We start from the raw sequence: 116,498 nt of genomic DNA on the forward strand, positions 1-116,498 counted from the left end.
TGAATGGTTAAAAACTCTACCATAATAAATAAGTTATTTATCGAGTGGCTTTCAATGTTATTTTAACATTATTATTATTATTATAACATTTTAAGCCACTCAACTACGTGGAAATAATATGATGTAAAGAATACAGAGAATAATTTTATTTACATATTTATGAAAATAAAATTAATTTGTTATTCTCAGAAAAGTAAATTTTGTTAAATTTATTTTTCTGAGAATGTCTAGGCCAGCAGAGAATGCCTTGCTGGCCCTGACGAAACGCCACTGATGAAAACCGATATCTGTCTTTTCAACTGAGTTCAATGAAAGTAAAGTACACGGTTTATAACTGTAGGGGAAGCCCACGAGTAAAATAGATCGTATGCGAAAGATTATTTTCAATTTCATAATCCAATGAACTTTACCGAGGTGTTAATTCAGGCAAATGTACATGCGGCTCATAAGATAATGCTTTATTACAATAGACTCTTCACTCCTTGCTTACAAAGGCCGGCTTGTACAACAACTTCACACAAGTCAATCTTTCGTTTGGAAAATAATCGCACAAATCTAGAGTAGCAGGAGCGCACAAATCTAAAGAGTAGCTCAAACATTCTTGAAGACATAAATGATCTTGAACCAACTACAAATCACTAGAAATGAATAAACATTTTACAATGTGTTTTTTTTTTAATGAGCATATAAGACATGTTTAAAACAATCACAGACTAAAAGATGCAAGGCTTTATCCGACTTTCATTTTGGAGTTGATTCTATTAAAAATGGAAAAAAAATATACATGATATATCATATATACATGATGAGAGAAACCCCTTTTAAAATCAGTCCTGTTTAAAGCTATCAGTGCGCCTTTTTTTCCTTTCCCAGTTAAAAACCCATTCATGAAGCACAGCAATGACATTCACCCTATTTTTTTCTTCTCTCTAACATCTCAAAAAATTGTGCTAACATGGAATCAGATGTGCTGTTATTAGAAGCAAATACCCCCACAAAATGATTGTTAACAAGAGTACAGAAATACACTTTAAGACGTTTGATCCACTCTGACTGATTATCCAATAAACTAAAGTGATTGTCAGGTGAGTGGGTGTAGCAGCAGGCACACACACGCACGCACGCACACACATTTCGAACAGTCCAGTTGTCGTTCACGGTTAGTAGTACGTTACAGTTAGATCATTTGTGGACTATCTTTTCACGGATAGAAATGAAGGGACTAATAGAATGTTCATGACACAGGATTTTTTTCTTGAAAAAAGGGCCTTTTCTGATGCTTGAGGGCATCACCACAACACAAAATGGTGTTGCAGTTGTCATAGTAGTAGTAGTAGTTGTGTGTCGGGCGAGCCGAAGGCCCTATAGGTTGCTGAATAGTTCATTTTTCTTGGTCCAGTCCATGGCCGGGGCTCTCTTATTGGAGCGTTTCTGATGGGCCAGCTCTTTCACCTGCTGCAGGCTCATGTTTAGAGCTGGGATGGCCTCCGTCGCCACACCCTGCGGAAGAGCCAGACAAATTATTCAGTTCGGTCATCCAAAAAAATGCAGCAAAACACAAGCTCCGAGCTGTTTATTGACAAGCCCGCCACCGCCTCGGATATGTTCTGTAAATGCGCCGAGACATACGTCGGGTGGGGTGCTTGTCGTTGGGGTTGTGAGCGAGGCGTTGGATGAGGCGTTGGATGGCGAAGGGCTGACTGACATCTTGGAGTCCCTCTCGGTGCCTCTGCCGTTCACCTGGCGACACAAACATTGGCATGAGAGGTCTTGAGAGGAGGCGCCTGGAAAGAAACGGCAATCCGAATGTGCATGTGCAGTTCTGATCTGAACTTGCACAGAAAAAACCAAAAAAGAAACATGTACTGTATTCTATTCTCTTGTTTTTCCTTTGGGATTCTATTCAATAGCAGCGTCTTGCCAATAGTGGAGTACCAAATACCACCACACGGGGGAAGCCTTGCGTTGGTGACGGTTTTCGAGGCTGTGGAGTGGCTGGCAAGGGTTTTTGAATTAATGGCTCTATTAAAACGGTCATAAAAAAAGACGACACAAAGACTATATAAGCATTCTGATTGCGGTTGTGGGAATGGCAGCATGGGGAGAGAGAGACGTGGGGGACTTAGTAATTATTGTGCCGCCTGTCATTTAAACCATCTGCGTGCTTGAATCGCAATTCATTAGGGGAAAATCTCACTCAAATTCACCAAAACAGAAAACCGCCGCGACATGTGTTTCCTGTGAGGATTCAATGTTCAAAAAGTCACATGTTTCCCGTCCTTCTAAGGCACTCGTTACCCGCAAACGAGCTGAGGTGACGACTTTGGGAGGACTTTGCATCGCAGCAAAGAACAACAGGCCACTAAACATGAGCTCATAAAACTTATCCAACTCAGAGAATTTTTAACCCAAACCAACACCCGTCTAAAGTCCACCTGACACATGACCTTGTGCAATACCGCTCAGCTTTTTCATCGTTATGTAACCAAAGAGGACTTTCGGGGCTGAACATACAGTTCCTAACAGAGAGGAAGGCCCCCGTTTTACATATTTGGTTCACATGGTCGCTCACTAGCTCATGTAGCGTTCCACTGGCTTGTTGAAGAATGCGGACTATGCTCCAGTTTGCGTGGGCTCCAACACTAAAAGTATTCGTACCAAGTCAACAAAAATAATTTCTTTGCCGAGTGGCTGGGAAAGCCTCGTCGAGCATGTGGCCTAGTAGGGTTCCTCTCGAATGTTCTCTGCTGCTTAAAACACCCCCCTCAAGAAAAAAAAAGAGCATTTAGGGTCTTAGGGTGTAGCCTTCTCTACGGCACGGCCCACACTGAAAGACAATCACAGGAAAGTACGTCCAGTCCGAGTGGAACTTGGCGATTAATAACTCATCGAAAGAAACGTTGACCTCCTCTCAAAGGAATGAGATGCTCCATCGTGCTCTCAAGTCTCACCTTCTCGTCCATTCCTCCATTGACGCCGGGCTCAGGTAGTGGACCTGCAGGCGGTGGGAAAACAACACAAACGTCACCTCTCGACGATCTCCCCCCGCGGGACACTTTCACTTCAAATCGTGCGGCAGAGAGCCCAGAGCTCCGCTCGCCTTGAACGCCGCCAACGGCGACTCTATTACATGGCACAGGCATGACCACGTCATCTATTATTCACGCGTGGTTCATCTTCAGTGAGATGTTCACTGCTTAGCTGCTCTACTCCTAAGGTCAACCAAAGTGCTTCTAAATGTCACGCCATTGCTTTTTTTCTACCCTGGTACTGGCACACCAGCTTTTCTGACACACAACATACAAAACGTCATGTTAGAGCCATCCCTTACCTTCCATCTTTCAGGTCTCTTTATGCTGCGGCTGACGGCCTATTAGAGGAGATAATAGCTTGTCCTTCAGTATTAATCTGCGCCTTGAGTCCTTCCTGTCTATGCACGGTAGTTGTGTGTGTGCTGGATTATTATTTGTGTGTGTGTGTGTGTGTGTTGGTTTAGAAAGTAGCCTCTCCATGTCTTCATGCAGCTCCAGGCTGAGAGGCCACTCGGAGTGAACTCCTTGGAAACCAAACAATGGTGCAGGCTGGTCAGTGTGTGTGTGTGTGAGAGCGTGCAAGGGCACTGGAGTTAAGAGTCAGTGTAGGCAGGTGCCCTCCGAGTAGGCAGCGTGCGAAAAACAGACGGTTACCTGGGAAACGCCTCGGCGGAATATCTTCCCCGCAGTGCACTTGTAGTTTTAATGAAAGACTGCGAGAGCGACCGTCATGGAAACACTCCAGAAGTTTATGAAACATTTGCAAGGGGTTCAGTGAAGGCATTCGCGGTTCTCACCGGGCCTGTCATGCTCCACCAAACAGCTCGTCCACCGCTTACAACTCGAGGGGCGTGATGATCAAAAGTGCTGTCTCTTAAATAAATGTTTTCTAGATGAAGTGCGTGTCTTTCTTTTTCTCCTGGGTTGCCATGCCAACAGCTGGCAGCACCATGACTACACGAGTGTCTTGCCGCAGAGTGGCACTAATTTGGACACACAACCACGTGCACAGTTGCACACACACACACACACACACGTACGTGACTGTGCTGGGGCTCCCTCTAGGGGCGTTGTCAGGAATGACTCAGAAAAAAAACCCAAGCAGCTACTCTTTCGACCTGTCTTGGTAAAAAGTAGGAGCGTATAGTCCTATGCAATTTTCTTTTAACTCAAAACGTGCAATATCTGGTCACAAACCAAACTTTCTATTCCTAACTTTGGCAAAATAGGCTCATTACTAGTTTCGCTCTCGGCAGATGACAACACGTCATTAAAAAATGTGTTAATAGTGAGAGCTAAAGTCAACCTGGTCTAATAAAATGGCAGAAAAAAGATAAAAAGAGTGAACACGAACGATCTTCGGAAGTTATTTTCCATCCACGGCCTCATTTAAGATAATTGTTGAAGTTGTTGACCAGACTCATTATTCTTGTAAGATTTGTCGCGCCAGCTGGGAAATCACCAGCTTCGAGTGTTCAAGTACTAAAAAAAAATACACATCAACGTGATTGAAGATACGGCGTGTTTTTTTTTTCATTTATCATATCATCACACTTCTGCTCTGCTGCCAGTTCAGTCTTGCTTATCGTGTGAGAATCCAGCTTGCAGCAAAGCTGTGTCCGGTGATGTTTTTCTTCTCATTTGGGAGCAGCGCGCAGGATAATAAAAGTGGGAAATGGCTTTTTTTTTTTCGTTTTGTGCCAACTTATCAAAATATATGTTGTAAATAATTGACAAACATATACTTTTAGCTTCCGCTATGTAGTGCACTTCGGAGTCTGTATTATTATTCTTTTTAACTTCTACTTAAGTCAAGGAGTTGTTTCAGCGCTTCTGCTTTTTCAAGAGTACCACTTCATTAAAAAGTACGATTGCTAAGTCGGAGGAAATCAGGGTGCTCTCTGTAATTCTTGGCGGAAGAAGATGAAGACAGAAATATGAGCCGAATGAAGCGGTTTGGATAATGCATGGAAGGACGGACGGAGCGAGTGCGACAGCAGCTTTTAGGAGCCACCAGGAGGCAAAGTCCGACTTTTTTTTAAACGCTTTTGGCCTGTTGACAACACAGGGTGTCTCCTCACAATAAAGCTGCGATGGATCATTAAGACATAAACGCAGTCATTTAACTGCAAAAAAGTAACTGCTTTCAGGCTGACGGTGCAATTCTGCGCGAGGGCGGGGGGGGGGGGGGGGGTCGTGTCCTCTCACCGGTCAGGTGTTCCAAGGTGGGGATCACTCGGCACCTCTTGAAGAAGGCATCGGCGTCGGGGTCGACCACGAGCAGGCGGGCCTCGTCCCCGCCGGCTTTGATGGTCGCCACCACCTCGGAGTGCGTCTTGCCCTCCACCGACACGCCGTTCACCTGAGGACACACAAACGCGACACGCACAAATGCAGAAAATAAAAATATCCCCACGGGTTCGCTTTGTTTCCCCACACAGGATTTCTTGGTCAATATTATCACTTTGTCTGCTCCAGGTCAGGAAATCCTGAGTCTGAGCACACAGATTCATGGACTCGCATTCTTTCAAACATCAACTCGGACAAACATTTCTGGGATCCATCAAATAGAACCGGTCGGGGTTTACCGCTGAGTGCGTCTCATGTGACCGAATTGATGTGAAGGCCTAACTTTCTCGTCAGTGTGCCGGGATGAAATCGCCATGGGAAAACATGTGAGAAATGTCTCCGACTGTGTGTGTGTGTGTGTGTGATTACGTCACAGGGTGGACCTGCTTGTCTAAGCTCGTCCCACAGAGGAAGCCGGACAATAGCAGCTTGGCCAGTAATAGCAACAACAATGGCGGTCCGCCCCCCTCAAAGCCCAATCCTCAGTGGGTGGTGAGACTGTCTGGGGGCCCTCGCAGGGGAGGACTGCGAAATCCGTGCAAACCCTCTGTCGTCGTCCATATTTTAGACAGCCTCTTTATTTCTCCACTTGTATGAAGGATGAAATGTGGCTCCAAATATCAAAATAAAACACGCACAAAAAAATAGTAGTTTGGGGACGGAAGAAATTAGCTCCTTGGTGCTAATTGCTAAATCTGAACATATCAGAATTCTACCAGCACCCTGTAAAAGATTGTGCTCCCCCTCGGAGGTTTCACCGTCTCTCCGTTTCAAATCGATGCAGGTTTGATAAGAGATGAAGCGATCCATTCATCATCTATACCGCATGACGGCAATATGAGCCGATTTTTGAGCAACAGGCACGGTACACGCTCACGCTAATGAGCGCTCACGCTCACTTTCACACTTACAGTACATTCACGCTCAGGGACAATTTCCAGTCTTCAGGGTTTCGGGAGTGTGGGAGGAAACATGGGGAGAGCATGGAAACTCCACACAGGAATCACGAGCCAAGATTCAAACCAGAACCAGAAGTCGTCCTGCAAGTGGCTGGCAACCAGGTCCAAGGGTGGACGCCGCCTTTTGGAAAAAGTTAGCTGGTAAACAATCCAGCTCGGGCGGCACAGTGGTCGACATGTTATTAAGTCGGCCTTGCAGTGCAGGGGTGCGGGGTTCGATTCCGGCTACGGCCTTCCTGTGTGGAGTCTGCATGTTCTCCCCGTGCCTGAGTGGGTTTTCTCCGGGTATTCTGGCTTCCCACATTCCAAAAAAACGTGCATGGCAGACTAATGGAACACTTAAAATTGTCCCTCGGTGTGAGTGTGAGCGCGAAGGGTTGTTTGATTGTCTGGCAAACCGGTTCAGGGTGCCCCCCGCCCTCCATAGGCTCCAGCACACCCGAGAAACCTCACGAGGATAAGCAGATCAGAAAATGGATGGCGACTACAACCTAATCCAAATGAGAACAAATAATTCTCGGGTGGATGGTGAAATTGTGGACTTGTTGTGCTTTTCACCGGGACTCCAAATAAAAATCTTAACCGACTGATTTACTTGTGCCTTGCTCAAGGACAATTTGACAGGCCGAGTACCGAACTGCCTCCTCAGTGGTCCTGCGTCAGATTCTTTATGATGCTGATTAATCCACAGTTAGAAAATTACACTCCAGGCGATTTCAGACCTCACAGAGTGGCTATTAGCTCACATTCCTCTTTACTTAACACTCATTCAACTCCAAAACAAGACGGGACCACCGAGGGATTTGAGTGACTCAGACGCTCGGTTATATTTTTGCGATGCCTAAACATTGAAAAACCTTGGGGTTCTACATTCAGCACGTTTGCTTGATTGTTTCTCCTCCTATGTGGGAAGTCTGCTTGTGTTCCTCATACACTTGCAGTTAAAAAGTATCACACGATTCCGTTTGACTAATTTATTCCAAGCGCCCAAAGCGAACATATGACTGTGAGTTTCGGTGTAGGTTCTGTTTAGATGTGCTGCTGCACCGGTTGTGGTCATTTGAAGGTTTTTCATAAACGCTAACATCTGCAGCGCGCTACTTTCACTTTGCACCTCAATCATGTTTGCTAGCATTAGGCTAAGCGGCTTTATGTTCTATGAAATTATGTTTGTTTCTCTTCGCCCCCTACCCCCCCCATGTTTCACTTTTACAGTCAACAAATACAAAGCAAGAATGCTTTGTGGCCGTCAGTCAGTACCTGGACTATCCTGTCTTTGGGCTGCAGTCCTGCCCTCTCCGCAGGGGAGTCTTCGTCCACGGCTCTGATGTACTGGCCCGGCCGCGCCCGCTCACTGTGCAGGTTGAAGCCATATCCGTTGGCCTCTCGCCGGATCACGCACAGACGTGGTCGCAGCTCGGGGCTCACCTCCTGCAAGAGGACGGAGGAGAGAATGCGGATATTTAAAGAGTGTGTGTGTGAGTACACAAGGCCTGATGAACTGTAATTTCTCCAACCGTGGGGGCCCGCCTGTGAAGAACGAGAGGTACAAAGATGAATGAGAGCTCGATTGAATGGTTAAGCGTGAATATGATTCCCAGGTCAAACATGCGGGAGGTTGATGGGCTCAGCGATGCGTTTGCAAGAGTCCCCGGTGAAAAAAAAAAGCGCACTTTGAGTCCTCCTGACACACACAAGTGGTTCTTGAATGGAAGCGTGCCATTGGAGGGAAGTTTTGAGGAGGGGTAAGCAAAGGACACTTGAGGAAGGGACCACTTCCGGCGCATTTGAGGAGCCGAAGGAGGACAATGGATTCTGGGCGTTGACCTCCAATCACCTCGTCTTCCCCCCCCCGGATGGCAGGACGCGTTATTGTCATCCAGGAAAAAAACTCCTAAACGCCCGCCGGACCTCCCTTCCGTTGCAAAGATGAAGCCGCTTCTTTATTTAGCCGAGAACACGTTCATAGATTTTGAAGTCGAGCGATCAGAAAGAACATTGGATGAGTTATAAGCGCACGGCAGAGTGAAGTCATCATAACCTTTTTGTCACTGTGACCGAGCGAATGGGAGAAAAATGTCCAACGTCTAATTATATTGAAATGACTCATAACCCATCTAGAAAAGCTGGCAATAAGTGCCACGAGACCACTTCTCTTTGTGTGTCTATTAACCGCGTGGATTTGAGATGACTAAGCTTTATTGAACAATCAAGCTTGCTGTAATTGTTCCGTCGTGGAAATGATGACCTTTAACCTTTATTGAACCAGGTCGGCCACTTGACAATCATTTCTCATTTACAATGACGACCTGACCAAGAGGCAGCATATGAGGCAGTTACATTAAAGTTTAAAAAAAAAACAGTCATGGCAGGGAAGTTGAGAGAGACTGACAAAGATTTTAAATCCTCCTTGCAGGAGAGCATGGCGCTACCCGGACTGATTACAATCTAGCCCAGCACTGTGACTCTCATTCTCTTGAAGATAAAACGCGTCTTTGTGGTTGTTCTGACAGCACTCGGTCGTCAAGAGTAGCGCGGAATGAGCACCTTTGCGCGTGTCGAGGGACAACCGAGCGCGCCGGACGTGTTTTCCCGCTAATCGGATACGCGCCCGATAAGCACGTTGGACTTTCAACAGGCCGGGTCAATCATTACACAAAAGCGATTGTCTCCGATTTGTCATCCTTCACCTCAAGTACCGAGGCGGAGCCTGTTGACGCAATTCCAAAGTACGCAGCACGGAGGAAAGTGATGAAGCTAATGTTCGTCTTGAATTGCCCCGAGTCAACACGCTCGTCACTCCTTGTCGCCTCGAGAACCGCCACGACGACGTACAGTGAGACGGAGCACATCCTGTCAGCCGCAAAGTCAAGATGTTCACTTCGCCGCGAGCTAATCTGTTTGTTTTTATCTGCAACAAGGAGAGCGCGTCAAAGCCCCGAAGCGCCAGTTGCTTGCGATACTCTTGTCATCAGGGCGAAACTGAGCTGCGGCCTTGCGGAAAAACAAACAACGTCATTATTTTGAAAATGAAGCTGCATGGCTAGCCTTAAAGTTAGCATTATTTGCGCCCACCCCCATCCGTCTTTATCCACCTCAGGAGGCGGCCATTTTGTCACTTTGTTGACTGAAAATTGACATCATAGTGCCTTAAAGGCTCCGCTAACAACCGCCACTGCTCGCTTGTTTGCTAGGCACTGTGAAGTCATTCTCAGTGGACAGCAGGTGGCAGTAGACGGCAAAACAGCTCCCCAAGATGGATAAAAACAGGTGGATTTTTCCGCTGAATTTACTCCGCGTTGGCAGTTCCGCCCTTCCCTCTGAACTAAACGGGTCCCGAGCACAATTCAACCGGCTAATCTCGATCGGGCGAGGAAGCGATCGTTCACGCGATGCATTTTGTTGTTTCAACAGAGCATCGAGCGCCCTTCGAGTTCAGCGTCATGTATTGAAGTTTTCTATCGTGCGGAAGAACATTGTTTCAAGACGAGCGGCCTCGCGGTGACAAAAACTTTCCCTCTAAGGAGGGAAGTGTTCGACAGGAACTGTTGACACATCTTCTCTCAATATGCTTCCCTCTGCTCTGACCAACTTCCTGACATCAAAGCAAAATCTAAACGTGAACCCTCTAAATGATACACAGAATGTTTCTGTGTCTTTTTCGAACAAAAGGTGTGACAAACATGGAACTCAGGAGAGGGAACCAAATCTGAAAACACAAACAAGGTGACCAAATGTGAGAGGAGCCACAATATGTCCTGAGTGGGATCAGACAACATCTGGGAGGACACGTAATCCAATTAAGGCAGCAAGTGAGTGATTATTTTCCTAATCCACTTCTAATCCGTCACTCACTATCTCCGAGGGCATGTTTTCACCGTCCTCTGCTGCTTTGCTTGTCAGCAGGAGGCCAAAACTTGCCAGCAGGATAACCGTGAATCTTGCTTGCTTGGCGGGGGGAATAACAACAACAACAACCTTTTCATTGTTTTTGTTCCGTGTAACCCCGCCTACTGCCCGCAGACGGCCGGGACGGGCTCCAGCGCGCCCGCGACCCTCGTGAGGATAAACGGATTCCAAAATGGATTCCATGTACGGCAAAAGTAGTTGGTTGACCATTATTGGACAACATCTAAACGCGATACATGAATCTTACTTTGTACTTTTAAGTTGCGGTCGAGTCCATTCAGAATTGACCACCAAGCGAATTTTCAATCTGAGTCAATCATTTTGTAACAAGAGGTAATATATTATTGACTGACTAATAGTTAACAACAGGAAATGTAATGAAACCTATTTCCTGCCACCTAGAGAAGAAAAGTGGCAACTGCGCTTCGTCTTCGACTGTACGTTTATGCTTCAGTGAAAATGATCCTAATACTATTTATTGTGTTTTCCCACAGAGTCCGTAAACAACAATAAGAAACTGGAAACAGCGTTCGATATGATACAGCGTCACGACAATGGCAACGGTGACCACATTATTCAATCTATCGTCCATCCATCATCGCATGGATCAAAACTGAACTTGATGCAGCCGATGTGATTGTGAGGGTGTACCTAATGAAGTGGCCAGAGCGCGCACAAGTGCGGCCTCCCTGACAACGGAAACAGACCGGGGACTTTGAATGTCCGCTTCTGCAAGGCATTAAAAAAAAAAAAAAAAAAAAAAAAAAAAAGAAAGAAAAAACCCCGGAGAACTTGGGTTGAATACCAATCATTCCGAAACAATACCAGGCCTCATTTTATATTCTCCAAACACATGCGAGTCACAAGACTGCTTCTGAATCGGGCTTTTAATGAGCTGCTTAGAAGCTGAAGTTTGCATTTTCATCGCGCGGAGGCCTTCATTCATTCCCGGGGTTGGTTCTTGTGTTGGCAGAGTGCGCACGGAGATTTGAAAAATAATTTTTTTGTCAAAAACATGAGTTAAAAGCTCATTTGGAATATGGCATCAAGGGAACGGGCCTACACCCCAGAACCTTCATGGCAACTCCCTTCTCTTCACCATCCTCTATGAATTAACTTTCCAACTTATGAACAGATGGACAAACAAACATATTTCGTGTTTTTTTTTTATCATACCGATTCAACAAAATGTTTGCAGGAGACCAATAATTGACAACCCCCTCTCCCCACACACCCCCAACACCCACACAAAAATCTGTTGGCTGATGGCAGGACACATTGTGCTGAGCACAGGGTGCTTTTAACGGCAAGACTGATGTAGAGAAAGCCGGTCTGTGGTTTGCCAAAGACTGTGTGAGCTGCCACTCATTCTACGAGCACGAGCAACTGCAGGCCTGATGTGCGCACAGACTGAAGCACTTCTGGCTGGGGGCTCTTTCTCCTCGTGCGTGGCCCCGTTCATCTCACACTAACTGTTCTTATTCTTTGTCAAACAGGAGGTAAAGCACCCTATTTTCGTGCCCAGGGCAATTCTAATGGTGTGCATGGGTTGAGTTTCCTTTTTAAAAAATATATATATTTTCATAGAGGGGCAAGATCTCCATTTGCGGATGATTGAAGTTGTCCGCTGTGAAGTGGGGACTTGGAGACTGCATCGTTCAATGACTTGATTTCAACAATGATTTTAGAAAGTTCGATGCGTGCTGATGTCATGAAAGTGTCTGCCCGTGCAAAATTGTATCGCACCACAACTTTCACTCATCCTAAAGTCCAGCCTACGCCGAGGGCGTGCAAAAACTCCCACGGGCCCGCCGCAACATTCAAGGCCCCGACACGAAAATGAAGATGCGCCAGTTTTTACGTCAAGCGCACATGCGGCCCGTCTACAAAAAAATAGCTCCCAAAATGTCTAAGTGGAGTTTGTTGTTTTTTTTTTATTTTACAATATAAATTGGCCTCCTTCTGCGAACGCATCTGCGACGGCAAACTGCGGCGACGGTGAAGCTGTCACGCTCAGCTGGTCATTCTTTCAAGTCTCGATTTCGCTTATCCTCCTCTCGTTCGCGCCCCCTCATTGAGAGGGGGGGGGGGGGGCGCCGCCACTCCCGCAAGTTTGGCTCCTTTGATCACGCATAAAGAATAACCGCACAGTGACACTTGGCCGGGCGCCGTGGTTACGCCGCGACACGACCAATCAAGCGGGCTCATGGGCCTTATTGTTTGTCACGTGTCGTTTTGGCACACAGATGAACAACGTCCCAGACCGACGCACGAAAATCACCATTGTGAACCTCGTCCCATTGCAGGTTTTGTGCACTCGAGTGCATGGAGCGCACCACTCTCCCGGCCAGGACGGGGGTGTTGTATTTCAAGCAGGACCATTGGACCAGATGGGAGGCAGGCAGAGGAGGGAAAACAAAGCAAGCTACTGTCCCCAACTTTCATTCCGTGATGGGACAAACTCCACAAAAGGCTACTAAAGCTACATTCTCGGGAGAGGGGTCCCGTTACAATCGACAGGAGGGTGGGGGGAGTCAACAAAGCAGAGATAAAGACTGTGATAAGATAAAAGAGGGGATATTGATTAACAGTCTGGACTATCTCGAAGATCCCCTTGCAGGTCCTGCCTTGCATCAAAGTCAGCAGCACGCGTCTTCCTTTTTTTTTTTTTAAACATATTTAGATGACCTGCCGCTGACTGACAACCGAGTCCTCTCAAACAGCGAATTTTATCTTCCAAGCCAGCCTTCTTGTCCCTCTGCTTCACCTTCAAGATCACAACCACAACTCAGATCAACCGGACAGTAAATGCTTCATTTTGATAGACAGAAGACGAGACGGATGGCCCTTCGTTATCATTTGATGCATATGTTGAAAAATGGAAGGAGGTGGAGGAGTGGGGTGGGGTGGGGGTGGGGGTGGCAGGACAATATTATCACTATTGCTTAGTGGGAATGGAGCGGGACAAGTAGGGGTGAGTCTATTTCAGGGTGAGCAGCAAGTCATTTCCCCCTCCACCCCCGGCAGGGCGCGGCCCTCCCGCTTATTGTCCGGCCGGGGTGGTGAACCTTGAGCAGAATGGAATGTGGCATTGTGGACTTTCGCTCCGGTAGCGACAAAATCACTGTCACCAGAGGCACACGTACACACACACACACACACACACACACACACACAGACACAAGGCCCAGGTTTCAGTCCCTGCTTGGGCCACAGCGGCCTTGGACTCATGACAGCACAGTGGGGCTGTTGTGTGGACGGGCGTCACTAAGACGTATTAGTGACACGGCGCATTATGATTTGCATACGTGACAAACGGGAGCCAGCTGCTTGCCTTGGATGTTTTTCGCCAAAACATTTCTTTTGGTGAGCAGCGCACTTGCACGATATGAGTCACGGGCATTATTTGTCATGACGGTCATTCTGCCATGCTGTGACAACTGAAAAGCCGTCTTTGTGTTAAACGGCGGCAATGAGAATTATTTTAACAGCGTTCGAGTAATATTTGATCCAATAAAGCGATGTAGAGTAAAATGAGTCTTTTTCAAACCTCAGCAATTCACTTTAAAAACGATGAACATAAGTTCACCCCGAGGTCAAAGGTTATATTGTCGTCGGTTCACGGCCAAGTTCAACAGTTACTCGACGGCACTCAGACGTGATTGTTCTTTCAAAGAACAGAGTTTTCTCGGTTCTTTTGCACCAAAGTTCTTCATTCATCTAAAGTTTGCGCGTCGCTTGCTGGCAGTGAAAGCATCTGGTGCCGACTTCACAGAGGGAACTCGCCCCTTACAGGCTTTGACTGTGAAATATTAAATACCGCGAGTGAATGTGACTTTGATCAGCTATGGCGCATTTGTGGCCTGATTGTTGACTTGGACCTCTGTGTCTGCCACTGTAGCAAAACTTTGTTGGATGGCATCGATTTGCTAAAAAGCCACCAAAAAAAAAGAAAAAAAAGAAGAAAATCACATTTGAATCCAGTTCTTCGTCTTGCGGTTGGACTATTTAACAGTTGATCATGCCGCTTGCTACCGACGCTGCGTCATCAGTGAATGAGGAGACTGCGCAGAAAAGTGAAAGCGCACTTAGCATTCACTTGAATGCTTTGTAGAACAAATTCACTCGTCAAATGTGGAATTATTAAACTCATATTTCGTTGTAGTGATGTCAACAATCCACATTGTGGAATGTAAAAAACAATAACAGCAAAGATTAAGGTGTTACGTTGTTTTTTTTTAACTAGGAAGTAGTCATGCAGTAATAAAAAAAAAGTATCGATACAGTAACCATCTGAATCACTATTTCATCAAATTAGAAAGTGGCTCATACGGAGCATTTGCTCTGAAAGGCAACACTCAACAAAGCTTCGAGGCGGCAAGGGCAACTCCTCAACATTATCAGGGACACGTGAAGTCACAAAAAGACACTCACAGTGCGCGCAACCACATGAACACACTCCAGCCCTTTCAACACACACACACACGCACACTAAACGTCATGCAATGGCAAAACGTGAACAATGGCCGCTTAAGTAACACGCAACCTAACAAACACGCTATCAGCTGGAATTTCTGTTTACTTTGAACCCTGACTAATATTTAACCTGCCCGTATCAGTATCTGTTCACCTTTTTATTGTTTTATGCGTTTTGTGTCAGTGCAGTGGAGGCGTTATCTCAGGCGCAAAATCAGCACACCATCGGCAAAATGCTCGTAGTCGCTGTGGGCTTAAACTCTGTACATTTCGTCGAGAATACTTGACTACAGAATGACAAAGTAGCACAACAAACCATTCTACCTAAAGGAAGCGAAACTAGAAGAAAAAAAACGTGGTTATGTTTCCGTCTACCTGTCAGTGTCCAAAATGAGGGTGAACCCCCCCCCCCCCCTGACAATTTCTTAAAATGATAGCGTGAAGTTGGGCTTCATCGTGTCTTGCCGCAAAACTCGACTTTGGGTGCAACGGTTTTCTGTGAGAGGAAGATGACGACATCATCGATAGGAAGTTGAGCTACAGTATATCCACGTCGACCTCCACATGCAGTCGCTAAATTAGCCGCCCTGAAGCAGCACACGATCTCTCTTGATGAGGCCGCGTAGGAGGACAATCAAAAAGACGAGGTGGGGGTCACCTCCCACCGATAACAATGACGGGAAACCAGCGCACTCCTTGAAGGGCAGAGATTCCCAGACAGTAGCGGGCTGACAGAAAGGCTCTCCAAAACATCCAGACTCAAATGAATTACTGGAGTTGCCGCTAATCTCCACTAAGGGGAAAAAAAAATGTAGCCTCCGTTCTTCTCCAATCTTATTTGTCTCTTCCCTAAAGCATTTCTTCAAATGCTGAAAATGAGGAGTGAAAAAGATAACATGAGATAAGAAGCTCGGGGGGGGGGGGGGCGGGATGGAGATTCAGACACAAAGGTCGCACGGTGCACTCGCTATTTTGAAATATCAACTTTGTATTGCATCATGATGCCTCCCTGGATGCGTTGCAGTTCGACACCACTAAAGACAACGGTCTCCAAACATTTTTTTTTTGCATAATCACAGCAATTATATAAATAAAACGTGTAGGCGCTTTCAGCCATTTGCAACATCCCTTTCTCCACATGCAAAGCTACAAAGACTCTGCACCTGTGCGCTGCTCGCTTATGTTGTCCGATTACACACCGCTTGTTCCCCATGTTTACTTTTGACGCACTGGTCAGATGACCTCATGCTACAATTCCCTTTGGTCCGGAACAAGCATTTGTTGGATTTTCACAACAATTTTCTGCTGTATTACGTTTATAAGGAGCATGTGCGAGTCTCTACAAAGATAATTTGGGGGGGGGGGGGGGGAATCTCTCTGAAGAGCTTGCACAAGGGGGAAATTGAACTCAACTCATAGACATGAGTGTCTCCATGTTGCTTTCATCTCAGAGTGTTTTTCTACTACAGCTCCACAGCCCGGCATTTTCCTCCCAACATCCTGTCCGACTTTCCTGTGCCTGAATCCTGCAGTCCACTACACACACACACACACACAGCTGGTTTAGAGGCCACGGTGACATCCAAGCACGCCTGCCCGGACAGATCCTTGAAGCAACACAAAAGAGGGTTCGAAGAGCAACGCCCTCTCCGGAAGCTCTTGGAGAGGTTGCCACGGTTTTGCAGATGCGTTCGCACCACGTGAGCAGTGTATTTTAAAATTATGTAAAGATGAATGTTACTATCATCCAGATGCGAGACCGCTAGCGAATGCCTGCGAAAATGAAAGTCACGACATGTAGCGTTGAACCGGCCCCCCAAATAATAAAAGAGGCTCTCTGTCGTCACCATTGAACAAAGGCCCAAAATACCCGTTTTGTTGCTCGTATTACTCTGCATTGGCAAGTGCAGACAAGTAGCACAACCGTTTTGCTTTTCGCCATTACAAATGAAGAGCCACTAACTCATCAAGTTCACCTCCGAGACAGAGACAGACACAAACAGCCTAAGGGGTAAACATCATCCAGAACACAGATGTCGAGACGCTTCTCCTCCTCTAGTGCTTTTTTAAATGAACCCCAATGCTGCGTTCACGACCTCGCACGCACATGCACGCAAACAAGTGTGGGAAGAAGATAAAAGAAGAGCAACCCCAGCAACAAGTGGCCACTGCGGAGGGAGAATGTGCCCATACAAACAAAGATTCAAAGTCTCTTAATCGAGTGTGATTTAAGGAGATTAAATAGACAATAAGGATATCCTCCTCTTGTGGTTTGTTTTTCATTGTAAAACATTTGTCTTGGATGAGTACAAATATGAACCGAGTGGTGTCTCCGAGTACATCCGGCCATCAATTTTCGGTATGAGGCCAATCGTTATGGTCACGGGTAACCCGAACAGCCCCAAAGTGAAAAAAAAAGTGGCTTCTTTCGGGATGTGTATTGAAGACATATGCAAGGTAAAAACCTCAATCTTCCAAAATATTAGAAAGGAGGAAGTTGATGAGCCCTTGTTCTGTTTCTGGGAGCCATGTTGTTTGTCCGATCGCAGCACCCACAGCAAATGTCCAGCCAGCTTGCCCATGTGGGTGCAGCTCGCTACGTTAGTGTCACAGAGGAGTTATTCTTCACGTCACTCTCAGCGTTTAATCTCATTTGCGGGATTCACTCCAAAATGTCACCTGAGACTTTTCCACCTCGACTTAGCCACCTTCTGTGTTTATTGTACACACATGCAATATAAGACAAATAACGTTTTCAGCTCTCCCGGCTGCAACACACCTGATTCAGATGACCAGCTCATCAGACAGCTCTGAAGCAGCATTCGAACAATCCTGATGATTTGAATCAGGTGCGTTGCTCCTTGGAGAGCTGGAAAACAGCGGCCCTTGAGGACAGACTTTGGACACCCCTGCTTTAAGAGAACCAATTAAACTAATGGCCAACAGGTGTGCAGCTATAGGGGGAGCCCTATAGTGCCACCTGTTGGTCCTAAATCGAATCATGACAGTAATTATATTTTTATATATATATATATATATATATATATTATATATAATGTTCTCCCCGGGCCTGCGTGGGTTTTCTCCGGGTGCTCCGGTTTCCTCCCACATTCCAAAAACATGCATGGCAGGCTGATTGAACACTCTAAATTGTCCCTAGGTGTGAGTGTGAGTGTGAATGGTTGTTTGTCTCTGTGTGCCCTGCGATTGGCTGGCAACCGATTCAGGGTGCCCCCCGCCTACTGCCCGGAGACAGCTGGGATAGGCTCCAGCACCCCCCGCGACCCTAGTGAGGATCAAGCGGTTAGGAAGATGAATGAATGTATATATATATATATATTATATAATATACGTTAACACAACAAGTAAACTATTGTATGTGCAGGAACGTTTTTTCATTGTTAAACAGGTATTGGATACAATAAAGAGTAAAATACAATCTTAATTTTGAATTCATATCAGTGTGTGTTTATTTTTGCTAAAATACATAACTTTTTTTTAAAAAAGACATAGTTGTGTATTTCTATTGAAGTACAGAGTGCGAGTACTTTTCCCACCTCTGCGTGTCCATCACAGATACTTGTCAATGTAGCGTAAAGTCGGAATCTTTTCTTTTCCAGCTGTACCTGCCGACGCGACTCACCTTGTCTGAATTGACGCTCAGCTTCCTCTCGACGTCGCCGCGAATCTCTCCGTTCCTGTCCGGTACGGGCGTGCTCCCCCTGGACCGCCCGCTTCGCCCCTCCTCCGCTTCGTCGCCGCCGGCTCGCCGCTCCTCGCCGTTTTCCGAGCCCTTGTCCTCGTCCGCCTCGTCTCGGTGCTTCTCGGCTTCCTCTTCATCCTCGAAAGGCAGCGGGACCCCGTCGTCGACGTACTCCTTCAGACACTTGATGTTGTGCTTCTTCAGCAGCTGCTCCGTGTCGGGGTCGACCACGACGAGCTCCAGCCGCCCCGAAGTGGCTCTTATCCGGCCCACGACTTGCTGGTGGCTCTCGTTCTCCACGTCGTCCCCGTTGACAAAAACCAGGCGGTCTCCGGCGCGGAGCCCCGACGATTCCGCCGGGCTATCTGGCTCCACGAGCCGGATGAACTGGCCAGTCTTGCCCTTCTCCCCGTGGAGGTGGAAGCCGTAGCCGTTGTCGCCTTTATCCAGCGTGCAGAGCCGGGGCCGCAGGTACTGGCTTTTACTCGGCATGGTCGTCTTGCTTCTCACTGCCGCGACTCAACCTGTTGCTCGATACCCGGTGGGAAAAAGACTCGAAGAGCGAGCTGGAGGGATGCTGCCTGCTTCTCCTTTACGAGCGGGGGAGCGTCAAACGAAGAAGTGAGAGCGCTTCGAACAAATAGCCGAGCGCACTTTTTTCCCCCCTCCACTTACACCGAGTAACGGGTTCAAAGTCTGACTGGGGCTGTGGTCCTCGGCGTGACCCGCTTGCGGCGTGGAGCGAAGGTCTCGGTCCAAAAACTCCCGTCAGCAGACTCTGTACGGCCCAAAGTAGAAAAGTCCAGTCAGGAAGAGGGAGGTGCGTTCACGGACCAGCCCAGCTGGCCTCTTCATGCAAAGCAGCCGCGAAGCTATAGGAAACGGCTCAGCGGTTGTTTCATTCGGTACACTTGCACCACGGAAGCGGATACGAGACAAAAACGACGCGAATAATGTTCACTTTTGCTTGGTTAAGTATTAATCTCGTATCACATACTGGCACGAGGTAACCAAAATTAAAAAAAATATTACAGAAACATGCCGCAGTGGGATGGACTCAATTCTACACAACACAATAACATAATGGCTGTCGGCTGTAACCTTCTGTCGTATCCCAAAAATATTTTAGCGCATGTTTTTTTTTTTTTTACAGTGGATTAGATTGTAATCCTGCTTTGTTTTCTTTTTACTTTATAATTGTCACCACTAACTGAACAGATAGATACCATAATAAGGTTGCCACGTTCACAAACTACCGAAACACGGTAATTCATCATTTAATAGTCTTAAAAACAGGATTGTGCGCCCGCTGGACATTCTCCGAAATCCCAGGCCTCACCGCATCATAAATTTTTGGACACAAACCCCCCCCCAAAAAATATTTTCCACGAAGAGAGCTGATAAGGGGCCACAAAATGTCAACCTGCTGGAGAATCAGCGCAGATAAGTACGCGAGCTTAAAGCGGTGCAGCTCGTTGCTCAGCTGATTAGAGGTAAAGGATTGTGAAAGTCCACGCAAAGCTGATGCACACTGACTCATACGGTAGATGTGAGAGGAGGAGGAGGAGGAGGTGCGAAGGTTGCTACAGTGAATCACAGATGTGCGCCATGTTTACAAACTCAACCGCATCCTTCACTTCATACAATCCGGGTATATAGAACCGCGGTTCACCATCGAGATATCACGCATGGCGCTAAGATACAGAAAGAATGCAGAATCATCACCGTGGGCCTGCAAATACTGAACATTTCTACACGTTGAGGTTGCACAAAATAAACAGGCTCGCTGCTGCCACGCTGTGGCCTCTTGACCTCTGCACAACCCGACTCCCACAGCTTTCCCTCAAAATACCTTCATCATGACACACGCACACGCGTAGAAAGCAGCACCACATACATTACAAAATATACTTTATATAGAATATGATAACAAAGCACTTTTTTTCTCTCTCCATGGCACTTTGTGATCACCACGACACCTCCAAAAGAAGGAACACATGTGACAAGCAAACATTGAAAATGAACATTGTACAAATCAAGACAATACAGTGCATGAAACGATTACGGCTTCTGTACAGTCTCCACAACAACATCGATTGTTAAAAAGAGACACGGTTACGTTTCAGAGTGTTTGTGAAATAAGGAATGTACAGTAAACGTTTTGGGGGACTCTTGAAGCGGGGCGGGAAATAATCTCCGGTGCAAACCATGGAAAGATCCTGTAGCAGATCATTGAATAAAGTTCAGGTATGAGCCTGAAGGTATCGTGTGTACACACACACACACACATCGGGCAGGAGCCCTGCAACCATTGATTTTATTGGAACAACATTACGCATGTGGAGATGTAGCTACAGCTCGACTCGGACGCCGTCTGCACACTAGGCGAAGATTAAGACTGTAAGGCCAAAAAAAAAGGGGATCGAGTTCACAGCCTCTGAAATGTGACATGAAGACAAAGTCATTCTAATCCCTAATCAACAGTCATATTGATTGTTCATATAAAACGTGACCGAGCTCTACGTCAGGGGTGTCCAAAGTCGGTCCAGCTCTCCCAGGAGCAACACACCTGATTCACATCATCAGGATTGACGAGCTGATCATTTGAATCAGGTGCGTCACAGCTGGGGGAGCTGAAAACGGGCAGGACGGCGGCCCTCCGGCACCGACTTTGGACCCCCCCTGCTCTACGTTATCCCTGCAGACGGATCTAAGCGTTTTGCTTTTGTCAAATCTGGCTTTTTTCGTTTGATCACAACTGTCACCACAAAGAGCACAACACTTTTTCTACAGAGTGCTATTCACATTTTTCAGAAGGGATGGCAATCGGATTCACTGTCATTCGGTAGAGTGGAGAAGAGGAGGACGCTCACTTTTGAGGATTAGTGCCGGGATTGGCTTTACTTATCCCCCCCCCCGCCCCCCTCACATCCCTCCGTCTTGATCCCCGTCTGTGTGTGTGAGTGTGTGTGTGTGTGTCTGCCAGCCCAGTGTCGGCTTTAGCTACACAAGGCTGCAGCAACCGGTCTTGTGTTTCTGAGATTCGATGTAGTCGTGCAGCTGGAACTTGGGCTCGTTTGGCTGTTGTGTGGTTCTGTGCTTCAGCTCCCTGGTAGACCGAAAAGGAAAAGAGAGAGAGAGAGAACAAAAGGAAGTCAGATAGCGAGGGGGCGGATGAGCGGTAGGATGGAGCAACTCGAGTATATAAGGGATGGGTTGCGAAATGAAAACAGAAAAACCAACAAGAGATCTGTTCTTCGTTTCTCAAAAGCTCATTTCGAAGAAAAAATGTCCACTCATCCATCCGCCAGAACGTCGTTATCCTTGCGCAATCTAATGACGGAGGGTCAAACTTAATCATAACCGAGTTATGGTTGCCCTCCGGGGACAATTGTAATTGTGAAAGCACGTACTGTTAATCTGTATATGCTCTTCATCATATTGCGACATGACAATAAACGCCCCTTGCAATCCTTTGATTTGTTCTTATAGACGGCATCCTTGCTTCCGTGTGCACGGGATCTGGAAAATGTTCACCATTACAACCACTGACAAAGCACTTTTGCTTCTAGATGAGCTTTTGACGTTTCTTGCCATTTAAATTCAGCCTCACTAGATGAAAATAGCGGTACTGTACGGAAAAGTACAAGTACTGTAAATATTTTGAGGTTTCGGGCATTCTCTTCATCGTCAAGAATTGAATACAGTATATGCATGTGAGGTGCAGGTCAATTCAGCTGAGTGATGTGGATGTACGAAAAGAAAAATAAATGGATGGCTGAGAATTTCGTGGCGTTTTGAGAACTGTAGAAAGTGTTTGGGTGTTGAAGTTGGTATCGGGTATTAGCGAAGCACCGTGAAGCAGCTTTTACACTTACTTTGCGATGGCTAGAAAGGCCAGCTCCACGTTGATGCCAGTCTTTGCGCTGGTCTCCATAAATGGCACTCCATATTCCTTCAACAAAAACAAAAAAAATATGCGCTTATGAGACTATTCATAATGTGCTCCGCGTCTGTGGGAGTTTTTGTCCATCCCTCCAGAAGAGCAACCTTACCTTAGCCAACTTCTCCCCATCCTCCGTCTTGATCACCCGCTCTGCGGCCATGTCTGACTGTAAGGCGGCAGGATGAAAACAAGATAATGGGGCCGAGGTTGGAGGTTAGAGGTCATAGAGTCACTGAGCTCATTGTGACGGAGCAGGTAGGGCCCACAACGTCGGCCCAGCCGCGCGGCTCATCCTCTTACGCGGCAGCCCTGCTTGTATGTCTGCCCGATAAGAGGATGTTCCCGAGCCAAAGCTCCCGCTGAGCGAAGGAGTGTCACAAAATTCACTTCCAGCGGAGGACAGACGCCGCCATCCCAGCTGCTCTCAACACAAATAAGCCTCATTGACACGACATGACCCACTCACTGAGCAGAAAGTCCGCTCTCAACCGCCAGAGGGCGCCTTTTGACAGATTCGTTCACGACTGTTGCTGGCAGCAAGGACACTCGTCATCACCAGACGCATTGTGGAGAAAATGGTTTCCGGCAAGGGATTCTGAATTCATGATAGTGTTTCGAATATATGACGGGCTGCTTTTGTGTTTTCACGCGTGAAAGAAGAAAATGGCGGGGGGCGGAGGTGCTGATCTTCATGTGTTCAAATGTGAGCATTTTTCCGAACATGCACATGAGGAGTAAACGATGGCACAGTTCTCCTCCCATTCCTTTTGTGTAACACAAAAAGTAAAGAAAGGTTTGCTCACCTTGTTGCCGAGCAACATGATGACCACGTCCTTCTGGGCATAGTCATGTACTTCATTTAACCAAGCCTTTCAAAAAAAATGGAAGAAGACAGCAGTGATGTGTGACACATTTACAAACAAATATCTCAAGACTGCATCGTGCTCGTGCCCGTCCCCCCCCCCGAATGGGAGGGGGGCACGCCCATCAATCAATCGCTGTGAGAACGAGCCACCCGAGGAACACTTTTACTGCTTTTCATGATCTGTTTTGATAACATTGTGCCGCTTCCGGTGGAGGAAGAGGGAATGGAAGCTCTCATTGTGATTTGTAAAGGAGGCTTTTACAAGCAGGAAGTTGACAATACAAAGGCAGCGCATAGCCCCCCCCCCCCCCCAAATAAAATAACCTTACCCTGATATTGTCAAATGATGGCTTATTGGTGATATCATAAAGCAGAAGTAGTGCTGTAAAAAAAGGAAAAGACAATCTCTTTAAAAAGGAGCGCATGTCTTACTCTGTAGAAAGGTCGCTCCCACACACACACACACACAAAGGCAGTATGAGGAAGTAGACTAAACAAGTAAAGGTTACCTTGGGCATCTCTATAGTAGGCGTGTGTCACGCTTCGGAATCTTTCCTGGCCGGCTGTATCCCAGATCTGAAACAAGCCACATAATTACACAGTGACGCAAAACAGAAATGCTGCCCCACTGAACAAGCCAAACTGCAAACGACCGGCGGAGGAATGTACCGCGATGGCTTATAGACTGTCTGTTGCCCAAATCTAGTCACGGCCAATTTTCTGCTGGGTGTTTCTAACGTGGCAAGTGGGTTTACCGGCTCCCTCACGCTCGCTGGCGTTTGGTTGGTTGGTCTCTGGTCGTGGGTTCCAGCTGCGTAGCGACTTTTCGCAGTTAGCTTCCGTGCTAACGAGCTAGCGTTTCGTGAATGTGTCAAGAACACTCTTCAATTTGCTGACATCAGTCTGCTGAATGGCACCTATCCTTTTTTTTTGTTGTCAGCACTACAAATCACTTCACACAAAGTCTGCGCTAAGATACAAATCTTTCTTTTTTCATGGTCACGGTAATATTGAGAACGCGTCCTGCCATCAGATCTAAAGACAAACACGTGGCGCCGACCGTAGCCAATTGCGCTTTTCAAATCAAATGTGCTTTTACATCCGTCTGCCACACAAATGATTTTAACCCTCCGTGGGCGTTAAATTCCGCATCAACGGCAGCGTATGACGCAAGATGAACCATGGGAGAGCCGAGAGGTGAAGCCTCCAGCTACCGCAGAGGTATCTAATTATGTCACCTCCTACTGCCGTTCAACAAACAGGTTATGAGGATAGACGACCGGGTGCCTTTGAGCACGCGTGCTGCAAAATACGGGAGAGGGAAGGCGCGCTCGCTCACCTGGAGTTTGACTTTCAGGTTGTCGACGTCGACCACTTTATTCTAAGGGGCACAAGCAAGAAGAGCTGTGAGACGGCGCGGCGCGTGCTTGTTGGTATGAGGAAACGAATGACCTCCAATTTGAGGGGACTAAAAAAGCACAAAGGTGCAGCGTGTGGCGAAATAAAAGAGACAACTACAAGTGGCTTGTAAATGCCGCCAGGGAAAGTTAATTGCGAAAAAAAAAATCTGCACGCCACAGCGTCAGTGAGAGGACAATGGGCTAAATATCAAACGACTCCTACTGTTCATTTCCTGCTAACTCACAAGGCGGAAATATGATTTCCTGGGCAAAGTTTGGTCGAAAGCTGTTGCGAGCCACTCCAGCCAAAAGCCAAATAAAATACTGAATATTGCAAGAGAGAACATTTAAATCTTGACAGCAGCTTTTGTGATGTAATGTTAAAAAAAAGAAATAAATACCGTAAATAAAACAAAACAGCGTCCTGAAAGTCTTCTCAGGCCCAGCGGCCATGTGCAAGTCAGGACATTGTGCTTTGCTCACCTTTCCACAACAATAACCTTCCACCAGAAAGCAATTCACAGATAAGGGAAGTGTGAATATGAATACGCATCCAAAATATGTGCGTGAAATATGTGCGGGGGGGGGGACGGCCCTCAAGATATGTTCAGACCTCACAGAGGCAGCAACCTGGTGACTACTGTGCTATGGAAGAATGGCCATGGTTCAACCCTGCATTAGTTGCCATGGCTTTCTACCCCCCCCCACCCCCACCCCCCCAATAATGATGCGAGAGGAGCCTGCAAGCTACAAGGAAGCCTGCTGAAAATAGACCGGCCATGTTCCATAGCTGACAACAGCACTGCCTGCCTTTTCATGCACAAATAACAAACCCCGGCACTCAAACCGTTTGGCTCCATTTTCCAGCCGCTTTCGCAGCCGCGCTGAGCCTGAAGCAGACTATTTACGACGGCGAATGAACAGCGCGGCGGCGGCGGCGGACGCATGGCTTTCTTCAGTCTCACTTTGCTTTTCGATGGATCCTGAACACAGGACCTGTTGCATAGCCTTGAGTGGTGGAAAAAAAAATTGTCCTCAACGGAGAGGATCAGCAAAAGCTCTATCGGACGGGCAATCATTACGCTCCCTAATGTCTCCCTCGGTCCAGACAATACATCACTCTGGCTAATGCAACACAATTTCCGTCCCAAACCACCCGTAGTTGTCTCGCCATTAGCCGGAGTGTTTTGCGTTGATTGGATGAAACAAAAAGGTTAAGCGGGTACACTATTAAAAGACCACTTTTGTGTTTATGCCGACAGAGCGGTGATTCAGATTCCATAACAACTGTGCAGCGAGTGCGTCCTGAGCCACCCTGAGGTTTTACGGGGGGGGCGGGGGGGCAAATTCATATTTGCTCATGAATACAAATAATGCCTCTTTGTTGCTCGAGGTCAGGCGGTAAGGATGATTTCGGAGCGTCGCCAGCGCTGAGCAAAGGAGACGAGGATGTGGGCGTGCATCCATGTAAGGCGCAGCCGGCGGATCCTGGCGGCGCAAGTGGGCCGAGAACGCCACTGGCTGCCTGCTGCCAGGATTTGTACATTCGGCGTTACCGTCACACGAAGCGAGGGTGATAATTGGCACACACTCAAGAGTGGCTCGCTCTTTGCTTTCCAGTTGTCAGAGTAACAGGAATAGGAGACAAATGTGAGGAAAAGTAGCCATTGTTCCCCCCCCCCAAAAAAAAGGATAGCTCTCACCCTAAAGTCTATTCCAACGGTGGCAATAAAGTTGCCTCCCACGAATGCCCCGTCTTTAAATCGCAGCAAGATGCACGTCTTTCCCACGGAGGAGTCTCCCAACAGCATCACCTATCAATTAGAACAAAAGCCGTTAGCAGAGAGGAGGGGGGGGGCACAAAGGTGTGGTTCCAATTAAACGCAACAATGCTTTTGATAACAACTGCGATTCCTCTGTGGAGGAAATGAACATGGAGGGTTTCATGAGTCATTTTGTTGTTGTGCCATTGCGCAACAACTCCAGGATGAGCGGCTTCGGCAATAGCAAGACTGCTCCTGAGATGTCATCGACATGTGACACTGTGTGTGTGTTTTACAGTCAGATTCTGCCCAATTCAGTTGCAGTGTCTACCTGCCCCCCCCCCCCCCCCCCCCAAAAAAAATGCAAACATCTCTCATGATGACGCTCTGCAGCTGGAGCGACAACAAAACGCCTCGTCAACTTCCCCCTTATCCGCGTGTGCTCATTGAAGTCGCCGATGCGAGTGTTGATTCACTTCAACTCACCGCGGTAATTGCTCGGTGCCATTTAACTCAACTCTGCTATTGTTTGAGCATCTCGACAGTAACAGGTGTGTCTTTCCTGCTTTTGGGAATGGGAGGGGTGCAACAAGTACACCCTCAACAAATATTTGCATCGGCACATGTGGACAAAAGGGAAGCTTTACAGTCTTTCGCTAGCTTGCGAGAAATGCCAATTTCAAACTTTGGGGTCTGCACTAAAACAAGACACAAACGCACCACGTCTAAGCTTCTATACACTTTGTGACCACTATACCGCAACACAATATAGATGATATTAGGAAAAATACACACCTTGAAGGCAATATCATAATACTCGTTAATAGAAGCGCACCGCTCCAACACATATTTGGACGTGCCGTTTCTCGACTGCTTTCGCGTCAACGGTGCCTTCCTGATGGACATCGCGTTGGCAAATGATGCGTTCACGGAGCCAAAGCCACTCTAGTCCGAGATGTAGTCCAGTAAGGACGCACACAGTGTTGTGTGTGGATCGGTGTTTATGTTGAGTGTAGATCTCAGTCCGAGTCTCCGCCAGTCTCCAGCCCTTTAGCTCGCATGCTGTGCGGTCCCAAAAATGATGATCACCAGGAGGAAAAAAATAATGGAAAACGCTTCAGCGTTGAGTTACCCCCCAAAAATAAAATAAATAAAAATAAATGCAAGGGGGAGGGGAAACGCGAAGGGGCTAATTCTGAAGCATCGAGCAGTTATGAGAGCGGAAGATGACACACGGGCGGAAACATTTCTCTGCTTTGCATCCTGGCGTGGGCAGACGATATGAATTGACGAAGTGTGCGCGGCGCCAGCGTGCGAGTGCGCGCACGCACGTGCGTGAGCGTGTGTTTCATGAGTGAAAAATCATTTGGTACAGCCCCGAGGCTTATATTGTACCCAAAACAGCTGAAGGGGTCAGACGAGAGGAGACAGGTGTTGCCCATATTGACTGATTTATTTTTTACCTAATTCATTTGAACGCCCCTTGTGTTCGAACATTTCATTCATGACCACAGTGAAGACGTCACAGTTACCATCTTTCATTGGTTATTTCTGCCCTGAATCATTTCCCTCTCTCTTACTCTTCTTAACAGACAACCAACCGCCAACATTTGCTCTCGTTAAGAACAGATTCTATTTAAAAAAGACTCGGTTGCTTAATTAACATGTCGTACGTATCAAATCTTTTCAACAAGGGTCAATTTAACAATTCAATGTGTATTTCCCTACAGTGTTTAGCTCCCCCTAGCGTTCGTCATTAAAAAAAACACTGATACCAAATTAGCATTGCATTTTATCGCACGGTAATCTAAAATAATGGATTTTAAATCAACAAATAGACAGTTGTGGAGCATCTTCTGAAAACAAGTTGGCAACATTGATGGCGCTGATTGAGTGATTTTGGAACTGACTGGTTTCATCCCACATGAAAAAGAGTAGACTAAAAATAAAACCTCTGAAGATATTCCACAACACACCTAAATGCTGTTTGATCAATATTGGACAAATATCAGCAACGCTTCCCGTAAACTCTTGCTGTTAACATTTCATGAGATGTGCCACCAAATGCGAGTCAGTATGAAGAGAAGACCGTGATCTTTAAATGTCAAAGCTGACAAACATTTATGCAGCAAAATACCAGCAGATGGTCGTCGGTTCCGACATTAGATGCACTTGTGCAAACAAAAAAAAAACTGCATCCACAAAGGTATTCCCTTCATGTTTTATAGGTATCATAGTGTCCATTAGAACAGCGGTCCCCAACCGCCGGTCCGCGGGGCATTTGGTACCGGGCCGCACAGAAAGAACTTGCCTTAATTCCGTTTTATTTATGTCGGAATATGAAAGATGTTTTACATCCGTCTGCGTCACGCTTGACTTACGTCAAGCCACGCTTCTCGGTCACGTGACCGATTACGCTAAAAACAAAACATTGGAACTAGCAAAATGAGTACCCCCCCCCCCCCAAAAAAAAACGGCTTCTGTTATGTCATAACTTGAGTCCGGACAGCCTGCCGTGAGGCCTGTCCTTCTCATCACTCAGATGAATGTAGCAGCTTGTGTGAGGGTGGGAGGTGGAATCTTGCAAAACAAACTCTTGGTTGAGTGAGTGCGTGGAAGGAAGTGCGCTCACTGTGAAAGCGATGCCCACGGTGGTGGAGGTGAAGGACCCGGAGATTAAATTGCCCTGGTGCGAGAGTGGGCTTTTCCATTTTAGAAACTGGGCGGGAAGATATATTTTTTTCTTACTACTCCAATCATCCATCCATCTTCCTCTGCTTATCAGGGGTCAGCTGATCGCGGGTGCAGCGCCTTGACACTCGGGAAGTCCAGGCTTCCCTCTCCCCAGCCACTTTGTGCAGCTCACGCTTCCAAACCAACTCACATTTTACCACCAGCAAGCCTTTGGCGAAAAGATGACTTCCTATACAGAGTTCAGGTTCATTTCGCATTCTCAGCAGCTTAGAAGCTGGATGTTTCCATGGCAACGCAAAATTAGATTCCTTCAGAGCATGGCATCCATCTGAATTGTCGGGGCCATTGACGAGGGACATAATGACGCTCATAATCGCCCTAATGAATGCAGCAGATGAACACATTCACTTGGTTGGATTCATTGTGAAACATTATCGCATTTATACTAAATTATTTTATGATTTCGTGCAGGTGACTAATCTAACAGGAAAATGGAGTGCAAAATGTGGATATCTGTGTCCTTTTTATTGACTTGTTGGAGACCCACGGTGTACACGAGCCCACCCCGAAGACCTCCTTAGAGTACCAAAGCAGCAAAGGACGGAAAACTCAACCTCTCCATCACTGACCAGGAAATAAAATCGAAGTAGCTAAAACCACAAGTTTTGATACTAGTTTAAAATTGAAAAGACACATTGACACACTTGTTCGCAAACAGTACACAGTATAAAAAAATAACATCTGCAGTTCTCTTTTTACAGACATGGGGCTTCACTGAAGCAACTGCACTGTGCAAGGTATACAAGGTCACTTGAAAAACACAAATTTTAAGAATAACAACAACAAAAAGAACACATTACATGTGTTAAAATTGCAAACTAAGATGCAGACCGAGCAGGCAGAAATTGCACATCTTGGGACCCTTTAACTTGCAGTAAACAAGTAATCTCAGTCAAATAAAGGCAGCTTCGATTTATCTTTCGAGAATTCTAAAAACACACACAAAAAAAAATAAAAGCATACAGTGTTTATCCTTTCCGGTCAGAGGACGTTAAGTGTTCAACCAATGCACGGGCGTCGTGAAGTGTAACGAGACTTTGAAATTCCTTTCCTACGTTGGCTTCAAAATTAGAAGCAGTGGTTATAGAAGAGATCAACCCACGTTTTCGGATCATGGGGACGTCGAATGAAGGTATCTGCCGAGTTTCCAGATACTTTCTGGGACCACAAAGAAGGTTTTTAGCATTCACACCAAATACCTTTTGAAATGTTAGAACATGTCTACATGTGTAAAAAAATATTTAGCAAAAACAGATGAGTGAGACAAGGAATCAATACTTGCGTCGTGAGTGTCCCACAACTTTTGCCATCACAACGTAATCAACTGAATTTTGGTACTGCGACCGTTCCACGTTTCCGATATAAAATGCTTCAAAATAAGCATAACACGACCCCCAAGTTTTGTTCCGGTCATCGGATGAGAACAGAAACAGGGCAAGAAGACTGTAGTTGAGCTCAAACTGCATCCTGACCCCCAAGTCGAGAAAAACTGACCATTGGTGAAGGGCGATGTTTCATTCGCCTACTGGTCTCGGAACCATCGCTGTTTGTCAGCACGGAATTAAAAAAAAAAAATGCATCAGGCATTCATACCATCCTGCAAACCGAAGAAAACTCCCTGGGCTCGCAATCGTCAATGTGCAAATTTCCAGCGTTCACCTCTCGCAAGTCATTTCTACTGAGAACGTCGTGACTCTTCAGTGCAAGATGTCATGTTTTTGAGGCCTTGAGCTTGGAGCCAAAATGGTTCGCTCGGAGCTCTCGTTGCCGCTTGAAGCCTCCGGCACAGGCATCCTCTTCCTGTAACAGCCCCCCCCCGGCCCCCCTCCACTGGGGCTACCTGATTCTCCCGTCACTTTTAACTGGACCCAGTTCAGACTTGGGATCCGGGGACAGGGAGCTCCACGTCGTTTTGGAGCACGGCTCCAAGGCGGTGCAAGATGAAGTCTGCGTGGCGCACATATCCCCGATAACCCAGAAGTTCGCCACACTGCGGTCGACCCACGCTTCGAGGGGCGGGCCCACCAACATGGCGTTGCGTTGCGCTTCCAGCATGGCGGGCTCTTGAGGCGGCAGCTTCAGGATGGAACTCAACTGCTGGAAGCTCTGCTCCAGATACAAATTTCCCGGCGGACCCGCGTGGAGCCAACTGTCCTTGTCTGTGGGCAGGCATTCATGTGGACAGACAAAGAAAGCACAATGACAATTATTTTATTTTGATGGGTGCTGAAAATGTCGGATCAACCGCAATCAAATGCTATGAGATGAACAACAATCCAGAACAATCTCCTTATAGGAATGCATTTCTTCATTTTCTGGTATTGTGATGAAGATCAACTACGTGGAATTTCATGCAGTGCCTGATCGTTGACTATGGCGTGGCTTCAGTTTCCACAAAGTCACTGCTGAATGCGATTGCATCTCCACACATTCCCTGAGGGTAACTGGCAACCACTCCACCGTGTCGTCTACGTTCCGCCAAAGTTAGCTTTCCCAATACCGGGGCAAGCAGTATAGAAAATAGATATGGATGAATGGAACTGTGAAAAAAAACTGAAAACTGGGAGGACATTTCTAAGCCTTCTTAAACGCTAGCTGGATCTTAGGGAATAATAAACTGCTCCCAGAAATAATATTCTGCCATCTGGTGGTTCTGCTTTGAACTTCAGTCTTCACTACACCTGAACATCATGTCTTGCAGCTTTTCCAAACGCAAAATATTGGATACTATCATGTTGACTGGGATGTGCACGTGAGTTATTTAGATTCGGCTATTTGTGGGATTTGATTTGAGCCCAATAAACATCAACTAATAATATTTTTTTTTAAATAAAATAAAAATAAGCCTCACCTTTGCGCAGCGGCTCCTTATCTTTGAAGCTCAAAGGCATGACGAGAAAACGAACTTGGGCCACGTGCTCCCACTGTTTCAAGACGCGTACCATCCAAACGCCAGGCCGTAGGGGGCGCTGCAGCGGTGGCTTGTACTGGGTGTATTCTGCGTCTGCGTCCACTTTAATGTCGTAAGAAGCCGCCACCACCTGGCCCGGGTCAATCCACACGATGGTGGCTGTGAGGTTGGGTCCTCGGGCCCATTTCTGAACTGCAAGCGGTTCATCCAAAGGTCCGATGAGCCCGCCAAAATTACGAAATACTCTTTCCTTCGGATCCCATTCTGTTCCGATCTGTTTGGGAAAAGCATCACAGGTTTATAAATACATACTTTATGTTAGTATTCTTTTTTTTTTTTAGAACAGCGTTGAATCCATCTGACGCGAATCCCCTTAGTGTGCTCACCTCAATGTTTTTGAGCCTTTCAAACTCCTTCAGATTTTTCTCAAGCACCAACGCCGCCTGGGGCACAGCCCACGTCTCGATTGACTCCTTGACCTTTGTTCCCGCAGCTTGAACCTCCTGACGTATCAAGTACCCTTGAAAGCGGTCATCATAGAAGTACAAGTGCACTGACGAAGGGTAGCCGATAGTTTCAAACCTGTCTCGATGGGAGAGGGGGCGGGGGGGCATTGTGTTATTTAGATGGCAAACTTAAAAAAAACAAATAATTTAAGTTAAAAACAAAACATCTGTATCACTTTATAACTCCCAAAAGTTTTCCGGACCTGCAGGCCTCTTTTCCGCCCTGAGGTGTTGCAAGACTTTTCAGGCCCAGTCGAAACAAAGAAGCGTGAGCGGTGAGTGCCACGTCAGTGAGCGAGCCCACGCCATCCATCTGCTCAAACTGGTTCTCCCAGTACGCCTTAATGGCAACAGTTCCTGGTGCATACTGGCCATACAGGTGGGTGTCCAGGATGTCAATGGCTTCCTGGTTTACCGAAGCCTCAAATTTGCGTGCAAAGAATGTCGGTCGGGACAATTGCTGTGGTTAAAAAAAAAAAAAAAAAAACCAAGACAATCAGTGGCAACAAAGCACGTCAATGCCGTTTTGTCTTGTGCTGACTCACTCACCTGGATGCGAATGAGATCTTGGGGTTTGAAGTCATTGGGGGAGCAGCCACACCAATCCACAATGTGCTTGTACTGGCATTTACAGCCCAGTTTACGATTCCAGTTGGTCACACGCAGGTTGTTGTCCACCAGGCTGTCGCACATGTGACTGTTTCCCAGCACGGTGTGGAAGAAAGACTGTCAAGAGAGCGGAAAGCGGGTTTTGCGAGGCGGAGGCAGAGTCGCATCGGAACCGTGAGGGCCCACCTGTGGCCGACTCACCTCAGCGGGGAGCAGGGTATAGGAATAGAACCGCTTCAGCCCCGACACCAGCTCGTCCTGGGAATTGATGACGTACTCCACAAAACGGCGGGTGAGTGCAAACCAATCCGAGCCGCCTGACACTTCCAGGCCCTCCGGGATGTTGCGCTCTCCCAGGCGCCACATGTGGTTGTCGCACTCGTGGAACAGGCGATCGAGGCCCTGCTTCTTAATGAACCTTGAACACAAAGCAAGTCGCGCCGATTGATTGGCGAAGCATTTTCCAAGATGGCTTGACCACAGATTTGTGAATGCCAGGGTGAAAGGATTTTTCTTGCCCACTGATTAGCGCCATAAGTCGTGTCAACTGCTCAGAAGGTGCTTCATCTCATCACCGATTTGTAGACCAACAGCAGAAAATGTCATGCGAGTTTGTCATCACTCCAAGCTAAACCAGTGTGCCAGCATGGTTACATACTGTAATTGCCGCTGACTTTTATTAGCTCCATTTTTTTCCGCCCCTGGTTACATTTTGTTGAGTTCTTTCATTCATGTGATTACTAATTAAGAAAAATGTGACTACATTTACAAAACCATAATCTTTTTAATAATGATGCTTGTGTAAAAAAAAAAAACCCACACAATTTTCAATTCAAATTTGCGGCTTAAACTGATTTGTTTTTTTAATGTATTTCACACCAAGCAGCCTCACCTGGCGTTCTCTCTGCCATGGGACTTGAGGAAGTTCTTGTCTCTATGTTGTGATAAAAAGGCTACCAGCTCATCATTAGTCCTGTTGCGTAAAAAAAAAAAAAATAAGGTTAAGTGAGGAAACCACATTTTTAAAAAAAATTCTTTGGAATGCACTGATTACACATTTATGTAAGGAACAACTTTTTCATTCAAACTGTACATCAGAGGATGAGTACATTTATCGTTAGTCCCGTGGATGACTTTCCCCAAAATTCTGCTGAACGCGTCTTTTGCTTAATCGCGTATTCCAAAATGAGAAGTTGAGAAGTAGCACCCAAAATGGTGATTTATGGATGAGGCAGATAGATGAGGAAACAATGCCAAAAAGATTGAGCCAACTCCACAAAGCTTTATGGAGACTTGCTCTCATCGATATGGGGGGGGGGGGGGGGGGTTATGTGTGGTCGACATTGTTTCTATAAATTTGGCTGACCAACCTGGTGGGGAAGTCCGTGCCGCTGAGGTTGATGAAAAAGTCCCACTTCCAGTCCCTCATGGAGAGGAGATCCGTCATGCTGCGCAAGTACGCTTTCAGCAAGCTGGCACCCCCCCAGATGGTCACCATCCTCCAGGGCGTGGCACGAATATTTGGGTACTGCTGGGCTATTTGGAGGACTTCGCGATGCATGTAGCCCGACCGCTGGAAGGGTTCGGAGCAGGAGGTCAAAGGAAGACACAAGGATTTTTTTTTTTTCGGGTGACAAGCTCTTCATGTTAACACGTCATGTTTTGGTGTGGTACCACGGCAAAATGATACACACACACACACACACACGCGCGGAAAGAGAATGAAATGTCACAACACTAAAGCATGAATCATAGAGCTATAAAAAAAAAAAAATCTATAAAAATAGTAGCAAACATTTTCTTGTCAAAGTGACAGTAGAATAAATCATCAGAAATCATACTCGGGAGAAACTGCTCAACGGCGATTGCGCAATCGAGGGGGAACATCGATGCATGCGGAACCATTACAACTATCGTAAAACTGCACGAGTCGCGGGGAAAAATAAATCACGTTGGGAGATGCGTTTGCTGAATTAACAGTGACTTGTTTCCAGACCAACGCACCGAATTCAAGTTTCTGGTGTGATAAGCAGTTGACAGGAATGAATCACGTGGGGGCACAACCAGATGAGTCAAGATAGACGCTCTAAAAACACCACAAACAAATACCGCAGATATCCTTTGCCCTCGAGCCATTTAAAAGAAAACACTCGTAGTGCAACCGATATAAATGCAAAGTCTCAGAACTCACACCAGCAGCAGGTTGAATTCCAACGGCACGTGATGGCGGAGTCCGCTAAATCCAGCTGCTAAGAATAACTTTGCTTTATTCTAATCCCCTCAACCATGCTGTTAGAACTGTAGGATAAATGTAGCCTACATCACACCGGCGGACAACACTTTTTTTTTTTTAAGCTCGGGGCATCCAACAGCCCCCCCCTCCGCAAAAAAAGGTGACAAAAATCACATCCATTTCTCATTTTCCGACTGCTTCATAAGAATGGTGACAGACTCCGCCTTCTTTTAACTTTGCTGCTGTGAATTGGGAATTTCTCCGTTGCGAGACGAATAAAGGTTTTCTTATCTTACCTTGTCTACGTGGATGTAGTAGAAGTGATCCGAGTGGTATATGGCTTTAATGAGACGCTTGAGCTGCCGTACCGAGCGGCCGTGGACCATCAAGACAAAAACCACGCGGACGGGGTCCTCAATCTTGGCCAGGCTGTTGTCCAGCTCCCCGAGTGACTGAACTGCACTTGATACACCTGATGAAGGAAGACATTAAAAAAAAAAAACACTTTTTTTTTTAAAGGTATGGGGCTAAAAAAACAGACCGCGAGCCTGATATGTGTGCATCGCGTGGCGGGTTCTCACCAAGGTGGGGGCAGAATTGCGGAAGGGCATCTGGCATGAGCTGCCCGGCCTGATGCATGCACACGATGTTGGCGATGTCCTGGCGACACTGCTGTGAGCCGGCACGATGCAGGGCGGACCACGCGTCCTTGCCTTTGATCTGACATTTGGCCTCAAAATCACCGTTGGGGGCTTGGTGTGCCCCGTCCACGCTGCCCGGCTCACCCGGTAAGGCGGCAGCGGGTAACCGGGCTGCCATCAAGCCATCGGCACCACCTCGCAGATCGCTCAAGTTACTGGACGGGTCATGTGGCGCAACGCCATCCAATCCGGTGCCGGTTTGGCCCTGCTCGAGGGGTTTCTTAAGCCTGATCGCCGGCTTTCCTTGTCTTCGGCTGTTCCCTTTTCTTAGCGCGCCGGTTGCCGTGCCTCCTGTCCTTTCCAGCCTGCCCTTCCATCTGCCCTTGTTACTCCCAGACACCGGGTTGTGTCTTTCTAATAGCGCGAGATCCCTCTTCTGGTCCTGGCTGCTGTTGTCGGGCAGTTTAGAGCGTCTTGTTTTTTTCTATGGAGGAAAGCTGAGAGTGAGTGACAGAGGAAAACCACAACATACAAAATCAAACCTTTTGGCACATCCATTTTGATGATACCAGGAAACCTTAAAAGACCACATTACGCTTCGCCGCAAAGATATCTTTTTAGCTCGGTTGATTTTTTTTTTTTTTTCTGGAAGCTAATCTGCACACAAACATTTGGGGAGAGACATAACAAACCCAATGAATCACTGCAGAAAGCTGAGCCAGCCCACCCCATGGCAAAGATTGCAGGGGGAAAAAAACATGCGCTGGTGACGTCTTTGCGCGCATTCCACACACGCAGGAAAAACGGCATCCAAACCTCAAAGATCGGAACAGCTTGAAAATCATAATCAGGGAGCTCCACCGCCCGACAGACATTCAAAGACACCCGCGTATATACAGTGTGAACGATGTGCATGATTGGACATGCATTCCATCATTCGGTGAGTTTGGCACCCTCACTTTTTTTTCTTGCATTGCTATCAGCAGATGAGGTGGGACCTGAGCTGCCTCGTGTCCTACAGTTGCCGGGCCTACTCGCCAAAGATGACAGAAGCATTCGAGGGCCGGAGCTTTGCGGTGGGGTAAGGAGGGAAATAACACACCAGTCGGCCTGTAAACCGCTTGCCAACCAAAACGGCACTGCCGCTTACAATCGCCGCCTCCCTGAAAGCCGTCACGACAGCGGCAAGGAACATAAAAGAACAATTCTGCCTAGTAACAAGTATCCGATGAAGAGTTTGCGACATGAAGACGAACAAAGAGTGGAAATGACATCGTTTAATTAGAGTTTACATTTTGTTTTGTTGGCTTGACGCTGTATCTGAGAAAAATACTTACTAGTGCTAATAAATGTGTGACACACTTTACTAAAGACGACGAACATCCTCATGTAGCTAACGTTTCACTTTTCCTTATCAGGCATTTGCACAGCTTTTAATTAACACCGGCGGGACAAAAGGTTCTGATTCAAAGCCAGGCTCGTCAGACTTTGCTTTCCAATTAATGGGGAGGAAAAGCATGTCGGCATCGCCATTCTATGAAGCGGGCGGCCGCTCCGAGCGTCAAGTTCTCGCCGACGCCGATAAGGACTTTTCGGTCTTTTCAGTCCTTCCCCTTTTATGTGGAAGATTTTCATAGAACACATTGTGATGACTCGGTGTTATTAGGGTGTGCTTAAAATTGACGGGCACGTCGCCGCATAATTAGATTACGAAAGAAGCAAGTCGATGCAAGGACCATAAAGCTTTCGAGTTCAACCCACCCATTTTGGGGGATTTACAGAGCGGGGTTTAATTTTGAATGCTTCGGCCTGAAATTTGAGTGTTCAAACGAGCATTGACGTGTGTGATCCTGTTGCATGTACGAGATGGAGTAAAGTGACCAATTTAGCATGACAGATCAGAAAAACAAAAATGACTGCATACGTCTTGATCAGGGCTGCTTAATTTGGCTGAGACCAAAAAAAACAACAACAACAGAATGTCAAATCACATGCAAAACACAAACTTTTCATCATTCAAAGATCTTTAGTTGCCTTTCACCTCAGGTGTCAGGTAACATTAACACACAAAACGTGCCCAAATGCCACAACGAGGTGTATTTAAAATAAGTTTAAAATTAAAAGCATTTCATTTGTTAGGATTTGGGCTTTGAAATTAAGAGGGTCTTGGGTTCAAATTGTTGGAGCGATGCTAGTCTGCTCTATGACGACTGGTGGCACTTTTTGCACCTTTTCCACTCTGACACTTGACCTTGCATGCACCCATCCGAATCTCTACGTGCTGTGCGACATAAATATGCAAAGTATGTGTTTAATTTCCGTTTGAGGGATTATAATGAGTATAATAATCCATGCATCCACGCACTTTCTCTACGGTTTATCCTCATTAAAGTCACGGGGGAGCTTGTGGCTATCCCATCTGACTTTGTGCGTGTTTTGCAACGGGGCATGAAAACCCAAGCGAGCACGCAGAGAATTGCATGCAAACGCCACAAAGTCGGACCGAAGACGAGATTCGAAACCCGAAAAGTGAAGCAGACGTATCATATGCTACATTACAAGAAAAATTTATGCATTGCAGCGCGATCGTAACAATCTTTTCTCCACAAGTACATCAGGCACAGGGACTGTTCGAGTGTATGACCAAACAATCCTGGTCATCCAACATATCATTGGACTTTTTTAAGAGTTATGTTTGGTTTGTGAATTGCCAAGTACGATCGGTCTAGTGACAGTCAAGGCTGACTTCGATCGAGTCCCAGCGAAGCCCCTTCTCGGCTAGCTGTGCCCCTTCTCGGCTAGCTGTGCCCCTTCTCGGCTAGCTCTGCCCCTTCTCGGCTAGCTCTGCCCCATCTAAAGTGACACGGAGCTAAGCTAGCGGTTAGCGGCTCCAAATAAACCGAGCGGAAATCCGCGTCATCCCGGTAAAAGAACGAGTGGATCGTTGCTCACCTGCGCCTCGCCCTCTTCCAGACTTTTCAAGCTCCACACGACGAGACCTTGGATGAGGAGGATGGTTATGGCGGCGGCAATCGCGAGTTTGTATCGTCGGAGGAGCTTCTGCACTCTCGCGCTGGCCACCATTTTTCCCCCTTCGGTTTGTTAACTTGAAGTAGAGAGCCTGGATCGCTTCGTCGGCGAAGCGCGCGCACGCAAAGCGTTGCGCGCCCCCGCTCTCCTCAAATTGACGACCATTCTTGTTCACTCGGGAATTCGTCCTTGGGTGCTCCACTTACGGTTAATTAGAACACTTACGCAAAATGAATATGTCCTGAAAAAACATTAAGTCCTCTGTCCTAGCAAAATGTCCTAAATTGAGGTGTAAAAAGTTGCCACACTTGTTCGGGTGCTTCCATGCAAGTAGAGGTATATTGTGGTGAATGTAAATATCTTATTTCAGATTGATAATACTTGAATTCATAATGCCCCAAAACAGTAAAGATGCTGGTGGGGAGCAGTAATGAAGTATTTTTACCTCTCCACCGGTATTGTATTATTGGAGATTATGAAGGCATTTCCCCCCTTTTTCTCTTTTGTGGATTTGTATCTATCTTGCGTCCATTGGCAGCTTGCTTCACAATTTCCATATGTGTACTAAATGTTGGCATATTAATACAGTTCACGTTATATTTAATTATTTGCGTTTTGCAATGGTGCAGTTAGCCAGCTGAAAAGAAACTCAAGCACAGATTTACATAAACTCATAATCCCAACTCCAACCTGAGTACTTCAGCGGGCAGCCTCTGAAACAGATTAAATAATAAGTGACCATATAATCTTCGCCAGAGCTGCATAATGTTGTTATACGCATACACATTAATGTGTGAGATATTTTATAAATTATAATAATCATAATTTCTATGGATGGCGCCGCTCAAAAATTAAGCAAGTACTACCTACCAAGGCACAATGCAGCATCTTAGATTTTGTTCAATTGCAGAGTCATGATTACCAATTCCACACTTTGGCCTCTTGTGTGAGTTAAACAAATCATCTCAATGCGGGACCCCCGGTTTCTACGGTAACAGGAAACCACTTCAAGCATTCAGACCTCCGAGTTGGGATGCATCTGTGGAAGAAACATGAATGACAATAATCTCACGATTACATTTGAAACGTCGAAGTAATAACCTTTGGCATGTGTTGAACATGTAAAACGTTCGCAGATGTACTTTTTTTTCTTCTCGGAGTTAACCAACCAGTAAGCTCTCCGTAAATCTGACCGCTGCCCGATGACGTCAGGGCGCCTTCACCGGCTCATAAACGCGGTGGTGTGTTTACAGACTGCCGGACACTTGGGGATCGCGTTTGCAGAGTGCATGTGGACTGTCAGCCTGTTGGATTACACCATGTGGAAGGGCTCCGAAGCTTTGTGGCTGTACGGACGCACACATTTAAGAAGATGACAGCTTTGGTGTTCAACCTGATGGGTTCGGGGACTTCTCAGAAAGCAACATTAAGTGTTTACACGGCAGAAATGTCCGCAACCGCAAATCCAACCATTCCCTCCTTTCAGATGACATCGGATCAACTCACCGTGGTCGCTGCTTGTTGTGAGTAAACGCTTCTTTTGTTTTCAAACAATCTTGTTCCCTTTGTTGCATTGTGATCTAGTTAAGATTTTTTCATATAATAGCTCTCGGTGGAACAAGAGATGTCATTGTATTTCTTGAATAAATTAGCACTAATGGTTTACTTTTTTATGTATAAGAACACTAGCAGGGGTGTTAAACTTTCCCTCATACAACTGTATAATCACTTGATCCTGTTATTATTATTTATTTCAAATCCAATATCATGGACAATGGGAAGGGATTTTGTGAATCGTCAAAGTAAAAGCTTGGTGAAAATAAATGCTTGTAAAACCAGTTGAAATGCTCGTCAAGCCAGTTTCAGTGAGGAAAATGTGAACATTTTTTTTTCTGCCGACACTTCACAAGAAACATGAAGTGGACATATTGTATTTGCTTTATGGGCCGCATAAAAAGGTGTTGTGTTTGATGTGGCGTGCTATCCTTTATTAGCCTTGACTATCAAACTGTAACGGTTCTTCGTTGGCAGGTACGTCACAGAAAATACAATGTTCAAGTATCGTATATAAACAGGCTTTCAATCAAAATTAAATTCCAATTGGGTCAACTTTATTTTATTTCAAGTATTGTGAAAGCATTGTTTTTTTTATATCGTTGGTCTTTCGCAAGTTGTTTCACGGGAGTAAAGCAAGAAACTAGAGTCCTGCTTATCTGAGATGAACCCTTTCTTTTCTCCCGTTGTCACGCAGTTTCCTCCCTGGTGTTTTTTGTTGTGATTGCGGTGCTCCTGTCCATCATTTACCGCAAGGATCCTCAGTGCTGCAGATTGTGCTCCTATCAGGGGCCGCATGCAGATACGGTAAGCCCTTGGAGCAACAAGAAAAAAAAAAAGAAAATAAAGGCCCTTTTGTGCTGAGTGGGCTTGTGAAGTGGTCTGCATGTTTTGTTTCGATTAGAAACTGCAAAAAGCCAAGCCCGAACACACCATGTGATCTAAGGGTGTCGCAATTAGCAAGTGTCCCATTCAATTTGCAGCGCAGTGTGATAAGTTTTATATTAAACCTGATATGATCGTTGTCTTTTATTGGATTTGCCATAGCCAATTGCATTGACAATGATAAATGTGGCACTCACATCAGAGCTATTTTTGCATTGATGTAATAAAAAAAAAACGGGTTCAAAAGTTTAAACAGCAACGGCATGTATGCATTTGTATTTTTGTTCAGTGTTAGTTTCAACTAAAGATATGGAATTTGTATAGCTGCCAGTGATAGCGCCGGCGAAATGTAAACACGCCAAAGAGGTTACGCTTTCATTCTTTCTGCTTCCTCTTCCTGACTTCTTCCTCGCTTCTTTGAGTGCCTCAGGGTGAAGTTTGACCGTTATCTTCTTATTGCAGGGGCATGAGTCGCATGACTCATAGCTCCCCTCACCACAACTGACAGGAAACTCTGTTTTTAGTTACAGTTTTACTGGAGACAGCGTTTAAACGCACCAAAGAACTAACAGAGCGTTTCACCAAGAACAAACTGAGTTGAACTGAGGCTTTGGCCACATGTGGTTGATAAGAGAACACATAGCCCGGTCAAGAGTCCATCCCCATCCTGTGCGCCAAACACTTGACATCATTTAGGATAACTTGCGGGCGGTATTTCAATGCGACCGAAGAACCACGATGCAATTTTTGGATTTAATTTGGCGTTTTGCTGTCAGCGCTGTTTTTGAAGAAGAGTGAAGACCGCACAGGGGAAACAAATGCAAATGCACTTGTTCATTGTGTCGCTGTGGCACATTTCCATGTCTTCGACTTCATCGTCACATACCTTCCCCTGCTTCAGTTTGCACCATGAATAGTGGACAGATCCTACTGTGGGTGTTGGGGACGCAAGGAGACAATAGGTCTCCTTTTGAGTTTGCGTCGGTGAAAAAGGCACACTGCCCTTGGGATCCTCCCCCCGACTTCAGTACTGATTTTACACGGTTGTGCTTTTTCACACAAGCTGAGTCAATGGCTGGGACAAAAGGACAACCCTGCTTTTTTTTTCTTCTCTTTCCCGTTTTTGCCTCTTAAAATTATGAGCCAGTGAGGGAAAATGACCCCTGACATTAAGTTTTTTTTTTTTTGTGTCATCTTAGTCTCACCGGAATGATTTGAAGGCTCATTTGCGTGCATCCCTGAAAATATAAGTGATGCCATTGTGCATCATGGCTTGGGAAAAGTTTAATAATTCCACACAACCCGGAATTTATCACATTAAAAAAAACTCCACTTGTGTTCAGATTTTAACATCCTGCTAAATTTAGCCAGACAACAAATTGACTTTGCTCCCCTAACTGAGATTACATGGTCATAATGTGTAATGGAGTGTGCTCGTTAAGCGGTACCTACCGCAGTTAAAAGGGGAATGAAGAGATGCTGAAAAGGCCACACTGTGTGGTTTGTTGCCTAGGGACTCCGATGACACAGTAGGACGCCATATTGTTCCCTACACAAAGGACACTCATTTAGACACAAGACAATTACCTCGTTTTCCTCGCAGGCTTTTTTTTTCCCCCCTCAAAAGTTGCCAGCACTTCATATAGTGAGACGTTGACAGGTTGTGATGTAAAAGGGGGTGGGAATGGGAGGGGGCATGGAATTCAGAGGGTGGTGGTCTTATAGATGAGATAATTTATGGTATTGCTAAAGCGGCTAGTACCCACAGTGGTTAAACAAGGCATGAAAAGTAGGCCAAAAGGAACAAAAATCTGACATTTGGGAGTGCTTAGTCAACTTATTGGCTGACAGTTTTTCTTTTTTCCCCCCACATGCTTTTATCATTTCTTGTTTTACAGGATGCTCCTCCTCAGTTCTACAGCAGCAGACAGACACTGGTGGGATCACCTTGTTTAGAGCAGACGCGCTTTCCAGATGCTAGCGTCACTGATGTAAGCGAGCCATGGCGCGGGCTATATACGTGTGAACACATGATAAGTCCATTGGGAGTTGCACAACGTTTGTCTCATGTGATGAAGTATTGTTCGAAGAAGCATCGTGCAAGTGCATCAGTCAAAACTGAACGGCATTATTTGCAAAAGTGCAATTTTTTAATCGAGCTCTTGTATTGGATCTTGTTAGGCATTGTGCAACCTAATGAAGAAGCGAGTGAAAGTGTGTCGTGTTGAGTTAATTTTTCAGCATTGCCCAGGGACGCTGCCTTAGGAACATAATTAAAAAAAAAATAAAATAAAATGTGAACCTTGAAGTATAAGACAATCAACAAACATTGTGGCAATTTCTGTGAATATGGCTTATGGGTCCGGCTTGCAATTGTCAAAGAATTCATTAAATAAAGGAAAAATACGTAGACTCATTATTCATAATAAAGTTTCCAAGACACAAACGTGTTGTGGTTCGGTTAAAAATGGCTGTAAAGCATTACCTGGACAATCATTGGCATATGAAAACACGTGTCATGTGTCTCTGTTCCCAAATAATGACCTTGCAGTGTTTTATGGCCCGCGTGTTACAATATGTGCAGGGGAGTCAGCTGTTCTATGTCGGCCTGCCCTCCAGCTACAGTCTGCCCTCTCTGGAGGCCCCCCTGCCTCGGCTGCCCTCCTACGAAAGTGTCCGAAAAAAGGATCGCCAGAGGCAGATCCACATGATGATTGCAGACCGCTTTGGCCTCAATGGGCCCATTGAAACGGAGGTAGGATGCGTACGACTCGATGCAGGCATGCTTGCTGGATGACGATGGAGTCTTATTTCCCATTTTATGTTACAAATTGGAAATCAAGATGAAGTTGCTCCACTATTATACTAATCATGACGCTTATATCGCAGGTTTTGTATCCACGACAATCAGAGCTCATTTGAAAATAGATTGCATTTGGGACCCAAGACGCAAAACATGCTATTAGCTCATCTGACGCTCATTGCCGCGTTTCAAGGTTTTACAGTGTTGATTTTTCGCTGAACTTTTGACTCGCTTGAGCAAACAAGGTAATGAGAAAAAGGCACATAATTAAAGCTAGCTCACAAGCAGTGTCCAAGAGAGCTGCTCAAATATCTTTTGCCCACAAAGTGTTCATCTTTGGTCTCTTATTATCCAACATTCTTCACAGCCACCTCCATCATATGAGGAGAGTGTCCGTCAGTCTGTGGAGCTTCCGCATCACATCCTCTCACCACGTTTGGATGCTTCGCCCACACTGAGTGACCACACCAGCTCTGCACCTGCTGTTCAAAATGAGGCACCTCGTCCAGACAACTTTGAGAGCAGCGACAATGTTCTTCCTGTATGATACTAATTGAGTCTGGAAGACATTTGATGAATGAGAAGAACTGGACAAACGGCGGGAATTTAAAAACCATACAAGGGTTTGGAGCATTCATCACAAATCTGCTGATTGAAATACCTCAAGGCTGACTTTGGGATATGAGGAGCTGGGCAACCAAAGAAGAGCTGCACACATTTTTGTGCAATGCACCGTGAAAAAGACTTAATGATGCTGGTACAACTTGAATAGGATGGTGAAATAGAGACTGCATGAAAACTGTGACCCAAAGGACTGAAAATGCCAAAAAAGGAGTGTTGGGGATTTTTTGGGTCATAAAAATATTGTGTCTGTGAAAGTTAGTTTTAGCTTTGCTGTTTGTACAGGGCAAAAAAAAACCGTACTTTTTTCTGATTTCCATTTGTAGGACAATTTTTGAGGGGACACAACCTTCAACCGCTCATAAAATAATTGGGGGGGGAGCCCAGATGTTTACATTATTTTAATTCATTCAGAACAAAAAACACAAGACAAATGGGAATCAAATTGTACTGGTCAACAGCAGATGTATTTTTGACCATTATTTAAAAAAATGTCCACATTTTTTTTCTTGCACATCAGGATTTTGAGATATTTTCATTTTCTCTCTCTCTCTCTCTCTCTCTCTCTCTCTCTCTCTCTCTCTCTCTCTCTCTCTCTCTCTCATATATATATATATATATATATATATATATATATATACATATACACACACATATTTTTCTGATTGATTAATACCTTCATTTTGGCCTATTTAAAAAAAATATCTACATTTGCATCAAATGTATTGAAATTTGTTTGTATTACCACAGTACCAGTGCTGATGTCAAATTTCAAATCATTTGCTATCGATATTAGCACAGTTACTTATTTCATAGCAGACAGTGGCGACCTCATCATGACCTCAGAAACATGGCTGCCAAGTCTGCCCATAGTTATGCCGGCAAACGACGGGAAAAGCCGAAGTTCTCCGAAGAGCCGAGCGTCAGTGTAATTCGTAAACAAGGTCGGACGCTGCAGCACGCAGTGCAACTCCTCATCTTTTACGCGAGGATAGTACGGACTGAGTTGCTTCCTGTGGCGTGCGACAAGAAAGGTAGGTAATGTGTGTTTCGCGACTAAAACTGCATCAAAAAAGTTCGATGTACGAGCCCTTTTAATGAAGGTAGCGCGCATAATGTGGAGGCACGGTTGTTATATTGCGCATTTGGTGCAGTCGCCAGTCAGGTGCGTTGACGTCGTAATCTTGGTCGCTCGGGCACCGAGAGGAAAGCTGCATGGTCATTCATTGCGCGTACATTAATAAACATTTTACGTGTTTTTCATCCGAACATTTTTGAAAGATTTCCCTAAAAAGTATATGGGAAATGTATATAATTTTGCATTTTCTTTCAGGATTGTCACGTTACCAATCGGACCCTTTGTGACATTCATCGGGAAGGACTCCCACAACAGGCAGACAAGATGTTTCAATGTTTTCACTTCATTGCTGAACCCATCAAAACCATGACAATCAAAATAAAGGTAACCCAGTGCGCCAGAGTGTAATGTGTAAACTGAATTTGCTTTTGGCCCGCGGGTCACCTTGATGAATGAGTCAGTTGATCGAATACAGTAGTATTTTTAAGTATTCACACACACACCATGACCAAAATATTATCCCAATCATTACCATGACTGCATTCCAGAAAGTGACAATTTTGGAAAAATTTTGCATGCAATTGACTCAAAAAACAGAGAGAGCGAGAGCAAGAGAAGCTGGCAAGAAAGTTATTGCATTTCTGGAATTGGTGTGGAGGTGAAATGTGGCACAGAATGTGATGGGATGGGTTTTGTTCTTCGATGACAGGTATCAGAGACAATTGGTGTATTTGATAACTCCTTACCAGTCTAACTTGAAATGAAGGCAGCAATTACACTACAGTCACCAAAACTATCTTTTAATGGCACCCGAAGGTTGCTTAACTTGCTTTTTCGTTTATTAAATCAATTAATTTGCACCTGGAGAAAAACAGAAACAAACAGTAGCTCCCAATGTACCCCGGTGTTATGCGGAGCTTGGGGGGGGTATAACCTAAGCCTTTCAAAAAAATAATTTATTCTAGTTTGCCCAATGGGATCTTTACAAATGGAGCAGTACAAAAACTGCAAGGTCGTCACTTCGTCAGCACTCTTAAAGTGCTCAAAGCTCTTTCTATGTCAACTTTCCAACCCCAAATCTGTGACAGACAAATGTCCTCGATTTGCCTTTCAGACATCGAGCATCAAATCCAAGAAAAAGAAGACGCCAGATTACTTGGATGAAGAGCAGCTACTTATTGTGGAACTGGCTCGAGATCTTGGCCGAGTGTGCCAGGTGTAATTGACACTTTCTACACCGGTTATGTCATGATAGTCAACTTGTGACGGCGTATTGCAGAGGTGTCAAAACAAATCCACTCATGTGGTTGTGCCCTCTCAACTCACCCATGCATCAGTATCTTCTAATTATGATGATCCATCAAAAGAGAGCACAAATGCCTCTGCCATCTGTCCTACTTTGTCTGGTTGCTTACCAAATTTCCTCCTATGTGGTCATGGAAGCGCATTTATTTCAATGCAGGGAGGAATACAAATTTTTTTTGGGTGAAGGTGTTTACTCGGCGTTAGACTCTTAGCGCTTCTGCAAACTACAGCTTTACCATTGTGTGCTCTTGTAAAAGCTGTGACACATGGTAGTATTGACGATAGTAAATGTAATGTTTTCCAGGACTTGCATGACCAAAGGAGTTTATGATGAATTAAGATAAGATAAGATAAGATATCCTTTATTCGTCCCACAATGGGGAAATTTACAGCCTCCAGCAGCAAGAATGTATGTAGAAAGAAGAAAGGAGAAAGAGAAAAAACAACAACAAACAACTTTCAATTAAATACAATATGAACACAAATGGATAAAAATTATTATTATTATTATACCAGAAATGAATTCATGAAATCATATATGAAATGAGAGTCAAAGTACAATATTTATTGCAAAACTGACCATAGCGGATTGTGTGTTGATTTTTTTTTTTTTTATCCTCTCCACCAAAACCATCACTGACTTGCTTCTCTGTGTCCACTGAAGAGCGCATCAATCCTGGAGCACGTCTGGAACAAGGATGAGACTTGGCCAACCCCTCTCTGCTGGGTCTTCATTCTCGAATGGGCATCCATGTTAGGGAGAAAGGTACTTATAATGGTCCTTGTACGGAAATATGAGACGCGACCCATCGGGGGTGGTTCGGGGTTTTACACAGTAACACATGCGGCGTGACTTTTTGTCCGCAGAACAGGCCCATGCAGACCGATGGCTGGCCAGAAGCTGATGGTGACGAAAAGTGTGATCTGACGAACCAGCAGGACATGCAGAAGGCTAAGTTGGACCTCCTCAAATGGATGAAAGACCTAAAAGCTCAGCCTGAGGCAAGTCGCTTGAACTGATTTTGTTCCTCCCCAAATTTCCATCGCGTGTTAATTTGACCCGCGCCTCAAAAAGTATTATAATTCATTGTGATGTAGCAAAGCGTTCAGCTGGGGGAAACTGTGTCAAACATCCTGGAGGACTTGAGTTCAGCTTGGCGCTGGGGCCGTGTGCCAAACCTTCTGTGTGCCATGGAGCTGGTTTTGTGGACTGTGATGCTGCAGGATTCAGATAAGGTCGGTGCATATTTCAATTGATATGTATCATAGCAAAGACTGAGCTTTCGTTTTTGTAGCCGCAGGATACAATCCCACAGCAATGGTTGATGTGGAAGCAGAAAACAAAGATTGGTAAGAGCAAAATGTTAATTTTTTATTTACTGTATGTATCAAATTGTTTTGGTTTGTTTTATGATTATCTATTGATTTCTTGCATTTTTTTTCAGGTGCTATACCCTACATTCCTCAACCAGGTCAGTGATCTGTTGATCGTTAGACAACCACCTCAGGTGTACACTTACCTAACTGTTTCTAGTGTTTAAACATACTCAAGCGCTTCACTGGAGTAAAATGTGCGTTTTTTTTTGGCCAGTGTGGGAATGGATCACAGATGCTGCAGGTACAGTGTCAATCCTATCGGCGTTCATATTATCAACCCTACCTAGCCTATCTTGTTGTTAATTCAAGAATTGTATGTTCTGTGTCAGTGGAAGTGATCCTGAACCAAGATACAGCCAATCCTGATCTTCTCATCTCGGGTGATGAGAAGAGAATGCGTTGTGGCTTTGAAAGGAAAGATATCCCCAATTACCACCAGCGCTTCGATGGCTGGTGGTGCGCTGTTGGAATGGTAGGCTATGAATCGGGCCGCCACTACTGGGAGGCGGAGGTGGGTGAGCGAGACTGGCGGGTGGGCGTGGCCAAGGAGTCCGCTCTGAGGAAAGGTTTCAAGTCCCTCAACACTGACACGGGTTATTTCACCCTGCGTCTGGAAAGGGGCACTGAGCTTAAGGCACTCACCGTGCCCTTCACTGCCCTGCCGCCAGGCCTCATCCCTCGAAAGGTGGGTGTTTACCTCGACTACGATGGTGGCCAGCTGTCCTTCTATGACGCGGACAGACATGTCCACATCTACACTTATAATGAGCGCTTCCGAGAGAAGCTCTTCCCACTGTTTGGCACAGTGGAGATCAATGATGATCTGGTGATCAGGACTCCTGAAGCCAAAACCCAATGTCTCTGCGCCACATCCTGCCTGTGGGGTTGATTTCATTCCTCGTCAACCTTTCCTTCAATATATCCAGTAGATATCCTATTAAGGAATTTCAAGGTTTCAAGGTTATGTAAATATACTAATCACTGGGAGGAATCAAAGATCCTGCTGTCAGAGCCCGTTGTTGTGCTTTCAAATAGCTTCAAGGTGTGACCACTCTCTGTGCTACTGCTACTTTCCTCGTTCCTACACTCAAATTGAAAACTGTCCTCACATATTTGGTGTTTGGAAGGAGAACTGTAGAATATACATTGTCGTGTACTGTAAGAGTAATCATATACTGAATAAAGGAAATGAATGATGGTACTTGCTGTCTCTTGTTTAATTCAATAGGTGTCACATTAACAGTTTAGTAATTATAAGGATAATCATCGTTTGCGGTGGAATGCCTAGTGACAAATGTAAAATAAATGCAGATAAAATATATACAAAATAATAGCAAAATATACAAATATAAATATTGAGAAACCGCCCATCACACTGTTTGACAGTGGGCAACACATTACTGACAAACTTATATCAATTATTTAGCAAAATTAATTCATGTACCCTTCCTACTTAACACTGACCAAGGGTGAACCAAGTTGAACATGATTTTTTTCCACAGTAAACAACCACATTGGAAGTCTAAAAAAATATATCTACATTTCTGAGCACGAATTAAGTGACAATCTATTTGCAGTTACAGCGTATTAGACTGAATAAAATGCTAAGGATGGTATAAGTTGTCATTTCAAATGACTTAACTTTTGAAGAGGTCTATAATTTAGAATAAAACAGCAGCGACTCAGCGAGTGTTTTACATGAAAATTATTTTTTTGAAATTCAGTAGGCTGCGGTGTTTAAAAAAACGCATTACGTTGTAATCATTGGATATTCTTTTTTGTTGTCAAAAACTATTTTATTCATTACTAAGTCTTCCAATTAAATTATTTAACTGCCAGGAGGATTCAATTTTAAATATTTTACCATTTCGAAACAAAGTTAAAAGAGGATTATTTACAGTGTTGGCGATGATGTCATCAATGAGCGACGCCACCACTGAGTTATGCCAATGGAGGCGCGAGTAACAACACTAACTTTAAAACAAGCTTTAAATACCCATTTTGGGTTCGAGGACTTTAGATCTAAAGTGCAGGAAAATATCGTCAAAGCAGTTATCCAAAGTAAGTCAATAATCAAGTGCATTGACGGATTTGCTCCCGCGCATTAATCTCCTCTGATTGCCCGAATTTAGCCAAGGCACAACAAAAAAGGAACATGACTGTTTCTCATCGTTAGCTGTGACGATGGATATGAAATATTGCTGACAGGTTGTTTTAGAAAGGTTAAAGGTGTGTCTTTCGGCAGGTGGCAGGGATGTGTTTGTGTGCATGCCCACTGGGGCAGGAAAGTCCCTGTGCTATCAACTGCCTGCTGTTCTGGCTGCAGGAATCACGCTGGTTATTTCCCCGCTAATTGCTCTTATTCAGGTCAGTTGAGTTTCATAATCCACTTTTAAATCTTGCCACTCACCACTGTTTCTATGTTTTTTTTTTCTTCCAGGACCAAGTGGATCACTTGAGATCCCTGAACATCCCTGCTTGCTCCATCAACTCCAAGCTCGCAGTAGGCGAGCGCCGTGTGATTCTTACAGATTTGCAGAGTGCGAGCCCAAAGCTCAAGCTACTCTACATTACACCAGAGATGGTAGCTTCACCATCATTCCAGCCTTACCTGACTGACTTATCCTCCCGGGGCCTGCTGTCCTATCTGGCAGTGGATGAGGCTCACTGTGTCTCCCAGTGGGGTCATGATTTCAGACCAGACTACCTCAAACTGGGTGAATTGCGTGCTCGCTTGCCTGGGGTTCCCTGTGTAGCACTCACAGCAACAGCGCCTAAAAAGGTCCAAGAGGACATTGCTCAGTCCCTGAAGCTGCGTCTGCCGCTTTCTTTCACTACGCCGGTCTTTCGAAGTAATTTGCATTATGATGTCATCTTCAGCGAGCTTCTTCCAAACCCCTTTGCTCACCTCCATGCTTTCATTCAGAAGGCACTGGCTCTCGGTGGTGGCTCTAATGGACAGGTTGGTCGTTTATAATGCATCATGACACGCATAGAACCGGTTGATACCTACAGTATTTTAGAAAGTAAGGTATTTGGTCCTGCAGAATCCTGACTTCTATGATATTCTCGGACAGGGTTGTGGGATTGTATACTGTCGGACCAGAGAAGGTTGTGAAACCGTAGCCCATCATCTTACTAAACTCGGTGTCCTGGCAAAGCCTTACCATGCTGGTAAGTCTTCTTATACTGTAGGAGGAATGGAGAGACTGGGAATCAAGTGGTTATGAGGAGTAATTATTATTTTTGTCTATGTTCAGGTCTGAAGACGGGAGATCGCACAGAGGCACAGAGTGACTGGATGCAGGGAAAAGTGACCGTTATTGCAGCCACTATCAGTTTTGGTATGGGTGTAGACAAGGCTAATGTAAGGTAAAACTTGTTTTTTTCCCCCCGTCCATCTTGTTTAAATCACTGTATAGCTACAGGGGGCTTTCTGTTATGACCACAGGTTTGTTGCCCATTGGAACCTTGCAAAATCCATAGCCAGCTACTACCAAGAATCCGGGCGAGCAGGAAGAGATGGACTGCCGTCCTTATGTCGCATTTACTACTCCCGGAAAGACAAAGAGCAAATTATATTCCTCATCAATAAGGAGGTTGCACGAAAAAGGGTCAGTATGGCAGCAACAACTGTAGCAGTAAGAAAGAAAAAAAAACTAGCGCTTTACATGATTCCACCATAATCTCACGATCGTTTAAAAGGTGTGATTTTTGACTGCAGGAAAAACGAAACTCTACAAAGGAATCAGACAAAACAGCCATTACAGACTTTGAAGCCATGGTGCGTTTTTGTGAGCAGGAAAGGTAAGTGACAATGTCACACACGTGCTTATTGGCTTGTAGCAGGATAGTCAAGCAAACGTCTGTGGCAAATAGTTACCACTTTGCTTTGTACATTGACTACTACATTTTTAGTGTTTCATAAGGAAGGATTAGTTGGAAACGAATCGGGTTGTTTTTTCTTTTCTGGACAGCAGGGGGCAGACTTGACCAGTTAAGAAGCAAAACTGGTTTCCGGATGCTCTCCAACTGCCAACAGCAGCTCGTTACAATCAAACACATTCCTTCCGAATGAAGTTAAAGCAGGCAGAGAAAACTATTTGAATTTGTTCTGAACTAGATTTGAAAAAAAAAGCACGTTGACCTAAATCGTCATGTTTTCTGGACCCAACTTCCGTTTATGGGGTGACATGTTTAATTATGGTTTGGTTGTGTCCCATCCTTTAGCCAGGAGCTCGGTGCGCCCGGCTGATTCAAGGAATGTCGATTGTCTTGATAGTCAGCTTCAGAAGGTGTGTTGAGCAGTGAGTCAGGGCATCGTTGTTCGTGTCAGTTGCTTTTGAGGGCGGGGCCTCTTGAGTCCCATCACAGGTTGTCTCGGTCAGACTTGGCACCCTTGGTGCAAACCTGTTTTGAAGTTTGCGTGGTTTAAATGAAGTTAATGACGCTAACTGGTGTACAAAATGGGTGTAGTTGAGATGCCTTCAAATGTTTGCCCCCTCCTTTTTGTCCCTGCGGCAACAGCAGCAGCAGCAACAAGAGTATGTCGTGCAGATCAGGACAGCCATGGCAACAACCACCACTGCAGGAGAGCAAATAAACATTCCGTTTGACCGGAATCCAGATCCTTATTCACACCAGAGAGCGGCGACTCACAGATGAATGTTAAGAGGATGAAGAAACCCCCCAACTCGACTGGGTTGGCACTGGGCAAACTCTGTAGCTTGGCCCAAATTTTGCCGAGGAGATTCACCGCTTGGTCTTTGGGTTCCATCCTAATGAGGCAACAAAAAGCGAAGCATACATTGTCGGAACGCTCCAAAATAGTTTGCTTGGAGACCCTTCTGACATTGTCAGCAGGGTCAATATACCGAAGGCTTCCCGTCATAGTGAGAGGCCTGGCGTGGTACCAAATGTCAACAGCAGCCATATTCAGGTACAACGTCAACATTACAGTGTCGCCACTAGGGGGACATGCAATCTTACAATTGGCACTCATAAAAACCGAAAGTGGTCAAATGTAGTTCATGTTGACACCATGAAGTGCTAATGTAGTGAATGCGATGGCATCGTATCCAGGTCCAGATTGGAAAGACCTTGGCAACAGTTTGGCTTTGGCCACAGAGTCCTTTTCCTCATTCGGCAAGTCAATGAGCGCGACCTTTAGGGATGGCGCCGATTTTCGGCCAGGCCTGTTTCATGAGTTTATTTCCTTTTCTATCCGTTGAACCAGAATTCAAAAGCGACATCAGACTTTACTTTACTATTTTTCATGTATTAAGGGCGGCCCGGTAGTCCGGTGGTTAGCACGTCGGCTTCACAGTGCAGAGGTACCGGGTTCGATTCCAGCTCCGGCCTCCCTGTGTGGAGTTTGCATGTTCTCCCCGGGCCTTTGTGGGTTTTCTCCGGGTGCTCCGGTTTCCTCCCACATTCCAAAAACATGCATGCTGATTGGACGCTCTAAATTGTCACTAGTTTGTGAGTGTGAGTGTGAATGGTTGTTCGTTTCTGTGTGCCCTGCGATTGGCTGGCAACCGATTCAGGGTGTCCCCCGCCTACTGCCCGAAGACAGCTGGGATAGGCTCCAGCACCCCCCGCGACCCTTGTGAGGATCAAGCGGCTTGGAAGATGAATGAATGAATGAATAATTCTACATCTTTTTTTTCCCTTTCCTTTTACTCTTATTTCTTTCATGAACAGAGGGATACCCGGAATTTTGTCCACGGGTGTGAAGGCCACTTTTTTAGTATTTGCAGTTTGGCACAAATGCCAAAACGACTCACCTGCGCTTGTTGTCTTTGTTTCGACAGACACGGCACGCAAATCCCGACTGACTCTGAGCATTGACAAGTCGGTGTCGAACAGACCGGTTGACAGCATGGCATTTTCCCCTGACGGTCTTACCTAGAATGTGCGTTGTTTTTGTCGCCGGAACGAGCAGTTCATTATCCAGAGTTCAGATTAGCCCCCATCCCGAGATTAGGAGATACGCTGTAATTCTTCAGGAAAAAAAAAATACACAGAGCATGAAACCAACATGCTGCTTTTGGTCCACTTTGGCTTTTTAGGTTGAGCTCTTCGCGAGGTGTAACATTACTTACCGCAGTTTGTTTTTCTTCCCAAGCTGTTTTTCCAGTCCGAGCCGGGAGTCGCAAAGACTCTTTTTTTGTGTGCTTCTCTCTTTCTCCACCTCTTTTGTTGGAAACACTTTCTGTCTTCTCATGGCTGCATCAGCAGCGTCCCCCTTTCCTGCAAGGTAGTCTGCATGTTGTTAACGTGGCCCCCCCAGCGCACCGCCTTTGTTTACGTGCGTGCGCACGCGCGAGTGCGTGTGAGTGTGTGTGTGTGTGGGTGTGTGCTCGCTCGTGCGAAGACAGACTGTTGCGTAATACGCGCTCTCACTGAGGCTTGCTTTCCCCTTATTTAACAGTAGAGGAATGTCGGTGGAAAACATGAAGTAGAACAGTAACTGCTTGTCTCGGATACATACTGGAACTCTCAGCACAGCCGCCTTCATTTTTCAACATTTTTTTTTTACCGGTTGAAGCTGTCGCTAACTTCCCCCAACGAGATCGCGCAACGACACTCCGAAGCAGTCTGGAGGCAGAGCTCAACTCCCTGTTGTCAATTGTTCTGGTAGACGGGGAAATTGTCCCTCCCACGTTTGCGATGGAATGTCGAGTGGAATGAGATGTAAACAAAGGCAGCATTTAAAGAAAAAGGAAAAAAAAATGTGGTTAATAGCAACACACTGAATCACTTAAGGCTGTTTCTGTTTCAGATTTACAGATCTCGACACACGGTGCTGTTCTATACCGCGTAGAATTAGTTTTCTGTACATTGATTCAGTCAGTGATGAATTATTTGCCGCTTCCCCGCCATGATATCCCATCGTCGCCATCCCCACTATGGTGGTGAACTGCCGTGCGTTTGAGTTTGAAACGGAATCAATGGGGCGGCCCGGTAGTCCAGTGGTTAGCACGTCGGCTTCACAGTGCAGAGGTACCGGGTCCGATTCCAGCTCCGGCCTCCCTGTGTGGAGTTTGCATGTTCTCCCCGGGCCTGCGTGGGTTTTCTCCGGGTGCTCCGGTTTCCTCCCACATTCCAAAAACATGCGTGGCAGGCTAATTGAACACTCGAAATTGTCCCTAGGTGGGAGTGTGAGCGCGGATGGTTGTTCGTCTCTGTGTGCCCTGTGATTGGCTGGCAACCGATTCAGGGTGTCCCCCGCCTACTGCCCGGAGACAGCTGGGATAGGCTCCAGCACCCCCGCGACCCTCGTGAGGATCAAGCGGTACGGAAGATGAATGAATGAACGGAATCAATGGTCACGTGTGTACAAGCCATGCACAAAATAACTTGTAGCCGCCTTCTGAGATTCAAAGCGAGACGATATGAATTTGCCACGATGTCGCCTGTCCTCCCTTTAGTTGCCGCCACGCCACCATTTCCAAGTTTTTCGGGGACCAGCCGCCGAACTGCTCAGGTGCTTGCGACTATTGTTCCAACCCGAAAGGCGTGCGGGCCCAACTGGAGGCCGTTTGCAACACCAGCATCGCCGCTCAGAGCAAAGAGCCCAGGAAGCCGTTTGGTTTTGAACCGGAGCTTTACGGAGGGGGAAAGAAGGGCTACGGCTTTGAGAGGCGAGTTCACTTTTTTTTTTTTACATGGATTTGCTGCCTTCACGCGATACAGTTTTGGTGACACTTTTGCGCCTCGTAGATTTGAGGAAATAGGCGAAAGCATTAGTGACGACGAAGCCAAGAGGAAAAAGGAATTCTCGGATCTCTTCAAGAAGCAGATGAGCTTAAGGAAGGTAATTTACCGGCATGCACATGCAAACTTGTTTGTGGGCGCAGTGTATGTGTGTTGCCTCTCAACATGTGTTCAGCAGCTGTTGACATCGTGGGCTCCCTTAAGTAAGGCCAGTTGTGGTATACAAAAATACAATAAAAGAATCCTCAGCCACCAGAAGCGTTCCCGGACAACTCCGTAGCTGCTCCTCAGCGCGACGGGCCTGCCAGACATTTCCAGCCGCTTGCTTCACTTTATTTACAAACTGGTATCGTCAAGACAGCGTTTGCTCTCCATTAATGCAGACGAGTACAAATGAACACAAGACCAGTTTGGATGTCAAGGCAAACTACAGTCAAGCAGGGGCAGTAGTAACATTTTAGAATGGGTTTTCCTTTTGGATCGTCACCTAAAATGCATCGATTTGGCAGTGCATATGTGAATCGGTACGCTTTGTATTTAATTACGGTTATGTGCACTCGTCTTATTTTTTTATTTTTAGGGACTTGACAGTGAGAGAGATGACTTTATTCCTCCAGGTAAAAATTGAATTGAACTATTAATAATCATACTTTATTATTATCATTATATCTATCCATGTGCTATCCGAGGCACTTATCATTATTATTATTTTTAAAAAACATTATTATTATTGTTATTGAGAGTAATCTTCAGGCTCAATTGTTCCCTTCTGGCAATCCCGCTGTAGATGCTGACTGCCCACTGAAAGAAGCGAGCAGTCAGCGGATCCCCAAGCTCCCAGTGAAGGTACACGGCACAAACACATTCCTCATAGCCATGGCATTAATTAGCACAGTTCCAGGAATTCGGTGACTCACGTGTCGGAAGTTGTGAAAAGAGACGGCGTAAGTGTGAAAGGGATCTCGTGTATGTGGAACAGCCTTCAAGGATGTCAATTGTGTTTCAGTCCAGAGAGCACTGCCTGACACTCTTGCAAGAGGCGCTGTATGGCCACCAGGGGGCAGACGAGCCATTTTGGTAAATATGCAGACGCACGCGAACAATGTCTGGAGAGTGTTGGTTCGAATCCGACGTGGGTGAGGTTAGGAACCGGCTTCCTACGACTTGTTTCTGTTGGGGGCTCGTGTAGACACGGAAAGGTGAGACCTAATTAAAGGAATGGAACTGTTTGGAAATGTTTATTCAGTCCACATTGGCAGCCGGTAAGAAATGTTTGGCAATCAATTACCCCCAAATTTACCATTCTTAGGGGTGAACATCCGAACAATTATCAACACTGTGCACCCAAAATGTTTATTTTAATAAAGCATGCTTGTATAATTAGCATATTCTGCATCTTCTCACTGCAGTGATCCACTGTCCTTAGCCGTGGATATTGAACTTGAGGTGTTCAAGAGAAGCAAGTCTTCCAACTTGTACAAAGCGGCAATACTAAAGAAGGTTCTGCCCAACCGCCGCATGACGATGTTGCTGAGATTTCTGTCAGGATCTACCACTGCCATTTTGACTCTCGTTTTTGTCCCCAAGGTGTCCGAGTTGAAGAAAGCGTCCGCTGTCACAGAGGAGGAGAAGAGCATCGGTGGTTGCGCCACCGAGCTAAAAGAGGAAGACAAAGCTTCCCCCTCTACTTCCGTTTCTGAGGATCTGCATGGATTCAAATCTGCTTCTGAGGTCTACTCGGTAAGTTGGCGCACCTCACATATTAATATATAACCACGTTTCCACCAGTTGTTATAATTTGCTTTGGTTCCCCCACGATACTCGCATCGGGGAGGGTAACTGACTCATCACATGCCAAAGAATTGCCCGTGGATGCCACCAGATGGCGCCAGAGCAATATTTGATCAGACTTGGCTTTGCAGAGATGGACGTGGGTGCTGAAGTCTTCACAGGCATTGAATCCGTCAGTGTAAAAACAAGGGCTTAATTGGCATTAGAATGTTAAAAAAAATTGTCTTTCAAAAGTTTATATGTTAACACATGTAGATTTTCAAGACTGTACATTTTTAGTTAATTATTAGTAAATTTTGTAAATATTTTTTGCTCCTCATCCCTCCAGATGAAGCGGAAGAGAGTTGGAGCAGGCCAGAGAGGCTCGTCCAACCCCCTTCTGGTTGCAAAAGATCTGCTGAGCGACTCGATGGTGGATAGCCCGTCCGTTCGAGAAAAACAAATTCAATGTGCTCCACAAAGAAATTGGTCGGAAGAGCCTTTGTCTGTGACATCACCCACCTGGGTGAGAGCGAGCGCCGCGGCCTCCTCTTCCGCTCCCTCGAGCAGCCCGACAAAACGAGGCAGACCGTGGAGCAAGAAGCGGCAGAAGCTGGAGGAAGCTTCCAAAAGTTCCCACTGCATTTCTCACTATTTTGTCAAGTCACAAACAATGAAAGAAAGCCAAGCGCCGCAGAGCAGCATCGTGATTTCAGATGACGATGCCGACCTGGAGCAGCAGCACTCTCCTGTCGCTTTGGAGGGCGAAAGCGGTGCTATGGAGCCAGTTCTTCAGGATGCGATGCCAGCACAGGACAGACTGGGGGGAACGGTGATCGATGATGAAGATGATGATGATGACGATGTGATGCTTCAGCAAACATCGGAACTGAATCCACAGTCTGCCACAGAGTAAGACACACTCTTGTGCTACTTGTATATTATTGAGTCATTGTCGTCTCCAATGTGATAAATTTCCTCGGGCTGAACAGTTAACCTTTAATTCATTCATTCATTCATCTTCCAAGCCGCTTGATCCTCACTAGGGTCGCGGGGGTGCTGGAGCCTATCCCAGCCGTCTTCGGGCAGTAGGCGGGGGACACCCTGAATCGGTTGCCAGCCAATCGCAGGGCACACAGAAACGAACAACCATTCACACTCACACCTAGGGACGATTTAGAGTGTTCAATCAGCCTGCCACGCATGTTTTTGGAATGTGGGAGGAAACCGGAGCACCCGGAGAAAACCCACGCAGGCCCGGGGAGAACATGCAAACTCCACACAGGGAGGCCGGAGCTGGAATCGAACCCGGTACCTCTGCACTGTGAAGCCGACGTGCTAACCACTGGACTACCGGGCCGCCAACTTTTAATTCACTCATTCAAATTAACTTTTAATTATGCATACGTGTATTTGATTTGTAGTGTCTCGTTACCACATCAGTGACTCACAAAAGCACTGATGTAAAAAGCCACGCATTGGCTTTGCAGTGTCGTCATGTTTTGATTTATTGATTTATGTAAGTTCTCGTGGTGGACACTTATGCTGCAAGTCAGTTCCTCGTACTGTTAAAAAAAAAAATCATTATCACGCGTCTTCACTTGTACTAATTGCAGCCGTTTCATTTCTCACTCAGACACAACACAACAGAAGACCACAATCCAGCCGTGACAAAATCGGTACGTCTCCGTCAATTTTTAGGATGCTCCCTCCCTACCTCCCTTCCTCCCTCCTGACTATCGACACTTTTCGAATCAGGCGTACGCTCCAGAGGCCGTACGAAAGCAGCCTCCTCCGGTAAAACGAGGACGCCTGGCGGGCAACAGCGACAGCAAAGTCGCTTTCGACCCCGCCGTACGGCCGACTGTCGCGCACACGAGGAAGGAGTCGACGACGGCTGTGACACTGAAAGAGGCGGCTAACGTGGTGGTGCGCTACCTGGACCCTTTTTACACTCGGGGGAAGTTTGCCAGCAAGGTGCGAGATGAGCAGATCTCAAGATGGTTTCCAAATCCCAGAGGCAAGCTCGATCATGTTCTTATTTTATTTTTTTGGGGGTCGGTAGGAACTGTTCAAGTCCTTCGCTCGCTATTTGTCCCACCTTATCGCGGAGGAGGGGACTGTTCGAAAGGGTCAGGGTAAGATTGTTGCTCTCAAAGTTTTTCTTCCATAAAAAAGACTGTTTAACTTTTCTAATACTTTTGCACATTTGTTTTCTCTCACTCGTTCGTCTCTGTGGGCCCTCAGTGAAAGCGGAAGCCAAGGCGCTCATCAGGCAGTTCTTCTGCGAGGTCAAACGCTGCGAGAGCGAAGCGGACTGGAAAGACCTTAAAAGACGGGACTCTTGTAAAAGCGCACCAGATCAGCAACTGCCATGACGAAATGAATCATTTGGGGGATTTTTCTGTTTGTGCCTTCTTTTGGTCACATTAGCTCAATGCTTCTGTGCATGCACACTCGCTGACGAGGTTCAACTTCCAAATGTTCGAGTATTAGAACTTTTGATGCTCTGCTCTTGAATCTGGAGCGGCCAAATGGATGTAAGATATGAATAACACACAATGTTATGGCTTTGGTTCAAAGTGTAAGACTGTTGAAGAACATTTAAATTATTTTGTTACAGTTAACAGTTTATGTGAATAAAGAAATGTTCTGTCCTTTTAATTCTCATGTTTAGTTTTTTGTGTACGATTTTTTTGGGGGGTAATATTTTACAAATGAACCATAAAATGGCTGTGGAAAATAAGCCAAAGAGTGTGGGTTCTGTCGTTAAGATGCTAAGAGATGTTAATGCAGGTCACATGATCTGTAATGATTAATAATTTTTTTCACCTGCGCCGTACATAACGACGTTGATCAGATTGGAGCGCAATGCTGTTTGCGCTGTCATGTTAAAAGGTGACGTCACCTTTAGTTGAGCGCTGCGTTCAAATGTTACTCGTTCAATATAAAAGGTCCAATTTCACTTCGTGAAATACCCTATTCGAGCTACTCGTGCTGTGTTTTTTATATGTAGGTATGCGCCCCCCCCTGAGGGTTTGTGAAGGTACTCTAGCTCGTGCCTGAGATTTTAAATCGTCTGTGTAAAAAATTGATTTAAAATTAGTAAACTAAATATTTCAGGAAAATTTAAGTTTTTGAAATTACTTTCACATTTAGTAGGCTATTCAATTTCATTCTAAAATCCTAGAGTCTCCACCATACCAGAATGGTTCAACTCAACCTTTCTGAAGCTACCTAGGGTCGCCTGTCAATCATTTGAAAACTTTATTTAAAAGAAGCATTTCTTTATGAAAATACATCTTTGCTCTGATCCCAAAGAAGCAAAGTTTATGTTGACCTATGTTATGCTCAAATCTTGATTTTTATCATTCATATTAATGTTTTAAAATCTTTTTTTATTCCAAAATAAATCAACCACAACACTGGACTTTACTGTCTTGCATCGATAGTGATTTGATTATTGGCATATTTATAAAAATGAGCTTTGTCATACTTGGGTATTGCCATATTTATGAACATGAGCTTTGCCTCCCTTGGGCCACTGCGGGTCATATTTCCCGAGCTCCTTTGAACGCCTCAGTTGCACAGAAGCGTGGACGTGCATGATGCTCATCAAAGGCTGATGGTACCAACGCATAAGAAGCACTTCTGTTCTGTTGCACCTCGCCGCGGCCCGCTGATGGAGACTCGTTGACCAGCCTTCCTCCATCATAGCGCCGCTCTTCTTTTTGTTTCAAACGCTTCTACGTGCTCGGGGAGGGTAACGTCATTCCGTATTTTTTGTGGATTGTCACTTCCGGGGCAGGCGCGGCGGCGAATTAGCCGACCACTGGCCAACAAGTTGGTCGGCCTCGATGCTCCGTGCGGGCAAGATGGAGGAGTTTGTCACGGAGGAAGAAGAGCCGTGGTACGATCAGCATGACTTGGAGCAAGGTGAGGGTTTATGGTTATCGATTCACGGCGCGGGGGTGCAAATGTCTCATATTGGATAGAAGAGAGTGTGAGGCTGCCTTCTCTTCCTCTGCTGCCAATTATTTTCATCTCGTCAGTGCTATTCACCCATTTAAAAATAGCCAACGCGTTTCTCCACCATATATGTGGTATTTATGTGCCCGGAAAGCGGGCTAGTTAACACATATACTGTATAGTGTATTTTCTGCATTAAAATGTAATTCTTGAACTGTATTACTCCAAGCATAGTGTGAGTTTAATTAATCCACGTATGCCTTTCATTGGACCTGCTGGCCTCAGCATCACCCCGGCTCCTGATTACCCGGTGACCCAGAGAGGCAAAGCAGCTTTGTGGCTCATCATTGCACACCAGGAACATCCCACTTCAATGTTTTTCTGCACAAAAGTCTGAGATCATTAAGCCCCCCCTTTTTGCTTGATCTGATTAGGCAGCCACGACCAGTCCAGACCAGACTTTGGTAATTTTGCTGTATCTTGCGCAACCTTCATTCTGCATGAATTTGCCCCAGGAGCACTGCTCTTCCTGTGTTTCTGGTGACCTCTGAGGTCGTTTTGATCAGTCAGACATATGCGAATGCAGAACAAGATGTCAAGTCACGTTAATTGCATTTATGGAGCGCTCCGGCGCTGCAATTTGTCATTTTTAGCTGCAAACAGTGAGGCGAGTTGACAAATGCAGCAGTAGGAAGTGTTGCCATAGAGATTTGGTCTCGATTTAAGATAAGATGTCCTTTTATTTGTCCCACGCTGGGAAAATTTACAGTCAACAGCAGTAAGATTCACTTTTAAATCATCCTGCGGGCCTGATCAAACCTCCTTGCGGGCGTTTTTGTATAAGAAGGTGTTTTTAGCAGAAAAAAAACCCAACCTGTTATCGGAAGGCGTTTTTAGCAGAAAAAACTACAATGTATAGTAAGGCATTTTTAGAATTTTTTTTTTTTTTGCCGAAAAAAACTACCATGTATAGTGAGGCATTTTTTTGAATCGAACAAAACGAGCATGTATAGTAAGGGGTTTTTAGCCGAAAAAAACCGACCACGTATAGTGAGCCGTTTTTGGCCGAAAAAAAACGACCATGTATAGTAAGGCGTTTTTTAGCCGAAAAAAACGACCATGTATAGTAAGGCGTTTTTTGCTGGGAAAAAAAAACGACCATGTATAGTAAGGCGTTTTTAGCCGAAAAAAACGACCATGTATAGTAAGGCGTTTTTTAGCCGAAAAAACCGACCATGTATAGTAAGGCGTTTTTTGCTGGGAAAAAAAACGACCATCTATAGTAAGGCGTTTTTAGCCGAAAAAAACGACTATGTATAGTAAGGCGTTTTTAGCCGAAAAAAACGACCATGTATAGTAAGGTGTTTTTAGACGAAAAAAACGACCATGTATAGTAAGGCGTTTTTTAGCCGAAAAAAACGACCATGTATAGTAAGGCGTTTTTTAGCCGAAAAAAACGACCATGTATAGTAAGGCGTTTTTTAGCCGAAAAAAACGACCATGTATAGTAAGGCGTTTTTAGCCGAAAAAAACGACCATGTATAGTAAGGCGTTTTTAGCCGAAAAAAAGACTATGTATAGTAAGGCGTTTTTTGCTGGAAAAAAAAACGACCATGTATACTAAAGCGTTTTTAAACATGGTCGTTTTTTTCGGCTAAAAACGCCTTACTATACATGGTCGTTTTTTTCGGCTAAAAAACGCCTTACTATACATGGTCGTTTTTTTCGTCTAAAAACACCTTACTATACATGGTCTTTTTTGGGGGATAAAAACGCCTTACTATACATGGTCGTTTTTTTTCGTCTAAAAAAACGCCTAACTATACTTGGTCGTTTTTTTTTCGGCTATAAATTTCGGTCAGTGCGTTCTCCTGTATCTGTCGTTTCCCCGCCGTTTACCTTCGTCCCACTTCCTCAGACTTACACTTGGCAGCGGAGCTCGGCAAAACCCTCTTGGAGCGGAACAAGGAGCTGGAGGATTCCCTTCAGCAGATGTACATCAACAATGAAGAGCAAGTGCATGAGATCGAGGTACGCGAGTTGCTAGCTTGCCACGAAGCACCGGCTGGCGAGCTAAACGACGCATAACTTAATGTAAACTGTGCATTTGCCTACCTGAAACCTCTGATTTGTGACGAGCTTGTGCAACACACAAAGTTAGGCATACCATTTTATTTCATGTTCACTTCAACCACAATCCAAAAGCCACGTCTGGTATGTACATTACATTTTTTCACGATTACTTTCGTCAGATTCAAATTGTTTCGATGGGTTGTGTCTCTCCCACAATGTTCTCCACGTGCACATTTTTTTTTTGCGCAGCATCTGTCCAAGCAGCTCGACATGCTCCGAGAGATGAATGAGCAGCACGCCAAAGTTTATGAGCAGCTGGACGTGACCGCCAGAGAGTTGGAGATCACCAATGAGAAGCTGGTGCTGGAGAGCAAGGCCTCGCAGCAGAAAATAGACAGGTGAGCACCTTCCACCGCCGTTCGTTAATTTGCGCCGTGTCTTACCGATAAGCCACCCGAACTTCCCTGAGAAATCTTGTGTACAAGGCGACGAATCAAGCTTGGAAATAGTTCACAGGGAGCCTTTGTCCTTTCTAATTCTTCTACTCGAGTGGGTACCAATAAATCCTTGTAAAGCTGCGCGCACGGTATGCTGAGAAGTAAAATCTGCCGGATTGCTTACATAACGAGCTCTTTTTGTTACCCGCACGCGCTTGTTTACGTGTACGTGCAGGTTGACGGGCACCATGGAGACCTTGCAGGGTCAGGTGGACAGTCTGACGGGTCGGGTGGAGGAGCTGCGCACTTTGGAAGAGCTGAGGGTCGTCCGGCAGAAGAAGGAGCGCCGCAAGACGATCCACTCCTTTCCTTGCCTCAAAGAACTCTGCACTTCACCAAGGTTGCGTTAACCACGCGCGCCACGTTATTTTGTGAGATTTTCATTCAGAAATCCATCCGTCGGTGCTAATACTTGCACAATCTATTGAGACAAGAAGTAAAAGTAGCCACTGATTGATTGACAGGTGTGGTGGGTTCTTGACTATCTCATAACACACAAAATAGGGCCGGTGACTGCAGTTTTGTTTTTTCACAGTTAGCAAAACAAATGAGAGAGAGCAAAATTTTTGTTTTTTTTCCTGAATTTGTCCTCTCGCAATATACTTCAACAATTCCGCCCAAAAATGTACATAAAAAAAAAAAAAGAAACGACAGCCATTGCACTGTGTTGGCATATAAAGCAGGATTAAAGAGGATTTCACATGCACGGTTTGATTGACAGGTGTGTTGCGGTTGCCCGTTTTCAATCGTCTTTTTTTTTTTTTTTTTGAAGTTACGAGGACGGTTTCCTGTTGGCCAACCCCGGCAGCGTGGACCTCGCCGAGAGGCAGCCGGCCGAGGAGGAGAACGAGCGCCTGAGGGACATCGTGACGTCCTTGCGTTCAGCCATGGCCGCCGAGCGTTCCAAGAGGGAAGGCGCCGAGCGGGAGTGCGCCGCCGTGCTGCACGAGTTCGACCGCCTGGAGCAACGTCTGCTCGGCGCCGAGGGCTGCCAGCTGAGAGTACGCGAACTGGAGGCCGAGCTCCAGGAGATGCAGCGGCTGAGGAAATCCAGGGCGTGTCTGATGGAGGACGGCATCGAGACGTTGCTCGGCAACGGGCCCGAGACGGACACGCCGGATGAAACGAGCGCGGTGGACGCGGGAGGCGAAGTCGGCACCGGCGAGCCGGGGGGGGGCCCCGTCAGGAAAAGCTGCAGCGACACGGCCCTGAACTTGGTGATGGTGCGCGATCCGCCGGGTAGGCGCCAGGCGGGCCGCAAACGAGGCATGTCCATCCTGAGCGAGGTGGACGAGCAGTACCACGCCCTGCTGGAGAAGTACGAGGAGCTCCTGGGAAAGTGCCGGCGCGCCGAGGAGGGCCTTTGCCACGCCGAGGTCCAAACGTCACGCCCCGTCTCCAGGGACCCCTCTTTGAAGGAGTGCGGCGCGGCCGCCTCGGCCGCGGGCTCCTCGCCCGCTCGCCCCCGCGCCCCCTCCACGCCGGAGGCCTTGGAGGGCATCAGCAGGCAGGTGGAGCAAGTTGACAAACGTCTGAGTCAGAACACGCCCGAGTACAAAGCGCTCTTCAAGGAGATCTTCTCCCGCTTGCAGAAGACCAAGAGCGACGTGAGCGCCACCAAGGGCAGAAAAAGTGGCAAGTGACTTGAAGAGGTGAATTTCTTTTCCCCGACTGGGTCTGGCTCCCCCCCCCCCCCCGAAATGTTTCGTAACGCTAACCGCCAGAGTGTGCTGCCTTCATCTCCCTCGCACGCGTTGTGAACAACTGTTGGTCAATTTTGCAGGCATTAAAAACAAAAGCATTGATCGTGTTGTTGTTTTCTGTCATGGGGAGGAGGAAAAAAAAAAGGGGGGGACACACGTTTGAATTCCAACACTTTAATGTTATCTGATGAGCTCCGTAGACTGCGCGGCATCTAGCAAACACCAATGCAGACAGACCCCGCCCAAAGACCAGAAAGCTCTGAAAGAAGCTGCGGCCTTGACCACAATAAGAAAAAAACACAACTGCGTACAGGACTGCTCAGTGCCACAGATGCTCGATGGGAGACACAAAAGCTGATGCGCCGATGACACCACTAGGGGGCGTGTCTACCGTTTGCAAACTGGAGGCACAGTCATGGATGCTCACACTCAATGAGAGGAGCAGGAAGCGCGTTGGCCTCGAGTAGACAAGTAGGAATGAGAAAACAAGCAAGATAAAGTGTTAAAAAAAAAAAAAGATTCTAATTGTATCGCTGTGGAGTTCAAGCCAGGTTTGATCTCCTTGTCCTGAGGGTTCATGTTAAAAGGCCGCTGGCAACTCACAATTTGCGGAGGGGGAGGGTGGAAAAAAAAAACGGCATCATGAGCAGGACAAGATGTCTTGTCGCTGGATAATTGTGACCTAAATTCCAAATAATTAGTCAAGATAACAAATCTGTGCCCAAAAGGCTTTTAAGTTTCCAGCAATGATGCAAAGTACAGTAGCCCCACACACTCAATACACACATAATACAGTACAGCAATGTGGTGGTTTCCCAAGGCAGGCACGGTGATCATTTAAAAAAAAATGACAGCAGGATGAAGAGCAGAATAAGAAAATTCGACCAAAAAAAAAAAAAATGGGACTGCTGATTCCTCGAGAAAACATAACACACTTTTGTGCTTGTCTTCACCTCCATTTGCATTTTTCACGGAAAGCCGAATTCAAGCGGGAAGCAAGCGCCAGGGTGTCCACGGACGGAGAGGCCATGAATCGGAAAGAATGGAATGACGGCAAGAGAGGAAAGAAAGCGGAGGATGACGTGGCAGGTGGCCGAGGGAGGGGGGGGGGGGTTGGGGGTCAGTCTTCCCAGTCCTTCTTGATGGCGAGGCTCCATTCCCAGGACAGATGGACGTGTTTGTCGTCGTCGATGAACTTGGACTTGATGACGTACGTGCCGCGGGCCAGCACGCCTTTGGGCGCCTCCTCCAAGGTGGTGAGGTACTCATGCTCCTGGTCGGGTCTGGGCCCGTAGCTGCCCACCATGTATACCGTCATGTCAACTGCACACCGAGAGAGGTCAACACATTCGGACCTCACGACGAGACCGTTTGTCCGATTACGAGGTGGGGAGGGGGGAGGCTTACCCTTTATTCCTTTCCTGAATGACTGCTGAATGTACCTCAAACCCGACACGATCTCTTTGTTAACCTGCAATGACGTCACACCTCAGAATGGCGAACATACGACGGGACGGCCGGGGCGTCTGACGGCGCCGCGCTCTCACCTTGAAATTGATCTTGATTTTGTACTCCACGCCCTCTTTCAACACAAAAGGATTCTTCTTGAAGTTCTCCAGATCTCCTGGCAGACAAAAGAGAAGGGAAACTTGCAGTTTGTTTTTGTTTTGCCGAAGAAAAAAAAAAGAAAAAAATCTCAGACGCCCTCTAGTGGCTGGTCCACAAACAACTCACAACTCACACACACACTCACTCACCCTGCAGGTCCAGCACCATAGCGTTTGGCGCCGTGGCGCATACCAGAGTCATTCGCGTCACCTGGATGTTTGGCGTGTTGGGATCTGGGACAGATGACAAGTCACAAATTTGGTTCTGGTGAAATACTTGCAGGTTTAGATACCGGTACATTTCTTTCACATGATAAGGCGAATCTACACGGAGTACCAAAGTCCACTTCAGTTGTTTAACGCAAACGGCTCAGAATTTCTTTTTCTTTTTTTGTGGGTTGGAAAATTTTGTGTTTTTAGGAGCAACATTTTTCCATTTATTTTTACAATATTTATAATATATGAATTTTTAAAAAAAACAAAATAAATCGCATCTTATACAATACAAGCCGATTTATATCGCGTTTTAACAACGGCTGCAGCTGTAACGAAGCACTGAACAAAACGGTCAAAGTCAAATAATAAAAACGACGCATAACATAAAACACGGAGAGTCGTGCAGTCCTAAGCACTTTTCCCTCATGCGCTTTCCAATCAAAATGTGTGCTGGTACAGGCGCGCTGCTGAGAAGGCGCAACCACCGAGCACAGATTCTTCTCCTTTGACGAATGTGGTGGACCAAAAAAAAAAAAAAAAAAAAAAAATTATAATTAAAAAAAAAAAAGGCGCTGAAAACAGCTCACATCAGGTCCACACGACGAAACAACAAACACCAAGTGACAAAACAAAAGACAAAAACAACTCAAATGAACAAAAAGAAAAAGCAAGGCTCTTGTAGAGCACTTGCCAAAATCCACCTAACTCGGGCGCCAACTTGGAAAAAATCAAAAATCTTCCACAATATTCCAATTTATTGCTCGGATTTGTTTGTGCTGCCAGATCAACTGTAACAAAAATAGTAATTCGCCACCGCTGGTAAATCAAATACTTTGGAACCAACATGCTGTCAAATTCCACTTTTGCCACCGAGGTTTCATTTCAAAGTTGAAATTGCACCACGCGATAGTTTTGGGACGGGCCGGTTGTGCGCGTGCGGAGGGTGGGGGCGGGGGCAGAAATTTCTCACCTGCACTCACAGAGGTGCTGCCCAGTAGGGCTTCCTTGTACTTGCGCAGACTCTCGTCGTCCTTGTCAAGCTCCTGGATCTCCTGTAAGCTCTTCGGCGCCGGAGGTTTGTAGTTGACCGCGGCATCCGTCTCCTCGTTGGCCGCAGCCAGCGCGGCCAGCTGTTCGGCTGTGGGTTCCGACTCGGCCATGGTGTGCTGAAAACCAGTGGCGGGAAAAGGCAGCAGGTTAGGGCGGGTCGACAAGAGAATGATGTGATAAATAAAGAACCGACCATGGTGTGGGGGGGGGGGGGGGTGAAGAAACAAACATACAGTAGCGCGTTGGCTTATAGCCATTCATAGGGAGGAAGAAATGGCAAAAGCGGCACTGAGTGAGATGTGGAAACATTTTGCTTCAACTGATACGGAAGAAGCCATTTTCCAGGACCCAGCTTTACCCCCCCCCCCCAACTACCCCTCTCTAAAGGTGCTTCATAAATCACCGTAGGTGAGCTGACATACGGCTCAAAGTCAAACAAAAACGCCATCTCAGCCAGAACTACAGGTTTTGTTTTTTTTAACACTGAGGTGACAGTCGTAAATTCCACTGCAGCAAACGGAAAGTCTGCAGAGACTCTTGCTCAACGTCGGGTATTGGCCAAGTAGGACCTCATCATCTTCCGAGCCGCTTGATCCTCACTTGGGTCGCGGGGGTGCTGGAGCCTATCCCAGCTGTCTCGGGGCAGTAGGCGGGGGACACCCTGAATCGGTTGCCAGCCAATCGCAGGGCACACAGAGACGAACAACCATTCGCACTCACACTCACACCTAGGGACAATTTAGAACGTCCAATCAGCCTGCCACGCATGTTTTTGGAATGTGGGAGGAAAACCGGAGCACCCGGAGAAAACCCACGCAGGCCCGGGGAGAACATGCAAACTCCACACAGGGAGGCCGAAGCTGGAATCGAACCCGGTACCTCTGCACTGTGAAGTCCACGTGCCAACCACTGGACTACCGGGCCGCCCCCAAGTAGGACCTGCGTTTACAAAATAAATACTTTTTTTTTTTTAAACAAAAAGCCTTCCTTTTATGCCAACAGAGAGTGCGCAGTGGCTGCTTGACTGTTTGTTGTTGAAGTAGAGCGAGACAAAAGAAACAGGAAAATCAGGCCGGAAAACACTGTGCCGCCGCCGCCGCTGCGTTCTACAGCAAGGAGCAACCGTCGGGTGTTTTTTTCTCACTTCCTCTGCTCGGGTGCGAGACTACAGTAACAATTACATCAATGCGCTACAAATCAGACAATAGCTACATCCCGCAGGATTCTGTTTTTTTTTTTTTTTTGGTTGCCCTTTTTCTCCCCCAAGCTTGAAAGGTGACGGGACCAGTGGCTAGCCCCGTGAATAAAAAGCTGAAAAATAAGACTGAATTTTCAAATAGCAACTCACAAAACGCAGTCCGAATAAAAACGCACCGATGGGCCGTCAACTGTGAATCCAACACGTTTCGCTAAGCGACGTTTCGGAATGATGGCTGCCGCCTCCCTCCTGCAGCCGCTTTTGAGAGTATTTATCATACGACTCCAATTTCAAATCGCTTCTCGGGAAAATGCGGCAGCGCCTAGAATAATATTTCAACGGATTTCATGAAGCCCTTTCACCCCCGTCAGTAAAATAGACAAAAGCGTGCTTGTGGCTGCTTGCGTCGAGGTGCCAAGTCCACTTCTTAACTAGGCCTCTGGGAAGAAAAGATTCAAAACCAAGATAACATCGTGAGGCATGGATGCTATTTGGGAAAAAAAAATGCGCCTTATAATCCGACGCGCCTTATATATGGACCAATATTCGGATTTCTTGGACGTCGTATTTTCAATGTTCCGTAAAGCGCTTCGTTACAGCTGCAGCGGTTGTGAAAGCGCTGCTTAAAGAAAGCTGCATTGCATTGTATTCCCTTTATCGTAGCGCCATCTAGTGGATACATCACGCAACCACAGCCCATACTATAGCTTCTATTCATTCGATGCGCGATAATGAGGCACACCTCATTTATGATAACCATTTTAAAATAGGCCCTTCGTTGAAGGCGGGCCTTATACACCGAAGCGCCTCATAGTGCGAAAAATACGGTCATCCGAAATAAGAAGTCAACAAATTAAGGGCCGTGCAGAAATTAAACGGATTCTTCCAGGTTGACTCAATGGCCTCAAAAGCAAAGCCTGGATCGCGTCGTGGACCCGCGACGAACGGACACCCTCCCGATAGATGATAACCTGACGCCTCGAGAGGTTTAATTTGCAACACCGGCGTGTAGAGTGAGATTACAGCAAATGGGATTACGCCCGGCGACGCTTTGCGCGACGAGACTGCTAAAGTCGCTGGCTAAAGAGGATTCTCTTGATGACAATTATTGATGTCAGAGATAACTGATCTGTCCCTCATTTGTCGAGCGACCCGTAAGGATTTTTTTTGGGGGGGGGGGTTGTCTTCTCATTGTAAATTCTTCCAAAGTGAACCCGTTTGCTCCCAAGAAGTGGCAAAGGGGAAGCAGAAGTTTAGAGGTTGCGCGCGAACACTCATTGGCATTTGGAACCATCGAGAATTCCCTCCCACTTGCCCCAAGGCCCCACTTGCAGCTGAAGCAAAGACGCCTACACGCTCCTGTGTTGCCATTTTGTTCTTTTTGGGTGAATTATCGGCGCTGCGCTTTTGAAATGACCGCAAAAACCTTCAGCTCCGACCACTACACATATTTCCCCAAAAGTACTGAGCAGCCATAAGTTCCCGCAGCTTCTTCCATGTTGCCGTCGGCCTCTCGATAGCCTCCCTGTCTAGTTTTTATTTGCGTCATTCCCGCGGTGAAATGACGTCCAGTTCTTGGTAATGTCTCTGACTGAAAGGCTAGGCTTGATTGCTTCCGCTCACGTGCTTTGATCAGAATCAGAATCAGAATCATATTTATTGGCCAAGTATGTAGAACACACAAGGAATTTGTCTCCGGTATAACACGCTGCACTAGTATCATCGTAAACAACAAAATCATTGAACCTTAAATGAACCATTTTAGAGTAACCAGTACTTTTGTAGTACCATTTTGTGGTGCAAGAAGAGTGACTATGTCAGTGACTGTTTAAGGCGTTAATGGCTAGAGGGAAGAAGCTGTTTAAGTGTCTACTTGCACTTATTTGCATTTTGGTGCATTTCATTTGACAGGTTGGACAACTTGCGCAAAGTTTCGCAACACCTCTAATAAAAGAAACAGAAAAGAAAACGTGAACGAGGAGCAGATGTGTGCAATTATGGACAGCCGAGCATTATCTACCTCGCCAGCCTAGCAGCCTGGATACCTTCAAGCACATAATAAAGCCACCATTTAGAGAGGACACGTTTCAAAGCGATAATAATAGCCGTTGAGGCGACATTTAGTATCGCGTCACCTCGGAAGCCGCCCCCTTTCAGACATCTGTTGCCGTTTTCATAGTTGGGTACAAAACGGTTGCCGTTTTCTTGTCTTACATCCACATTGGCACGGCAGCCAATATCTTTAGATTGACTCTCTTATCGAGACACGAAATAAATAAAGATCACATTTAAAGGCGAGCCGCGCAACTGAATCGAAGCCTTTGCCATTTGAAATTTGTATTGCGCGGCACGGATTTGAATTCCATCGATTGTTCGGCTCGAGAAAGCACCGTCAAATATGCTAGCATGCATCCAGCGCTGCAATACCACGTCACTGTCCTATTGATTTTTTTTTTTGCTCCACAAACCTGGTGAGAGCTCGATGAGTCATATCCTCTTTAGTCGAGGCACAATTTTGAATCTTTTAACTTCCAACCAGTGCACAGAACACTACTTTGAATGAATGTATGTATTGTTTTTTGGATAATGCAGATGAAGACCGGATCATGTGGGTACATCTGGACTAAAACGGTTTCAACTGAGCTCAGCGCTGGCACACATGTTAAGTAATAAGGAAGTGCTGCAGCAAGAGCTCCTGCGGAACTGATGCAATGCAGCGGAAGTCCAGTCAATGAAAAAAAAAAGAAGAAGAAAAGGTTGTGCAGCAGTCAACAGGGAAAAAGGAAATGGTGTTGGCAGCTGCACGACCAAGTTCGAAGTGGCGCATGGCAAAGTTATCAAATAGTTCATCTTTGTGCATTTTCTCAAGTGAGATGGGCCATCACGACAATCGTCATCGGCACGCGAGTCTGAATCCCATCACCAACGCAAAAACACACATCAGACATACGCCACTCGCAGACGTAACAAAACAACAGATGACTGTCACAGGAAGGACCAGAACTAAGAGACGCTTTAACTTTACATCCGCTGAAAAATCGCTGCAGGTGGTGGCAGGAAGTTGTGACAGAATAGGATAGCAAGGTGCCCAGCTGAAAGGTCACAGACAAATTCTCCCACCACCCACAGCGAGACCACCTATCCGTCCCCGCTCGCGAGTGTTTTCCACCACAGGTATATATTTTTTTTGTCCATATAAATGCTTGAGATTTAATCAACAGCGCCTCTGCTGGTTGCAGCCGAGTACGGCAATTCCAGTAATTCCTTCATAACAAGATCAACATTCAATTTCACATCATCGGCGAAACGCTTGAAAATCAATCGAATGGTTAATCAATCGACTCCTTAAGTTCATTCATCTAAATTCGTTGAAACCAAAAATAGATTTTCTAAATGTAATTGTTTTGCCAGCCACATTGTTTTGCTGGCAAAACAATTAAATGCTCTTCCACTAGATGGCAGAAGCAGAATTATTCAAATCCCATCATGCAAAAATGTGCTTTAAATTTGAAAGTTTGGAGTACCCTTCAGTCATAAGAACCAACGTTGATTTTTTTTTTGGACAGTTGGGAATAATTGAGAAATTCCGTGGTGTATGAATCAACTAGTCAGAAATATGCCCCAGGCATGTTGCATAACAGAGGGGAAGCAATCGAAAGGGTGTGTTTGAAATTAAAAATCTCAGTGTGACGTGATGGTAACACTTAATCGCTGAAGCAGGGATTTGGAATGATCACCGATCAGCCATAATCACTTGGAGCACATTTGATCCAAGCAGGTATGATGTTTACACACTCGCCTACGGGAGATTTTAAAAGAGCCAACACCGATTCAAATTGTACCGTTAGGTGTGAGCCATTCATCCATTCAGACGGGGAGCGCGGGGCGGGGGTGTGAGTTGAGATCCAGGAAGTTGACATGGAATCTTCCAGTAAGGCCACATCGGTGGGCAGCTTTTAAAGATTTTGTGGACCAACTCTGATAACCACTTGTAACATTAAATACCCGCTTATATTAAGATGAACAATCGACATCCAGTGAGCGGTATCGTACGAGCGTAGGTTAAAACGATTTTACACCCGGAAATGCAATGAAAAAGTTTTTTTCAAGCCACGCCACAGAACCACGAGTGGAAGATTTTGCAAACATTGGAGCGGATAGAGAATGAAAAACAAAATTACAGTCCATAACGATCAACCAAATGTTGATTAAAACGCCTGCGGGGGAAGGTGTTGCTTTTTGCTCAACTAAATAGTCTTCTTTATTCGGGGTTGCTCTTTTGAGTTGGCACATACTTTTTTTCAGAGGCGACCAAACCCCGCTTATCAATCACACAGAGCAACTTAGTAAAGAGTTTGTCGAATGTTTCATTGAGTCTTACCGTTTTACCTCTGAAGGATCGAACAGGCTCTTGCCCTGGTTGGCGAAAGGTGCTCAAGTCGATGAACTAGACAAGTGACACAGGGAGGGAAAAAAAGAGGAACCCGTGAACAGGCAAAACGACATCCGGCAAATACCATCAAAATAAAAGTCTAAAGTGATGTTACTAGGTCAAGAAAAAAAGGTTGCAATGCCCCACATCTCACTCGGTTCATTTTTTAAAAATTCAGCGACAGTGAATTAAATTCCATAACATTTAGAAGAAGGTGCAGAAGTCCCTACACTCAAATGGAAAACAGTTATTTGTGTAAAATCCTGTCAGAAAAAGTATAAAAGCCGAATCTGAAATGTACTTCATGTCAGATGTCCATTATGTACAACATGTGTTGATAATTTTGCACATCAGGAATTTTCACACAAAGTAGTGATTGTCAATGCAATACTATGTCCTCAATGTGACCCCTGAGAAAAAAAATATGGACAAACCAGTTGAGAGAGAACATGCTCATTGACAAATCAAACCTTCCGCTGAAGTGGCGGCCACTGTCCATCAGTTCCCGCCTTATCCCGAGCTGGGGGTGTGAAAGGTTAGTAAGAAATGTTAGTAAAATAAATGATTGCAGAAACTCGAATGATTTCTTCTAAAAACGTACAACAAAATTCGCCCTTGTTATATTAGTTAACACATTTGTCCTACCGTGAAAGAAAATTTCACAATCTGTTATTGACAACTTCTGCAAACACAAACAGGACTGGTGACTCTTGCAAGATGGCGGACACCTTGCCGTATGATCCGACCAGCAACGAGGGCTCTTACGTATAGCGTTAGGAGGAAGTGTTTACGTGACAGGATAAGGAAGAACTTTTTCCCCGCCATCGTCTTTACAACACCGAGTTAAATAAGTGTATTTACGAATAACGAGGAGTAACTTGTCATCGAACAATACACAAACTCCAAAGATTTATTATACAGGGCCATGAACACCTCCGACAATTTCCCTCAACTTGAGCCGTCGTGAATTCATTAAGCCACATGGTCCTTCACTTGTGCCAAGTGTTCCTTTGGGCTTAAAAACCTTTTTCAAAGCAGCACACACTTCCGGGTGAAATGTATTTATATAGCCCTAAATAACGAGAGTCTAGACGGGCTTTTGTTGACAAATATCGATCCCCCAATATACCCTTAAAAATATATGTGGGGTAATTTATTTCATGTACTACGGAGCCATGGCAGGAAAAAACACATGACGGTAGGTCCGGTTGCGATTGATTGCACAAGGACATCTAGTGTCAGGACTGTAGTATCGCACTCTCCCAGTCAGACTATTTTTGCCAGAGAAGTCTTTGAATGCACCATTTCAGTATGCCTTCCTCGTGATGGCATCTCCGTGAGCAGCAAATGTGTTTGAGAAAAGGCAAATGTTGGTTTTCCATCACTAATTGTTAAAAGGTTGCAAAGACATTCGTTTTTTTCTTGTCACCAAGAAATTTACTGTTTGAATGTGTGAACATCTTTGCAAGCTTTTGCAGTCTTGTAATGAATCCCGACGAAAAACCATCTTTCACTGCTCCGCGAGATACCACCTTCACTTGTATTGCAATAGCTTTGTGCAAGCAAAGTGGGCTTCATTTGACTGTTCCAAATTTACTAAAAAAGACAAAATGGGACGATATATTCGATCACATATCTAGGAAGCGATCCAAATAGGGAACAGTGGTTGGTTAATATACACTGCAGGTTTATTTGGAAGTTTCATTTACTACAAGTTTTGAGGAATGGACTTGAAAATTCAAACTTTCAACCTACAGACAAAACACTTTTTTTTTTGGCAGAAAAAGAAAAAAACATAATAAAAAACACTTCAGAGTAGTTAAGAGGCTGGCGCGACAACCAATCACATCAGAACAACCATGTGTAAAACAATTTCAACTATTGTAACAATCATCCTTCTGTGCAGGGCAGGACAGGAAAGGATGACCAAGGAGGACTGCAACACTTAGCTGGTGTCCATCTGAGAATAAAGACAGTTACAGTTACCATTAGACAGCTATACTTAAAAAAAAAAAACTGGAAGAAAAGCCGGACTCACTCTTGCATTGTAAGCGTCTAACTGGGCATCGAGTTCTTCCGCTGAAATCTGCTGCTTGCCGGTACCCCCTCGACCACCTCTTCCCCGTCCTCTGAAGCCGCCTGAGCCGCGCCCTCCAATGCGGCCTCCTCGTTGCATGCCAAAACTGCCCCCGCGGCCCCTGTTCATTCCACCGCCTCTGTTCATACTTGTAGAAAAAAAAAAGCATTAACATCACACCATATTTCATGCTTTGGGACAGACATTGTTGATAAAAAGCCGTACCCCTGCATTGGCCGCCTCTGTGTATCAATCTGTGATGTGACAAGTTGTATGTTCATGGGCCTCCCTGGAAGGACAAAAAAAAAACAACAAAACGATCAATACAGTACTTGTAAAATGGCCGTGCATCAACCGAGTAAACAAAACCAACACTGAATGTAAAACAAATTTGAACTCACCATCCAGTGGGATGCCATTGTACTGTTTCATGGCCTTGAGTGCATCTGCCCTTCTTTCGAAGTGAACATCAGCAGTCCCTAGGCTTCTTCCTGAACGATCATAATGGACTGCGGCTTTTTTCAGTGTCCCAAACTCTGCAAAAAGTTCCTACAGAGCAAAGCAAACTTGAGCAACAACTCCACAGGCCCTCATCTTCGACAAGACAATGTGAAATTGCACCTGAATATCTGCATCAGAAACACCAAAGTCAAGATTGGAGACAAGAAGCTTCCCTCCGGTTTCCACACCAGCGCCGCCAGCTGCACCATTGAATCCACTGTAGCCGTTGTCGAACATGTCGTGTTGCCATTTATCTGGAAGCTGTTTGGGCTGCAACAGACGAAAGAGAACGCACCTGCTGACTTGAGGAATCCGCTTGTCTCTGTCAATCAGAGTCCACAGGCTGCGTGTTGGGGCAAGCAGACGCTCCACTTCCAACATGGCCAGGGTTCTCAGCTCCCCCAAAAGGGTGCCCATCATCCCCCTTGTCCACCCAGTCACTAAATGCATGTCAATCCTCAAAGGAGGATGTAAAAAATAAAAACTAGCCTATGTGGGTTGGACTTTCTTTTACGCATGCATTACTTAGCATAGTCTGATGTTTGGTGTTTTAAGCACATTCATCCACACCATTCTTTTGGTTTTTTTTTTTTGGTCAACTGGCCCACCCAAACTAACAGCAAATGTGGCCAGCTGCTTCCTCCACCACAGGCTCTCCAGAAATGATCCTCATCTTCTTTGTCCCCTGCTCCAACTGCCTTGCCTCGCCTCCCGCGATGAAAATTCATTCCTGGCCGATCAAAAGTTCATTAAAAGCCAGAGGAACTGGCTTTTATTGTAGGGGGTGGGGGCGCAAAAGTCCATGATGAATGTGGATGGGACAGAAAACTAGCAGCTACGGCTTATAAAATGGTACATTTAGCCGAGCGTCCATTTTGAGAATACGCCATTTTGACTTGGCCTTTGTCTGGTACGCCAAGAGGCGCACACAAACACGGGCTGGGCTGGTGGTTAGTTGACTATCAAGGCACTATGCAAAGTGGGGGTGAAGTCCTCGGGTCCATCCACTACACGGCTTGAAAAGACTGGGCCTTCAAACGCAGCCGGTCAGCCACTCCCGGACAATGGACATCCTGGTCGCTCACATATCGCTGCTCCTTCGCAGACGGTGGAGGAAAAAATAAATACTGGATGTTTTCTCGGCGTTCTCTTCTTACCGCCATTAAGACACTGGATGAAAAGCAAATGTATTGGCGGTGGACGAAAAAATGTAATCTGCGGTAGTAGATTCAAAATGGCGACGCCAAGACCTTCCACGATCCAGCTAATGCGCCAAGACGGCTAGCATATTTGTCGTTTCAAAAAGGGGCTTCTTCTTGGAGGGGGAATGCAACATAAGGTTGGTTCGGGAAAGGACAGACACATTAAGCATACAAATTTCCTTTAATGCTCAACCGCTCGTGTTAAGAGCTCTCCGTCGAGAGAAATTTGGCGGCTAGCAATCACTTTTATTCGTTGATTAGCAAGCTGGCTGCCCAGGCATTCCGAAGTTTGCCCGAGGGTTTTCCCTTTCCTGCCCATTCTCATACCCTGTTGTATGGCGTCGGTCTGCCTCGAGCGCGATTCGTGTTTTGACGGTTCCTCATGGGGCCGGATCCTCCACCTCGGCCTCCAAATCCGCCGCTCATTCCAAGGCGCCCAGCGCCTCCTCCTCGGCCGCCGCCAAAACCTCCGCGGCCTCGGCCTCTTCCACCCCTGCCGCCACCTCTCTGCTGCCTGTTCTGTTTGATAATGTCGTCTAGAGACATATCCATTTTGTCGGTCATAATGCTGTCTCCAAAAATATTAAATAGTTGACAAAATAATTGGTGTAAAATAAAAAAAACTTAAAAGCACACGCTAAACTTGCTAGTCTTGATTGTCCGCCTTCACGAACACGAAGCCGACTGGTTCCGCGAAACACAAAGGGCACAAAAAAAACCTTTCGGCTATCTTACGTCATCACGCAACATACGTAACTACGTGCTTACGCCAAAGACGTAACTTTACCCAAAATGGCCCCTTGCCTTTTATGTGCCGTTTTACTCTCACATTAGAGGTGTCTAAAAATATTTTCTTTTGTAATCTCTCGTTAAAGATGTCTTAAAATATTCCTTTAGAAATTGGCACGATGTAAAATAAAAATAAATACAATATTTTTTCCAACTACTCACTTTTTTTTGGGAAATTCGCTTTGACATAACAGAACTTCCTTTTCACACAGAAAAGTTTGTCTTTTCCCTGCGCAGCGACTCATTTTCCATGGAAATCCGTCCCCGCACATGTCCATCCATTTCCCGATTCGCTTGATCCTCACAAGGGTCGCGGCGGTGCTGGAGCCTATCCATCGGGCAGTAGGCGGGGGACACCTGAACCGGTTGCCAGCCAATTGCAGGGCAAACAGAGACGAACAATCATTCACGCTCACACATGGATGGATGGATGAATCATACTACTGTACTATAAAAATATTTTTGGGAGATTGGTTTTCAATCTGTGCATTGTGCAAAAAAAAACATTTTTTATACTAATGAAAAGAACTGATGTTTTGAAATAAGTTTATGCAGTAAAATCAAACAGACATTGTAAAAATTAAAAGCTATAAATGGCCACAAACAAGCTGAAAAGGAAATAACAATTGAACAAGGTCTGAGAGTTAACAGAAGAGACTGGTCAAAAGACTTGGCGAAATTAAAAACATCCACAATGACGTTCAACATGATAAATATCAGACTTTATTATTGAACTTGAGACCCTTGGCAGCTTCGGGGACATTAAAAGAATAAAACAGCATTCGTGCCATGGCGTAGCCGTAAATAATTTGTAAAGCATACAGATAGGTGTGGTTTCATTCCTTCTGTTCGTTGTCCTGGGGGCGGATATTTGCACGGTATCTGGGCATTGCTATGGCATACTGTGATGAGATGTGTACAACAGCGTCCTCAATTGATTTGTTTTGCATTTAGGTCACAGCATCTTTCAGCATTCACAGGCTCTTTCTGAAAGGGAACATCAATTTCATCTTAGAAATACACAATTCATACAGTCGCATTCTGACCTGTAATTTTGAGTACACTATCCGTGGTAGATGAAAATAAGATGGTGTTGTGCCAAAATATTTCTTTCAACATTTTGTTGCAAGGCTTTAGCAATTGGGAGTTTTTGGAGTTTTCATAGTAAAGCCCGTTTTAGGGAAAACACCATTTTGGATTGAGAAGGATGGCAATGTATTTGGCTTTTCTAAATATGCTCATCAAGTGCGCATCCGGTGCGGCATGTCATCGATGCAACACTTTATCTAGCCGACTACCTTTTTTACAAAACAAACGATAAAACAGAAAAGCCCTTGTGTCATTCATGTATGTAGTAGTAGCAGTAGCAAAGACTGCAGTCTTTTGTGTCCGGTAGAACAGTTTGTACCTCTGCATCAGATGCCAATAACATCTGTGGGAGGTTGATCAGTCCTTTTCATACATTAGAAGGGTTGGGTGGACTTCAACGTCATTCACAACAGATTTTTAAGAAGTAGAACTCTTCTTCATCACTTCTCGGGTGTAAAGAAAGACAAGGGCTTGCTGTGGTTCAAAGTTCACAGAAAATTGTTTGGCATTCTGCCTCAGACTGGCAAATAGGGCTGACTTCGGATGTCAGAGGAAAAGTTCTCAATGATGATAGGTGGAGGAAAAAAAAATAGTGGTCGGACCATCTTGAGGACTAGGACTTCTTGGAGTCCTGTGTGTTACGTTTCTTGAGGTCAGTCAGGTCCACTGGCGTGAAAGCTGATGATCACCAAGAGGAGAAATGTCAGCACATCACTTTGTATTCATCCTTTACCGATGAACTGGGATGTGCATTTGATTTCAGTTATGCTTACAGTGCAGGTTAGGGTTTGGATTCTTCTCAACATATTCCTGTGGTCCACGGTCATTCCGCTCAGCATTTTGTGCTGATCTGATTTCTCTGAGCACAAACTGCCAGGCTGTGAAACAAACAACCAAAAAAACAACAACAACAAAAAAACCCAATATACATCTTGGTAAATTGAGGATATTATTTAGTGAAGAAAGGACACTCTTAATCTTCGTGATGATTTTCCTATATTACCTCTATTTTCACCACCCAAAAATAAATACTATCGTTAAGCTAGTTCAGATTGTTCACATGATATCCACAAATGTAATGCAAAGAAGCAGTAACCAAGCAAGTATTTGTCAGATTGAGTCAATAAATTATTGCACACTTTTCAACTTGATTTACTATTCATGTCTTTGTAAATTACTTTTTTTTTTTGTAATGAGGTGAGCTAGATGGCCAATTAAGTCGTAGGTGCGTAAGTGAGTGCGAGTGGTTGTCTGTCTTCCGCAGTGACTGGCGGGCAACGAGTCCGTTGTGTACCCCGCTTTTAACCCAAAGTTAACTGGGATAGTCGCCAGCGCAACCTCGACTTGAGTGAGGATAAACTGTACAAAAAAAAGGATGCATGGATATTTCTATGTTAATTACTTCATAATTACAGTACTAAATAACTAAGTATTCAATCAGCTAAAAGGGTAACGTAAAAAGTACACTGGTCGAAAAGAAATAAAAGATCAACATAAGTAATATTTCATATGTATTTAACAACAATTACATTTGGTCTGAAATGATACTTACTATCATGGATAAAACGCACATTTTCCTCATGTGCTGGGGTGAAGAGTTCCCCACAGTTGGTAGGTGATCTGGGGCTTGTGGTACGCTTGTAACTATTCACCATCCTGGGAGCAGATGAGCTTGAGAAATGTGAAACAACCACATCAGCAGACTAAAATGCCCGAAGCACCTACCGTACATTCGAAGAATATGAACGGATGTATTCATCTGATGGATTCATGCATATGGTGACAATACGCAATTTACCTAGTCATTCTGTTTGCGGTGCTGCTCTTTCCTCACTGCTCAATGGTTGAGTAGCTCTGAAGAATTCGGATGTTTCAAAGTCCTCAACTGGCAATGAAAATTCGTGAGAAATTTAGCAGAACTCCGCCATGTAAAATGTTCAAACACAATAGTAACCAAACACAAAGAAACCTACTATCTATGACATGGGTATCTCTTTACAGGAACGATTATGTTTAAATTAATGTCACAGCTGTTGATTCTCAATTATTGGTATTAACTTCGAAGCAAAGGCCAGCCATACGTCAGCAAAATTGAGAAAACAATTAAGGTCACTGACAAAGGATCTTTGTTTACGTTTGGACTTTCCCCGGTCCTGTGATTCACTTTTACTAACAGGCAAACCAAAACTACCGAACGTAGTTTGCTATATGGGATGGCTGTTAAATAGTCGTAGGAATTAGTGGGGCATGTAGCCCTTTAGTAAATCCGGGGGACGGCGAACGCTGCAGATTTGCTGACACATTAAATTCAGCTAACATTAGCCCGCATAGTTAGCCGTTAATTGTCTTGGAGTAACGCTAGCTTCGAACACCACATTGTTTATCAACATGAGCATGACGTGAAATTATCACGCAAGGTTAATAAATAGCACATACGTATTAAACGAACTAAATCGCATGTACAAACCTTTAAAATGTATTTCTTTTGCTGCACACGACGCTAGCTAAAACGTTGCCAATGCCAACCAATCATTTCCGGTAAAAAAAAAACACGGAAGTGCTCTTCTTCGTTGACGTCTTTTTTCTTTATATGATGCAAATGCGCCTAATACTGCTACTTACTGTATCGGAACGGAACGATGCGATGCATCGGAATAAGAATGGAAAGCGTAGTCATTTCCATTAAATTCCATCGTGTACATTAGTGTGCCGACCCACGTCTTTGTTTATCGGAGCTGCTTGATATTGGAATACTAGTGCAGCCTATATATGAGACAAATTCCTTGTGTGTTTTACATACTTGGCCAATAAAAATGATTCTGATTCTGATACTGTAATCATGACTACTGTTGTGCCGATTGTTACATAATATGAGAAGAACGGATGTTGTGACTTTGAGCTGTCCCATCAGTGAGTTGGCCACCCCCTCCCCCCTTTTGGGAGCATTGGATACCCTTACTGATGCAAGCTACTCTGTACAATTTTGATTGTTTTTCATGCTTGGGGACAGCATTGGCTTGGTATTGAGGCACTGGCCAGGAATCGAACGCACGCCATCCGCATAAACGGCAGCAACATGCAACTGGTATATTCCCGGTACCAATACTACCAGTAATGCTAATACAAATAAAACAATATTGCACATATTTTTGTAAGTGTCTTGTTTCATTGAAACGCATTCTGGTGACATTTATGATAATTCATGAAGAATAATTGAATCATTTATTACATTTATGATGATAGGTGTCATCATACACATACACAAACACATGCACACGCACACATGAAGAAAAAAATAATTCTGACATTTATATAAAAAGAGTCTTTATTTATGAAAATGTACAAAAATAATTCTTGAGAAAATTACAAGACTTTCTTTAATTGTTTTCTTCAGCACAGCCTCTATGACAAAAAAAACCCCAGAACACCTGCATATGATAAGGAAAATCGTACAGTAATACTGGAGACGAAGTGCGTCAAGATTTTCCAGACTGAATTAATAATTTATTAATGTTTTTATGTCCGACTTTCTGCCCAGCAGAAACACTTGACAGGATTAACCCTTTAACTAAACGGTGTACAAGTATCTCAAATCCTGTGTGTCAACTTAATTTCAAGAGCATGAACACCGAAGCTAATTCACAAAAGTACCTCCAGTATACCAGCACATAACCCGTAATATTTCCATTCAGTGATACATTTTAGACAATGTGTTCCACTCATAAGAGTACTGCAATAGAAAAGAGGAGTTGCTGTTAGTCACACGCTGACTTTAGAACAAAAACACAAAAATAGAAATAAAAATGAATGAGCGACTTAATGGAGAACAGCTGCAACACTCAATAAATACATAAAAGAACCCCCAAACAAACATGACATCTTCCCATCGTCATCAGCAGCAAGTTCGGTGTAAAACCCCTTTCGAAAAATCAACCGTATTTTTCAAGCAATTCAGCTTTTATCTCTGCAGCTTGACTTCTATGTCTTCGAAGTGCCTAATACGATGCAGCCGGCCTTGAACAGTTTGGACAACTCTGTGCAGTCGGGGTCAATGAGGTCGACTGGCTTCTCTCCGCTCTCATTTTCTGCCTCTGTGTTGGCTCCCAGCGAAAGGAGATAGCTGTGTGGCGCATGAGGTTTACAATTTTAGACAGGATTTTACTGGAACTTTCTTATTTGTTTTAGGTATATTCATTGATCTTTAGAATAATATAGAATTTATGTGCAATTATGCAATTTGGTCTTTTTTGGGGGGGGAAGAAGGGTGATTAATTATCTTACAACCCAACTTCTTTAGTGATTTAAAGACAGTTCCAGTGGGTTTAACCTTGCAATCTCGGGAAAGCCGTCACTGCAGGCCATGTGAAGAGGCGTCCAGCCGTCCTCGTCCCTCTGATTGACATCGGCGCCATACTTGAGCAGCAGCTTCACCGCCTCCAGGTGTCCTGCCAGCACGGCTTCGTGTAACGCTGCCATACCTGAGTGCACCGCACTACCTTAGCCCGCCGCAGCATTTGCATCACGCTCACCTCCGGCCAACGTCACTTTTCAGCGCTCGACTCGACTCACCTGAGGGAAAGAGCGTCTCCACGCAAACCTTCCTGGTTCGGATGAAGCGACCAATTTGCTCCAATTCTCCGCATCTCACAACATCCTGGAAGATGATGTCATTCGGAAAGTGCACAGTTCTCTTGGAAGGGGTGATGGATCTCACGGGAGCGGGATTTTCCCGCGCTTGGGTGCGTCGCGACGGGCTGTACTGCGAAGGGAGGTACGTTGACGTAGACTTGTAGGAGGGCGTGTAGTGCGACGGGGTGTAATGTGTGCCACTATACTGGCTTGGGGTGTACCTGGATGTGGAGATGTACGATGGTGTATAGTGACTGGATGCATGATGTGTCGGCGCCTGGTAAGTTGATGTGTACTGAGAATGCCGTGAGGACGTTGACACCGGAATATGGTAGTTGTACTTCATTCCTGCAGTGGTAAGAAATCAGCTCAACAGGGAGGACATCAGAGCTCAGACAAAAAAAAAAACAGTCCGGGAAAAAAAAATCTTTTCGTTCCTTTTGTCCTTGTTTGTCTTCTATCCTTTTAGGTTCCACGTGGGTCCATCCATGACTCGTTCAGTACGATATGCGTTCTTTTCGGAATCCCTTTTGAACTTGCGCGGTCTCGTTTCCTCGTAGTTTTTTCCACGTTGGGATTCTGTCCTTGTTGCGCTGGAAGTTTTCAGGCAGAAAGAACCGTCAGCTAATGGCACAAAGTCACGCAAGGGCCGCTATATAGCTTCCGTTGGGCTATTTCGGGGCCCGATATCAAGTGACTTCAGCGTGCAAATGAAAAGCCCTTGCCCAACCTCGGCCCACATGAAGTCATTTGACCAATGGAACTGCGCTCACGTCGAGCTCCTAAAAATGTTTACAGCCACGATGTTCCCTCCGAATCTTGCAAAAGACACTACCGCCTTCAAAATATAATGCTGAAAGGACAGCCAGTGAACGAGCATTCATTTGGTATTACTCCCGTCCCGAAAGGCTTTGCACTGGCTCCCAGTCAGCTGTCCAATAGATTTTTAATATTCCGCTACTTGTTTAAAGATCACTAAACGGTTTGGGGCCTGAATGCATGAGGGAAAGGCGCATTGAATAGAAACCGAAAGGGCTGCAAACTAAGTTCAATATGCGCGGCCCAATTTTCTAAGCAAATCTGATGATGCAACATCAAGCTGTGATGATGCACGCAAAGGAATGTGTTACCAACCAAAGTGAAGTCAGCCACAAGAAATGCCTTTAAATTCAGGTAAAAAAAAATAAAAATAGGCTTCATTAAAACTCATTCAGTACCAGCCAATTCTGCACCGAGTCTGGAAAGACGGTTAAAAACGTCTTTGGGAGTGAATGAGCTAACATTCTTTTACGTCAGCTTTTTCAAGGAAATCTAACAACACAGTACCGAATTTCATGTTTCCTGATACAAAGTAATGCTAATAAAGCCGTTTTTCTAAAATATTAAAGACGCAATAAACGTCTTGGCTTGACATCTTGAAATTCCAAGTCGAGTATTGCCCTCTAAAAGGCAAACACAACACCGAACAGAAGCTCCGAGCTAATGGCTTCCATAATGGAGAGTTAGAATTTTTCGCAGCCCCTCTCAGGTTTCAGCAGATCTTATATGGAATTGCAGGAGTCCAAGGGTGTCCCTGAGCTATGGCCATCGTCCTCCCCCCCACCCCCAAAACAGCACCTTGACTGCTGGAAAATGTTTGTTTGCCATCGGGCCTCCTCACGCAGGTCTCGCACCTTCCGCGGGATTTTCTATACATATCCTGAGGGTGCCCTCGCTTACCACCTGCTGTTTGGGGTGCAAACTACCAAGAAGTCACAGTTGACATTCGGACGTACGCAACGCCACCGAGTCCTCTTCCTTTGGTGGAAATGGGATGTTTATGCAGCTTTTACGTAACATTCTCCCGTGGCTTGACACATTAAAACAAACGCATCAATGTCAAGGCCGAGGGTTTAACGAGCGCTGTCCGCTTCTCAGTATTCCATGCCACGGATGCCTTCTCCCCCCCTTCATGAGATTACGATTCAGTTACCGGTGACATTATTTTTAGTCTTCTAGCAATGTGACACATTAGTATTTTGGATCAGCAGACGCTAATTAAATTATTGCCAGTTATTCCTACACAGTTTTGAGGCAGCGTCGTGGCGCCACCCCCCCCCGCCCCCCCTACTACTAACTTAACAACATTTCTCTTGGAATGTAGCATAGCTTGTTCATGAGTAAAAAGCCAAGAATGTTATACAGCCAGTTCCGTTTTTTTTTTCTCACGTTGCTTTGTTGGTTGTTTTGCTTGACTGTATGCAAATATATGCCGTTGCGTAATATCCGGAACACGTCTTCCAAAAGAACATACTCGATCCTGTGCGCAAAGCCAATTTGCTGAAAATTTGCTGTCGACCAGTGTAATGTTTGCAACAATGTTTGGCATTCCACCAGAGACTCTCGACACCCAAGAACGGTTTGCCGACTTTATTTTCTAAAAATAAGAGCTGCGTGGCAAGCATGTTACCAATACAAGTAGCGTATCAAATTCCAAACAGTCTTTTACTCTTACATGGCTCTCAATCAGAATCAAACACAACCCCGACGACCGCTGTGATGAACTCGTCCCCACGTTTCAGGTAAAAAGTGCAAACTGACATTGTTCCGTAACACGCCGACTTTCATAACAGCTGCCCGTTAATCGTAACGACGGCGGCGGAGCAAGGTGCCTGAATAGTCACCGCGGGAAAGTAAACAATGCAGGTGTAAATGTGCGTTTTGAGAGAGAGAGAGAGAGAGAGAGAGAGAGAGAGCAAAATAAATCTGTATATGCCAAGTTGGCAAACAGAGCGGAGGCTTTTGAACCTTCTGTGCCTATCTGCACAAAAAACACAAAAATACTTGCCAATGTTCTGAAGTTAAAGCACCCGATAGAACAATGGCTATAATTATCCCATAAGGATCAAAGCTCTGAAAACTTTTGGAGTCGTTGGAAGGTGGCCCACGATTGAGGGAATCGGTCATATGTGTTGTCCCCCCGCAAATAGGTAAAGGCAGTCGCGGGTACAGCAGCTGTTCGGGAACGGGAGGGCTGAGAATTTGCGCGCCGACGAATGGGAGTACAGATTCCAGGCTCGGGCTGACCGCTTGTTTGAGGGTAAGGTTACTCAGGGCCTCAAACTGCACCTGCGAAAAAAGAAGCCGAAGGGGTGTGGGGGGGCTCAAAGTTGTGCCAATGCCCGGTTGCACAATAGGGTGTGCATTTCCCAAGTGCAAATGTCAATTACGACACAGCTCGCTCAACAGTCACCTTTCACATTCGGGCCGCGGTGCGTGGACGAGGCTGCCGAATTCATTCCTGACAAGCATGACATTTATCTGAGCTCCTCACAAAACGTAACCTTTGCTTTTGTTCACAAATGAAGGACGGCGGTCCGTCTCACAAATAAAAGAGATGGCTTGACGATCAAGCGGCTTTTATAACGCGGATAATATCATTTATCGCCCATTTATTTTGCACCAAATTGTCACGTCCCGTGTTTGCCAGCAGGGGGCGGGCTTTCTGCCCGCCGTTTACACACCTGTCACCCATTTGGCAGTAATTGCTCAGCCTTTATTTGAACGCTCTGGCAGTCTACTCACTGCCGGAGAATTCCACGCCGCGCCAATATTCTCTCGCTCAAATTATTATTTGGATTATTTGTTGCCTCTTAGCTTTGTGGCTGTTATTACGTAAAAAATTTATATAATCGTCTAATCAGACCTTCCTTGCCATTTGTTTTCCGCAAGCGTTTTCTGTTGTTCCCTTTATTCTATCCCTGGTCCTTATTTTGACCAGCGTTTTTTGTTATTCTCCCTGTCGGGTATTTTGTGTTCGTCGTTAAAGACTCCTTTTGTTCTCTGACAAAATCTCTTTTGTGTCTGCTATTTCGGGGATTCACCTTTCAGTTATTTTGTTGTGCACGAAGCAATAATTCCATCGCTTCGGGCACAACGTGACAGAATTCTCCGCTTTGGATTAGTAGCCTACCCTTGCTGCCTTCATCAGAATGATCATAACGTATGTTAAAACACAAAAAAAAGCAATTTGAGTGACATGAATTGTAAAAATGTCAGTGGATATTATTTGTGCGATCGGGACCGATTCTTGCGAATGTCCCGCTGAACCTTGACTGCAAAAAACAGCAAAAGGGTCTCAGGAACTTTATGAACATGAGAGGTCGTCAATTTCACGCCCAAACACATCACGTGATCCACTCCGCTGACGATGGGGCCAGAAACTGTCGATGGCTGAATGGGCAGACAGACAGACAGAAGAGGAGCAGGGCAGTGGGAATGGAGGAGACAATGTATGCAAAAGCAAGACGTCCGAGGCTAAGTGCGCCGAGAAGGTTACAGCGTTGAACTTTTCCTTCGCGTTAATAGCCAAGTCCGAAGGATGACCCCCCCATTGCCGCGCTGCGTCCGAAGACGACGGATTCGGCCCCATAAGGCCGAGCCTAAACAAGATCTCGCCAGAGTGCATTTCGCAGGGGTCAGTATGCTAATATTACCCTAGCGGCTAATGGCATTTGAAGAGCGGGCGCGCCAGGAAGAGGTGACGTCCGGGTAGAGTTTCACGGTGAAGACGCCAAGTGCAAACGTGCAGTAATCAAGGACACACGACGGATTTTATCGATCATACCATCGTCAAGTCCCTTTTCCTTCGAGACCTTCTTGTATGAGATGTCTTCGTAGTCCGAGAGGGCCCAGGAACTCTCATGCCAGCATCGAGAACGTTTGCATCTTCTTTCGTTACAAAGCGTGAGCACATCACACCTCCCCTTACGTTTTTTTTTTTTTTTGCCTTCAGGTCTTGTGATTTCCAAAAATAAAAGAGTTGATAGCGTAGATGTGACCCCAAGCTCAGTGGCGACTTCCCTCGTGTTTCAAGCCTGGCACTGACAAGGTACTGTTGGAAGAGTTGTCAAGTGTTGTCACCAAGTTTGACATGTCCGGAAAAAAAGGATTTGAACATGGGGCCACTTACAGAAACCCCAAGTTAATAAATGAGTGAAGCGGTACGGTTGCTAGCACAGAACTTTGGCTAGGTCGCCCATACGTTGCGAACGCCATACTTTGTGGGTTCGGGTGAGTGGGCGTGAGTCCAGGATTTCTGGTCCGTTGATTCAATAGTCTGACAGCAGTCAACAGGAACGAGCGAATATATCGAGTAATAATTTAAAATGGCCGCCATGGACATACAATTAGAATCTAATCAGCAGCCTAGGAACAAAAAAAAAACAAAATCGAGGGCAATTTATTGATAAATTCTCATGAGAAATTGCCTCGATTTCATCATCATGATCTTGCAAGACGCATAGAATTCCACTGAGTGGTGCTCAAGTTTAACAGAAAAAAAAAAATCTAATAAAATTCCAGCAGGTTGCTCCAGCGGGCACTCTGTGTCAGAATAGAAACCGGGTAGATAATATGGAGGTGAGCTGACAGAAAACTGCACACTGTGTTGCCATTGTTGCGTATAAAACAAAGTACAGACATACAGAAAAAAAAGACAAAAGCACATCCAACAATAAAAACAACTAAGCACACAATACATGCAGAGAAACTTGAGTTGACAGCAGGGCCGTCCGTCCTCCTGCCGAGTGCTGCGATGCTTTCTCCACACCCCGAGCAGCTGAATCGGGTCGACTTTCCGACTACTTTTCTATCAAAACGTGCTTCTTATTCTTTTTTTTTTATGGGTTAGGACTCCGTAACATCGAGCGGAGTGATTGATGGTTGACCGTGGCAGTAACATTGACACTGTCAAATTTGGATGGTCCGATGGGGCCGCGTGATTGATGTTTCTTGTTCAGAGCTCGATGCCGTCAGCAGTCTTGTTTACCCCGAACAGGATTAGAGTCAGCTGCATGCGCGCACACACGCACACACACACACACACACATGCAATGTATATGTGTGTGTGTGTCTAAAAATTCTTGGTCTTTGAGTCCTCCTGGTGTGCTTTTTTTTTTTTTTACCAAATGATGCTTTTTCATTTTAAACTATTTAACTTCAACATTTTGCACAAAAAAAAAAGTTGTGTGTGTGTGTGTGGGGGGGAAATTTACGACAACAGTTAAAATATTGCAACAAATGATTTCACGCTCCATATAACATGTTATGGATGTTTCTATATTCCGACATGAAACTCAAATTCCATCGCGGGATAATTTCGGTTCAACTTTGGAGGATGAGATCGAAACGAGCTCCGATGATGAATTCCAGTGCAGAGTGTCGCCTTGTCTCGTTTAAAGTAGGACGCAAAGAATTCAAGAAACAAGATAGCGGGAGATTGTATGTAGGATGTTAGACTACAGGCGAGATTGAAAAGCGAGAAAGAAAACAAAAGATCTCGTGAAAGGAAACTTTGAGGCCAAGGACGTTATGAATAGGAGTCGCAGGGAGGGAAAAAAAAAAACTAATCGATAAAAGATGGTTTCGAAGTGAACGCGTGAAGTGCACGACGTGACTGTCACCCTTGAGCAGACGGATTACAATGGCAAGTGGATGTGAGCAACTCACTGCCAACATTGAAATAAAGGGGCGCAGGGACACAAAAAATTAAAACCAGAGACATTCTTTTCTTGCTCTCGTCTTTTCTTCTGCCTGTGCAATAACTCAGACAAAAAAAAAAAACAATTGGCTTTTGGTTTGTCGCCAACCATTCGTTTGGAATTGGTCTTTCTTTCCCCATTCAAAGTGGTTCATTCATTCTCCGACCCGCTGATCGGAGCCTATCCTGGCTGTCTTAGGGCGACAGGTGGGCTGCACCCTGAACGGGTTGCCAGCCAATGGCGGAGAGGAAGTACACAAACAACCATTTACATGTCCATTCAGAGCGACGGACAATTTAGAGTCATCGATCACAGTTAAATTCTGTATACTTAAGCCTCGATAGTAAAGAAACCAACAACCGAGCACACAGACCCCCCCCCCCCCCACCCACACACACACAGGTTGCTGCTGCTTTATGTCGTTTCCGAAGCACAGTGCCACGATTCTGTAAACAACGGTGACCTTTGACCGCAATACAACAAATCTTCATTCATTCATTCATCTTCCGTACCGCTTGATCCTCACTAGGGTTGCGGGGGGTGCTGAAGCCCATCCCAGCCGTCTCCGGGCAGTAGGCGGGGGACACCCTGAATCGGTTGCCAGCCAATCGCAGGGCACACATAGACGAACAACCATCCACGCTCACACAATTTAGGGACAATTTAGAGTGTTCAATCAGCCTGCCACGCATATTTTTGGAATGTGGGAGGAAACCGGAGCACCCGGAGAAAACCCACGCAGGCCCGGGGAGAACATGCAAACTCCACACAGGGAGGCCGGAGCTGGAATCGAACCCGGTACCTCTGCACTGTGAAGCCGACGTGCTAACCACTGGACTACCGGGCCGCCCACAACAAATCTTGAAAGGCGCTTATAAATAAAATGTATTGTTATTATTATTATTATTATTAAAACGGCAACTATCGCGACGAACCTGAAGAACAAGACACGGAAATTCCTTTGGATTCACAATTTACATCAAAGCAAAAAAATAAATAAATAATAATAATAAATAAATAGAAACATAAGAATTCAGTTAAAGAGAGCAAGAGAGTTGAACTTTTTGACTCCAAACATTCAGGGCTAAAAAAAAAAAAGAAAAAAAAGGCACCCCAATAAGGTTCACACTTGCGCAATTTGTGATTTCCTCTCGAAACCTGACAAACTCAGTTGTGTTCCACGGAGAGAAGTGAGAAGGATCAAGCTCAAGAGACACAGCAGATCTGGAGCAGGAGCATTCGAGGAGTTGATCTGAATTCTAAAACGTGTGTGTGTGTGGGGGGGGGCAGGGGGGTGTACGTAGCGTTTCAAAGAACACGTGGCAGGATATGAGAGCATCCGATTGGCTGAGACGGACGCAGTTGCTTCATACGCCTTCTAAGGCGAGGAACTGAATGACGAGACACTTTTGATAATCGTCGCCGTCCACGCGCCGCACCTCGCCGTCATCCGGCTCTTTGCGTCGACGTTTCCCATTTTCTGGCTCTCTCGTTATGCGTCGAGAAACGACATCGCAGTCAAATGTGATGTGACAAGAGCTCTCCCCCCCCCCCCCCCCCCCCCCGGAATAGAATGTTGAAAAGGGTATTGAAGTCTGACAGATGGGGAGCGAATTCCGACGATGGCGGAGAACCTAAGCGCAAAAGCGGCGAATTAAAAACGCAAAGCGAGTGGGCGGGCTTGAACCTTGAACCCACAGAGTCGGCTTCCGACGTACTGTGGAAAAGCTCGCGGTGGCTTGGCGAGGCAATTATGGAATCCAAATGACAAGGCGGACGTTTCCAATGAGAAAATGGCAAAACGGTTCTTTATCACACATTTCTAATTCCAATGCATCCGTCAGCACGCACGCACGTCCGCACGGCATTAAAAATACGGAGAATTCGCTGAGAATGTGACAGTCCCAATATTTTCGCAGCGTGCCATCGACTCCTCCCAATAACAATTCACGCAAGCTACAGGTCGTCCGACGCTTTGTTGGTTTCATTTCGTCTCCCCGTTTCTGAGCCTCTCTCACTCTCATCATCTCGGGACCACAATCGATCGATACAACAGCGAGCAGTGATTAGAGCTCAATTAAGAGTCGCGTTTTTCAACATTTACTTTGGTTTGGACAGAAATCCTGTGGCTGATGAAAGAGATTGATTCAATATTTTGTTTCTAAATTGCATGCAAGGATGTTTGTTTTGTTTGTTTTGTTTTTTGTTTTTTCCCTTGGCTGACTCACCGCTTCCGCCTTCAATGTTCAGATTAATTGCCTGCCACATGAACACGTTGTTGCGCAAATAAAGAACTAATTTATCGCTCCGCATGAGTTGAGGCCAGCCGCAAGGGTCAGCCCCGTTGTCAACTTTTAATATCGAAGTATATGACGTTCCGTCCGGCTAATGAATAAGAAAAAAAAAATGCCAAGTACAATCCAAAACACATTCATTCATTCATTCATCTTCCTAACTGCTCGATCCTCACTAGGGTCGCGGGGGGTGCCGGAGCCTATCCCAGCTGTCTCCGGGCAGTAGGCGGGGGACACCCTGAATCGGTTGCCAGCCAATCGCAGGGCACACAGAGATGAACAACCATTCGCACTCACACTCACACCTAGGGACAATTTAGAGTGTTCAATCAGCCTGCCACGCATGTTTTTGGAATGTGGGAGGAAACCGGAGCACCCAGAGAAAACCCACGCAGGCCCGGGGAGAACATGCAAACTCCACACAGGGAGGCCGGAGCTGGAATCGAACCCGGTACCTCTGCACTGTGAAGCCCACGTGCTAACCACTGGGCTACCGGGCCGCCCTATCCAAAACACACTTACATACAATTTTTTTTTTTTTTAAACACAGAAAGAAATAAACGCACCGTAGGCGTCACTCTTTCTTGGAGTCGTGTTATGACACGACGAACATCGTCCGCTTCCAGTCAAAACTTTGCACTCCCTTATTGGCAACCCGACTTTCCGCTTCCCTACAGATATATTTTTAAACATCGAGCGGCAGGCTTTTTTGCCAATTACCGCGACGACGTGCCGCGACATCGGAGGAAAACAAACAGTCGCCGGTACGTCACCTCAGGGTGTCGCCGCGATAATAACCTCAATCTGTCTCTGGCGCGATCCGCCGGCATCTGTCGACGGGCGACGGGTTGAGCAAACTTCAAATTTGACACTCGTGGCACATGATGGACGTGCTGCGGTTTCGTTTTAGGGTCCATTAAGTGTCTGTCGGGTTCTTCTACGGTGGTGGCATTACACTTGTTTGGCAGGGAGGACGCTTCAAATAGGTCGTTAAATGTTGCTTAGAGATTTGATCAAACTTTCATGATTGAAGCCCGTTTTAAGTCATTTTGCATTATTTTTTCAGTCTTTGTTTTTTGTTTAAAAAAAAAAAGTATACAATGGTGCACGGCACTACACATCCTGCGCTTTACATTTCTTTTCCCTCGGCCTTTGCCTCATTCATCGCAAAAGCCGCTTGAAGGTCAAGGAGACGTCGCTAATCCGATTGCGTTTTGTCTGCCGGAGACCCTTCAAATTGTGATTATTCATGAATTCGCAGCAGTGAGGAATGCAGACCGGGGGGGTTTCATACGCACGGCGAGGGTCCCCCGCAGAGGGGAGTTTGGAACGTCGGGGAGTTTGGAACCTAAGCCGTGAGATTTCGGGAATGGTTTTCTGGCAAATCACGCAGCATAGGTGGGAGCAGCACAGGCCGCACTTCTGTGAAAAGTTTGAAAGGGCATTTGGGTATTGTGTCGTTTTTTGTTTTTTTATATTCACACGCGGGCGGCCCGGTAGTCCAGTGGTTAGCACGTCGGCTTCACAGTGCAGAGGTACTGGGTTCGATTCCAGCTCCGGCCTCCCTGTGTGGAGTTTGCATGTTCTCCCCGGGCCTGCGTGGGTTTTCTCCGGGTGCTCCGGTTTCCTCCCACATTCCAAAAATATGCATGGCAGGCTGATTGAACACTCTAAATTGTCCCTAGGTGTGAGTGTGAGCGTGGATGGTTGTTTGTCTATGTGTGCCCTGCGATTGGCTGGCAACCGATTCAGGGTGTCCCCCGCCTACTGCCCGGAGACAGCTGGGATAGGCTCCAGCACCCCCCGCGACACTAGTGAGGATCAAGCGGTACGGAAGATGAATGAATGAATGAATGAATATTCACACGAACTCTTAAGAGTCGTTGACAAATGAAATGAGTTCCATTTATGATCCCAATTTTTTTTTGTTTGTTTGTTTGTTTCAACACCCATTTTGACACGCGGCGTACGTAATTAAAAACTCAAGACAAAATAAAATCCGGTTGAGTTGCCGTTGGGTCGTTACTGCATCAAACGACTCCGAAGCAGCGAACGCAACACATCCATCATCTGTCAGTTCTCAATTAGCAGTACTGGAAACGAAACGCGATGGATGACAGATGACGCGAATGTCAAAACTTCTGCGGGCCATCACCGACTGAGCCCCATGTCCTTTTTTAGCCCCCGCCCTCCGCCACGCGGCCCGCTGTGATATATGCAGTGCGCATTTAATTACAAGCTACATGGGGACTAACGATCTTCCTGCACGGCGGCCCCCTCAGCACTTTTCTCGGAAGGGTTGACATTTACGAGCTGGATGACAGGCCAAGTGTGCTCTCTCTCTCTCTCTCCGTTGTCTGTTGCAGGCTCAGCGGGTTCGCCACACCGAGTGGATTGTCCGCAATCTGGTGGAGTGCGGCTGAGCCTCTTCCTCGTTGTTTGGTACTCATACAAGTTCAAAATATGAAAAAAAAAAGGAGGGGGGGGGGGGTGGGAGTTTGAGTGGAGAGTTGAACTGACCCAAATTCAGACTGCGGGAGCGACGTCTGGCGCGCGTGGCGAGACGCTCTGTCCCGGTGAAAATAATTCCCAGTGCCACAGCGCGGGGCAGAAAGGACTTTTTTTGGTTTTTAGTCTTAGTTTGGGAGTGACAACGGAAATGAAACCTAAGCACAATTGCGTAACCAAACATGGCAAGGTTCAAAATAGGGATTGATACCGGGGCAAGGTTCAAAGAGGGATTGATACTGTATAGTCATCACACTTTTTTTGTTCTTGCTTTCAATGAGCAAAGAATAGTAATAATAATAATAAAAAAAAGTTCTTTTCCCAAAAGGAGTATACTCATTCATATCGAGCTCTGTCCACAGATAGATGGCACAATGACCTAGTAGGACACACACACACACACACACACATCCACACGCCGAGCACACGTTGTACCCCTGATGGGATTATCATCACGAATGCTATTTGATGAGAACTGGACCTGTGGCAGCAGTAATCCGCGCCGGCGTGTCACGTGACCTCAACATCCCCTCTCGACACCATGTGACAGGCGTCGTGTTGTGATTTATGCCCGGCTGATGAGAGAGCGCGCAGCGGTCACCCAGATCAAAGTTACCGCTCGAAAATTACACGACTTCAATTGACACGGGAGGACCGGGATCAGATAGAGCAACAAATTCTGAGGTTGGCTAAAATGTTTGGGGGCAGGAACAGTTTTCTTCACAATGCTTTTTGAGGGAGGAATTCAAATGTGATTGTTTTAAACAATTTTAAAGGATACTTTTTTTTTTTTAATCATCAGGGTATGGAAAGTCTCTTCTGATCTGGCCTTGATGACATCAGAAGTGGCGCCATGCATTTTTCATGTCAGCCAGCTATAATACCCGCGTTGTCAGATCATGGGAATTCCTATAATACTCGTTAGTTTAAATTCCCTCCTATTTGTGTGTTCCTGAAGGCAACACGCTGGACTCCTGATTAAAGATGACGTATCTTCCTTTCAATAAAAGGTTTTGGGTTTTAATATCATCTTGGGCTCTCTTGTGAGGTGTATGCATGTGTTACCCCCCCCCCCCTTCCCCCCTGAGTTCTCTCGCTTCATGCCACATTCCGACAGCATGCACGCGAGGCCATTTGAAGACTCGAAATCGGCCAATGTGTGAGCGTCTGTGTGAATGACTCATTCTCTTATGTGACCTGCGAAAGATTTTCGCGCCCGATAACAGACAAACATCCCAAAGCGAACAACACGAATGAAGAGGAAAAATACACACATTTTCACTCAGATGTGTTCATAAAATGACACAAATCGCTCCGAACTTTCCGAATGATCACAATCGTGTGCGTCCGTGTTGGCCTGACACAGTTCGGGAATATTTCCCGTCTAATGGCACTTAAAAATCCAGACAGCTGCTGCGTTCTAATTTCCCGTGATCCTATAATCCTTCAAATCGTAACCTGCCAACAGGAACATGATGCAGCAGCGTTTTGCCCCCCCGCCCCCCATCTCTAATACAAAGAGTTTTCAACCCGCACACAGTATAAAAATTCTAATCATAAAAAAAAAGCATCATAACTAAAGCTGCTGCGACTGCACTGAATTGCGCCAGGAATAGCCCAAGATCAGAGACAAAATATTTAATCAGTCTGTCTGCGCTCTATCTGGGGCAGACTCTCGGCATTTCCAGTAAAGAATCAACAGCCACAAGTGGAATTTGAAAATGCGGGAAATTTGGGAAGCCTACACTTTTGGGATGATCGCGCTCAACCAGTGTCCCGACTCATTGATGGGGAGGCTGTTCAATCGCCAACCAACGCCTTCCTCCCGGGATTCGAGTTCCCAATCGAGAGTCGTTTTTTTTTTCCAGGCACTTTATTACTCGTCACCGCTCCCTTCCACAAACCGCCATGTTTGCGTTGCCTTGTATGTAGGAAGAGACACCATAAAACACCAGCGGCACCCGGCGGTGCCGCCAAGGCTTTAGACAGGCCGTAAAAGTCAAGGACCGGCTGATGATGATGTGATGAGCGAGACATCAAACTCGCCGAGGCCGTTTTACGGTCGAACAGCGCGACCCCCACAAACGCCGCTCGTCCACTTGGCGTGGCGTCATTTACGTGGGATGCGGATCGGGTGAAAAGGGCACCGTGTCGACAAATGAGACGCACGTTTCTCCTTCCCTTTTTTCTGCGACTCATGCGGGAATTGTCAGGAAAAAAAGACCGTCCTTGTATATGGCGTGCATCGAGTCGCCGATTCAAGTCAGGATTGCTCACACTTGAGGGCAATCATAGCCTGCCATCGTGTCATTTCGCTAATATATCCAAGCTCATTTTGTCATCATTTATTATTCATATCCACAGCAAGCGCCGCCCTTCCGTTATAATTGCTTGTCATTTCAATTTTCGAGATTTGCACGAGGACTCGGCGACACTGTACATTTTAACTGCCCCCCCCCCACCCCCGATGAAGACGCCGCGGTGCCCCCCGCTGAGATTTACACGTCCGAAATACATGTGACGCTTGTAATTAGGAATGATTGATGCCGCCAATATGTGGCAGCGCCTACTAAATAGTCATGCTAACTGCTAACTGGAATGTTCCAGACGAGAGCCTGATGCGTTCATGATTCTTAGGAATCACGAATACACCCGAAAATGCAAGAAACGACGTGATGGCTAACGATCACGTTACAGTCTAATTTCGGAGAGGCTCCAATGAATTTAAAATGAATATTCTCAGCGCTCCCCTTTTGTCTCCTCATCAGGCTTCAGCTTGCTTACAACTCGCTCGCCATTTCCATCTCATTAATCATTCCTTTGAAATCATGCCTCTCATTAAAAATAGATGATATTATTGGCCGGGAACGGCTGCCAGCTGTTGATCTCCCGCTGCTTCCCATATTCATAAAACTACACTCGACAATGTACGTCAATTTAGCAGCCGCTCAACTGTTAAGAGAGCAAACCGTTATTAGCCCCCCCCCCATCATAACAGATGACATATTCCAACGTGGGTGGTATCTACACACAAAAAACAAAACAAAAAACAGTTCAGAAGTTAACTTTTGTATCCAGGAGTTTTATTTGTTATTTCAAAAGCCACTTGCTAATGCTAGCGCAACCCGATATCAGTAGAAGGCAAATAACAACATAGGAATATCGAATAATTTTCTCTTCAAATTCGAAAAAAGCATTTTTAGACGGTACCAAGGGGTCGGCGAATACTGTGGCAGTCTGTCGAATCGTTTGTGGAGCAGCCACAAAGGCCGCGGGATTTTTTTTGTGTGTCATGAAGGCTATCAGCTAAATTTTGGGGTTACGAGTGCTGATTTATTATTAAAAATAAAGACATGTTGAAATGGTTTATTATTATTTTTTTGACTGATGCTTCATCAATATTATCTATTAATCAGTGTTGACCAAAGTGGGAAAATACTGCCTTCACACATTTGCACTGTTGCTCGCAAACAAACGTTCATGAAAACATAATTGATGGACTCAATTATTCACGCTTGTGTCCTCCAACCGAATCAAAATGGCCTCGGAAAACGAGCAAATACAACTGGCTCAGAAATACGACTCTTTTGTTCCCTCAGAAGTCTCACTTGCGTCTTTCGACGAATGCCGCCAGAATCGGCGCCGATCAAACTCTCCAGCCGCCGAGAAAACAATATCGCTTCCAGTGAGGCTGTCAAAACTTTCATGGTGGCGTGTTGTTGTTGCCAACCAGCCTCAAATCTTTAATTATAGATCCATTTCTTATTACGGAATCCAACCAGACAAAAACGGGCGCTTGGAGACTATTGAACCTCTTTCTCTGCGATAAATTTGTTTCGAGAGACAGAACAACAAATGAGAATGTTGACGGATGCGTGCCTTCAATAACCGCAAAATGTAAATAATTTCCGGAGGCTTTTTCACAGGCCGATTCATACGAGATCATATTAGTTTTTTTTTTCCATCCGAAACCCAACAGACGTTCTGCTTTTGCGGCGCAACCGTCATTTGGGGGCTTAACGAAGCCCTAAGACAGAATGTGGGCCATCAGATGCTCTCCCCCACGCTGACACTAATAAAACTGCTGGAGCCGAAAGAACTTTCGGCGGAGGAAAAGTGTCGCATAAATTAAACTTCAAAGGAAGGAACAATAACGACGTGGACCGACTGCGGCGCGAATCGATCCAGTGACATCACGGTGTACCTGAATACCAATTACACATTTTAAGAGCCGATTTCTGAAACCGTCACATACGCATTTGTCAAAGAAGGGATTGAAAGCGCACGTGCATTTGTTTCGCAGAGAAAGCCCCAAAAACTCTCTATTGACATGAAATTAGATCATAGCAGTGTTTCATTCCCATAAACGCATTGACCAAAACGTCCAACTGTTTCTTCAACTATCCCAACGTCTCCATGGTGGCCAGATTACCCGCCAACGCGTACTAAACTTCCCATTTAGCGGGTAAACGTTATTACAAATTAATGGTAGGGAAGATAATGGACTTTAAGAGCACTACCATCATTTCAGACTTGGGCGTTTGACATGAATTATTGAGCCGCCGGCCTGCCGAGTGCTGCGGTCCCGACTTCGCAAAGTCCATGAAGGAGGAAGGATTACAGGCCGAGAATGAATCGGCGCAGAAGCGCACCGCATTACAAGGTGAGGGCTTTCGGTTTCCGCATTTAGACCTTCAACAAGGTCGGCTTTCAGTATGACGCAGTGCAGTTCAACGCCGCCGCACTCTGCAGCGTCCTTCTCCCAGTACAGTACACATGAAATAAAATGAATGTATTCATAGGACCCTTCTGGCACACAGGCAGGGGGGGAGGGAGATTCATGATAAAGGCGTGCTAGGGGTTACGCCTCAGAAAGGCGCTATGGCAACCTCTGCCGGGAGCCTTCAGACGATCAAGAGGGGGCAATACCGCCGGTAATTTTATAACACCTGATGGAAAGAAACAAAAAAAAGTACGGAATAAATAACGTGCACTTGAGGTGTGTATATACTGTACATCCGCAGCACTGGCGGTGGACTCCCAGGGGTTGCCGTTTATTTATACTTCCGTGTTTTTGTCCATTTCTGTCGCCCGTTTTTGTCATATTGTTAGATAAAGACTGATTATAAAAGGACTTCAAATTATTGCATTGTAGTGTCAAGGTTTGGAGGAAGATAAAGTGTTCAATATGGTTCAATATGGTTCTTTTTCTCTATGGTCCTTCTCTCTCTCTCTGGTGTGTCCGCATTTATGATCTGGTAAACCTCGTTTATGTTTCACAGTCTCGAAACGTCATGAGTGTGAAGAAATAATTGAAACTTTGTTTTGTGGCGTCTTTTTAGCCATGCTCTAATGTGCTTTATGATGTCCTTGTGAATCATTTAACAGGAAAGCGACGAGGCCATTTTATAAATTAGATACAATCACCACTCCAAACCCAATGTAGTATTATTATTATTATTTTTAAATGTATGTGATGCTTTATGGCCCCATTGTAAAAAAAAAACACGTAAACGACTTGCCCCCCCCCCCCACCCTGCACTCCCTCAAAACGTATTCAAGGCACAGAGTTGGTAAAATACAGCAAGTGAAGGGTCTTTGCAGTTCAACACAGCCCTGCGCTTTGTGATGCTTTCTCACGTGTGAATGCGGCTTCCCTTGAATCAATACGCGAATCGGCCTTGTGAACAGTTCTTTCAAAATACGAGAAGGAATCTAACCCGTCTTTGAAATGAGTTTAACCTCAATTTCTCAAGTGTGCATTCGTCAAATTAGTAAACCAATGTTTTATCCATGCCTAATAAATACAAGGACTCAGTCACGCATGATAAGACACACACACACACACACACACACACACACACACACACGCGCACGCACACAGAAGCAGGTCAGGTGAACACGGAGGTGGCTCCAGCATAATGATTTTCAGATGACTGGCCGCTTTCGCCTGACTTGAGGATGGTTGCCAGTGATTCACAGGGCACAAGTTGAGACAGACAACCATTCACATCATCACTGTGTACGAGCCGAGCCCACACCGCCTGCACCAAAATCAGGCACGCTCATCTGATTTGAATCAATAGACCAATTTGTCCCACCAACTCTACCTATTAGATAAGAAAACCTTTATTAGTCTCACGATGGATTGTTGACCAATCGTGTCTTAAGATCTGGAGCATTGCAATAAATGTCATCACATTTTGCTAATCACAACAGAAATTGTTTGCCGATGATGCTGGCTGCATCCAAAATTCGAACAATTTGGAATTCTTGTCAATATACAGTACGCCTCACGATGGGCTGCTGGGTTTACACCTCAGCTTTCGCCCAAAGTCATCTGGGCTCATTTGCATTCATCCGTGACCCTAGTAAGGATAAGTGACACATAAAATGGATGGCTGGAGGACGGCACTTTACAGGGTAATAAATGTAAAGACTCAGAGACTCTCACCCAGATTCAATCAGAGCGGGACAGGTTTCCCCCCCCCCCCCTCATCTATACTGAGAGTTAATCGCACTTGCGTAAAGCTTCCGGCTGACGAATTGACCGCCGTCGTTGAGGGAATTATGTGAATCTACCGAGAAATCCACAACCAGCGTCTGGATCCACTTATTCCATCAGTGGGGGCAAAACAGGCACTGATCCTTGGCATTGTCAAGGTATCCCTGACTTCCTCCCTAAGGTACCCGGACATAGCTACCATGTCTGTGGCCTGTAGCAGGAATGGCCGTTATCTGGATAAAGTGCTCGGGTTGGCAAAAAGTCCTTTGAATGCTTGAATACTTGGCTGATAAAGCTTTGTGAATATTGTCGGAACAAAATAAAGCTTAGGATCATGTTTCTATATTTGCGCTTAATAATATGGTGCTAATATAATGTACAGTGTGTAAAGAGATAGACGGACAGATGACAGCTAGCTAGCTAGACAGATAGATACTGTACTCCTCTTCAACCAGTAGAGGAGTTGCCGGTTTAATGGAAACTATTTTGAAAAGAAAAACAAATCAGAACAAAAACATAAATCAAAACCTCAGTGTAGTGATGATTATTTTAAGTTGATCCTGAATCCTCAGCCGGATGACAAACGTAAACGTTCAAAATAGGACATCTCTCCCACAGGACTAAATGATGCATGGTTCTGAAACTTTCAAGGTGCAACGCACTGCGATACGCCGTATCATGAACGTTTTTCAAATGGAAGGTTTGTAGACGACATCAATCAAAGGAGGGGGGGGGGGGGGGAGGCATTTGATTAAAATTGCTGCGGTTACTTGCTTAAACAACGATAATGCATGATTAAAGATCAGCTTGCTGGTGCGACTATGAAGTGATTGTGTGGAATCAGGACAAGGTCAGCAGACAGAAAGCGCAACGGATTACGCGTGCGGGTGGGAACGTGCCGAGGGAGCACATGGTAACGTGAGGCAGAGCGTTGAGGAAACGGGTCGAAAGAAGAACAGCTGAATTTTTCTTTTTTTTTTTTAAATCTAAACCTGACAAATGCTCAGAATATCGAAGTGCCGATGCAGCAAGGCAAACAGCTGGTCCAGGAGACACTTTAATTGGCCATGATTGACGTTGGCTGTGACCATTCCCATAGCGGCGCTGCCCTTCCTCTAGCGGTTGTCAGCGATGCGAGGGAGAGCCTGCAACTTCATCAGACAAGGCTTACATGTCTCTGGAACAGGGGGACTTGAAGAAAAAGCTCCAAGCTCCGTTATTTTCTCAGGATTGTTTTTGTAGATTTTGTTTTGATTGATTTGATCCTGTCATCTCGTCTCCATTTGTTTACACGCGCATATTTTACGCTGGGAAAATATGGAATTGACAAGGAGAATCGTCAACCGAAGGAAACAAATGATTCCGCGGAGGCGAATTAAATCTGCTCTCCAAAAGAAATGGTTTTGCTTTCCCATCCTTAACAGAAAGTCACTCACGTGAGCTCCGTCAAATGTGAGGATGAAGCTAATTCAGTCGTTTCATTATGGTTCACTTTGTATTACACTTGAATTTGACATCAGCGATTCAACTCTATGTTGTTTCAATAATTTGAGTGTGACCAGGCATATCGTGGTCATCGGAATCCCGCCTTACATATTTGTGGGTGTTCATTTCTGGCCCAGAAGATGACCATCTTTTTGCACATTACAAGTCTGCTCCGGAGCCAAACGTTTCCCAGTTGGTATGAACACCCATATGTGCCAGAGTAATGATTAGCTTCAGCGTGGGTCTTAAACCTCCCGGATTGAGAGAGAGGGCCAAGGCATCTCTGCATTGTTCCAGATGGTGACCGGTAAACCTCCGAGATGGACTTGCGGATCATTCCGAGTAAACAAATTAAGAATGCAAAATGGGGGGGGATGAGCGGAATCAGTCACGATTGTGAGTTCAGTGCAATTCTGCTCGATTTATTGCAGTCGTCTGTGTGTGAGCTGACCGCTGGCAAAGTCAACGTCTTTTTGAAATAGTCCGGCTACATACGTGCGGTGTATAAGCGATGAATTGGAAGCTTAGCGATACTTTTTCAATAAAAAACATTGTGCGATTGGTCGCCACGGTGTGAAAATGACGCCCTGTTTGATATGATTGGACTGGTTTTGTCACATGAAATTTGACTCGAGATTGATTCACGTCTGAATTGTCATTGGCAAACCAAAATATGAAAAGTGGCAAATAGCTTGCAGGAGGAGGAGGTCTGCGTGGGCGGGCGAGATGGAGTCGAGCGCGCGCTCGGCTCAGGAATTCTTTTGACTGTAAAGAAAAGATGGAGCAGTCGCTGTCTCGCTTGGACCTGAATTGAAAAAGCAAAGCGTTTGCGAGACTGCTGGCATGAGCGGGCAGGCGAGGAGAGAAAATGTGTCAGTAGGGAGCTTCAATAATGGATTTACATCTAACTATGTATCGCCACATCAATACCTGAATAATTAATTTCCAAATAAATCACATCTCACATCCTCGTGACTTATTATTGCTTTTGTTTCACTCGAGCGCCAGCAAATTTCATTTTGACTCGCCGGAATGGGTTAGAAAGACAAATCGATGCTTAACTCTTGCGGGGTCACTTTCACACCAAATAAAATGAGAATAAAACTTCTGTTCATTCATGAAAAAGACTTTGTTAAGGCTCAACCTCTACGGGCACTTCCTATTCCATTGTTCTGCAAACGAGCAATGATGGATAGTATCATTTGGAGACAACAAAATTGACAATGTGGAGCCTCGAGGTTTTCAATTGATTAACTGACTATTTTTTTATGCCGTAGTTCTGCAAATAAAAATATATTAGGGGGACACGAAACGAATCAATTCAAATAACAGTAAAATATGAACGTCATCACATGATGAGGAAAATTTCCAGCACCTGCCCAACCCCACCGGAAACGTATAACAACCCCCACGCCCCCCCAAAAAAAGAGCGCTCAAGCGATGACTCTGCACATTGTCGCGCAGCTGTCATTGGGTGGTCCTACTGCACAACGCTACCCTGATATTACAGAAAATCTTTGGATATTTACATGGTCTGTCCTTACTTATCGTAGTTGCTTGTTAGCATGTAGCGGCTACATGCTAACAAGCAACTACATTGTAGCCTATACTATCGGAGACAAATTCCTTTTGCGTTCTATATACTTGGCCAATAAAGCCGATTCTGGAAACGTCATTTTATTAGGATTGCAGTTGGAATATTCCAAGAACAAGTATATACCTCCAAGACTGTCAAGGAGCTTGTCAAGTTAAAATCAGTCCAAGTTTTACAAAATGATGAAATAGTCTTTTTAAAAATTTTTTTTTTTTAGTTTGTTTGAAAAGAAAAGTCACGTTTCTTTCCAATAATATGTTTGACACGCCCCCACGGTAAACCAGACATTCATATTAATAATGCATTTGTGGAATGTGAATCAAGCAGATTTTAGCCATCTCAGGGGGAGGCCATTTCGCCTTGCGCTGTCGACTGAAAATGAAAACTGCCTCAGGGCTCAGGTAACAACGACTTCAGATCACCCGTTTTCTGGGTTTCATGTGATCTACACGAGCTAAGCCCTTTTGTTGGGGTGTGTACAACAAAATAGTCAACATGACTTCCTCTTTAAATAAATGTCCATAGAAATATTCTATGAAATGACCTTGTTAATATACGGCGGGTCCCTACAGAAAGACACCGGTTGCTGGTGTCAAACCGCCGTGTGTGTTAGGCCTGGCTCAAGACTTTATTCATACTTATTATTATTTATTCAATCGAACTGCATTAAGTATACAATGCTTGTATGCAATCGTCGCGGCGGACATTGAACATACGTGTTGCTCTCGTTGGTGTTACATAACTATCCGTCGCCAACAGTCGGATACATTTTGATGTTATTTTAATCCGCAGCTTATCTGCGCTCAGTCTTAGGCATCACAAACTGTGTGTGTGTGTGTGTGTGTGTGTGTGTTTGTGAGCATCTGTCACTCTCTGCATTCATTTGCACACTTCCTTCAGACGTGATGTATTTTCATTTAAACACATACACGCGCTTTTGGAACTGTCTAATAAGTCTCCAAAATACCATCCAAATGTTCTATTTTGAAATTCCCCTTTCTTTGTAAAATACCCTGTAATTGGAATACTGAAAAAGACATTTTTGAAAGAAAATAAAAAAATATAGCGACGACGCATCCACTCCGGTGGACATTGGAACCCGATACAAGCGTTTACAAGGAAGTCCCAGGTAATTAGTGAACTAAAATGCTGTTTTAAACTGATCTATTAAAAGTTATTATTCCGGGATGCATTCCAAGCCCCCTCCCAGTGAGCTCGAGGGAACAAACAAGTGTTGAAAATAGATGCACGCATTTTGTCATTTCTTGTGATGTTTTATTTTGCTCTTAAAGCTCGAAGGTAATGGGCTCAGGTTTTATTCTTCTCACTCATCATTTCTCTTTTGTTCCCATTTGATGGCAGTGCCTCTTTGCAGAATGTGACCTCTTTATCACCCGCCGTCTTTCTCTCTCAGTCTTGTGCCTTTGAATTTCCCTGCTTCTTGTTTCATATGCTGTCTAGGTTTTGGACTGCTCGCAGGCCCAGCAGGAGTTGGTCAGTCAGGTTGCCATGGCAGATGACGTGGGGACAGCATGGCTCAGTTAAGCAAAGATTACGTAAAGCTCAAATTGAGTGCCAGCGAATGGCAAAGAATTGTCTCATGCTTCCAAAAAAATGACTAACAAATGTGACTGGGGGGCTGGGGGGGGAGGGGTTGTGCTGTGTTAGATCATTTATGCTTGTTTACTGGAACAAAAATGAGGTGCGCACATGAACCTTTTTTTATTCGTCACAAAAGGACTAAAATAGTGTTTTGTGATATTGCTTCTACGTATATGATGAGTCATGTTAAAATGTCAATCGATGAAAGTGCAAATATTGAATCACAAGGATCGAATCAGACCTTTTGCTTAGTCATGATGAGTCGCATGAAAATCAAAGAGCAGGGTGGGTTTGGGTAGAAAAATAAAAGAAAACCTCGGTTTGCACTTTGTGTTTCGACCTTAGCTTCCTTTGTTCTCTGCAGCTGTCGACCTTTCCCCACTAAACTCTCATGCACAGTTTTAGAGTAGCAACGCGCATGCATGCATCGGCGCCGTTTTATCTCCTGAGCAAACCAAATTTGAGCTTAGATTCGGTGAATTGCGCAAACAGTCATTCATCTTCAAAATGCATTGATGGGATTTGGCCATCATATGAGACACGGTTGACCTTGCAAGTGTACAACAACAAGCGTATCCCAAAATCTCGCTTTGATAACCTAGCGGTGTACGCGGAGGTGCGAATACGCTCCCGTCTCACAGGTGAAAACGTTTCCCATGCGACGCGTGCAGTCATAAAACAAAAGATCAAAAGCCAGAGTCCTGCTTTCAAATCGCAGCCCTCCACTCTTTTGATCGCGCCGCGATCGGCTCGCGGCGCGATCTATGGTCATTAAATAAAAAGCATAAATCACGCTGAAAGCTTGCTAGTAAGAGTTAGACGCAGTATTCACTCGAAGGACATGCATTGGGTATTCGTGGTGATGCAGGTGTCAGCGAATATTTAAGACTCTGGTTAAAAAAAAACAAAAATACGTCGTACACTCCGCCCACAAAATACAAGACAATCAAGTGGACTTTAACGCAACCTTCGATGACACTGCAATTCAGTACATTCAATTGGTGTTGCAACTCCATCTCCATCCTGAAAGGGGCCGGCAGCGGATGTACTTCCTGAGGCTGCTGAGGAAGCATGGCCTGCCACAGCAGGTGCTACGACAGTTCTACACGGCAGTCATCGAATCAATCCTGTGTTCTTCCAGCACGGTTTGGTTTGGGGCCGCCACAAAAAAGGACAAAATCCGACTTCAACGGACAGTTAGGACGGCAGAAAAAATCGTTGGCACCGCCCTACCCACTCTTGAGGACTTGCACACTGCAAGAATCAAGACAAGGGCACGGAAAATCCTCCTGGATCCCCCGCACCCTGCCCACCACCTTTTTCAGCCACTCCCCTCAGGCAGACGCTACAGATCCATGCGCACCAAATCCAGTAGACACTTAAACAGCTTCTTCCCTCTAGCCATTAACTCCCTAAACAGTCACTCTTCTTGTACTACAAAATGGTACTCCAAAAGTACTGGTTACTCTAAAATGGTTCAATGATTTTGTTGTTTACGATGATACTAGTGCAGCGTGTTATACCGGAGACAAATTCCTGGTGTGTTCTACATACTTGGCCAATAAAGATGATTCTGATGAACTTTTTGGCTTGGCTGCTCAGAGGTCGCCACTGTCATCCATTTTAGTTTTGTTTCTGGGCTTGGGACGAAAGTGGATGGGTACTGGGACACTTTGTCTGTCATTAAACCAGTGTGGTCTGTACCAAAGTCAGCGGCGTACACCGCCAAAAACATTCAAGGTACAGTTTAAAGGGCTGCTTGAGAGTGAGCAAGGAATGCATCATCATCCCTGTACGAGAGCCCGATGATGTCTTCCTGGCGGTTTCCTGGCTTGACCCCCCGACGGCTCAAGAGGTCATGGCAAGCGTCTCTGGGCGTGTCAGTGCCTGCCATAAGTGCAAAGCGCCATGATTCACTCCTAGAGATTAATGTTGCGGTGAAATATTTTCAAACTAAATCAGCCTGAAGTGAAGTGCTGTGTATCATGTTTTTCCTGCGGAATTTACGATGCACCAAGAGCATCACTTCTCTCCCTCTTGATTTCTGTCCTTCCGTACCGCTTGAATCTTCTTTATAGCTCCACAAACGTTATTTGTGTCTCTGATTACTCACACATCCATAAAGTCACACAGAGACGGAAATAAAGCAGTCAATTTATCGAGAAATGTGTGACTCCGGGAAGGTGTTTGCTCCAATTCAGGTTGATTCTGCAATTGCGGTCTCTAAATATATAAGGAAGGCCAACACCGAGGGATGGAACCTTAGCTTCCCCAATGGGAACCTGATTGTTGATCCCTTATGGCAAGATGGCCTCATGACCTGACCGGGGAAACACACCTAAGTCCCCATAAGGTGATTCGAAAACACACGGGCACGCTCACCAAGACATGCAAACAAACTGAAGGAAGCTGGCCGAGCAGGCGGGTCAGTTAAGGGAAAGGCTTGGAGACATTTCAATTTTGTTGGGCCACATGTGCAGCTGCGCGGTTAAATACAAGCAATGATTATCGGCTCGGATAGAAAAGACGGGCTTAACTAAGGCTTAAGCTTAATTTATAGTTTCGGGTTATTTGCATCGGGACGCTGACCAAATCAAGGAAATGGCAAGCAAGTAAGAATTTAAAAAGAGTACCAACTTGCATGCATCGAGGTTAAGATCTAATTGGGAGGAAGACGTTTGCACGCACCCGTTTGAATCATGCTAATATTCAATTTCATGAGATTGTGAATAGTCGCTCACAAGTTAACAAAAACAGAACAAAGTTGGGTGTTGTTATATTTAACAAAAAGCTTTAAAATGTGGAAATCAAGTCAAAAATGTTCGTTCCATTATGTTTGATATGACTCCACCGGACTTAGCATAGATGCTAATTTGCAGCCGTAGTCCCAAGGCAGGTTTCTAAAATAGACACATAAAACTTTAAGACTTTTGTGGTTGATAGTTTCAAATTTTCTGCTCCCGACTTCTCAAACACGCCATAACAAATAAAACTCACCTCGTTCATTGTTTAAGAAGCTTGTGAAGGGCTACTGGACGTGATAGCTACACCTGCTTTAAGCCTGGTTAAGAGATTTTATCCACCATGTGATGGGATGATGTCACTACGTAATTATAGCACACCGGACAGTTTGTTGCCTGCGTGTTTCCTTTTCCGTTTATTTGACTTTTATTTTATTCTGCTGTTAGCCATCAGCTCAACGTCACAAACGATAATCCGCTGTCAGTATGATAAAAAGAAATGAAGTCAACCCAACACGGTAAATGGAACCGCCGACCTCTGAAGATGTGCATTGGATGTTTTGTGGCGACTGCCTCTTTTTTTTTTTTTTTTCTGAGCGCAGGAAAGTGCTTTTTACCAAAACCACACAACAGCAGACGGTCCAAAGGCTTGCGAAATGTGATTTCAGCCAAGAGCAGCAGAAAGTGACAAGGGGGGGGGGGGGGTCATTCGTGGGCTGAATACTAAAACCTCATGCATGAGATGTTTTTTTTTCTTTCTTTTCCACCCGTAAAAAGAAGCCCTGTGTTGAAAAAGGGCATATCGAATTAATTGTCGCGCTCATGCTTTGAGTATTTTCGGCGCGTGTGGAAAAGTAAAGTTCATATTGTTGGGTTGAGAAGCGGCCCGTTATCCTATTTTCATGAGCTCATAAAAGGCCAGAAAATCTTTAAAAGGCTTAGCGCTCAATGAACCCAGGATAAATTGCATGTTAAGGCACAAAATTTGTGCTTACGGTCGCTTGCTGGAATAAGCAGCAATTTTTTGTAGTACTGCAAAAACAAATGTAGCTGCGCATCTCAGCAATAAGTAATCAATCACGGGCCGGACTGGATTTCAAATTCAAACTATTTATCAATTTTGGGTCAATGATGTGTTTCCAAGACGCATGGAACCATCCATCTTCTACAGCACTCATCCTCATTAAGGTCACAGGTGAGTTGGCGCCGATGCCAGCCGACCTTGGGAGAGAGGCAGGGCGCAACCCGCACCCGTCGGCGTCCGATTGCGGGATTCCGACTCCGAATACGTTTGGGAAACGTATTTTACCGATCCCACTGCGCAAAGCCAGGTCCCGAGGCATTTTCGGATAGCCTTGACGTTCACCTCCATCAATCACCTTTGAGATGAACGTCAACCAAGAACGTCGAGCCCTCAGCAATGGGCATCGATTCAGATTCCTGATCATCCGCATTTAAGTTTGACTTTTGGCAGAAACAAAGCGCACCAACGTGTGAGGCGACGCGTCATTTCGCAGTTTCCAACCGCGGTCACATGAAGGCTCGGACCCTGACCCTGACCCCCGTGTGGCCTCTCTTCATTACACTGCCACTGCGGCTTTATGGCAATATATTTGCCCTCTCGTATAAATCATCTCCAATGACTAACACTCTCCTTCTCCCCTCGGGCTGCAAATCATCGGCTAACGACGTCGACGAGCCGAGTGGTAATTTGTGGAGTCGCGCACCTTCCTCCTCTTGACCTTCTCTCCAAGTGAGACAGCGGGGCCTCTCTCCCATCAATTTGTCTATTTTATGTTTTTTTCACCCCGCCCGCCAGTGAGTGTTGTTTCCCCTTCTTTAATATTTTTTTCATCACCCCTTCCACTGTAGCAACCACAAATGCCCTCTGAGGACTCTGACATTTGAATTTCGTGCTGAGACCGATCAGCCAATCGGCGGCCCCGCTGCCGCTCGCTACCAACCAATCACAGCCCCCGATCGATCTTGATCCAATGACTGGACCTTTGTTACGCTAAGGTCCGCTTTTGCTGGTATATAAATGATCGTATGTTTGCTAAAATAAATCATGGTACCACAGCTCTTGGAGTACTTCACTTCGCCTGGCCGTCGCTCCTTACACCACCTATCAATCAACACTTTTTTTTCCTGCTAATTTACACTATTGCACTTCTTTGCAGGTAACAGCCTGACGTAGTTGGTGCCAGAGTCCGGCCCAACAAATAAGTGGGGTCAGCTTAAGCACTGGTTTTAAGAGCGAGAGCTAATTTTGGTGGTGGAAAAAAGAACGACCCGGTGCTAACCTGGGCTAAACTAGCCGGCAACGAGCACAACTAGCACAAGCATGGTGGAAAAGGGCCAGAAGTGGCCGCCCCATGAGGCTTGTGATCATTGAAATTCTAATGGCAGACCCATAGACTCCACATTGAAATGTTGAGAAATGTGGCTTGGCAAAAAAAAAAAAAAAAAGAACTTAACTAATATTCTGAGTCAGACAGAGTCAAGAGAGCATTTGCTCAACAATGCAGAAAGAGAAGAGGGCGGTGTGACGAATGAGTCAAGTTGATTCATCGCTGGTAGGCGAGTGTGCACATTACACTGCGACGCCCACATTTTCAACATGAAGACCTGCTGTGGGCCGCCTGCTCTCTATGGCAGACATCGCCTATCTGATGTGTCTCTTTTCAAACTCAGAATAGATTTCAGAGTGAGGATGTAGCAACACGCTAACGCGCATCCAAGCCGAGCCGGTCCAGGTTTGTGTTACATCAAATTGTGCGACTTTGAACACGCCTTTTTTTTTCCTCCTTCTTTTGACCTTTCAAGCAACAAAAATGAGTCAATAAGGTGAAGCGTTGTTTTCCTGCGTGCATCAGCGTGATTCTGCCAGAGGAGAACGACGTACAGCTTTTCACTCTGCTGCCCTAACGACCGTAGTTAATTATTTTGCTGTATCATTTTGGGTTTTTCTTTTTGGTCAGTGTTGCTTAAAACAACCAACCAAACAAACACAACAAAACTAACAAGAACGGCTACAGTAAAAATGCGATCCTTGTGGTCCCCCCCCGCTGATTCCGTCTACATTTGCAGGTTAATTGCAGGAGCTGCTGAGAATCCACAGCTGACCATCTGCTTTGCAGGCCATTGATCCTGCCAGCTGGGTAGCACCAAATGACCCGAGCATCTGCTATGTGTGGTCAAGGAGCTTCTGGTGTCTGACTCTCACCTGCACACGTGCATACGCACAAATGCGCTTTCACGCGCAGGCCCTGAAAATACACATTGTGGGACTCAAATTAATTGGAGTGGAACATTTCTATTCATCTTGACTACGACACAATTCAGCTGCAACAAAAAAAAAAAAAAAAACGTGCTCTGGCTCAATTACCGCTCGGGCATTTTGTCAAAAAGCTTTTGTCGGTTGATGAATCCACCGTAAGGCTTTTTGTTGAATGCAGACCCTTGTAACTCGAACCCTACTACCCACTAATGTCAGCAAAATTTATTATTGGGGGGGGGCGTAGGGCAGGTGACATTTTTATCTGTGCAAGCATCGATTTCGCACAGCTTCAGCACACAAACGCTTAAGCTGCTGTAATCACAATCAATTTATAGCCAATACTAGCTGTGTCAGAAAAGTTTCAGGACTGGCGTCACCCAAGACATCCGGTCCGGTATATCGTCATATCATCGCAACGTTATCACGCTGGGGTTGAGTAAGGACATCGAACGCACATTGTACAATAGCTGTCCTCACGAAGGCGCTCTTTTTCGAACAATGCGCTCAAAAGCTTGGTTGTTTCAATCTCATCTTCCGAAGGACACGAGCTTGGGAGTACCGATTTGTTTCACTTCACTTTCTCAGCCCATGAACTCCAAGAATGGATTTTCATCTGTGGGAGACTTGATGTGAGATGTCGAAGGCTGCAATCGTCTTAACGATGAAGCTGAATCTATTTTTGATGGGTTTCATTGTATCAAACGATGCTCAACGCGCACCCGGTGTCAGGTTGGATCAATTCGCTCTGCTTTTGTATTGATGTGTGGTGCCTCAAAGGCTACGCTACCTTAGCTCAATACGAGCGCGAAGCGCTACAACTATCTTTGTGAGCCACGGAAAAGAAAGATGTCAAATAAGAAGATTCATGAACTCAGCTCTGGAAATGGATGTTGCAAACAGTTTGAGGTGAAGGTTGGGGGAGAGTGTTGATGTTTCTTCTCTCGAACCTGAATGACTTGTGTGCTGAAAACGGTCGGCGTGATTCAATGCACTCAGTCAAACAAGATCATTTGAACACGTGCACATTTGCTCACAGAGGCTAATCATGAGCAATTAACAAAAGGATTTTTTTTTTTTTTACACTCTAAATTGTCCAGAGGTGTGATTGTGAGTGCGCATGCTTATTTGTCTATGTTGCGCCGTTGCGCCTTCATCAGAGCTCGGCAGAACTTGGGAGGCGCTACATCATGAGTTATTTGATCTCAAAAGAAAGCACCGCAGGTTAAAAATAAAAGAGAAGGCCCCTTTAATCGGGCCTGATTTGTACACAAGGCTTTTGAAAACACAAGTTACAGCACTAACAACCTTCCCTGGGCATTCGGCCCAAACGGGGTCTGCAGTATTAAGATTTGAAAATAACTTGGCGAAACCTGATGTTATTTTATCCTGATGCTGACTTTTTGGTTGGTCATTCTTGTGAAATTCTCTCTCTCTCTCTCTCTCTCATTTATTATTTCAGGCCCAAATTTCAGGGCCAAATTGTGTCACCGAAAGCGCTAAACTACATTTGCATTTTGCATTGCTAGCTATGTTGAACGAATCCCCAAAATTATTAATACTATTTCAAAAAACGACGACATAATAAAGTTAAATAAAGAATAATTAATTAATAAAGAAAATAAATAAAGTTGATAAAGCTGCTTCAAAACACCACCGATGAGTAACGACTAATACGCCTTTAAAGGAGGCATTAGAAGAAAAAAAAAAAAAAGGAAACCAAGCGTCATAGTTGAAAAGTAATTAAAATAGAACTTGAATAGATGCAAAGAAGACTCTGCAGGGGATTATTGAAAGGCCAAAACCTGGTGAGCTGTGGGCTCTTGACTCTTACCCTATGGAAAAGAGGTCATATTAAAAAGGTGCAGCAAGGCCATTAAGAGTCCTGGGCCTGCTCCACTCTGGATGTGGCATATGCGGTCTTACAAGATGAAAGCCTCGGCGGAATCAAAGAATGACTCGATCAATAATGACCCGACTCTTCACACTGTGCAATACATTGACTCATTGCCCTGACGGACGGATTTCTAGGCTCGAAGTGCTGCGCTGCGGCATCATCGGTGTGAATCTACCTCAGGTGGTTGTCATGGCGACGGCCGGCAGAACCGTTGCCGTCGTGGTGTTCATCTGCGTTGAAGACGGAAGAGCAAAAGCGGCCCCGTTCGGAGCGTGTGGAAAAGCGGTCCGCTCGGTTATCGGTCGCAACGACAAAATCCCGAATGAGACCTGTTGAGAAGCGCCGCTCGAAAAGGACAGACAGTGGGTGGCCACTCAAATGATGTTGTAACGCAAACATTTCAGGCTACTTTGGGGAATTACTTTCTGCCTTTCCAGAACTACGGTAATTAGAACAGCGCCACGTACATATTTTCAGGACATTTTGCAATGAGCCGAGATGTTAAACCACACAAATGTCACAGACACACTCTCCAAAGTGAGTGTCGGAAGATAACCTTTAAATGACCGAGGAAAGAGAAAAAGGTCACACCCATTAGGTTTACAAAATGAAACATGGCCATCGATAACTTTTTCCCATTACAAAGACGGCAAACGCACACACAATGACACAAACGGGTGTCAGGGTCAATGAGAATCATTCACTCATTCATTCATCTTCCGAGCCGCTTGATCCTCACTAGGGTCGCGGGGGGTGCTGGAGCCTATCCCAGCTGTCTTCAGGCAGTAGGCGGGGGACACCCTGAATCAGTTGCCAGCCAATCGCAGGGCACACAGAATCGAAC

The 116,498-nt window shown here is 45.5% G+C and overlaps 11 protein-coding genes and 1 long non-coding RNA gene across 18 annotated transcripts; 4 read left to right on the top strand and 8 right to left on the bottom strand.

Moving 5' to 3' along the window:
• Window positions 1–443: 443 nt before the first annotated feature.
• On the bottom strand, window positions 444–19,425 carry nherf1b (NHERF family PDZ scaffold protein 1b). Its single transcript, XM_052049162.1, has 6 exons — window positions 18,369–19,425; window positions 7,601–7,771; window positions 5,241–5,394; window positions 2,952–2,995; window positions 1,630–1,740; window positions 444–1,500 (listed from the first exon to the last, which is right to left on the bottom strand). Exons 1-6 carry the CDS (start codon window positions 18,918–18,920, stop codon window positions 1,363–1,365), a joined length of 1,170 nt encoding a protein of 389 aa, XP_051905122.1. The 5' UTR covers window positions 18,921–19,425; the 3' UTR covers window positions 444–1,362.
• An 897-nt stretch (window positions 19,426–20,322) lies between these two features.
• Window positions 20,323–27,701, bottom strand: LOC127589864 (ras-related protein Rab-37-like). The gene is made up of 9 exons (XM_052049183.1): window positions 27,198–27,701; window positions 26,343–26,453; window positions 24,579–24,620; window positions 23,749–23,815; window positions 23,569–23,621; window positions 23,178–23,243; window positions 22,484–22,540; window positions 22,307–22,383; window positions 20,323–21,537 (listed from the first exon to the last, which is right to left on the bottom strand). The coding sequence occupies exons 1-9, from the start codon at window positions 27,306–27,308 to the stop codon at window positions 21,432–21,434; spliced, it is 690 nt and encodes a 229-aa protein (XP_051905143.1). The 5' UTR covers window positions 27,309–27,701; the 3' UTR covers window positions 20,323–21,431.
• Window positions 27,702–29,604: 1,903 nt separating this feature from the next.
• On the bottom strand, window positions 29,605–39,190 carry xylt2 (xylosyltransferase II). The gene is made up of 11 exons (XM_052049149.1): window positions 39,009–39,190; window positions 35,997–36,540; window positions 35,712–35,887; window positions 34,553–34,755; window positions 34,075–34,155; window positions 33,384–33,600; window positions 33,123–33,299; window positions 32,777–33,033; window positions 32,454–32,649; window positions 32,008–32,341; window positions 29,605–31,315 (listed from the first exon to the last, which is right to left on the bottom strand). Exons 1-11 carry the CDS (start codon window positions 39,138–39,140, stop codon window positions 30,993–30,995), a joined length of 2,640 nt encoding a protein of 879 aa, XP_051905109.1. The 5' UTR covers window positions 39,141–39,190; the 3' UTR covers window positions 29,605–30,992.
• Window positions 39,191–40,294: 1,104 nt separating this feature from the next.
• On the top strand, window positions 40,295–45,490 carry si:ch73-364h19.1 (uncharacterized). The gene is made up of 5 exons (XM_052049181.1): window positions 40,295–40,609; window positions 41,338–41,447; window positions 43,424–43,516; window positions 44,110–44,280; window positions 44,696–45,490. Exons 1-5 carry the CDS (start codon window positions 40,459–40,461, stop codon window positions 44,873–44,875), a joined length of 705 nt encoding a protein of 234 aa, XP_051905141.1. The 5' UTR covers window positions 40,295–40,458; the 3' UTR covers window positions 44,876–45,490.
• Window positions 45,491–45,840: 350 nt separating this feature from the next.
• On the top strand, window positions 45,841–49,910 carry LOC127589861 (E3 ubiquitin-protein ligase TRIM39-like). Its single transcript, XM_052049180.1, has 9 exons — window positions 45,841–45,983; window positions 46,283–46,411; window positions 47,142–47,243; window positions 47,997–48,098; window positions 48,200–48,568; window positions 48,628–48,682; window positions 48,778–48,804; window positions 48,924–48,950; window positions 49,039–49,910. Exons 5-9 carry the CDS (start codon window positions 48,524–48,526, stop codon window positions 49,596–49,598), a joined length of 714 nt encoding a protein of 237 aa, XP_051905140.1. The 5' UTR covers window positions 45,841–45,983; window positions 46,283–46,411; window positions 47,142–47,243; window positions 47,997–48,098; window positions 48,200–48,523; the 3' UTR covers window positions 49,599–49,910.
• A 675-nt stretch (window positions 49,911–50,585) lies between these two features.
• On the top strand, window positions 50,586–61,628 carry recql5 (RecQ helicase-like 5). Of its 2 annotated transcripts, XM_052049156.1 has the most exons (19): window positions 50,594–50,770; window positions 50,955–51,076; window positions 51,150–51,671; window positions 51,787–51,883; window positions 51,970–52,081; window positions 52,161–52,323; window positions 52,434–52,516; window positions 56,143–56,355; window positions 56,435–56,528; window positions 57,009–57,045; window positions 57,216–57,274; window positions 57,435–57,505; window positions 57,838–57,928; window positions 58,016–58,168; window positions 58,548–59,110; window positions 59,835–59,877; window positions 59,957–60,175; window positions 60,264–60,336; window positions 60,446–61,628. In XM_052049156.1, the coding sequence occupies exons 1-19, from the start codon at window positions 50,653–50,655 to the stop codon at window positions 60,574–60,576; spliced, it is 2,964 nt and encodes a 987-aa protein (XP_051905116.1). In that variant the 5' UTR covers window positions 50,594–50,652; the 3' UTR covers window positions 60,577–61,628. The 2 variants fall into 2 exon arrangements, 1 of the variants encoding a protein (XP_051905116.1); XR_007959514.1 differs by lacking the exons at window positions 58,016–58,168; window positions 58,548–59,110; window positions 59,835–59,877; ... (1 more) ...; window positions 60,264–60,336; window positions 60,446–61,628 and having other exon boundaries at window positions 50,586–50,770; window positions 56,143–57,045; window positions 57,216–57,627.
• Window positions 51,934–54,794, bottom strand: LOC127589882 (uncharacterized). The gene is made up of 3 exons (XR_007959516.1): window positions 54,617–54,794; window positions 53,369–53,487; window positions 51,934–53,294 (listed from the first exon to the last, which is right to left on the bottom strand). It is a non-coding gene; the product is annotated as an uncharacterized LOC127589882 (long non-coding RNA).
• A 145-nt stretch (window positions 61,629–61,773) lies between the features above and the next one.
• cdr2l (cerebellar degeneration-related protein 2-like) lies at window positions 61,774–66,540 on the top strand. The gene is made up of 5 exons (XM_052049157.1): window positions 61,774–62,134; window positions 64,086–64,198; window positions 64,490–64,638; window positions 64,913–65,077; window positions 65,510–66,540. Exons 1-5 carry the CDS (start codon window positions 62,056–62,058, stop codon window positions 66,378–66,380), a joined length of 1,377 nt encoding a protein of 458 aa, XP_051905117.1. The 5' UTR covers window positions 61,774–62,055; the 3' UTR covers window positions 66,381–66,540.
• Window positions 66,541–66,598: 58 nt separating this feature from the next.
• LOC127589870 (rho GDP-dissociation inhibitor 1-like) lies at window positions 66,599–75,059 on the bottom strand. Of its 2 annotated transcripts, none has more exons than XM_052049189.1 (6): window positions 74,893–75,059; window positions 69,234–69,429; window positions 68,198–68,281; window positions 67,988–68,064; window positions 67,848–67,911; window positions 66,599–67,763 (listed from the first exon to the last, which is right to left on the bottom strand). In XM_052049189.1, the coding sequence occupies exons 2-6, from the start codon at window positions 69,421–69,423 to the stop codon at window positions 67,561–67,563; spliced, it is 618 nt and encodes a 205-aa protein (XP_051905149.1). In that variant the 5' UTR covers window positions 69,424–69,429; window positions 74,893–75,059; the 3' UTR covers window positions 66,599–67,560. The 2 variants fall into 2 exon arrangements, with proteins under 2 accessions (XP_051905149.1, XP_051905150.1); XM_052049190.1 differs by having other exon boundaries at window positions 74,901–75,046.
• Window positions 75,060–76,609: 1,550 nt separating this feature from the next.
• Window positions 76,610–79,436, bottom strand: alyref (Aly/REF export factor). Of its 2 annotated transcripts, none has more exons than XM_052049177.1 (6): window positions 79,051–79,436; window positions 77,642–77,791; window positions 77,422–77,569; window positions 77,246–77,309; window positions 76,982–77,168; window positions 76,610–76,903 (listed from the first exon to the last, which is right to left on the bottom strand). In XM_052049177.1, the coding sequence occupies exons 1-6, from the start codon at window positions 79,285–79,287 to the stop codon at window positions 76,889–76,891; spliced, it is 801 nt and encodes a 266-aa protein (XP_051905137.1). In that variant the 5' UTR covers window positions 79,288–79,436; the 3' UTR covers window positions 76,610–76,888. The 2 variants fall into 2 exon arrangements, with proteins under 2 accessions (XP_051905137.1, XP_051905138.1); XM_052049178.1 differs by having other exon boundaries at window positions 78,130–79,202.
• Window positions 79,437–80,212: 776 nt separating this feature from the next.
• Window positions 80,213–83,199, bottom strand: mcrip1 (MAPK regulated corepressor interacting protein 1). 4 transcript variants are annotated; one of them, XM_052049197.1, is made up of 5 exons: window positions 83,069–83,199; window positions 82,400–82,486; window positions 82,154–82,257; window positions 81,375–81,479; window positions 80,213–81,279 (listed from the first exon to the last, which is right to left on the bottom strand). In XM_052049197.1, exons 2-5 carry the CDS (start codon window positions 82,405–82,407, stop codon window positions 81,215–81,217), a joined length of 282 nt encoding a protein of 93 aa, XP_051905157.1. In that variant the 5' UTR covers window positions 82,408–82,486; window positions 83,069–83,199; the 3' UTR covers window positions 80,213–81,214. The 4 variants fall into 4 exon arrangements, with proteins under 4 accessions (XP_051905157.1, XP_051905155.1, XP_051905158.1 ...); XM_052049195.1 differs by having other exon boundaries at window positions 82,154–82,272; XM_052049198.1 differs by lacking the exon at window positions 83,069–83,199 and adding an exon at window positions 82,575–82,856.
• A 711-nt stretch (window positions 83,200–83,910) lies between these two features.
• Window positions 83,911–86,179, bottom strand: ppp1r27a (protein phosphatase 1, regulatory subunit 27a). The gene is made up of 3 exons (XM_052049182.1): window positions 85,171–86,179; window positions 84,929–85,079; window positions 83,911–84,721 (listed from the first exon to the last, which is right to left on the bottom strand). The coding sequence occupies exons 1-3, from the start codon at window positions 85,574–85,576 to the stop codon at window positions 84,580–84,582; spliced, it is 699 nt and encodes a 232-aa protein (XP_051905142.1). The 5' UTR covers window positions 85,577–86,179; the 3' UTR covers window positions 83,911–84,579.
• Window positions 86,180–116,498: the final 30,319 nt, after the last annotated feature.

This window comes from Hippocampus zosterae, chromosome 17 (assembly GCF_025434085.1).
Source record: "Hippocampus zosterae strain Florida chromosome 17, ASM2543408v3, whole genome shotgun sequence".
NCBI classification, from domain to species: domain Eukaryota; kingdom Metazoa; phylum Chordata; class Actinopteri; order Syngnathiformes; family Syngnathidae; genus Hippocampus; species Hippocampus zosterae.

Excerpts from the sequence above, each read along its gene's own strand:
- LOC127589864 (XM_052049183.1), bottom strand. The coding sequence starts at position 27,308 with ATGTCCATCAGGAAGGCACCGTTGACGCGAAAGCAGTCGAGAAACGGC. Across the intron at positions 24,621-26,342 it reads CCGTTGGAATAGACTTTAGG|AATAAAGTGGTCGACGTCGA; the intron begins GTGAGAGCTATC and ends TGTGCCCCTTAG. Across the intron at positions 22,541-23,177 it reads TCATGTTGCTCGGCAACAAG|TCAGACATGGCCGCAGAGCG; the intron begins GTGAGCAAACCT and ends GCCGCCTTACAG.
- LOC127589870 (XM_052049189.1), bottom strand. The coding sequence starts at position 69,423 with ATGGCCGAGTCGGAACCCACAGCCGAACAGCTGGCCGCGCTGGCTGCG. Across the intron at positions 68,282-69,233 it reads CAGCACCTCTGTGAGTGCAG|ATCCCAACACGCCAAACATC; the intron begins GTGAGAAATTTC and ends CATCTGTCCCAG. Across the intron at positions 68,065-68,197 it reads TATGGTGCTGGACCTGCAGG|GAGATCTGGAGAACTTCAAG; the intron begins GTGAGTGAGTGT and ends TTTGTCTGCCAG.
- alyref (XM_052049177.1), bottom strand. The coding sequence starts at position 79,287 with ATGACCGACAAAATGGATATGTCTCTAGACGACATTATCAAACAGAAC. Across the intron at positions 77,792-79,050 it reads GACCGACGCCATACAACAGG|CCCAAACAGCTTCCAGATAA; the intron begins GTATGAGAATGG and ends CGTCTGTTGCAG. Across the intron at positions 77,570-77,641 it reads TTTCTGATGCAGATATTCAG|GAACTTTTTGCAGAGTTTGG; the intron begins GTGCAATTTCAC and ends TTTGCTCTGTAG.
- LOC127589861 (XM_052049180.1), top strand. The coding sequence starts at position 48,524 with ATGGAGCTGGTTTTGTGGACTGTGATGCTGCAGGATTCAGATAAG. Across the intron at positions 48,683-48,777 it reads GAAGCAGAAAACAAAGATTG|GTGCTATACCCTACATTCCT; the intron begins GTAAGAGCAAAA and ends ATTTTTTTTCAG. Across the intron at positions 48,951-49,038 it reads ATGGATCACAGATGCTGCAG|TGGAAGTGATCCTGAACCAA; the intron begins GTACAGTGTCAA and ends GTTCTGTGTCAG.
- mcrip1 (XM_052049195.1), bottom strand. Across the intron at positions 81,480-82,153 it reads TGTGCGTTTTATCCATGATA|CCTGGCAGTTTGTGCTCAGA; the intron begins GTAAGTATCATT and ends TTTGTTTCACAG. Across the intron at positions 81,280-81,374 it reads TCCAAACCCTAACCTGCACT|CTTTCACGCCAGTGGACCTG; the intron begins GTAAGCATAACT and ends GGTGATCATCAG.
- nherf1b (XM_052049162.1), bottom strand. The coding sequence starts at position 18,920 with ATGCCGAGTAAAAGCCAGTACCTGCGGCCCCGGCTCTGCACGCTGGAT. Across the intron at positions 7,772-18,368 it reads TGAGCGTCAATTCAGACAAG|GAGGTGAGCCCCGAGCTGCG; the intron begins GTGAGTCGCGTC and ends GTCCTCTTGCAG. Across the intron at positions 1,741-2,951 it reads ATGGAGGAATGGACGAGAAG|GTGAACGGCAGAGGCACCGA; the intron begins GTGAGACTTGAG and ends TTGTGTCGCCAG.
- cdr2l (XM_052049157.1), top strand. The coding sequence starts at position 62,056 with ATGCTCCGTGCGGGCAAGATGGAGGAGTTTGTCACGGAGGAAGAAGAG. Across the intron at positions 64,199-64,489 it reads AGCAAGTGCATGAGATCGAG|CATCTGTCCAAGCAGCTCGA; the intron begins GTACGCGAGTTG and ends TTTTTTGCGCAG. Across the intron at positions 64,639-64,912 it reads TCGCAGCAGAAAATAGACAG|GTTGACGGGCACCATGGAGA; the intron begins GTGAGCACCTTC and ends GTGTACGTGCAG.
- ppp1r27a (XM_052049182.1), bottom strand. The coding sequence starts at position 85,576 with ATGAAGTACAACTACCATATTCCGGTGTCAACGTCCTCACGGCATTCT. Across the intron at positions 85,080-85,170 it reads GGAGACGCTCTTTCCCTCAG|GTATGGCAGCGTTACACGAA; the intron begins GTGAGTCGAGTC and ends CGGTGCACTCAG. Across the intron at positions 84,722-84,928 it reads GGCTTTCCCGAGATTGCAAG|CTATCTCCTTTCGCTGGGAG; the intron begins GTTAAACCCACT and ends TGCGCCACACAG.
- si:ch73-364h19.1 (XM_052049181.1), top strand. The coding sequence starts at position 40,459 with ATGACAGCTTTGGTGTTCAACCTGATGGGTTCGGGGACTTCTCAGAAA. Across the intron at positions 41,448-43,423 it reads AGGGGCCGCATGCAGATACG|GATGCTCCTCCTCAGTTCTA; the intron begins GTAAGCCCTTGG and ends CTTGTTTTACAG. Across the intron at positions 43,517-44,109 it reads CAGATGCTAGCGTCACTGAT|GGGAGTCAGCTGTTCTATGT; the intron begins GTAAGCGAGCCA and ends CAATATGTGCAG.
- recql5 (XM_052049156.1), top strand. The coding sequence starts at position 50,653 with ATGCCAATGGAGGCGCGAGTAACAACACTAACTTTAAAACAAGCTTTA. Across the intron at positions 56,356-56,434 it reads AAGGGCTACGGCTTTGAGAG|ATTTGAGGAAATAGGCGAAA; the intron begins GCGAGTTCACTT and ends TGCGCCTCGTAG. Across the intron at positions 59,878-59,956 it reads ATCCAGCCGTGACAAAATCG|GCGTACGCTCCAGAGGCCGT; the intron begins GTACGTCTCCGT and ends TTTTCGAATCAG.
- xylt2 (XM_052049149.1), bottom strand. The coding sequence starts at position 39,140 with ATGGTGGCCAGCGCGAGAGTGCAGAAGCTCCTCCGACGATACAAACTC. Across the intron at positions 34,156-34,552 it reads GGCACGGACTTCCCCACCAG|GACTAATGATGAGCTGGTAG; the intron begins GTTGGTCAGCCA and ends TTTACGCAACAG. Across the intron at positions 33,034-33,122 it reads AAGATCTCATTCGCATCCAG|CAATTGTCCCGACCGACATT; the intron begins GTGAGTGAGTCA and ends TTTTAACCACAG.